This window comes from Chiloscyllium punctatum, chromosome 15 (genome assembly GCF_047496795.1).
Source record: "Chiloscyllium punctatum isolate Juve2018m chromosome 15, sChiPun1.3, whole genome shotgun sequence".
Lineage (NCBI taxonomy): Eukaryota > Metazoa > Chordata > Chondrichthyes > Orectolobiformes > Hemiscylliidae > Chiloscyllium > Chiloscyllium punctatum.
In genome coordinates, this window is record NC_092753.1 from 9,866,359 (window position 1) to 10,002,152 (window position 135,794).

Sequence of the window (135,794 nt, forward strand, 5' to 3'; positions counted from 1 at the left end):
TCTCTCTATGCACTGTCATTATCATCTCTTTATTGCTACCTTTGCTTCTGGAGCCATGACTGACCTTTTCTCAGCCTAGTATAAATACCTCCCTATTTCTCCCTTTCTTTTAGCTTTGACAAAGGGTCAGTTAGACTCGAAATGTCAGCTCTTTTCTCTCCTGCCAGACCTGCTGAGATTTTCCAGCATTTTCTCTTTTGGTTTCAGATTCTAGCATCCGCACTAATTTGCTTTAGTTAATTATGGTGGCTTAGTGGTTAGCACTGTTGCCTCTCAGCGGCAGGGACCCGAGTTCGATTCCAGCCTCAGGTGACTGTCTGTATGGAGTATGCACATTCTCCCAAAGTCTGCTTGGGTATACTCAGGTTTCCTCCCACAGTCCATGGATTAGCCATGGGAAATGCAGGGCTGGGTCTGGATGGGATCACCATTGGAGAGTCAAAGTGGATTCGGTAGGCCAAAGGCCTGCTTCCAAACTGTAGGGACTCTAAGAATTGTTTTCCTTCTTTGCTACAATTCTCATATATGTATCTCACTGCTCACAGCTGAAAGAAGTACTAGTGCACGCACAGGAGTTCTGTTACACCAAAAACTGTTAGACACACGTTCTGTACAGCTGCGGCTTAATCTACTTTAGAATACTGTTTGAAAAAAAAATTACTGCACCATTCATCCCTCCTGAACCTGTATTCAGGATAACATGAGCATCCACTAGAACAGTTCAGTTTCTACGATGAATTGGGATGGGCAACTTGTTGTACCTTTAAGGAACTACTTGTGCATGAACTTGTATTTCTACTTATTTCTGCTGGTTAGTCTATTGGTCAATGCTCCACAAAGTACACTTGATTTTCTGTCAAATTCAGCACCCCTGCCTCATGAAAGAGATTATTGTAGCTCCTATAGTTGCCTATTGATTTGCATAGACCTTAAAATATCTTGCTGAGACAAGGAATGTACTCTTTTAGCTTCCTAGTGAGAGGTACAGGGCATTAGGTCAGCCTTGGATTTCTTTTATGTATGCGACATTCATAAACTTGAAGAACGGTGCAAACATAAGAAGTTAAAAGTCACACAACACCCATAAAAGTCACACACATAGTCCAACAGGTTTAACTGGAAGCACACTAGCTTTCGGAGCGACGCTCCTTCATCAGGTGATAGCATCAGGAGTGTCGCTCCGAAAGCTAGTGCTTCCAATTAAACCTGTTTGACTATAGCCTGGTGTTGTGTGACTTTTAACTTTGTACACCCCAGTCCAGCACCGGCATCTCCAAATCGTGGCAAATGTAAGAGTTAGTGAAAGGTGCCTGGTGTTGTGCAATATATTCTGACAGCATTATATCACATGGGATTGGAAAAAGATCTGTTTAGAAGGGTTTTCAATTGCAAATAAAGTATATTTTTGAAATTAAAAAAAAGCCATCATCCTTCCTATACACTTCCCCAAGTGCCACCTATTTTTGCAAAGCTTTGACAAGGATACTACAACAATAAAAAAATTTAGTTACACAAAATTAGAAAGAGTCCTTAGTAGTTTCTGACTCACTATGATTCTCCTGCTTAACGTGCACACACAGAATGAAATACTGAACATACAATTATCTCAAAAATAAACTCCCCAACCTCAGAAATCAAGCTCTATCAAGACCTCTATTATTTTCCAATCCCGGCTTGAAACATTTAGGAATTCTTTGTCCAAAGGATTCTTAATTCATAAATTTAGACTTCACATTGTGTCACCAGCTGTGTGGTGATGCAGGGATGGCCAGTGGACTGGAGGTCTGAGTGGAGCGGGAGAGTTATTGTACTGGGCACTGGTACGGGCAGTCAGCAGCTTGCCAGCGGGTCAGACCACATGTGGAAGACCTCTGCGCTGATGTAATATAGGTCCTTTACAGAAAAACTGTAATGCATGTCTTTATTTCTCACTTTTTCTAACTTATACTATGCATGTAAGTGAATAGGCTGAGGCTAATTTCTCTGGAGCATCAGAGACGGAGGGATGACTTTATTGAGATTTATAAAATCACAAGGGGCATGGATGGTGTGAACAACCAAGATGTTTTTTTGCAGGGTAGAGGAGTCCAGAACTAGACGGCATATGTTTAAAGTGAGAGGGGAAAGATTTAAAAGGGATCTGAGGGGCAACCTGTCTCGCAGAGCTGTTGGAGGAAGTGGTGGAGGCTTGTACAACTGCAACATTTAAAAAGCATCTGGAGGGGTATCTGAATAGGAAAGGTTTGAAAGGATTTGGGTCAAGATTAGAGTAGTGCTGGTCAGGAAAAAAATCGATGTTTCAGGCAAACGCCCTCATCATCAGGAAGGGGGAAATAAAACACTCCACTCCCTGTGGTGCCCACCTCTCCCTAAACAAGGGTCTTGTCTACCTTGAAGGGATTTGGGCCAATTGCTGGCAAATGTGGACCAGATTGAATTTAGGATATCTGGCTGGCATGGATAAATTGGACCAAGGGGTCTGTTTCCGTGCTGTATAACTCTATGACCCTATAATGTAACTTCTCTTTTCTCCGTTATCTCTCTATTTTGTATCTAAGTTCTGTACCTAGATGCCTTGTATCTAAGATGGCAACATGTGGGGGAACATTCTAAACTTTTCACTATACTCCTGTACCTCCATTCTTAAGTACAGGCAATAATAAAGGATATTCTAATTCTAATCTCAAAAACGGTTCCTTGAAACGTCTCAATTTCTCCTTTCAATTTCTTTACCACCCATTAGGTCACAAAGCACTAAAATGGTGAGGTTACATTTCTCAGACTATTCCTTGTGCTATATCGGAAAAAAGGATGAAATTTAATTCAATGCTTGAATGTTCACCTCTCAGAAATATGATTCATAATTAACTTGAAAATGAAGCAATTGCAGTTAAGTGGGCAGTTCAAATAAAACACTAACATGTTATGTTCGAGCCCAGCTGTCCCTGGAGAAGGAGCATGCGGTGTCCACCAACACCCTTGAGTTGTCCAGGGAGAGGTGGGCACTGCAGGGAGTGGAGTATCTTATTTCCTCCTCCAACTCTATTTTGGTTCAATCTCTGCCATCCCCTTCACTTTTTTGATCAAGCAGCATTGCCCTTTGTTGAGAAGGGCGCTGCTTGTCACCAGCCACTCTGGTGTATTTTTTTCTTTCTGGTGGTGGAATACAAATAAAAATTATGCACTTGTTGTTTTTCAGTGTCCTATACCTTACACACAAAAAGAAATAAACAGGGGATTTGTGAGGAGGTTACACTAAAAAAAATTAACATGCCACAGTTATAAAATTGCCGATGCACTCAACAGGAAGGTTAAAGATGAATTTAGAGTTAACTAAAAATTGAAATTCCGAGTTAACATAGTGTTAAGACCACTTAATTTCAGCAGAAAATTTTGAGGAGCTTCTGTTACACTAATAAATATATTTGTTATTGAATGAAAATAAGTTTGTATCCTCCACTATGTGAACAAGTGAAGGTGTGAAAATGCCAGAGTTGGACTGGGTTGGACAAGGTCAAAAAGAAAATCAAATGACATCAGGTTATAGTCCAACAAGTTTATTTGAAATTTGAAACTTTTGGTGTTCAGCTCACGCTTGAGAAAGGAGCTGAGCTCCGAAAGCTTGTGATTTCAAATAAACCTGTTGCTCTATAACCTGGTGTTGTTTGATTTTTTGACCTTACGTGTACAATCTAATGTCACTGCCACAAGAAATTTTAGTTTTAAGAACTGATCAGAACTAGACTAGTGAACATAAGAGGTATAGTTAGTAATTTTACATATGATACCAAAATTGGACGGGATCTTGATCATATGGACCAATGGGCTGAGAAATAGCAGATGGAGTTTAATTTAGATAAATGAGAAGTGCTGCATTTTGGAAAGGCAAATCAGGGCAGGATTTACACACTTAATGGTAAGGTGCTGGGGAGCGTTGCTGAACAAAGAGACCTTGGAGTGCAGGTTCATAGTTCCTTGAAAGTGAAGTCGCAGGTAGATAGGATAGTGAAGAAGGCATTTGATTAGCTTTCCTTTATTGGTCAGAGCATTGAGTATAGGAGTTGGGAGGTCATGTTGCAGCTGTATGTTTAGGCCACCTTTGGAATGTTGTGTGCAATCCTGGTCTCCCTCCTGTAGGAAGGATGATATGAAACTTGAAAGGGTTTGGAAAAGATTTACAAGAATATTACCAAAGTTGGAGGGTTTGAGTTATAGGGAGAGGCTGAATAGGCTGGGGCTGTATTCTCTGGAGCATCAGAGGCTGAGGAATGACCTTATAGAGGTTTATAAAATAATGAGGGGCATGGATAGGGTAAATAGACAAGGTCTTTTCCCTGGGGTGGGGGAGTCCATAAGTAGAGGGCTTAGGATGAGAGGGGAAAGATATAAAAGGGACCGAAGGGGCAACTTTTCATGCAGAGGGTGGTGCGTGTATGGAATGAGCTGCCAGAGGAAGCGGGGTCGAGAGTGTGCTGCGGGAAAAGCACAGCAGGACAGGCAGAATCCGAGGAGCAGGAAGATCGACGTTTCAGGCAAGAGCTCTTCATCAGGAATCGGGTGCTGCCTGACCTGCTGTGCTTTTCCAGCACCACACCCTTCACTCTAATCTTCAGCCTCTGCAGTCCTCACTTTGTGCCAGAGGAAGTGGCGGAGGCTGGTACAACTACAGCATTTAAAAGGCATCTGGATGGGTACATGAATGGGAAGGGTTTGGAGGGATATGAGCCAAGTGCTGGCAAATGGGCCTAGATTAGTTTAGGATACCTGGGTCGGGCTGGGCCCAACGGTCCTGTTTCCGTGCCGTGCAGCTCTATGACACTTTTCAAAAAGTGAATCTGATCGAACATGCCGCGAGTGAACTGGACTCCCCGCCGCCGCTGACTTTGACAGGAGGGGTTCGAATTTGCGGGCACCCTCCGGGTCACCCCCGCGCCGGGGTCCTCCTGGGGCGGGTGGTCGCTCGCCGATGACGTCGCTCCGGTGACGGAGGAAGCAGCAACGGGGGCAGCGGCGAGGGCCTCGGCTGTCGGTAGCCGGACACCCCCCGCCCGCCTCTCCGCACACCCGCCCCCTTCTCAACTCCGGCGGCATCTCCAACCGCTCCCAGGTGCGTGCAGTCAGCGGGCCTCGCGGGCAGGCAGCAGGGGACCGCCGGGCTCCACCGGACAGAGAGGAGGAGGAGGCGAGGGCGCTCGCGCCTCGGCATGTGGGCCCGGCCCGCCCTCCTGCCATTAGGCTACAAGGAGAGGGAGGGAGGGTGGTACAAAGGGTCTCAGAGGAGCTTTATCTTCCTTCAGCCTTTAGAATCCAGCGTGTTTTGTTTTAGCAAAGATACCGGGCTCTATCCAGTCAGAGACACGATTAAATCCCCCCCCCCCCCCGCGCAGAGGCTGGAATCTAGACAGACGGTCAGGAGAGGGTGAGGACTGCAGATGCTGGAGATCGGAGTCGACTGTGTGTGTGTGTGTGGTGCTGCAAAAGCACGGCAATGATTCCTGATGAAGGGCTCCTGCACCTCGGACGCTGCATGACCTGCTGTGCCGTTGCAGCACCACACACTCTGGAGACAGGCAGGAGGATGGAATAACACAGGGAGCCGGACAGTATCGCGCGAGGTGGAGGAACCCACCTTTCGGGGATGTAACCCTTCTTCAGGACCTGAAATGTTAACTCCTCCACCTCCCCTGACGCTGCCTGGCTCCCTGTGTCCTCCCAGCCTCCTGTTTTGTCAGCTTACTGAAACCTATGGATCTGGAGCTGCTGGTTTTGGACTGGGGTGGACAAAGTTTAAAAATCACACAGCACCAGGTTATAGGCCAACAGGTATATTTGGAAGTACAAGCTCTCAGGGTGCTGTTCCTCTATTCCGCTTTCTCCTCCTTCCCCTGTCCTCCCTTTCTCACATTCAGAAGAACTCACTTACAAAATTCATATTATCTGTTGCCCTCCTTGCCCTGGCAGCTCCAGCTGGAAGCGTGTGTTAAAACGGGTTTGAATGGCCCTCTCCTCACCCATGCAGCGTCCTGGAAAAAAAGAGAGAGGAAACAAAAACAGAAATTGCTGGAAAAAAGTTCAGGGCTGGCAGCACCTGTGGAGAGAAATTACAGAGTTAACCATTCTGAGTACGGTGACCCCCTTCCTCAGCCCTTTAAAGAGAGAGGATTTCATCCACGCGGGGTGATCGACAAGATGTCTCCCAAGTGTTTCACAGCCAGCGAATTACTTCGGAAGTGTCATCATATTTTGTTTGTGTGTCGAAGGGGAACGGCAGCTGATTCCGGGCTCACCAAGCTCCCACTGGCAGCAATGACCAGATGATTTTTTTTGTGATGTTGATTGAGGACAGATATTGGGAGAAAGTGAGGACTGCAGATGCTGGAATTTCTGATGAAGGGCTTATGCCCGAAACGTCGATTCTGCTGATCCTCGGATGCTGTCTGATCTGTGCTTTTCCAGCACCACACTGAGGACAGATATTGGCCAGGAACCGAGGACAGCACCCCTGCTCTTCTTTGCAACAGTGCCTGAGATCGTTTTGCATCCACCCGTCTGGCAGATGGTGCCTCAATTTGACTTCTCATCCAAAAGACACCTCTGACAGGGTAGCACTCCCTCATTATTACACTGGAATCTCAGCCTTGTCTTTAAGTCTGAGAGTAGCTATAAACTTGTGATTCATTGGCACGTGCTATCAATTGATCCGCATTTGATATTGTGAGGTAGCAATTATTCTTAACTAGTAGAAACATCTATGTCACTTGTGCATGCTGGCATAGGTTTCCATTCCTTCGAAGTCACGATGTGTAATCGGCAAATGATGTGATAGCACCAGTTTTGTGCTGCACTTTTGGGGTTGGTTAGTTCAGTTGGCTGGTTTTCAATACAGAATGATGCCAATACCATGGGTTTAATTCTTGCACCGGGTTGAGGTTACCATGAAGGACTGTCCATCCCAACCTTTCCCCTTGCCTGAGACATGGTGACCCTTAAGTCTAAACCACCACGCTCTAATGACCGGGCTGCCAAATGGTCCGGTAGGACTATGGTGACTTTCACCCTGCTCCACAACTGGCAACAAAAACCCCCCCCCCCCCCCCCCCTTCATTCCAAATGTTTTGAAATCACTGGGCTCCGGACTTTGGACTGATTTGATCTCTGATCTTAGGAAGTCAAACCACCAACTGGGGAAGTACACTACTTTATTGAGGCGCTATGATTCCAGATTGACATCCTGCTACAGGTGCAATCCCTCTTTTCAATAGAACATCCTGTAATTGACATCATGGAATGAGATCTATACCTTTCAAGGAATATTCTGTGTGGGTAATCCAAGAAACAATATTCTCCTCAACTTTGTTTCCTGTTTAATCTTTGGTGAGCCTGCCAATGCAGCCAAGTACCAGGAAGACATGCTGCAAAGATTTTATTTGAAAGCCTAGTGTCATGCTTTTCATGCTTTACAGTTGAGAAAATCCTTGTGTTTCTCTTATGGAGCCTTCGAGCACAGAATGAGATTATTGCCCATTGTGCTTGAGAGTTGGGGATTTCAGATTCACCATGTTCCTCTAATGGGGTCTTTTAAAATGAGTATGCCGATATATTTCCCACTAATTTTAAAACCCCAGTTCTTTTTTTTTTGCAGAGGTTGTTGTATAAGTAACAGTTTAGTACATGATGGCATTTGAAGGGTAAACCTTCCCTCAACCACTTTCATGTAATTGCATGTTCCAGTTTTCCGTTTAGGTTCTTTGAAAAGCTGAGGCATATTAAAAAAAAGTTCCCTTGTGGCTTTATTGGTGACAGCAATGTATAGTTTTCCCGCACATACCAGGATTCCAGCTGAATTCTGCCACGGTGCTGATAAGGGTGCAACGATTGGTTTTGACATCCAGGGTAAAGGAACATAAGAATGGTTTTGTCAGACTATTTGCTTGAAATACATCAGTGTCCGTGTGGTATGAGGGAAAGGTTATTCTCAACTGATGTGCTATGTGATCAAATACATTGCAAACTCCACAAGCAGGCAGGGCATTAGAGAGCAAATGATAGAGTGAAACTGTGCCCCAAATTGGTAGTTTGTTGATTCTTATACAAAGGAGAAAACTGAAGGGCAGAGGAGGGTAAAAAGAAATTGCCAAATATCAGGTTGGATGAATTCAATATAGCTAGAAGTAGGTTGTTGTGTGGAGCTCACAAGATAAATATGAACCAGAAAAAACCATTTGTAGTTCATTCATCCAGCAGGGGCTAGATAGTTTATTTTCCTAACTATCAGCCCCTGGCCCACCCAAGATCTCATGATTTCTTAGTGACTATTCAGCTTTTACCTGATACTTTGTCTGAAAAATCTTTGTGAAGAACTTCCAGATGCCAATCCTAAGTTTACCTTTTACAAGTTTAGACTTGAATCCTATTGCCTTACTGGCACAGTTCAGTTTGATGTCTGCTAGTTTTGTATGCCCTTCACTCTGTGTATTTTTAGGTAATGCATACACAGTATGTACTGTGAAATTCATTTTAAACTGCCAACTCATCTCGTATCAAGAAAGGCCAAGTTTTTTTGTGTGACTTCATGGGTAAATGCAGTCTCTAATGTAAAATGCAACCATGGAAACTGTTGCATTGCTAGGTTTGGTTTAGGCTTGATTGGCTGGTTTTCACTGGGTTGATGCTTGGGTGTGAAATGTAAGTAGAAATTGCTGAAAAAACTCAGCAGGCCTATCAGCATCTGTGGAGACCAGGCAGAGTTGATATTTCGGATCCAGTGACCCACCTTCAGAAATGGACCTAAAACATCAACTCAGTTTTGTCTCCACAGATTTTGTCAGACCTGATGGGTTTTTCCAGCAATTTCTGCTTTTTGTTTCTGATTTCCAGCATCAGACATTCTTTGCTTTGTTGTTATGATGCTTGGTGTGCTTGGACTGGGAAAAGGAAGGATTCACCAGGGCTCCTATTCATGATCAATATCTAGGGATCCTGCAAGTGTGCTGGAATGTCAAGGGGCACAGGATTGGGCTAATTTCCAAATATCTCATGTGTGATCTGTAGATGCTCATCTGCATTTGATGCATGATTCAGCGAAGTGCTATTGGAGTTTGTGGAGATGTTTGGGATGCAGCTAACTAAGGCAAACTCGGAAATTTATCTTTAAAAACACTTGCCAGATCATTTTGCCTTCACACAGTTTAAAATTTGTACTTGCATTTTACCAAAGCAGTTTTCAAGCTTAGCTCCTGGAAACTGTCTCAGGATTTCTTTTCTAACACAGTTCTTCCTGTTGTTTCTGCCTACTGTTTAAATGGTTAGTCGGTTAAATTCTGAGTCAGTATTTGGGCTAATTGCTGAATAGAATTTCAATACATTGCGTTAAAGTTTGAGAAAACCCCCATTGTTTCTTGTGATCAGAGAATAAACCTTTCACAAAACCCAGTTGCAGTGGTGATCACTTGCGAATGAGTGTGATTGTCCACCCCTGAAAATCTATGTTACTGGTCAGTGGGTCCTTGCATGGTTGATGAGCCCAATCCTAGAGTTTCATCTCTCTCTGCACACTTCACCAGTGTTTTTGTGAGGTGGAATTGGTCTTTGGTGTTGACATCATTAGTGTTCCTTTCTCCAGTTCCTTTTCTGTACTTCCTCTTGCCATAGAGATCTACAGCATGGAAACAGACCCTTCAGTCCAACCTGTCCATGCCGACCAGATATCCCAACCCAACCTCGTCCCACCTGTCAGCACCCGGCCCATCTCCCTCCAAACCCTTCCTATTCATATACCCATCCAAATGCCTCTTAAATGTTGCAATTGTATCAGCCTCCACCACATCCTCTGGCAGCTGTTCTCAAAGAATTGTGTCTCTACATACAGGAGGTTTCTCCAAGCTGGTTTCTTCTGAATGAGGGTCTCCCATGCATTGATGTTTATGTTGTAATTCTTGAAGCTTTCAGGGAGTGTTTGAAACACTTCCTTTGCCTTTCCATAGTTTGTCACTTATTTCTGCAGTCAAGAGGCTCAAGTGTTCCACTGATCCTGAGAGTGATGCGATCGAGAGTTCTCAACTCCTGGCAGGCTCTCCCATGACTGTAAGATCGGAGGGGAGGAACCAGGCAAAGTGCCATCCAAAGGAAGTCCTTAGTGGTGATTGAGGTGAAAGATACTTGCATGATATCAACGGCTGTGATGGCAGGTGAAGGCTGCAGCAATAGGTAGGTTCTTAATCGTCAGGGTCTCCTTGCCACTGGAAAGGAATGTCCCTTCTGTCAAGGACTGTGTGTGTCTGCTGATGTGCAACAGCATTCCCAAGGTTAAGAGATGTCTCACCCAAGACATCTATCTTGAGGAATTTACAAAACTGATGTAAGGGTCAAAGGTAAGAATTCCTCCCAGTTCTCTGTTACATCTCCCATAAAAGGCAATATGTTGCAAATTGTTGGAGAGGTTCAGAGATCGAAGTGTTTGTGTCAGTAAAGGAATTGTCAGTTGAGTTGCTGGTGTTGATTGGTGTGTTCTCCTCCCAGCGCGCCCCGCCCCCCTCTCTCTCTCTCTCTCTCTCTCTCTCTCTCTCTCTCTCTCTCTCTCTCTCTCTCTCTCTCTCTCTCTCTCTTCTCTTCTCTCTCTCTCTCTCTCTCTCTCCAGTTGCTTATTTGCATTTTTGTTGTTGCTGCAATCTACATCACTTTTCTATGAGATTAAAATACTCAGTCTGGATTAATGGAATCTACTGCATTGAGTTATGGTACTTATTAGAGCATAGAGTCCAATTTAGAAATTGCAAGCATGCTAGCAAGAATTAGATGTTTCATATAATTCCTCTTTTCAATAAATTTTCCTAAGATCTTACTTGACTGATAGTGGCAAGCTACATTGATTTATTTTAACTGGTCATGGTGCAAAGCTAATAATAGTTGTAGATATCTTGCTTTCCACTCACCTGGGAGTTAAACTCTTATGTTTTGACTTGAGCAGTACCATTCCCTCAAAGCACTTTTGAAGACAATGGAATTCCGTCCTTCGGAGTATTGTTAATGAAGCTTAGCATGAGGACTGTACTTTTAACTCTTTCCCAGGATATGAGAATCGTTAGCCATTTCCTCAGCTTGAACTAAGTTGCTTGCTTGGCCATTTCAGAGAGCAGTTAAGCATTGGCCATGTCACTGGGAGTGGAGTTCTGTGGAGACCAGACCAGGCAGCTGGGTGGCTCAGTGGTTAGCACTGCTGCCTCACAGCATCAGGGTCCCAGATTCAATTCCAGCCTCTGGCGACTGTCTGTGTGGAGTTTGCACATTCTCCCTGTGTCTGCGTGAGTTTCCTCCGGGTGCTCCAGTTTTCTCCCACAGTCCAAAAATGTGCAGGTTAGGTGAATTGGCCATGCTAAATTGCCCATAGTGTTAGGTACATTAGTCAAAGGGAAATGGGCCTGGGTGGGTTACTCTTTGGAGGGTCGGTGTGAACTTGTTGGGCCAAAGGGCCTGTTTCCACACTGTAGGGAATCTAATCTAATCTAATCTAATCTAATCTTTCCTTTGCTAAAAGACATTATGAATCAGATGGAAATAGAGTCATAGAGATGTACAGCATGGAAACAGACCCATCGGTCCAACCTGTCCATGCCGAGCAGATATCCCAACCCAATCTAGTCCCACCTGCCAGCACCCGGCCCATATCCCTCCAAACCCTTCCTATTCATATACCCATCCAAATGCCTCTTAAATGTTGCAATTGTACCAGCCTCCACCACCACCTCTGGCAGCTTATTCCATTTTCACGATCAATGATTCCTGATTAACTTTTAATTGCAGATTGATTGAATATTCTGTTTCTTGCTTTTATTTTTTTTTGCTTGTTATCAAGACTTTGGTATTTGCTGACCGCAAATGTTGCTCTAGTCTTTGAGACTCTCAGATGAAGACTGAACTGAATCCAATGTCTGGGCTTTGGCATTAATACTCAGAGCCAAATCTGAAGTGGATTAAGAGACCCAGAAGATCTGGACATGGGCATATTAGAAGCATGACTTGCTAGTGCTTTTGATGAAGTAATCCTGAGGAGAATCTTGATGTATTGCACTCAGTTTACTACCTGTGTGGGAGATTGCTCTTCAGTTTGGTGTATTACTTGGATTCCATATTGTTAATGATATGTGAGGTATTTAATCATGTCAACCCATTCTTCAACTTAGGTGAGCACAGTTAGTTATGTCAACAACTCTTGGCAAAACTGTACGTCACCTTTGGAGGGTTTTTTGGAGGAGGGTGGGGGGTGGGGGTTTGATACTGGCGGGAATATTGAAACATTTCTGAGTATTTCCAAGAATGGGTTTACTGAAATAGAGACAAGTTAATCTGGGTAGAGGTAATATCTAAGAATATCAAATTGGCCAAAATAACCTTTGACTGAGGCACGTATGTGAATGCTGAAAATTGGAGGAAGTTCTTAAACTTTAAATCAGTGCTATTGACTGTGTAAAACCGCAACAATATAGAGTTTTTGATGTTGAAGGGACAATTTGCTGCTCAATTTCAGTTTAGTCGTGTGTGGTATGTGTTTGAATGTTGAAGAATATTTGTGTGTGGGAGAAATAGAATATCAGCTATTCAGTAGACTGTTGAAGTAAAGAACTGTACCTCATTGAAACCTCATGTGAAGTTCTAAACCCTTGCATGCAACAGTGGGTTCTACCCGACCCAGGTTTGGAGCTAATATAAAATGTGCTGATGTTGAGAAGGAATGGATCAGGAACCATACTTCAGTCCAAGACAACTAGGCGTTAGTGATACAGTGAAAAGCAAAATGTATTTTTGAACCGTTGGATGACATTTTGTCAGTAAATATACATAATATAGTTGGAGCAATACAAATCTGAGTTTGCATGCTGCATGTCAATATCTGTAGTGACTTCCAGTCATGCAGCCTGTTTAGTTGTGAATGTGAGCAGGCTGTGCTGCTAAAATCAGAAGGGAATACAGAGAGGCAAAAAGCATAACACCTGTCCTTTTATAGTTTGCATGTGCATTTTAGTTTGGGAGGATACTCAATCAGTCATCTACTCTCAGTTCCTCTATAAATTGGAGGGTATACAGAGTATTTTGCATTTTTTGTTAAACATTCAGAATAGCATAAATAAGATAAGTGAAATTTGAGTATGCAAGAAAGTTCAAATAGTTTATTGCTCTCTACTGGTGCCCAACCATTTTTTTTAATGCAGTTCTTTTTGCTCTTTGTGTGTCCCCCTTCTTAGGCTTTCCTTTTCACCTTGCATGTAGCTGCAAACATTAACATATTTGTGTTAGTCGGTTTTCAGATCAACCATTTTATCATATGATCTAGTCAGTATATTGTTAGAATAAGCTATACCAGATTTGAACTTTAACCAGCTGAATTCACCTATTTCTGAGTTCCATTTGGAAATATTCTTCTGTGCGCACAAACTGTTAGATTCTATTTTGACAGTTTTGGCTGTGATCCAGTGCCTTTGTTAAATGCTTATATTTTGGATGTGAGTTTGGATAGTGACTATTAGTAGATACTTGTCCTGTTGAGAGTCTTATGGCCGTGCCTAGTCCAGTCCCATTAACACAATATGAGCGTGTTCATTTTCCTGCATAGATCACTGGAAATTGTTCAAATAGAAGTTCTGACTGAACACATCTCTCTGCCTCAGAGGTGCTGAGGTTAATTACAGAATTCCAACTGGGTGCCCAGATTCAGATCAGTGCATGTCAGAAATTGAGTTTGAGTCTTTCCAGCATGCATAACTCAGTTACATCCTATCCTTGGGGAAACATGAATGCTAATACAATTGTGATTTACAATTGAGGTTTGTAAATAGTCTCAAATTGTCCCCATTGACGTTGTTTTAAAGTACCAGTACTTTGCTTCAGAATATTTTGAGTGATAGAAAACTGTGCCTTGCCAAGATACAATATAAGATTTACTATTCAAAATTGACACTGTTGGTATCTTTGTTGAATTGATAAACCTAGTATTACGGTCTTAAACCCTTACCACTGAATGAGAATTTTAAAATTTATGGTATTGCCTTCTATAGGCTGAACTGATTGACAGCTATTTTATTATCCTTATCATTTCAATGAAGTGTAATGGAGATTGCCCCATTGAGCTGTGGGGAATCACAAAGCTGTAGTCTTTCTCCTTTCTGATTAGTGAGTTATATATGAATTAGTCATCTTGAACTATGTAACACCAGAATAAAATGTTCATACTTGCAAGTCAGACATTAATATTACACATAACTTGTACTTTGAAATTACAGGATTGCAATGGAAGCATGTCTTTTACACTTAAAGCAGTTGGTATTTGATTCGGTTGACTCTTCTTCAGCCCTGCTTCACCACAATAATTACACTACTCACATCAAGCATAAGGCTGAACATCGGCCAGGAAATGTCCGTCTGATTATCATCCTCCCTTGCCTGGTGAATGAACGCCCTTCGAAGATGCACACCATTTAGATAAAACAATGAAAGCTAGCAAGGGCAAGAACATACTCTGGATGGCGGACTTCAGTGTTCTGCATCATGGGTCACCCTGTTGACCAGTCATGGGCTGGCAGCAGTTCAAGAAGGCAGTTCAACATCTTCTATACCTACACTCTGTGAATGAAATTATTTTAATAAATCGTTTGATAAACTTAATATATTTTACCCAGAAAATGCTAAATATTGAGCTTCAGCGCTCATGAGACATTTTGGGTCCTCATTCATCTCATTTTCCATAGTAGATGTTCATTCCCAAAGTAGTACAATAGCTACAATCCTGACTCTACCATTTTCTTCCATATATAAATACATCTTTAGTGTTGCTAATGTCATGATCCCATTTGACATTAATACTGGGCAAGTCAGATCCCAGAATGAAACCCAGCTGTTAGACCCACTTTATTTTAACTGTGGCGATCAGTTACTGAACACATCTATGAGACTCTGCAATTATATTTTTAACACAAAGACTGGAACAGTTATTAAACAAAACCATATTAGACTGGACAAAAAGATTGAAAATATTTAATTGCCATCAATAATATTCAAACTCTCGCTGTTCTCTTTCTACCAAAAATACCCTTACAATCATCAAAACTCCAGAAATATCTCCACACGTAGGTTTCATGCACAGGCTGTCTAAACAATAAATGAGGCTCAGATTCGGAAAGTTAAAAAAATTGCCCACTGACAACAGTCGACACTGAAATGTCCAGAAGGGAGTCAGTCAGTTGTACACAGGCCAGTACATCTGCGATCAGTTTCCTTCTGGCAAATGTCTGTGTACGTTTTCATTTTCTTCAGTAGTGACACCTTAAACTGCAAACTAAGCTTATTGCTACTTTAACTTCAGAGCAGACACTAGAATGTCCTGAAACTCAATCCAGCTGTCTTGCAAGATTTCTGACAGAAGCATTAAACATGCTGCTGCTACTCTCTAGTACACATGTACACTGACTGACTGACTCCCTTCTGGACCTTTGGTGTCTATTGTTGTTATTAGGCAATTTTTTTTTAACTTTCCAAATCTGAGCTTCATCTGTTGTGTTGATACGTTGATAGTTTATGCAGTGCTGGAGGAAGCCATTGTGACGCATCTGGACTTTGGGAGTGATCCCCTCTCAGAATCCAATCCTGAATCTTGATATACCACCTTCAGGTGCCTCATGTGATCTGTACCAATTGTATTTGTCCTTTTGGCCTTCACACTGCTACTTTCTCTTGGCAAAATTGGCACATTTGCCGCTGGTGTATTTCTGCAGCTGAAATGCCTTCGTCCCCAACTTTCTTTATCTGCAGCTTTCCTTACACCCACCCCCAGCCCTGAAGAAGGGTTATACCCAAAACGTTGACTTCTCCACCTCTGGCTGCTCCACGGCCTGCTGTGTTCTTCCAGCCTCTTGCTTGTCCACCTTGGAATCCAGCATCTGCAGGTTTTTTTGTCTGTAAATGAACAGGCAGCAAGACTTCTCAGTACTAAGCTCACAAGAACAACTTTAAAAATGAACTCCACTCCCTCTCCTTAGTAAACAAAAATATGAAGGTTATACATTATTCCTAACAATAGGTATTCTTTTTACTTGTGACGCGACAGTATGAATGTTGTCATGATGCGATGTAATGGGACAAACTATTTTTACTATTGAAGAGGAATCCAATAGAATTTACAATAAAGGCAGAGCATTTAGAACTTGGGCAAATACGGCTGTCTAGAGAAGATTTGCATGGATTTAATTTGAAGATTTTGTGGTGGTCAGTATTATGGCTGATAGAGCAGTGCCTGTGGTTGTTTCTTTGGGTTTCCAGAAGTAATTTGATAAATTGTACAGAGGTGAAGGTAAAGAGGGTTAAAAGTAGCAACGTGACATAGATTGATAATTCTTTGGGAGGGGAAGATTGATAATTGTTTGGGAGGGAGAAGATTGTATGTTTGTTCTCTGACTGGGAGCATGTGACAAGTGATACTTCCTAGAGACCTCCACTGAGCTTTGCATTGGATATTAATAGATTATATAAAGGGAGGGAGAGTAACATAGTAAAATTTACAGTTGGGCAACATGGCAAATTATGCTGATGGAAGCAGGAATTTACAAAGAAACATGAGCCAGTGTGTGAGACAATCAATAGGTAGACGCCACATAGTAGAATGTGAGATCATGCACCTTCGATCTGAGAGAGAAATTTGCAGGTTATTTTGAACAAAGAGAGATGAGCTATGCACAGTAGTGCAATTTTGTTGTGAATTTGCGTAAACCACTATAAATTAGATTGTACACCAAAATTTGTTAAAAAGGTTAATGTATTAATTCTGTTGAGCCAAGCATATAGAGAGGCATCGTCATTTACATAGACAAGGCAGGTGTTAATACAAAGTTCTGTTGTCAGTGCGGAACCTTGCTAGACATAGTTAAAAATCACACGACACTAGTTATAGTCCAACAGGTTTAATTGGAACCACTAGCTTTCGGAGCACTGCTCCTTCATCAGTTGGTTGATGAACCTGATGAAGGAGCAGTGCTCTGAAAGCTTGTGCTTCCACTTAAACCTGTTGGACTATAACCTGGTGTGTGATTTTTAACTTTGTACAGCCCAGTCCAATACCAGCATCTCCAAATCTTGCTAGACATGACTGTGCTGCAATAGTCTCATTCTCTGGGTTGTACTCACTACTGATCTTTCAAAATTATCCCCAAGATTCTTGCACTTTAAAATTTTCTTGCAAATATAATGGAAGGAATCTATCCCGCAGTGAGAAGCGAAAATCCTTGTAAGGTAAGACAAATTTAGCCCTGACGTCATGAAGTTCTTCACAAAGAATAATTAATGAATGGAATGAATGTCAGGGTAACTGATTACATTGATGTGGGACCACAAGCTTCACTGAATGGGTGAGCTAAAATGAGTTTAAGCTATCCATATTTTTCTCATGCTTGTGCAATTCTCAGAAGTATGACTGTGAATTCTGAAAGAAATAGACAGTAAACCAGTGAATTTTATTTTTAAGATAATCCCTCCCCAAGACTAGGCATCTGGTTTTAACCCAGGAATCCTATTCTTTATAAATCTGATGTTTCAATTTGCAAATTTATGCTCCCAAACAAAGTCTTTTGTTGTATAATCAACTAAACCCAGAACTACTTTCAGCATTTGTTGTGATTAAAGCTAAAAATGCAATTGCAGAAGCCTAGATGTTGTCCTACACACTTTCATATGGTTGTCTTTTTATTTTTAGCTTCCAATGAATCAGAATGTCAAAAGTGAGGAGGAAGGTTACTGTTGAAAATTCAAAGACCATTTCTGAAAGCACGTCTCGTAGACCCAGTGTGTTTGAAAGGCTTGGGCCTAGCACAGGGTCAAGTGCTGAGGTCAGTATTTATGATGGGGACAGCTTATACTTTCTAGTATTTCTACTGAATATTATTTAAAAGGTTACTTTGGACAAACAGCAACAAATACCGGCACACGCTGAATGGTACGCTTGCATTTAATCACTGCAGTCCTGTTAATCTAATAATATCTTTTGAGTTCAATTTATATTTCCGATGCATATTTATATTTCCGATGCATATTCTGAAAAGGAATTGAGTTTTATATTTTGTCCTTTCTGAAGTGTATTTCTCCCGTTTCCCTGTATGTTCTTAAACTGAGGGCTAGGCATGCTTTAATCCACTTTCTGATACATGTGCCACTGTGTCAAACAACAATAATTTAAAATCAAATTGATTACAACTGTGACACTTCTGTGTATTTTCCTCCACAATATTGCAGAACACTGGCTTTTATTACCTTGTGGTTTTCCATTATTATCCTAAAACAGTGCAGCTCAGATAGCCAAGAAGGTTTTTGAGCTATATATGCAAATAACGTTTGGTCAACGAAACGGGATAAATTAAAGTGGAGTGCTCAGACGTGAAGTCGGTAGTGTTCAGATTTACTCAAATTAAATGCAAGTTGAAGTTTATGGAAGAAGTTAACCGATCTTTAATGTATTATAAAGATCTCATAAATCTTTTAAAATACTCAAGTCGAAGAATAATTTGCGTAAGGCCAAAATATTAATTTAAACATGAAGTATACTCTGTGGGATCTCCTCAAATATTCAAATACTTCATAGATGTATTTCTCAAATATTAAAATTGATTGTGCTTTGTGTTTTTTTAATCAGCATAATGTGTTTAGAATGCTTGTAATTTTACCTGTAGCATCCTTGCTGTCCTGATATCATCACCTTCCTCAAACTAATTAATTTGGTATATTTTGCCCTATCATTTGCAGATTTAGCATGACAGTTTTTTTAAAACTTGTGCACTTCAACAGAGTAGAAATCTATATCATGATTCATTGTTCTGAAAATGTACTCATGACAATGACTGAGTAATGTTCGTGCACCAACTTCAATATTTATAGACTGTTTTAAAAATGCAAATATGCTTCACATTTGGAAATTGGGTAGTGTCATGTATGTGAACTCAATTCTTTCACCTTTGACACAAGATTGAATCCTCCTTTGACACAAGATTGAATCCTACTTTAACTCCCATCTCTACTGGCTGTGTGAACTTTAAATGAAATGCTCACAGATAGCTGAAAAGCGATTCATAGCACTGTCCCTCATTTGGCTTTGGGTTGCAGTTCCATTCGGAGAGAAATCCAGAATATTTTTTGAAGCAAATACTGCCTCATCAAGAATACTGGATGAAGGAAATACTTCTTCCACTGATACTCGCATTATTATAGGAAAGGATGGTTTTCTAACAAAAGGGTTAAGGCACTTTCATAGGGCAGACCAGAGATTCATGTTGGGTTGTTCCAAATCTGTAAGTATCTGGTAAGACTAAATGCCAACATTGGGGAATAGTTCCAATTTCTAGTGCAGCAAACTTTTTATTAACCTGCACCTACAGGACCAGGCATGTACCAGTTTATCAAGAGGTTCACATAATCAATGTAAAAACACACACTAAGTAATAGAAACGTAATGCAGGGAGTAACACACATTACTGTTATATTTTATTTACAGCATAAATCTCTTAAACAATATTGCAACTTTGTCTTAAATAAAACTTTACTGGTAGAAAGCCTTTGCACTTGCAACTGATATCGAGAAGATTGCGATAATATAATAAATGTTCAGTATTTGAGGTATATAATTTTTGCCGGTTTATCAAGGGTGCCAGTTAAAGCAAAGTTTGCGATATATTGACTGTGATTATCAAATTCATAAAAAATCTTAAACTAAACTGAATGTGTCCCTGATTCCCCGAGGTACTGCTTTTAAGATACAATAAGAATATGTATTCATGAGCATTTTGTGGTAAGTGATTTTGAAATCTGTACTTCCACTGTGTGACTGTGGTGTCAAGAAATAAAGTGCACAATTTGCACTGTGGTTTAATGATATTATTGGTTTATTACTGCTGTGTTATGCTTCAAACTGGTCATTTTGCGTCATCTGAATGCCAGTTCTCTCTTTTTAAAATGATAACTTAAAACAAAATTCCCATTGTGAGATACACTCAGTAGGCCTCATTAGATGATTGAGTGTGAGATTTCTTTTCTTTTGTTTCTGTTGTTTTAAGGTAAAAATGTCTTTGTTCAAGATAATGAAGTAAAGGAAGGTTAATTTAGGAGAATTGTAAATACTTAGAACAGTAGACCACTTTTTGTGAAGTAGGGGAATTGCTTTCGATAATGCTGCAGGAGCATGAAGTATCTGGAATATTTTAAATGTAAATATGTGAGAATTCAGCATAAAATCAAACTTGTATTTCTGTGTTCTTGTATATTATACCAGTTCACTGTTCTTTTGTCTGTTTGGAAAATGCGTGAGATGCAGCTAGTATCTTGTTTTATAGTTCACATGGTTAATTTTAGTTTGATTTAAATGTGAAATCATCTATCACCAGTTTTCTTTCAGAGAATAATTTTGTCACCCATACATGATACTCATTGTGAGATACACAATAGCATGTTTTCCAAGAAGGGAACTTTAGCCGTTATAAAATAACGTGAGGGTTAAAATACTCTAGTCATACATGTGAGAGCATTTTTGAATAAGTAGGTTGGTGCACATTTATAGTGCGATTTTTCAGAGTTATCCTAGTCAAAATAAAGCTAACTACAAGATGTTAGCCATACAGATCATGTGTTAATGAATATTAAACACATTCTCATGAAAGGTCTCTCATCAGTCATCGAGAGGTTGAGAGCAATGAGTATGAGTCAGGCACATTTGTGATATTCTTAGCCAGACTGCTGAATATTGTGAATGAACAAGTGGCAATGATAATCTTGTCATGCAGTATCATGATGTAGAAGCATTTGTTGGTCGTGCTATTTTTCTTTGATTGCAGCCATTATTTAGGTTTCTCTAGCAAGTTTCTGTTATTAATTAAGCAAATTGGATTTTTCATAATTAGATGAAAGATAGCCTCTCGACTTGCTGTGCACTGGTTAAATAAATATTATTGACGAGAGCACTTGTTCAATAAAACCAAGTTTCTCACTTAAAATTGAGAACCACTTTTGTAAAAGGAATATATCTACAAATCATTAAAGCACAGTAAAACCGAAATATGCAGTATATCTACTTCGAAGAAAAGCTCTATATATTGAACATTAAATTCAAAAATATGGCTCAGCAAACTCAGAACATCCATGTTATAAAATGCTAGGAGCACTCAGCAGATTAGTCAACATCATACAGTAAACTTATGAGCAAATTCCTGTGAGAAAATATATACTTTTCTAATTTGTCCACAACTGCTGATTGACCTGTTAATTCCTGGCATTTTCTGGTTTTGTTTCAGATTTCTACAATATTTTGCTCATTAATCATATCTCTAAATGTATAAATTATGTTTAGCAACAGAGACATCTAAATTATAGCATGTTATGTAAAATATTTGGTTTCAGTTATATTGTGTACTTTTGATTTATAGAAGGAATTAATTTCTTAATTTGTTCTGAGACCCATAATAGTTTTGGTTCATAGTTACATTCATTAGGATTGAAGTGATGTACCTTTAGAATTATTATCAGCAAAATGATTTGAATTCTGTGGCTTGCATCAATGGTTTGAAGTATTGTAATTCTTAACTGCACTCATGAAAAAGAGGAGCTGAGTTTGGAAACAGATCTTACTTATATTCTCAATGTGACAGAAGTCATAAAAATAAATTTCCCTGGGTGGTGCAGCACTCCATTCAAATTCATTTCATATTCAAAACAAACAAAAAGTGTATGTTACCTTAAATAAATTAAGGAAGTAGGGTGATGTACTATATATCTGAAAAACTAAGTTTTTTAAACTTAAGTTGTTGAAATAAAATCATGCACATTAAAACCCAAAAACTTGCAGATCTAGGGTGATTAAGGTTAGCAACATTCATTGCATCAAATGATGCATGACAATATAAATATAAAAAGAATTCTCAACAGGATATGGATTGACTATTTTGATAGTTTACACAGAATAACATTGAAAGAAATATCAATGCTAAGTCCATAATTTGTTTATTGCAATGCCTTGTGACAAATTAACTTTATTATAAAATATTGTTTTGACCTACATTTGACTGCCACCAAGAAAAAAAAACCTTGATCAGGGAGCTCAGATCTGTCGAGTTTCCATAATCCCAAGAGAGCACCATCTAGTTTCTAAAATCACTTGTATTAGCGGAAAGAAAACCATTGTTACAAATGGACTGAAAACTTATAACAGTTAATTTCACATCAGTCGCCCGGGACCGGTCATTAATCATAGTCAGATGAGTTATGACAGATATGTGTGAGAATTGCACATGGCAGACAGTCATGACAAACTATAAACTGATTTCCTGGTGGGAATAGTTACAAGCAGGAAAAGATAGGAAAACGGAGATACTCCAAATTAGCATAATTAATTGAGTCCCAAATTTGTCATAGTTTAGTTTATTTATTCTAGTTTATAGTTGGTGAAGAACAATTTCAACTTTATTTTCACTCTGTGGTGGAATTTTGCTTTGGTTAAATCTGGTAAGGAAGCGAATCATTTTGCAAAATGGAATAATTGGATTGAGAAGTTTAATGAAATTACCAGCTGTAACACAGTAACTTTCTACGAATTCTATATAATGACATATATAGAATTTTAATTCATAATTTTCAAAATCTGGTCACAACGTGTTGCAAGCAGTAGCTTGATCTGGTAATGCTGAATGGGGGACAAATGTTTAGGGGACTTTAGCTGTACAAATATTGGCTGGAAATACTATAGCTTGCATACTTGAGATGAGTCAGTTTTTGTCCACTGTATGCAGAATGGTTTCCTGACACAGTATGTAGACAAGGTAACAAGGGGCGGGGCCACATTGGATTTGGTACTAGGTAATGAACTGGGCCAGGTGTTAGATTTGGAGGTAGGGAGCACTTGGGTGATAGTGACCACAATTCGGTTATGTTTACTTTAGTGATGGAAAGGGATAGGTACATACCACTGGGCAAGTGTTATTGCTGGGGGAAAGGCAATTATGATGTGATTAGGCAACATTTAGAATGCATAGGATGGGGAAGGAGACTGCAGGGGATGGGCACAACTGAAATGTGGAGCTTATTCAAGGAACAGCTACTGTGTGGCCTTGATAAGTATGTACCAGTCAGGCAGGGAGGAAGTGGTTGAGCAAGGGAGCTGTGGTTTACTAAAGAAGTTGAATCTCTTGTCAAGAGGAAGGCAGTGGCTTATATTAGGATAAGACATGAAGGCTTAGTTAAGGCAATTAAGAGTTAGACGTTAGCCAGGAAAGACCTAAAGAGAGAGCCAAGAAGAGCCAGGAGGGGACATGAGAAGTCTTTAGATTAAGGAGCAAGGAAAATCCTAAAGCTTTGTATAGGTATATCAGGAATAAAAGAATAACTATAGTAAGATTAGGGTCAATCAAGCATCATATTGGGAAATTGTGCGTGGAGTCCGAGGATATGGGGAAGCGTTAAATGAATATTTTTTGTCAGTATTCACACTGGAAAAAGGCAATGTTGTCGAGGAGAATATTGAGATATAGGCTACTAGACTAGATGGAATTGGATTCACAAGCAGGAGGTGTTAGCATTTCTGGAAAGTGTGAAAATAGATGAGTCCCCTGGATCAGATGGGATTTATCCTAGAATTCTCTGGGAAGCCAGGAACGAGATTGCAGAGCCTTTGGCTTTGATTTTTATGTTATCATTGTTGACAGGAATAGTGCCAGAAGGATAGCAAAGGATATCCCCTTGTTCAAGAAGGGGAGTAGAGACAATCCTGGTAATTATAGATCAGTGAGCCTTACTTTGGTTGTGGGTAAAGTTTTGGACAAGGTTATAAGAGATAGGATTTATAATCATCTAGAGAAGAGTATGTTGATTAAGGATAGTTAACATGGTTTTGTGAAGGGTAGGTCATGCCTCACAAACCTTATTGAGTTCTTTGAGTTGGTGACCAAACAGGTGGATGAGGGTAAAGCAGTTCATGTGGTGTATATGGATTTCAGTTAGGCGTTTGGTAAGATGTCCAATGGTGGGCTATTGTACAAAGTAAGGAGGCATGGGATTGAGGGTGATTTAGCAGTTTGGATCAGAAATTGTCCTAACTGAAAGACAGAGGGTGGTGGTTGATGGGAAATGTTAGTAGTGGTGTCCTGCAAGGATCTGTTTTGGGGTCACAGCTGTTTATCATTTTTACAAAAGACATGGATGAGGGCATCGAAGGATGGGTTAGTAAATTTGCGGATGACACTCAGGTTGGTGGAATTGTGGATGGTGTAGAAGGATGTTGCAGGTTACAGAGGGACACATAAGCTGCAGAGCTGGGATGAGAGGTGGCAAGTGGAGTTTAATGCGGAAAAGTGAGAGATGATTCACTTTGGAAGGAGCAACAGGAATAAAGAGTACGGGCTAATGGTAAGATTCTTGGCAGTGTAGATGAGCAGAGAGATCTCGGGTGTCATGTACATAGATTCCTGAATGTTGCCATCCAGGTAGATAGGGTTTTTAAGAAGGCATACGGTGTGTTAGCAATTATTGGTACAGGGATTGAATTTCTGTGACAGGAGGTCTTGCTGCAGCCGTACAAACTCTGATGCGGCCGCACTTGGGATGTTGCGTACCTCTCTGGTCACCACATTATCGGAAGGACGCTTTGGAAAGGGTGCAGATATTTACTAGGATGTTACCTGGGATGGAGGGAAGGTCTTATGAGGAAAGGCTGGGGGACTTGAGGCTTTTTTCATTGGAGAGAAGAAGGTTGAGAGGTGACTTAATTGAGACATATAAGATAATCAGAGAGTTCGATAGGGTGGATATTGAGAGCCTTTTTCCTCAGATAGTGATGGCTAGCACAAGGAGACATTGATTTAAATTGAGGGATGATAGATATACGGCAGACGTCAGAGGTAGTTTCTTTACTCAGTAGTAGGGGCGTGGAACGCACTGCCTGCAACAGTAGTAGACTTGCCAACTTTAAGGGCATTTAAATGGTCATTGGATAAACATGTGGAATAGTGTAGGATAGATAGGCGTCAGAATGGTTCCACAGGTTGGTGCAACATCAAGGGCCAAAGGGCATGTATTGCACTTTAATGTTCTAGATTTGACCTATTAGCTTTCAATGAATGTTATTCAGGTCTTTGCAAATGTTACCTTGTACTAAAAGGCAGAATAACTCACGCATTTAACCAGAATGTTTGCTTTGAACCCTGAAGGGACTACATGTTTGATTATTTGTAATGATAGTCTGTTATTGTTGACATGGTTTTCGGAAGAGGCTTTAATTAAAAGTTACAAATTTGGTTGAACCTTTTTAAAAACTGGTCTCAATAATTGCATAATGACAAAATCTTTTTATTTTTCTGTAGACACAATGCCGTAATTGGATGAAAACTGGCCTTTGTCCATATGGGAACACTTGTAGGTTTACGCATGGATCCTCACCCAGAGGTAAAGGATATAGTGCCACATACAGAAGGTAAAATATAATTGATTTATTAATGAAAAAGGTTACATATAATGACTTACCTAACCATTTTGTCGATTGGCATATAGATAGTCATAGAGATATACCCAATGGAAATAGACCCATCGGTCCAACTCGCCAGTGCCGACCAGATATCCCATCCCAAACTGGTCCTACCTGCCAGCACCTGGCCCGTATCCCTCCAAACCCTTCCTGTTCATAAACCCATCCAGATGCCTATTAAATGTTGCAATTGTACCAGCCTCCACCACTTCCTCTGGCAGCTCATTCCATACACGTACCACCCTCTGCATGAAAGAATTGCTCCTTAATTCTCTTTTATATCTTTCCCCACTCACCCTAAACCTATGCCCTCTACTTCTGACCACCACCACCCCCCCCCCCCCCCCCACATGAAACAACTGTTTATTTATCCTATCCATGCCCCTCATGATTTTATAAATCTCTGTAAGGTCACCCCTCAGCCTCTGAAGTTCCGGGGAAAACAACTCCAGCCTATTCAACCTCTCCCCTTAGCTCAAATCCTGCAACACTGGCAACATCCTTGTAAATCTTTTCTGAACCCTTTCAAGTTTTGCAACATCTTTCTGATAGGAAGGAGACCAGAATTGCATGATATTCCAACAGTGGCCTAACCAATGTCCTGTACAGCCTCAACATGACCTCCCAACTCCTGTACTCAATACTTTGACCAATAAAGGAAAGCATACCAAACGCCTTCTTCACTATCCTATCTACCTGTGACTCCACTTTCAAGGAGCTATGAACCTGCACTCCAAGGTCTCTTTGTTCAGCAACACTCCCTACCATTAATTGTATAAGTCCTGTTAAGATTTGCTTTCCAAAAATGCAGCACCTCACATTTATCTAAATTAAACTTCATCTGACACTTCTCAGCCCATTGGCCCATCTGATCAAGATCCTGTTGTAACCTGAGGTAACCTTCTTTGCTGTCCACTCCACCTCCAATTTTGGTGTCATCTGCAAACTTACTAACTGTACCTCTTATGCTCACATCCAAATCATTTATGTAAACGATGAAAAGTCGTGGACCCAGCACTGATGACAGGCCTCCAGTCTGAAAAACACCCCTCCACCACCACCCTCCGTCTTCTACCTGTGAGCCAGTTCTGTATCCAAATGGCTAGTTCTCCCTGTGTTCCATGAGATCTAACCTTGCTAACCAGTCTCCCATGGGGAGCCTTGTCAAATGCCTTACTGCCCTCATCAATCCTCTTTGTTATTTCTTCAAAAGACTCTATCAAGTTTGTGAGACATGGTTTCCCATGCACAAAGCCATGTTGACCATCCCTAATCAGTCCTTGCCTTTCCAAATGCATGTGCATCCTGTCCCTCAGGATTCCCTCCAACAATTTGCCCACCATTCGGCTCACTGATCTATAAGTCCCTGGCTTGTCTTTACCACCTTTCTTAAACAGTAGCACCACATTAGCCAACCTCCAGTCTTCTGACACCTCACCTGTGACTATTGTTGATACAATATCTCAGTAACAGGCCCATCATCTACTACATTTTATACATACATGATATATTAATATTTTTTATAAAACATGTTCCAAATCACCTTGAGTAATGCAGCAGGAGATTTCCTGTATCTAAATATTTATTTATAACAAGTGATACTTTGTCTGCCATCTATTCACCTAAATTTGTTCAATTTCCACATGTACAAATCAGGGAGATATTGTACCTGTCACCAAGTAATGAAGAGGCATTCTGTCTTAAATTTTATAAAAAGGCAGCATTACCCACTGAAAAGGGAGAGAATGAATACATTTGATGCTTGAAATAGTTTTTTTAAGGAATTTAAGATATTCCAGGACTCTGTCCTAGCTAGTTAAAAATACCACAGTTAAAAGAAAAACTTAGAAAATTCGCAAACCTGTTTCTTTCTCATAAATTCCCCAAATCCTGATTCACACCATCGATGTACCTTGAATTTCTTAGAATCAATAAGTGTGATTGGACAATGCCATTATGTGCTTGGTAACATGATAGAATACACGGAGGCAAGGAGGAGACACTGAGTTGCTACATGAGTCAAATTTCTTATGACAGTGAAAGACTGGAATGTGTGAAACATCAAATTTATTCTAATTTGAAAAAACAAATTCCTCCTTGCTAGCCACAAAAAAAACATCTCCTTCATTATCGTAGACAAGTTCAGGAATTGTTATCCTTGCAAATTGACAGGAATATATAGGTGACTAGAACCTGGAAGATGGGACAAGAAACCAAGAGCCAAAAGCATGGATCCAGAGAGTGGGCTGGAGTTAAATGGGGTTTTCAGTAGTTTTGTAGATTAACTGCCTTCTAAGTAAGGTTTGGTCAATACTGATTATAGCTTGGTGCAGTAAATGTCCTAAAGTGTTGTGTGATTCTTTACATTGGGAAATTCATTCCTTGTTTTTAATCATTATCAGTCTACACAGGGATCATAACTTGAAGCTTTGTGAACAGTAAAGATTTAAAAGAATAGTTGAAGACTTGCATGTTAGGTTGTAGAAGAAATGGAAGTCTCAGGGAGTGTGTGTGTGTCAGCAAAGGCTATTTAAAATCATTTTTGAAGTATTATTGACATTTGTTCTTGCATTCATTAGATCATCAACAGTGTGGAGTATTAAGGGGGAGCCACTATTAACACTCAAAATAAACAGAAATCTCAAAATGTTATAACTGGCAACTTTGGAATTGAATTAGTGTGAAACTCAAGTGGTTCTGACAGATTTTAAACAGTGAGAGATTGATCATGTAAGAGCATATTAGTGCAAACAGCTTTTATCACAACACATGGAATCTAATCAATCTGACTTTTATGGTGAGTGTCGACTTGCTCTTCTGCTTTGCCCAATACTAAGTTAGCTTTAGCATCTTGCTTTGTGTAACATGTTAGTAGCAGAAATAGATTCCCTGTGCCCTGTGCCTCAATAAAAGAAGAAAACCAGTCCTGATGATTGGATTGTATAACTGCACCAGATTCAGTGAATTGGAAGGTGAAGTAGGAAAAAAATTACAAATGGGATGAGAATAAGGGAAGCGAAAGGCAATTACAAATGAAAGCAAGAGATAATTGACTTGCTGCACTGTTAAGGAACTAGATGGAAAGAAGAAAGTGGTGCTAATGACCATTGAGAGAAAAATAAGTAAGTTAATCATATTTCATCTGCCACTGCTTTGCCCACCTGACCAGTCATGATGAACATATTCTCAGTGTTGCTCTCGGCATTCAACATTATATTTACATAAGGCCTTAACATAGGAAAATGTGCCATTGCACCAGGAAAGAGTAGCGAGAAAGTCATCTGCAAAAGGAATTTCTGAAAATAAAAGACAAGGGAAGAGGGATGCCTAGTCACTCAGCATCCTTTTACAGCTAACCATATTAAAATATTTACTCATCATTTTGAGTGGAAATCAGCTTTTGTTAATGCACTAACGAAGAGGAATTTTGTGTAATAAAGCTGGAAGAATGACATGGTGAAAGAACAAATTAGGCAATCCAGGCACACCACATTTTACGTGACCCTTGTTTTGAATTGTGAGTTTGTGACCGAGTTGAGCATATTATCCACAGCAATCAAGTATGGCTGGTACTTATGACATTCAATTCCCCTTTACCCTATTTTGTCCATCCTTCACTGGAGAAATGCCTGGCCTCTCCAATCCAGCAATTTCATTGAATGCGCAGTAATGATCCAAACACACTCATCTTTTGTAGGAAGAAATGACAGGATGAGGATAGTTTTTCGAAAATACTTTCCGAAGTACATTATGATGTAATGGTTAAAATTGTTATGACCTCAGAATTGTTATTGTGATCTCATAAAGTTATATTTTCTCAGAGGACAGTGAAATTTATGACTAAAAACCCTTGAATGCAGAGTCCTTTTCATATGAAAGGAATATTTGTTCCCATCTGTGAGGGCAATTGAATATCTAACAAGTGCCACAGATTCAAATTAGCTGTAGGTTTTCAATTTTGAACGGTTTTCACAACTGTTGGCCCATTGTGCATATAATATTACAACATAAATTGTTAAAGATGTAAAAATGCAAGATTTTAAAACAAATTAGGGCTATAATCTGTGTTAAGGGTGCAGCAGTTTTACTTTCATACATTGAAGCTTAAAATTGTCAACTCTGAGATGTGAGAATCGTTCTGAATTACAGTCCCAGGGTGATCCTGCTATTCAAGCCTGCCAGACACAGCCAGGATATTATCGTTTAGGTGAAGGCTGCCCAGTTTAGGTGAGCCCAAATAGAAACCTCTAGCTAGAATATCTTACCTTGATAATTGTAAGCGCTGAAATAAGTATTTGTTTTATAGATTGGCTGTTATTGAACTTTTTAAGTATCAAATTGCCTATAAACTGAAGCAAAAATTTGAAGCCCCTTCAGGTTAATAGTACTGTAGTATCCTGGATTAATGGTGTCCCAGCCGATAATCTGAAAAAGTAATAACTTCAGAATGATTTGCTTGGATGTGCTTGACCGTCTAGTTGCTAAGTTAAAGTTGAGCTTAGTGTTATTAGTTATTATCTACATTTGTGGCATTTAAATTAACTTGATGTTTAATTGTATGGGTCATGTTATCCATCAATAAATATATCATCTGCATGTCTCTAATACAGTGGTTGTGCATGCCCTGTTGCCTGTGTTTTGATCTAAAGATTAGAAACAAGAGTCCCTTAGGAACATTTCTGCTTTGCATCAACAGAGAAAAGTGTGTTACTTTATTTTGTGGGTATACAGATCTCCAGAAAGGCCAACTGGTGATTTACGAGAGAGAATGAAGAACAAAAGGCAAGATGTAGAATCTGAGCCACAGAAGAGAGCCCAGGATGAGAGTTCATCTCCAACAAGGGTGAGGGCGATGCCTATTTCAGAATTTATGAAGTTAACTGACAAAAATTCCAATTAAGGTTGACTCTTACATGTTTAGGCAATAATTTTTGTTTCTAAATCTTAAAAAAAAGACTCATTGAGAGTTTGTTGGTTGTTGAGAAGGATAGCTGAAGTGATGGTTGGTAGCATGAAATGATGCTTGACCTTTTCGAAAAGATTTCATATAGAATAACTTGATTCCCTCTTTTGGTGTAATGCAAACTAGATTTAATTGCTTTGGAATTTTGGGATCTTTGGAAATTTATAACAATTAAAGCAATTCAGTTTATTTTTTGATGTTAATGTTTTCGAGGAAGTTGAGCTAAAATAATCAGCCCCAAAAAATTGTGATTGAGACTTGCTGTGTTGGTAGATTTAGATGCAAAAACCAAAATGATGAAAAAGTAAATCAAAGCAAATAACTTTGCAGAACTGCAGTATGTTGTTTTGTACTACTGTACAGTGAAAAGCATTCTAATTTTATTTAGAGAGATGCCTCAAGGAGCAGACACAGGGAAAAAGAAGATGCTAACCTCAAAATTACAAAGGAGCGCACCCCAGAAAGTGAGGAAGAACCAGCTGATTGGGAAGCAGGCAGGGATGGTAAGTTAGATGCCATTTCTATAACCAAAATCGATGTGCATTCAAACATGGCATTAATAAAAGCATTTTGAAGTTGAGGTCACAATTAGGAACTTTACTATATCAATAGATTTAGCAAATGCAATAAGACAGTCTGAACAAGGAAACAAGTTCAAAATGAGCCAAACAGAAAACAAAGTTTCTTTCAAAGAGTTGAACAGGATTTCTCCAAATATGTGGGATTACTCTGTTCCCCATGGGAACATTGCATATGTCTGTAGGATTCCACTGAGAGGGAATAATGAGTAGTGATTTAACAATGAGAAGTAACTTTTTCAAAATTGTGATTTAACTTCACTAACTGAAAGGAAGAAATTTGAATTACTTATCCATGTAGTTATATGTTGACTGGCTATTGACATTTTTAAGAAACAAAATAGCGGTTTTGTCTTACCAAGGACCTAGGACAAGGTGATGAAGAAGTAAAATGAAAAGTTAGAAATTAAGGATGGAGGAAAATGGATTTTGCAACTCTTGTAGGAAAAGAGATGGATGGGGTTGAGGGCAGACACTGAAGAATATAAGAAGGTTTAGAAGCATTTCTAAAAATATGGTTGAGGGTCAGTGAGGATTCTGGGAGTGAGTCCAATGGAAGTGTTTCACATAGTGATATCAATGGTTTTTCACTACTATAACAGCTAGAAGAACTTGACAACCCTAAACATTTACAAAGCTGGGAAAGAAGAAGAATACTTAACGACTTTCATTGAATGTTTCCTCAAAATGCCAGAAAAGAGACAAGTAATGTGATTTCCACAACTATTGTCCATTCTAGTAAGATTAGCAACTTCAATGTAAACATGATGGATGTAGCACAGTTCTGCCATTCTAGAAATGCCACCCAGGTGTCCTGGCAGGGTTAGTGCCTGCCGATTCCTTTGATTGCGATGTTTTCTTTGGCAATGGATCAAGATTTTAAAAGAATCTAAATCTTGCTTTTTTGAGAAGTTCTACCTACTTGGCTTGGTGTTCCCGGTACATCTCACTTCTGTCCATCTGGAGTTGGCATGCTTCTGCTCATTCAATGCTGGCCTCGAAAATTGCATAAGCTGCTCCTAAGCCAAGGAATTGTGGACCCCAAATGCACGGAGATGCTGTCCTTCTGGTGGAGTTTGCTTCAAGGAACAGATAAAACAAACTCCCTGAAAGAGGGAAGACTTGGCACAACCCTGCCTTTCTTTAATGTGTTCTGCTAGTCTCCTTCAATGGTATTTTTGAAGTCACAAATCCTAAGGAAAATCCTGAGGTGTTTAAAGACAACAAGTTTCTTGAGGTGACATCAATTAAGGGTATGTCCTAGAAGCATATAGAATAAGTGTAAAATACCATTTGGTCCTTTCAGCCTTCTCCGTCATTCAGTACAATCACAGCTTATCTGTTTGTGTTTCAAATCCCATGTTTCTATCTTACCCCAATAGCCCTTGATCCCCTTGCCTGACAACAATTTATCTACCTCTGCCCTACAGATTATTAAATGACCTCATTTTTACTGCCTTCTGTGTCATAAAATTCCAAAACTTATGAGAGAAAAAAGAACTCTACATCTCTGACCCCCAAGTTCTGGACTGACAAAAAGAAACGTCCTATTCACATCTGCTTAGTCAAGACCAATCAGAATCTCAAGCACTTCAATCAAGTAGTCCCTTAGTATTCTAAATTCCAGTGGAAATAAGTCCAATCTGTCCTTGTAGACAACCCGCTCATCCCAAGTGCCAATCTAGTAAGCCTTCTCTGAACACTCTCCAATGCCATTATAGCCTCCTTTAAATAAGGAGACCAAATTGCACACTGCATTTGAGGTATGGTCTCACTAATACACTGTATCACTGGATACCATCCTTTTATGTTCCATTCCTATTGTAATAAAGTATAGCATCCTGTTAACTTTGTTGAGTACATGCTGTGCCTGAATACTAACTTTTTGTGACTTGTACACCAGAACATTCAAATCCCTGTACACGTTGGTATTCTGCAGTTCTCTGTTTAAGTAATTGCTATTTTTTAATCTTTCTATGTCAATTAGTACATGGTCCTCTTGCATTGCAAAATAGCTAATATATTATCCATTTGCAAAAAAAAAGTATAGTCAGAACAAATCCATCGGATTAAATAGCTGGCTGTCAACGGTAACCTTACGGTATCTTGGATGACTGAATAAACTGAGTAGCAAATTCTATTCAGAAGAAGATTGTTGCTGATCAACCTTGTTGACTTTATAAGTGAATTCCCAACTGTATTTCAGAAAGACCTATTTCATTCATATCCAACTCTGAAAGGCCCACAAAATTCCACTCAGTGTTGGAAATTCAGAATAACCAGTGGTGGTTGAAAGATTGCTTAAATGGTATCAGTGGTGAGAAGCAGAATGCTTGAGAAATTGGCCTAAGTACGGTTTCTGACTGAGAACAAGTTATATTGATTTTATATGTTGTGCTGGCTTGCTTCTTGATATGCAATATAAAAACAATTTTAGATGCAGAAGGTTTCTTGAACAAGTTAGATATATATGCGGTATCAAACTTTAGTGAGGAATTAAATGAGTTTTATAAATTGTGTAAGTAATACAAAGAACGGCAGTTAAATTTAAATGCGGAGGATGGATGTAAAAATGTACACAAACAAGTGTTAGAGACCTAGGAGTATAAGCACCCTTGCCACTGTACTGCACTGCAGTGACTTGACATGCAATCAAAACAGCAAGTGGAATGCAAATAGGATGTGACTCTTCAGGAAGTCATACCTAAACTGTAACCTTTGATTCTTTCAAAACAATGCTGTTCTTATTTTGAGCTTCTAAACTGAATCAGGGCATTTTACCAAAGCTAAGGTCACATATTTATTTTGCAAGTTAAATATCTAGTTATGAATAAGGAAGCTTTAAAAATATGTAGGTTGTTTGAGAGATGTTTTTCTAGCTTAATAATTTCAGTAGTCCTGACTCCATTGTGGGAGGAGATGGGTTGGCGAGATTATCAAGACTATTCATTTCTTATGCGTGGCTGTTGTTCTATCATGGTAATATTATGTGTTTACAGATTCTGATAATGGAGATATTAACTATGATTATGATCATGAACTGTCCCTTGAGCTGAAGCGGCAGAAAATACAACGGGAGCTGATGAAACTTGAACAGGAGAACATGGAAAAAAGAGAGGAAATAGTCATCAAGAAGGAGGTTTGTGAACATGGAAATGTCTTTTGGTTAGAATCTCAGTGGCAAGACCTGGACATCATAATGAATCAAAGCATGCTAACAATGTGACATGTCTTCCAATACTTAATACTAAACGCCTCTTGTTGCCACAGCTTAAATTGAATATATTATGATAAACATTGCAAACATTTTTCCGGTTTTTGAACTTTTTATTGTTTGTATTTATAAAAATGTAGTGGAAATTGATCTATTTGTGAGCAGGTGTTCAAGGATTAATTGAGGAGGAGTGTGCAGTTTTCCAGTTAACCTGATACATCTCGGCAGTTTGATATTTCATCTTTTGAAACAATATCCTTATGTCTATGCTGGCTTTTTTGTGGCTGTTGTTTCTTGGCATACTCTCCAAATGAGTTCCAAAACTCAATATCCCTGAAAGCATTTTCACCCGTTTGATATTTCATCTTTTGAAACAATATCCTTATGTCTATGCTGGCTTTTTTGTGGCTGTTGTTTCTTGGCGTACTCTCCAAATGAGTTCCAAAACTCAATATCCCTGAAAGCATTTTCACCCATCTTAAAATTTGACTAAATGTTATGTAATAACCTAAGTTAAAGGGAGAGAGGTATGTATTTATTTCCAAACTGTTGGAGTTACTTACTTGTCTCCACAGGATCAAGCCTCAATTTTCAATAAGTAATAGTAAATCATTACACACCTCATTCAAGTTTCAAACGATTGTTAATTTATTGAACAATTTAATGAGCAAGTGTGTGGCAATCTAACATGAGCATGAACACGATAGAAATCCTCTCAAATGTCTCCTCAAAAAGGAAAGTGGTTAAAGACTGTGGTTTGTTTGCTAAGCTGTTCTTTTGTAATTTCTGTTTCTCGTACATATGTTAAGCTTCTTAAAAATTCACTGTCAGTTGCTAAACTTCCCAATCACAAAGTTTGTTTATACCTGAAAGTGTGTGTTTGACTTCTTTCTGAAGCCTGTTAGCAGGTAAAAAGTGGCAAAATAAATTTGCAGCAGAGGTAATTAGCGGTTACAGTTGTAAATGACTATATATATATATATATATATGATTACGGCACAGCTATTAGACTATTGCAAATTCATTTCTGTTACAAATGTTAACATCTGAGACTAGATTTTAAAATCAAATATATATGATATGTTGCAGATTTCTCCCGAACCAGTGAGAAGTAAGCACTCCCCATCTCCAAGAAAGACAAGCAAATCTCCTAAGCGTAGAACAAGTCCCAAGTTATCTTCATCTGGTAAGAAGGAGAAAAAAGGATCAAGGTTTTCATCGCCTGTAGGAGACCAACAAAGGTTGGTGTGACAGTTTTCAACTGTATTTTTAATATCAGTGCACCCTTACCATTGCAAGTGGTGGGTTTTATGGTTTGAGTAACTGTCCTTCTAACTGGATCACCATAGGTTCCTAGTAGAGCACAGCAGTTCAGGCAGCATCCAACGAGCAGCGAAATCGACGTTTTGGGCAAAAGCCCTTCATCAGGAACAAGGGGTAGGGCGTGATTTTGATTCCTGATGAAGGGCTTTTGCCCGAAACGTCGCTTTCGCTGCTCGTTGGATGCTGCCTGAACTGCTGTGCTCTTCCAGCACCACTAATCCAGTATTTGGTTTTCAGCATCTGCAGTCATTGTTTTTACCTCATAGGTTCCTAGTATACAATATCCTTTAGGAGTACAGTGAAAAGCTTTTATGACGTCTGCCTTTTTATGGCAACATCTTAGGTACAAAAACCCGTCAAATACAGCCTTCAATATATTTAACGACCCAATATCTGAGGGAAGTTCAAAACGTGCCCCAGGGCTGGTTCCCCACATGATGCAACGGAACTTGCTGCTCTGGGGCTCACTGCTCACAATGTTCAGGGGCTGGTTCCCCACGCCCTACCCCGGGCATCACTGCTCACAGTGTTCCAGGGGTTGGTTCCCCACGCCCTACCTCAGGGCTCACTGCTCACACTGTTCAGGGGCTGGTTCCCCACACCCTGCTCCGGGGCTCACTGCTCACAGGTGTTCAGGGGCTGGTTCCCCACACCCTGCTCCGGGGCTCACTGCTCACGGTGTTCTGGGACCTGTAGCCCACATGCTGTACCAGGGCTCACTGCTCACGGTGTTCTGTGACCTGTAACCCGCATGCTGTACCAGGGCTCACTGCTCACGGTGTTCTGGGACTTGTAGCCCACATACTGTACCAGGGCTCACTGCTCACCGTGTTTTGGGACCTGTAGCCCACATGCTGTACCTGGGCTCACTGCTCACTGTGTTCTGGGACCTGTAGCCCACATTCTGTAGCAGGGCTCACTGCTCACGGTGTTCTGGGACCTGTAGCCCACCTGCTGTACCAGGGCTCACTGCTCACGGTGTTCTGGGATCTGTAGCCCACATGCAGTACCTGGGCTCACTGCTCACGGTGTTCTGGGACCTGTAGCCCACATGCTGTAGCAGGGCTCACTGCTCACGGTGTTCTGGGACCTGTAGCCCGCATGCTGTACCAGGGCTCACTGCTCACGGTGTTCTGGGACCTGTAGCCCACCTACTGTACCAGGGCTCACTGCTCACGGTGTTCTGGGACCTGTAGCCCACCTGCTGTACCAGGGCTCACTGCTCACGGTGTTCTGGGACCTGTAGCCCACCTACTGTACCAGGGCTCACTGCTCACGGTGTTCTGGGACCTGTAGCCCACCTGCTGTACCAGGGCTCACTGCTCACGGTGTTCTGGGACCTGTAGCCCACATGCTGTAACAGGGCTCACTGCTCACGGTGTTCTGGGACCTGTAGCCCGCATGCTGTACCTGGGCTCACTGCTCACTGTGTTCTGGGACCTTTAGCCCACATGCAGTACCAGGGCTCACTGCTCACAGTGTTCTGGGACCTGTCGACCACATGCTGTACCTGGGCTCACTGCTCACGGTGTTCTGGGGCCTGTAGCCCACATGCTGTACCAGGGCCCACATGCAGTACCAGGGCTCACTGCTCCAAGTGTTCTGGGGCCTGTAGCCCACATGCTGTACCAGGGCTCACTGCTCACGGTGTTCTGGGACCTGTAGCCCACATGCTGTACCTGGGCTCACTGCTCACGGTGTTCTGGGGCCTGTAGCCCACATGCTGTACCAGGGCCCACATGCAGTACCAGGGCTCACTGCTCCAAGTGTTCTGGGGCCTGTAGCCCACATGCTGTACCAGGGCTCACTGCTCACGGTGTTCTGGGACCTGTAGCCCACATGCTGTACCTGGGCTCACTGCTCACGGTGTTTTGGGACCTGTAGCCCACTTACTGTACCAGGGCTCACTGCTTACGGTGTTTTGGGACCTGTAGCCCACATGCTGTACCTGGGCTCACAGCTCACTGTGTTCTGGGACCTGTCGCCCACATGCTGTAGTAGGGCTCACTGCTCCAAATGTTCTGGGACCTGTAGCCCACATGCTGTACCAAGGCTCACTGCTCACAGTGTTCTGGGACTGTAGCCCACATGCGGTACCAGGGCCCACTGCTCACGGTGTTCTGGGACCTGTAGCCCACCTGCTTTACCAGGGCTCACTGCTCACGGTGTTCTGGGACCTGTAGCCCACATGCTGTACCAGGGCTCACTGCTCACGGTGTTCTCTGACCTGTAGCCTGCTTGCTGTACCAGGGTTCATTGCTCCAAGTGTTCTGTGACCTGTAGCCCACATGCTGTACCAGGGCTCTCTGCTCACTGTGTTCTGGGACCTGTAGCCCACATACTGTACCAGGGCTCACTGCTCACGGTGTTCTGGGACCTATAGCCCACATGCCGTAGCAGGGCTCACTGCTCACAGTGTTCTGGGACCTGTAGCCCGCATGCTGTACCAGGGCTCACCGCTCACGGTGTTCTGGGACCTGTAGCCCACATGCCGTAGCAGGGCTCACTGCTCACGGTGTTCTGTGTCCTGTAGCCCACATGCTGTTCCAGGAATTTGTTGCCGGTGCCTGCTGCAGTGCCGGTATTCGCTCCTGGTGCTCAGGGGAGAGATGAAGAAAAAAAAAAAGGGAAACAAAGGAAATGAACAGGTTGAGCAGAGGAGCTCCGACAAGAGCATCCTACACTGCCATCATCTTGACCACATTTTTATCTTCCCTCAGATATTGGGCCATTGAATATGTTCAAGGCTGTATTAGACAGGTTTTAGATCAACAGTGGAGTTGAACTTATGGGGGACAGACAAGAAACTGGAGTTGAGGCCATAATCTGGGGATCAGCCATGATCTAATCAAATGAAAGCGCAGGCTGAAGTGGTTGAATGGCCTACTCCTAAATTTTGGAAATGGGCCAGCTTAGAATCTCTCCCTTTCTCAATTGTGTATCTGCAAAGATGGCTGCAATTTAACAAAAATCAAATTTCCTTTTAGAAACTAAGTGATGGAGAAACTCAGCAGATCTGGCAGCTTTGGTGAAGAGAAAAAGGAGTTGAAATTTTGAGTCCAATCTGACCGTCCTTCAGAACTGAAGGGAACTAGAAATATGATATGTTTTATGCTTTTGAAAAAGATTGGGGAAGGAACCAATGGAACAGTATGGAAAGGATTAGCATGCACAGGAGATTAGAGATCAAAAGTGTTATAAAATAAAAGAAATAATAGAATAGAATAGAATATTGTCACATATACTCCGAGGTGTATAGTGAATGATTTGTATGTAACCAGTTACAGTGCTGACTTAGATACCTAGGCACAGCTTCTTTCGTTAGAAGATTTTAGACAATACAGAAATAAACTGTCCAGCATTATAGAAATAAAAATTCAGTACAGCACACCACGCTCGCACCAAGGTTTCAGTCCACACCGGGCCAGCAACCTGCTGCAGGAGGCCAGAAGATCGCCCCATCATGCTGGGAGGCCACTGTGGGAGTCCACTGCAGGAGGCTGCTAGGTTGCCATGTCACACCAGGAGGCCCTTAAGGGAGGAGGTGACTGCGCCAGCTCAGGACATCGTGTCTTGCCACTGCGCCAGGGTGGGAATCGTCACTTGCAGCATTGATCGCCGGATACTGCGAGTGGTCGCATGCCGGAGGTTGGGAATTGAAGGGGGAAAAAAGAAGGAGAAATAAAAATCACTAAGGAAGAAAAAGAAGATGATCGAGCAGAGTGGGCAAGCTCTGGCTGGGGCATTCTACCCCACTACCATCTTGCAATAGTGAAGTGATTGTTGCAGAGTAAAGACCCATAAGTCCACAGGAGGTGTTAAAAATAATATCAGTCAATTCTTGCTGAAAGTGAACTGAAGGAAAGAAAAAGTACATCAAAATGGAAGATGGTGTTTATGATCTGAAGTTGTTGAACACAGTTCAGTCTAGAAGTGTGTACTCAGAAAATGAGGTGCTGTTCCTCCATCTTCAGTTTGGCTTCACTGGCACATTGTCGCAAATGTTCAGGGAAATGGGAAGTGTCAAAACACATTGAGTGCCCCACTGTGGGATGTGGCATTGGCAAGTCTGGAGGGATGTGGAACCTTGTGAAGGCCATCGTCACCGTTGCTGAAATCCCTCCCTCCTCTTTTTGTAATTCCCACTTTGTAAAATCCCTCCGATAATGACTTAGTTGAAGTCTGGGGAAGGAACCAATGGAATAGTATGGAAAGGATTAGCATGCACAGGAGATTAGAGATCAAAAGTGTTATAAAATAAAAGAAATAATAGAATAGAATAGAATATTGTCACATATACTCCGAGGTGTATAGTGAATGATTGTATAGTGAATGATTTGTATGTCACCAGTTACAGTGCTGGGCTACTAGTTGGTTTTGTTCCAACATCAATCACAGCCTGCACAGTGGAGTTGCAATTCAAAGGAACTGTGGGCCTCAGGTTGGCCAGCAGTTCTCATTAAGTGGGATTTTCACCCTGCTTGGGCCTTTGATCCTGGGAAAAAGTCTGCTGTCAGCTATTAAGTGATCAAGTTTTGCTGAACACTGATGGGCCTTCCCAGAGGAGGCAAGGCAGGTCCTTCGCCAATTGACCAGCAGGTTAGAGAGACAGCACTTCTGTAAAATCCACTGCTCTTTATCTTTGTACTTGGCAATCTTGTGAATAATTTGATATGCTTCTATTATTTAACTAAGTAGAGGCCTTTGTTGCAGCAATATACTATCTTCCTTTCAGAAGATCTTCAAAGGTGCAACAGGGTAAAAAGAAGGGACCTCGTACTCCAAGCCCCCCACCACCTATTCTCGAAGAGATTCCTGTAACTAAAAAGCATAAGGAAAAACTAAGGGCGAAGGAGAGAATTGAAGAAAAAGCCCGTGAAAGTAGAGAAAAAGGAAGGGATGTAGAAAAGCACAAAGAGAAAAAAGAAAAACACAGGTGACTGATACTGTCTCTTGAAAAAGCTTAATCTGATTTTGTCTTATTTCCCTTCCTTACCAAGCTCCTAACCATCTGTCATATCCTCTGTATATGATCATACAACATTAGCAGTGGTAGACATTTTCTAATCAGCCTGTTCAGAGATGATGATATGCATCTTGAGAGCAGATAGGACTTGAACTCAGGCCTCCTGGCCCATAGGTAGGGACACTAACCTTGCACCACAGAAGCCCTACATTGGAGATTGTATCTTTCTTGAAATTATTACTCTCAGATATTTGGTAGCTTCATGTAGGTACATTATTTAGTCTTTTTGCATGGATACTAAAGACCTTGATGCACCAACAAAAACTAGGGTTTAAAAGGTCAGAGAGGGCACCTTTAGCTTGTAAACATAAAGATTCTTTTCCCAATGTAATTATTTTATAATTTAATGTAACCATGTACACTGGAATTCAATATGTATTTCAGATATTTTCAGTCAACTTGTGCAGAGATATAATTATACACCTCTGAAGCAGTTGGGACTTCAACCCCAATCTCCTGCCTTAGAAGTAGGGTCACTACCACAGCAACTGCAGCAGCTCCCTTACAGTACATTTTTTAGAGGAATCAAATATATCCAACCTGGGCTTCTCATTATGTTTGGTCTTTGATTTGCATTGGATGTACCCCGTGCAGCCATATTTAATCGGCAACAGCATATCTCTTGGTGAGCTTTTCAAATGATTAATGAATGCTTAAATGAAGCATCTTCATCCGCTTTATGCTTTTCAGTCTACAGCACAGATTGATGTAAAAATAGATCTAAAATTCCAAGATTCCATGCCTTGATTTAGTATCCCATTTTAAAGTCAGTCGCATTTTCCAATGAATGTGCCTAAGGCTGTCTTTTTAAGTAATTGCCTCCAATTGTCAAATTAATATTTGGAAAAGCAGGCTGCCCAAACAAGTTTATGGTTCTATGGAAGTGCTAATTAATCTTTGAACAGTTAACGCCTGCTTAGATCCTAAAGTAACTTAAAAATAATCAGAATATTGTTCTGCATTATGAATTTTAAACCATGTTGCGCAGTATTTAATCTTTCTTTAGCTATTTGATTCAAGTATAGTAATTTATCACTTTACCATTGATCTTTGTTGCAGTAAATCAGAAAAACAAAATAGCTGTCTGAGCTTACTAATGATTGGACAGAATTTAAGTGGCATATGCAACAAATTCAGTGTGGTTTGATTGACAAGCCTATGCCACTGAAACATTCGTCAAATTTCATTATCGATTTCAAAGGGCTAGCATATCATCTGAAATGTCACAATTGTGCATGTCCCGTTCCTTCTTCTCTTAAATCAGTGTTACCCAACCAGGCAGTATGTGACTTCTCTCTTTCCAGCACTTATTCTTCCCAATAATTTTATCCATTAACCGAATGAATATTACAGAAAAAAAAAAGTGTGCGTGGGATCCATATGTGATGTTATGGAAGATTATTCTTCCAACAAAAGTCATGAGTTTATTCTTTTTTTCTTCAAATATCCATTCGAGGTTTCGCTCTGCCCTATATATGATAAACTTACAAATTCTGAATATTTTAGACATTGTATGGCTTCTGCCACACTTGGCAGAGAAAGTGAAGAAATGATACAATGCACCATTGCAGGTTAGATCTCTGTCTTGTTCAACTTTCAGGGATCATTCTGATAGCCTGCATAGACAGAAGAGGTCTCTAAGTCCCGAGGAGCAGTCTGGCAGCACCTCTTCTCGTTCCAGAGAATATTCCCCACCAGCAGCAAGGAGAAAATCAGTCTCTCCAGCTCCACCTAAGTCAACTTCATCTTCCTCTTCTCGGAAGCATTCTTTCTCCCCACGTCACAGGTATAGAATCCTCAAAATTGTGACAAGAAGCAAGTGAGGGTGACGGTGACAGAGGAGTAGGATATTCTTGAAATATTTAAAAAGGGTGTGATGCATACATGTGTTTTCTACATAGTAAGTAGCAGGTTTTTTTATGGATTACTATGATATGTGAAAACATGTTGTGTAAACATTCATTCGTTATGTTTGCAGTTATATAGTGTGATTGAGCAGTTTAGAATTTAAAACTGGATTGGATTTCTTGTTAATTGGTAGGAGATGTTTTACTTATTTTTATGTCATCAAATTAAAAGCAATGTGATTCTTGTTGTACAAGGCAAGTTTTTGCTGGAAGGAGGAATATTTTCTCAAGATGTAGCGATGGTGAATTGAGTTTTTGATGTGACATCTACTTTTATTTTCTAAGACTTAGGCATTATTTTACTTGAGTAAGTTGGAAGAAAAATAATTTTAACTTGGAAGGAAACATACTTTACATCTTTTGAAGCCACAGCAATTAACTCCATCTTAAGCTGTTTCACCAATCACCTTCCCTCTATCAGAGGGGAAGTCAGAATTCGGAATGTTTGCTGATGACTGCATGATGCTGAGGTCCTCCTTGGATACTGAAACAGTCCAAGCCCAAATGCAGCAAGACCCAGCCTGATCCAGGTTTGGACGATAAGTGACAAGTAATGTTCTGGCCACCATTCCTTGACCATCATTGATATTACCATTGCTGAAGCCCTTGCTGTTAACATCCTGGGAGCTACCATTGATCAGAATGGTACTGGACTAGCCATATAAACACAGTGGCTACAAAAGCAGGTCAGAGACTAGTTGTGTGGCAATTAACTTAACTTCTGACTCCCCAAAGCCTGTCTACCATCTACAAGATACAAGTCAGGGGTGTGATGGAATACTCCTCACTGCCTGGCTGAGTGCAGCTACAACAACACTGAAGAAGCTTAACACTCTACAGAACATAGCAGTCAACTTGGTTGACAACACAGCCACAAATGTTCACTCTCTCCACAACCGACATTCAGCAGCATTTACATGATACATTGCACAACTTCATCAAGGCTCCTTCGACAGTACCTTCCAAACCTGTGACTCGTTCCATCTAGAAGGACGAGAGCAGCAGATACAACACTATTATCTGTAAGTTCCTCTCCCTTTCGCTCCCCATCCTGACTTGGAAATATATTGCCATTCCTTCAGCGTTGCTGGGTCAAAATCCTTTAATTCCCACACTAATGACATTATGGCTATGGCTGTACCTGTATCAAATAGACTGCAGTGATCCAAGGTGGCAGCTCCACCACCACAACCTTGAGGGCAACAAATGCTGACCTAGCTAGTTCAGCCCACATCTCATGAATACATATATTTCACAAAAACTGAAAGAAAAGGACCTTTTTGTTAAAGTTGCTGTCTGCTTAGAAAACATTTCCCTAATTCTTTATGACACAAAGGCCAAGCAGTGAATGATAACTTTTCAACAGGGGTGGCCATTGTGTGTTCCCTTTTCTTTGACCTCTGTCCAAGACCATGCCATGTGCTTGACAGCAGAATGAAGCTTCTGTCCACCTGCTCTTTGATACTATCTATTGGTCCTTTTTCTAGTAATTAAAGTGAAAACATACTTCTAGTACAGATGTTTTGGGAATAAATTAGCAGTGGCATTTCTGACCATTATTACAGTTTCTGCCTTGTTAATGCCTTTGGGCCATCTTTTCTCAGCTAACCTCCTTGAAGAAAGCTACAAATGTAGAGAGGCTCTATTGTAGGGAGATGAAGTCTTGTGGTTTAGTGTTCAGTTTAGAGTGTTTATTGGAAATTTAGGAATAACTAATCATCGTGCATGACGAAGTTCTTCGATTGTCTAATATTTTGTTGTGGAAATTTCTTTTGATTGGCTAGAAAATAAAGAATGGCAGAGCATAACTAAATAATTACTCTTGGAAAGAAATTACAGTACGTGAGGAAGCTAGAAAGAAATGCAAAAATGGATCACAAGAGTTTCAAAAGGTGTTTAAAAGGGAAAAAAGTCAGTGAAGTCCAGTAGAACAGTAGTTTTCAACCAGTGTGCTGTGGCATTCTGGTATGTCATGCAAAGGTGAGAAATGTGTGTAAGATTATTGGGAAGCAGTGCCATGTTATCCTCTGACAGCAGTCATCCCTGTTGCTGGAGTGAGGGTAGACAGCTCTCACCATCAGATTGACGCACGGCGCTGTCACTCAGTGTGCAGTGCTAGTGAGTATGTCACTGTGGTCTTTTGCTGAGCTGATCCAGGCTGATCACACTCCACTTCTACTGCAGATCGTCAGGGCTGCGTCATGTTGGAGCCGAAAACATGTTGAGTGCGGGAACTGCAGCGCACAGAGTTTGTCTTATTGCATTTTGTTGGAACTGAGTCCAGGCCAGGGGTGTTTGCACAGCATTGTCCGAGTCCTGTAAGGTTTGAGGCAGGCAAACAGCTGCTGTCACCAGCGTCTGGGCTTCCTCTCTATGACTGGGCCACACAGCGACCTGTACAAGATGGGCATGTTTTGTGAGAGGCAGCTGGATGATGGGTGGACGGCAGGAAGCCTTTCCAATCACTCAGTGTCTCCGTTCCTATTATGGCAAGTAAATGTGACATTTATGAGCAAGCAATTTAGTTGGAAAAAATCTGGGTGTGTGCACAATTGTTTTTCTTTGAAGTGTACCTTGACATTGAAAAGGTTGGGAATCACTGCTCTAGAGAGTAAGAATGGGGAGTCAGAAAAGAAATGGCAGATGAAATGAGCAAATATTTTGCTTCTGCTTTTATGATGGAAGATACAAAATTCATTCCAGTAATTGCTGTAAATCAAAAGGTTGAAACTAGAGAAATAGAATTGAGCAATCTGATGGAGCTGTGAGCTGACAGTCCCAAGGAGCATATTCACCCAAGGAGCCTAAAAGAGGAGGCATATGAGGTAACGATGCATCAATGTTGATTTTGCAAAATCCGCCAGACTCTTGAAAGATTGATTAGATTAGAAGATTAGAATCCCTACAGTGTGGAAAAAGGCTCGTTGGCCCAACAAGTCCACACCAACCCTCCAAAGAGTTTCTATCCAGACCCATTCCTCTACCCTATATTTACCCCTGACTAGTGCACCTAACACTAGGGACAATTTATCATGGCCAATTCACCTGACCGGCACATCTTTAGATTGTGGGAGGAAATGCAGTTTTGGTTGCCATACTATAGGGAGGTTGTGGAGGCACTGGAATGGGTGCAGAGGAAGTTTACCAGGATGTTGCCTGGTATGGTAGGAAGATCGTATGAGGAAAGGCTGAGGCACTTGGGGCTGTTTTCATTGGAGAAAAGAAGGTTTAGGGGTGACTTGATAGAGGTGTACAAGATGATTAGGGGTTTAGATAGGGTTGACCATGAGAACCTTTTTCCACGTATGGAGTCAGCTATTACGAGGGGGCATAGCTTTAAATTAAAGGCTGGTAGGTATAGGACAGATGTTAGGGGTAGATTCTTTACTCAGCGAGTCGTGAGTTCATGGAATGCCCTGCCAGTAGCAGTGGTGGACTCTCCCTCTTTATGGGCATTTAAACGGGCATTGGATAGGCATATGGAGGATAGTGGGCTAGTGTAGGTTAGGTAGGCTTGGATCGGCGCAACATCGAGGGCCAAAGGGCCTGTACTGCGCTGTATTTTTCTATGTTCTATGAAACCAGAGTGCACCTACGCAGACACTGGGAAAACGTGCAAACTCCACACAGTCACCTGAGGCAGGAATCGAACCCAGGTCCTTGATGCTGTGAGACAGCAGTGCTAACCAGTGAGCCACCGTGCCGCCCCATTGCATCAAACCGGAAAGTAGCAAATATAACACCTTTTTAAGGAGGAAAGGAGGCAGAAAGCAGGAAATGCTTGGGGAATTATCTTGATGTCTGTCATGGGGTAAGTGTTAGAATCTATCATTAAATAGATTATGGCTGGGCACAGAGAGAAACTCAAATGAGTTTATTATTTTGCAAAAGGGAAGCCATGTTTAATCAATTTATTGGCGTTTACCAGAGGATTAATACGTGCAATGGATAAAGGGGAGCCTGTGGACATACTGTAAAGTATGCAATAATCATTTATGGGATAAAGGAGAAGTTTGTGGTGTAGCATGGATAGTAATTTGACTGGCAGGAAATAATGTGCTTGAATGAGCCTTTTTCTGATTGGAAGGTTGTAATGTGTGGCATACCACAAAGGTTCTATACAGGTACAGCATTTTACAACTTATATTAGTAACTTTGATGGGGAGTAGCTACATTTCCAGATGATCCAAAAGTTAGTTGGAAAGTATATTTTAAAGAGGACCAATATAGAGAGGTTCAGTTGGACTGGCTTATTTCCATTGGACTTTAAAAATATGGGTGACCTATTTAAGTGTATACGGTCCTGAATATTCTTGTAAAGATGGGCATGAAAAGGATGTTTCCTCTCATGAGTGAGTCCAGAACTAGGGGGTATTGTTTTAAAAGCATGTGCGAAGGTAATCGTTTTCACTCTGGAAGCTGTGTGCCTTTGGAAATCCTCCTCTCAGAAGTTGGGGGAGATGGCATCATTGGCACTTAAGGTGAAAATAGGTCAGTTCTTGATAGGCAGGGGAATCAAAGCTTATTGAGGGTAGATGGGAACGTGGAAACTGAAATACAAACAGATCAGGCATGATCTTATTGAACAGCAGAGCAAGCTGAGGGGCTGAATGGGCTATTTTTCTTGATTTGGATATTTGGATAATAGTTCATTTAGCAGTGATCTTTTTTAAGTTTGGTGGTGTATTCCTGAAGTTGAAGTAATAAGTATTTGAGTAAGTGTTTAGGAGTTTTGAATATAGGGACGTATCATTGTTAATTTTGCTTAACGATGCTTATGAAATTCAATAAGATACCATCTGTGATTCATATTTTCCCCATTTGGATTCTCTTTTCCAACAATGACTAAGAAATGCTGATAGTGAAACCTTTGAAATTGTTTTAAAATTTACTGAGATGAGAATACAGGTTTCAAATTATTTGCATGTATTTGAGGAGATTTTAGTCAGTAAAGAGCAATTAGGTTGAACACCAGATGAAGTTTTTTTAAAGATATTGGATAAGAAAAGTGATGGTCACTTTGAAGGAGGGTTAAAGTTTTATATTTTTCACGTTCATCTGGTTTTTCCGCTGAAAGTATCCAACTTGTAGCTGGATAATTGTCAGGCAGTATCACCACACATTAAGTACACTTGTTTTTTTTTATGTTTTGTTGTAAAAGATGATCTAATTATAGTTCTGGTGGTTCAGAAATTTTCAACAGCTCACCTAGCCTATTTAAGAGGAAGGCTAAATAGATCATCTGCTGGTTAGGACACTCCTCAGCAGATGAGGTTTCTGCCACATTGTTTTTGGTATGTTAAAAATGTTCGACAAATGTTTGTGGGGTTCCCCTGAGTGAGAGCGATCAGTGTAGCATAAATTTAGATTAGTAGTTCAGAAGAATAGGAACAAACAAGACCGTCTAAATTGAATGAGAGCAAATTTGAATGGGTGAGAATGGATCTAGCCAGGATGCATTGGAACCAAAGGCTGACGAGTAAAACTGAAATTAAACAATGGGGCCTCTTTAAGGAGACTAGATACGTTCCAACAAGGGCGAAAGGTGGCAGACCAAAGCCAGAAGTCTTTTGGTAATGAGATTGAGAATATTAGGGATAAAGAAGACAGTGTATGCTTAGGGGTATGCAGGACAAGCTTGGGATGCATGTCATCTACCACGAAAGAAGAAGCTGACAAAATATTGGCAGAAGTGGGGATAGGAGTGGGTGGGGTGAAAATTGGAAAGTAGGGGGTCCAAAAAGACTGGCTGTACTAAGCATCGATAATACACCTGGTCTGGAGGACTAGCAAAGGGAAGTGACGGTGTAGATAATGGAACACTTACTACAACCTTGGCATCTTCCATGGGTTAGCAGAAAGTGTCAGTGGATTCGGATCATATGTTCCAAAAAAGGTGTGAGGGCAGTCCTAGTAACTATATGGCAGTTGGTTTAATGTCACTCGTGAGTACAGTTTTACAAACTATAATCGTTGGGGGAAAGAATCAGCAGGCAACTGGAGGGTTTGCGTGAATTAAGAATTATCAGCAAGGATTTATAAAAGGCAGTGTGTGCTGGACCTATTTCTTGATGTACAGAGCAGCATGATGAAGGGAATGCAGTGGATGTTTGCATGGATGTTAAGAGAGCTATTTGAAAAAGTACCATGTAAGAGGCTGGTTAACAAAACATGAGGCCCATGAAATAGAAGAATTATTATTATAAAAAATAACTTGAAGGCAGAAGACAAAAAACCCGTCTTTCAGCCTGGACACTACTAGCCAGGGGAGTTCCCAAGGGTCAGTGCTAGGACCATTGTTTATTCAATTGATAGATAACTTGGATATTGGAATTTCAAAATTTACTGTTGGTACCAAAACTGGACATGCGGTAAACAGTGAGAATGATACAAGTAAATGAACAAATACGTTCAGCTGATATTTACAAGAGAGAAAGGTGAGGTACTTTTGGCAGTGGGCAGAGGCAATATAGACTTAATGGCACAGTGCAGAGGTAGTAGGACTAGGGGTGCATGTTTATTATCTGTGGAGGTGGCCAGACATATTGAAATAGAACTTAGAAAAGCATATTGCACCTTGGACTTCATAAATAGAGGCATTGACTACAAAAGCAGGGAAATTATCATGAACAAAGCTTTGGCTAGGCCACAACTGGAGAATTGCATCTAGTTCTGATCACCACACATGAGGTAAAATGTGAGGGCCCTTGAGAGGGTAGAGGTGAGATTTACAGAACAGTTCCAAGAATGGGGGATTTAAGCAATAAGCTTATTTTGGAGAAAATGACATTTTCTCTTTGGAGCAAAGGAGATTAAGAGTAGGTTTGATAGAGGCATACAAGATTATGACCGGTTTTGTAAGATAGGTAAAGAAAAATTCTTCCTATTTGCTGATGGTACAAGGACCAGGAGACAGCAGCATAAGGTTTTGTGCAGGCAGTTGCAGGGTTGTTTGTGAGAAAGTTATTTATTTTTTACACGGAGAGTGTGGAAAACACTGCCCAAGAAGGTGGTGAAAGTGGAGACAGTCAGCGATCTCAGAAGGGAATTGCATGTATAATTCAAGAAAATAATCTTGCACAAGTTGGATAATGGGACTGACTGGATTTTTCTGTAGAGAGGTGACTTGGACTAGACAGGCTAGATAGCCTCTTTCCATTCCGTAAATGACTATAACATTATAAACTTAATGAAACGATTGAACACATAATGAGAGGGAATGTAAAATGGCTTGCATGGCCTCCCCTTGACTCTCGAGCCATAACACAGAATGAGAAAACGTAATATCAGTTGTGAAGCTGGTGAATCGTTGGCTTCGTTTGTCTCTTTTTCATTAACACCAATGGCATAAACAAACTTGAAAGAGCTTATAATGTGAAAAGGCCGAATATCAAGAAAAGTCTCTATTTGAATGGAAAGCTTTATTCTAAAATTTAATTCTAAAATTTAAATGTGAGCATGAATATGAATTTAGAAATTGTAAGTTGAGTTTGTTCTGATATTTACAGAGGCACAGTTATATTTAAAGACATTTTTAAAGATACTTTAAAGGTTTGAGTTAACTTTCAGAATGTTGCCCTTCTAGCAGATCGCCATCTTCCCAGCGTCAACATCAAACTCCCACGGTGTCTAGGCAGCATTCCCCATCTTCACGGTCAGCTTCACCTGGAACAAGACAGTCAACATCACCACACCACAAACGATCCTCTTCGCCAAGTTACCATCCTGCTGTAACACCCTCTCGGAGGCGTTCCCCATCACCATATGCTCCCCGTTCCTCATCTCCGCAGAGAAAACAGAGCCCAGTAAGACACAGGTCCTCTGGCCAAGAAAAAGGCAAAAATGAACAGGAAACCTCACCACTGCAAGAGCGACGTCGTGAGAAAAGGGAAGGTAAAAACAAATGGTTTTTGGGAAAGGTTAAGCTGAGTTTAAGTGCATCTTATATTTTCAACGAATAGTTACAATTTGTTGTAGCAGATGTAATGCGTTTGAACACTCAATGTTTGTTGATATCCATTGATTTCCATTTTTATACATTGGTACAAGTGCTAGCTACTATGTTGAGGAAGATTCTAGTTCATATCTGCAATTTTCCACATAATCAGCTCAATTCTTTATGTAATAAGGTTGTGCAGAGAGAGAAAAATGATCCTGTAAACAGATGAAAAATTGGTATATTACTCAGCACTAGATGTTTACATACTGTTTAAAAAACAGCCTTGAAGCATAATTCAAGACCACACCCCACAACCACTGCCACCGCCACCACCACCACCACCACAAAGTGTCATAAGAGGATTGCTTTATGAGGAAAGGTTTAACAAATTGGGTCAATACTTGTTGGAGTTTAGGCCAGTGGAAATTGATCCTATTGAAACATACAAGATTCAGAGGGATCCTGACAGGGTAAATGCTGAGAGAATGTTTCCCCTCATGTGAGTACATTGAACTAGGGAATAGAGTTTAAAAATAAGAAGCGCCTCATTTAATACGAAGTAAGAAATTTCTTCTCTTGGAGATTCATGAATCTTTGGAACTCTCTTTTCCACAGAGAGGTGGAGGCTGACTAAATAGGGTATTGCTGAAAATAGGGGCATCACTTTTGTGTTTCTTGGGCAGCGTGTACAAACATGGCTATAACAACATAGGCCATGGCTTTAAGAGGTGTATTTTGTCCTTTTTTTTGTTTTGAAGAGCGGTTTTAAGACAGAGATACATCGCAGTCTATGCAGAACCGCTAGAGTAAACAATTTGTGAAGTCTTGGTTTTTCTTTTGTCAAAGTTGGAACAGTAGAAGCAGCCTGAATGGGTGGGGTCTAACTCCCACAGAACCAGGATGTGCCTGAACTAGACACTCTTAACAAATGTGGCTAATCAGCAAAATGCAAGTCTTTCTTAATGAAAGTCCAAATTCTTATTCATTAGATTTGTCGCACAGCATGACTGGTTTGTCTTCCTCAAAATCAAGCGAAAAAATACTTGCTGGACTTAAGAGTCATAGAGATGTACAGCATGGAAACAGACCATTCGGTCCAACCCATCCATGTCGACCAGATATCCCAACCCAATCTAGTCCCACCTGCCAGCACCCGGCCCATCAGTGGGTTTCTCAGTGATATGTACAATAGGGTTTGTCTTCATGACTCACCATGTCAGCTATAATGCTGATGAGTGCAAGGCAAAAAAACTTTGACTGTAGTAATATTTAAATTGTGTTCTACCAATTAATTATTTATAAGCTTTGAACTGAATTTAATAGCTGGTGAATGGGATCACGGTAACTGGAGAACTAGTGGCAACCATGCCAAGGCCATTCCTGGGTGCTCTGACACAACTAAAATAGTTCAAGCTATTTGGATTCCTGGATCTGACAGGGTAGGTGCTCCAAGGACTGCCCGTCAGTCCGCTTGGAACACCATACTAATGGTGCCAAAGGCAGAAAGTCCCCTGAACCTGATGGGTTGCATCACCGATCCTAAGATTTTAAAGGAAGTATCTGTAGAGATGGTAGATGCTCTGGTAATGATCTTCCAAGGATCCTTCGATTCTGAAAAAGTCCCAGAGGATTAGAAAACTGCTGTGTAAGACCCTGAATGGTAAAGGGAAGGGATCAAGAAACAGGTAACTATAAGTCTGTTAGCTTAACATCTGTCATTGGGAAAATCTTAAGAGTGCTCCAAGGTAAATACAGAGGAACCTCGATTATCTGAATATCAATTATCCGAATATCGGATTATCCGAAGGAGATCTTGAGGTCCCGACAGAAACATTACATCAAGGACGTGTTTCCAACACTGATCGCGTCTTTTGTTTACGGTGATTAAAAGTGAACTCAATGCTGCCGAGAACAGTCCTGGACTGGTGGGAGTCCAGGCACCGTCTCTGAATGACTGACCTCCTGCCATCTTTCTCTCTCTCTCTCTTCCCATACTTTCCCTGGAGTTCTACACAGGCGTGTTCCCTAAGCCCCCCTTCCCCAGATAATTTCTCCAACATTGTCCTGTACGGGGTAAAGGTGGAACCTGTCAAAAAAGTTGCAGTAAAAAGTTGTGTGTGCGGACGTGTGAGTGTGTGTGTGTGTGCATGCGCACGCTATTTGGACACATCCCCTAAAAGGCAGTATCTGCAGCAGTAGACTTGTTGGTGTCCAGTCCAGCTGCCCCCGAGAAGGGGTGCAGGCTGGGGACAGTGTTGGACGGAGTTGGGGACGGGCCCGGAACGTGGGCTCATGCGCATGGTCTGCTGCTGCTTAGTCTCCAGAATGGGGAGCAGACTTAACAGAAAACTCAGAGCCCCAGAGGAAAGGCATTGAATCGATTAACCGAATCATCAATTATCCGAACAAAATAGTGCCTGCCCATCTCGTTTAGATAATCGAGGTTCCTCTGTATTGCAGAATATTTCAAAAAACATCATAAAATTGAGCGTGGTTGGCGTGACTTCGTGAAGGGGAAATCATACCTGACAATTTTATTTGGGTTCTCTGAAGAGGTCACAAACAAGATACATAAAGGAGAGGCAATAGATATAATATATTTGGATTTTCAAAGGCATTTGGTAAGGTACCTCACACAAGGCTACTTGTTGGGATTACTATATTAGCATGGATAGAGGATTGGTGAATTAATAGACAGGGAGTTGGGAATAAAGGGTCCATTGTCAGGGTGTCAATCTGTAACAAGTAGTGTGCCATCAGGATCAGTGCTGGCATCACAATTATTTGCAGTATGTACATTAATGGCTTGGAAGAAGGAAGCAAAGTACTGCAGATGGTGCAAAGTCTATGGAGGGATATAGATGGATTGAGTGAGTGGACAAAAACTCTGCAGATGAAATATAATGTGGGATACTGAGGTAAGAATAGAAGAGCTGACTATTATTTAAAAGGGGAAAGTCTGCAGAAATCTACAGCACAGAGGTTTTGGAGGTGTAAATCACAAAAAGTTAGTGTACAAGTAATAGGAGGTTTTAGAGAAGGCAAATGCAAAGGGAAAGGACAATGAAAGTATTGAAATCTTGCTAAAACTATACCAGGCAGTAGTGAGACCACGCTTTGCGTACCCTGTCAAGTGGGAAGTATAAGATTCCATGACACTAATTCACAGAAGAATGGGGAGGCATCTCTGGTTTCCTGATCAATCAGCAGCAGAGAAGCAGATTGCCAGGTCATTTTGATATTGTTATTTATCGGAGTTTCATGTATGTAATTGATTGCCCCGAACTTTGCATTAAATAGTGACTTCACTGCAAGTATTTCATTGGCTGCAAAGCATTTGGGAACTTCCTGATGTCTTCAAAAGTGCTACAGGAGGTCTTTTCTGTCTTTAGCTGATAAGGGAGGTACTAATGACAAACTGCTTAAACAGACCCATTCTCTTTCAGGAATACTCTGTAAACTTGCTATGTCTACTTCTTGTTCAGTTGTTCTACCAATTGTACATGGAGAATGAATTATATTCCATAATTTTTCTAATATTCCACTTTAAAATGCGGTCAACAGATTTTGTCATCGTCTTTAAAATTGCAAGGTTATATCTAGCTTTAAATTCATAAATTAGTATTATGAACATTTGTTGACTCCATTGTTTCCACTTAATTAAATACGTTGTTCTGCCATCTCTAGAATCTAAATAGTGTAGTCATTAATTGTATTGAATTCGTGAAGATTTAAAAATCATTAAGGCTTTAAGGTTTTACAGATGCAGGCGGCATTCAGCCTTTGGTGGTTCAAGTCTCAACACTATAATGCTTGTAATTACTTGGATGTTTTATGTGCAGAGGACATGCTTTGTCTCACTTAACTGATAATTATGTTCTAAAAGCTAATTACAGACTTTCTTTTTAGAAAGCCGAGGAAAGCGGGAAAGAGAAAAGGAGAGCAAAGATGGTCGTGACCAGCGGGATTATGAACATGATCAGCCTACTCTTCAAGAAAGGGATGAGCGAATGCACAGGGATTGTCGCGATACTCGAAACAGTCGTGATCGCAAAGAAGTGAAAGATAACAGTGAACGCAGAGATTACAGAGAATCACATGAGACTCGTGATACACGAGACTCCCGAGATTACAGGGACAGCAAAGACTCTCGAGATCTGAGAGAGCAGCGTTCTGGACGAGATGCTCATGACTATAGAGAAAGCAGGGACTCCCATCGGAAAGATGATCAGTGTCATGATGACCGTGACTATGGTCGAAGTCATAGCAAAGATGAAAATTCTCGTATTGACTCCAGGGGTGAGAGCAGGATGGACACCAGGGGTGAGAGCAGGGTGGACACCAGGGGTGAGAGCAGGGTGGACACCAGGGGTGAGAGCAGGGTGGACACCAGGGGTGAGGGCAGGATGGACACCAGGGGTGATGGCAGGATGGACACCAGGGGTGAGGGCAGGGTGGACTCCAGGAGTGAGGGCAGGGTGGACTCCAGGAGTGAGGGCAGGGTGGACTCCAGGGGTGAGGGCAGGGTGGACTCCAGGGGTGAGGGCAGGGTGGACTCCAGGGGTGAGGGCAGGGTGGACTCCAGGGGTGAGGGCAGGGTGGACTCCAGGGGTGAGGGCAGGGTGGACTCCAGGGGTGAGGGCAGGGTGGACTCCAGGGGTGAGGGCAGGGTGGACTCCAGGGGTGAGGTCAGGGTGGACACCAGGGGTGAGGGCAGGGTGGACACCAGGGGTGAGGGCAGGGTGGACACCAGGGGTGAGGGCAGGGTGGACTCCAGGAGTGAGGGAAGAATAGACTCCAGGGGTGAGAGCAGGATGGACACCAGGGGTGAGAGCAGGATGGACACCAGGGGTGAGAGCAGGATGGACACCAGGGGTGAGGGCAGGATGGACACCAGGGGTGAGGGCAGGATGGACACCAGGGGTGAGGGCAGGGTGGACACCAGGGGTGAGGGCAGGGTGGACTCCAGGGGTGAGGGCAGGAGTGAGGGCAGGGTTGACTCCCGGAGTGAAGGTAGGCTGGACTCCAGGAGCGAGGGCAGGGTTGACTCCCGGAGTGAAGGTAGGCTGGACTCCAGGAGCGAGGGCAGGGTTGACTCCCGGAGTGAAGGTAGGCTGGACTCCAGGAGCGAGGGCAGGGTTGACTCCCGGAGTGAAGGTAGGCTGGACTCTAGGAGCGAGGGCAGGATTGACTCCCGTAGTGTCAGCAGGCTGGACTCCCGGGGCGAAGGGAGAGGTGACTCCCGGAGCGAGGGTAGGATGGACTCCCGGAACGAAGGGAGAGGTGACTCCCGGAGCGAGAGCAGGATGGACACCCGGAGCGAAGGGAGAGGGGACTCCCGGAGCGAGGGCAGGATTGACTCCCGGAACGAAGGGAGAGTTGACTCCCGGAACGAGGGCAGGGGTGACTCCCGGAACGAAGGGAGAGGGGACTCCCGGAGCGAGGGCAGGGGTGACTCCCGGAACGAAGGGAGAGGGGACTCCCGGAGCGAGGGCAGAATTGATTCCCGGAGCGAAGGGAGAGTTGACTCCCGGAGCGAGGGCAGAATTGACTCCCGGAGCGAAGGGAGAGGGGACTCCCGGAGCGAGGGCAGAATTGACTCCCGGAGCGAAGGGAGAGTTGACTCCCGGAGCGAGGGCAGGGGTGACTCCCGGAACGAGGGCAGGATTGACTCCCGGAGCGAAGGGAGAGGTGACTCCCGGAGCGAGGGCAGGGGTGACTCCCGGAGCGAAGGCAGGATTGACTCCCGGAACGAGGGTAGGGGTGACTCACGCAGCGAAGGGAGAAGTGACTCCAGGAGTGAGGGGAGGGGTGACTCTAGGAGTGATGGCAGGAGTGAGAGCCGGATTGATATTAGAATCGAAAGCAGGATTGATGCCAGGAGTGAAAGCAGGACTGACGCGAAGAGTGAGAGCCGGAATGATGCCAGAAACGATGCTAGAAGTGACTCCAGAAATGAAAGGGCAGCCAGGGGGAGAGGAAGAGGATCTGACTTATTGGAAAAGGGTGAGATTTCTATATTTTTATTATCATCCTGTTGAATTCCAGTTGCATTATTCATGGTTTGCTGACACCTGCGCACCATTCCTTAAGGGAAACATCCAGAATTTTTCTGTAACAGCTTTGCTTGCGTAACGAAAATAAATTGTAGATGTGAGTTTAGTGGGAATGTTCTGTGGTTACAATAATGAAATCATAACTGCTATTTTAAATTCTGCCAGCAATGTTGTTCAGCATAAAAAACATTACTTGTGTATGACTTTCAGAAGCTGACTTAATTTAAGCCAGAGGTATGTCAGCAACTTTCAGTTTACAAGTCATCCACACTAATGAGTTACATTTGTTACATTTGTGTATGTGGGATTGTGGAACTGAAGTGTACCAGAAGGGTTGAATATCTCTGAGTAAAATACTATCAGGAGTAAGCGTACCATGTACTTGGAATTGAGAATGGGAGACTACAATTTGGGTCCCCCTCCCACTCCACCAAAGACCTGCAGATCCTGGGCCTCCCCCATTGCCAAACCCTTACCACCCGATGCCTGGAGGAAGAATGCCTTATCTCCCGCCTTGGGACACTCCAACCACACAGGATTAATGTGGATCTCCCCAGTTTCCCCATTTCCCTCCCCTCCACCTCCTCCCAGTCTCAACCTTCCAACTCCGCACTGCTCTCTTGAATGGTCCTACCTATCCATCTTCCTTACCACCTATCTGCTCCAACCTCCTCTCTGATCTATCACTCCCAGCCCCACCTTCATCTACCTATCACAATCTCAGCTACCTTCACCCCCAGTCCCACCCCACTTCCATTTATCTTTCAGCCACCTTGGCCCACAAGCCTCATCCTGATGAAGGGCTTTTGCCCAAAACGTCGATTCTCCTGCTCCTTGGCTGTGCTTTTCCAGCACCACACTCTTCTACTACAATTTAGGTGACCGAATCAAATAATTCTGAGTAGCAATATTCCCATGAGCAGTGGACACTTTGAAATAAGTGAGCTGTACCCTTAGTGAACCCATCAATGACTTCAAAAAATCCAGAGCAGCTGTGGGCACCTGGCTTACAAACTAGAATGCAGTGTCTGATCCACATGTTGTGTTCGGGCTCTGAATGAGATTGTCACATCTTGATAAAAGGAGGTGGAGGATGCCATCAATCTGAGCAGGAAGGTATTTCCAATCCACAAACCTAAAAATCACTCAGATTGTGGGTCAAGCTCCACTTCAGTTATGAAGGCTCCAAATCATGAAAGCCGAACACTTCAACTTCAACTCCTCCTCCCACTCCGTCGAGGACATGCAGGTCCTGGGCGTCCATCGCCACTCCCTTACCACCTGATGCCTGGAGGAAGAACGCCTCATCTTCTGCCTCTTGGCCCACGGCATCAATATGGATTTCACCAGTTTCCTCATTTCCCCTCCCCCCACCTTATCCCAGTTCCACCCTTCCAACTTGGCACTGCCCTGTTGACCTGTCCCACCTGTCCATCTTCCTTCCCACCTCTCAACTCCACCCTTCCCTCTGACCTATCACCATTACCCCCATCTCCATCCATCTGTCTCACTCTCAGTTACCTTCCCCCCCCATCCCTTTCCCATTTACCTCACCACCCCACCAGCTCCCAGCCTCATTCCTGATGAAGGGCTTTTGCCCGAAACGTCAATTCTCCTGCTCCTCGAAGCTGCCTGACCTGCTGTGCTTTTCCAGCACTGCACTCTTTATCCCAAGGCTCCACATCAGTCTCGAATTTTCAATGCAGTGACAAAAAGCTAAGGTCCCTTAACTGCCACCACCAACACCAAAGCTACTAACCCAATATTCCAGTGAGCAGATAATCATTGAGTAGTACAACTGAGTTCTGCTTTGGGACCCTGCAGATTCCAGATGGAGCTGACTCAATGGGAATTTTGGGGAACTTGAAAATTCTCATGCCCAAATCCCCTGTCGGGAAACTCTCTTCGGAGTGTTTGGAAGGGTTGTTGATTCTATTAAATATTAAGCAGTCAAAAGCCTATCTTATTCTTTCATAGCAGTTGTTAACGTGTCTGGCTGTGTTTCTGAACCTTTAAGCCTCCGAATAGGACACGTAAGGAAATATAAGTGAGGGATCATCTGACTGATTTCCACTCCTTGGAATATCCAGCCCACATCGTTTTATGTCAGTCCTATTTACCTTCAAATTATTTCAAAACTAATTTATGTTCCTGAGCCATTTATAACGACCCGAGAAAGAGCAAGGAGCTATATACCGTACAAGCAAGTTTTTTTTTTGTAGTTTCTCTTGTTGACAGAGCTGCAGACCTTTCCTAAACTAAGTGATTTTCTTTTAATCTTTAGGAAATCCCTTATTAATTGGTCAACTAACAGAATTTTTCTCCCCTGATAATTTCATCAAGTGAGTGGTGCACCAGGAAAAGTTAAAGTTTCTTTTATTTGTGTTATAAAATGAAGAGATCTCCATCACATTGCCTTTTTGTTATTTTCATCAAAGTGACACATAAATTCCGTTTGTTTCAATTACCTTTTTTTAGTCTGTGTTGCTACCTGTGTGTCCTTTAGTTTGTTTGATATAGTGAAGTGAAATGAGTAATAATTTCTGCTTGTTGAACCACACAGCTTTTGTTGTAGCTAAAGTTGCTCTCTGTGAGTCAACCATGTTTCACCAAGAGCAAATGATCTGAGAGAAAAAAACAAGTGATTTCTGATTTTTGCTGCTTTAGGAAAATGCAAACGTTTTTTAATTGGCCTTAAATGCCAAAGGACTACTTCATTGAAGGGAGTCTATAGGAAATATCCTCATGCTTTTTTCAGGATCAAAGACTACACCATGAACAGGGCCTGCGTGTTTTTGGTGAAGAGCTCATTTTGCATTGCAAAATAAACAAATCTCTGATCTCTCCAGGGAGCCGTGGAACTAGAAGCACTCAATTTGATGCACACAGCACAAGCAGCAGTTACCATGAAAACTGGGATACAAGAACTGGATACACAGAAAGAGATCGATATGATCGAGACCAAAGCAGGGATGCTTCCTTTGATAGGCGTGGTCATACAGAAAGGGATAGGCGTGAAAATAGAGATCGCGAAAGAGGTATGGGCAGCAATGGATGATGACAGTGGTATATTGAAGCCAAATTAGCCTTCCTCGTAACCTGAGGTCAGATCAATAAATATTTTCTTCAAAAGTTCTCAATACCTTGCCATTTGAATAAGGAAAGTGTATTTTCATTGTTGTGAGTAAGTTTAAAATTTTGCTCTTCTGTTCTGGACTTGGTGGCATTTCAGAAGTGCTGAATAAGGAGATGGGTGATAGAGATGAAAGAAGACAGACTATGTGATACAGAATGAACAGCTTAGCTGAGGGTCAGATAGTACATAGAAGCTGTGTACAGTCTGATTCAGACTGATACAGTAGCCAGAGACAGGAAAAGAATCAGTGACTGGGGAGCTGTTTTTGATGGGGCCAGAGCTAATAGCTTAATACTTCCTAATTGGAGCACATTCCTGTTCATGCATTCCTGTATGTTGAACATGCCACTTCAAGTCAGAGAAGTGGAAGGATTGATGAGGTAGAGCTAGGTGTTGTCTGCATACATGTGGAACTGCAAATAGTCTTTAGATGATTTTGATCATTTAAAGAACCTCTTTAAAGTTGAGGACTTATTGTACGTTGGTCTCTCCGGAAGGTAATTATTTTAGTAGTCTAATCTAGCTGCTCTTGGTTCCCTCCAGAGGAGATGTGGCAATGATATTCATCACGTCTCTCTCATCAGCAGCCTCTGAAATAATTGTCAGGCTAATGCTTGTCACTGTTTCTATGTCACTCTTTCCTTATTCACGCAATAAGAAATTACAGGTTTGAAAAATTGACACTGAGGACACCAGTTAAAGTCATAATACGAGAGCAATATCATGAGAGTGGAGATTACTGACTGTAACATCCAGTTAGCAGGAGTCCATCAACACTGAACAGAACCTGTTCTGAAGAAGGGTCACTGGACCCGAAACATTAACTCTGCTTTCTCTCCACAGATGCTGCCAGACCTGCTGAGTTTTTCTAGTAACTTCTGCTTTTATTTGTAATTAATGAATTACCTTTTTATTCCTATCATGAAATATATAAAAGACTTAATTGAAAACTGGCAAATTTAATTGCATATGATCTTTAAGGTGACCTTGATTTAACGCTTCTAGGTTCTTCACAAATGGTTGCAAAATTTCACAATAGTAGCTTTCAAAAGGGAATTAAACATATGCTTGAAAAGGAATTCCTCGGAGGAACTACTCTGTAGTGAAGAGCAACAGAACAGAACTTAACGGGAAAGATGTTTCAGAAACCTTGTACAGGCATTGCAGATCAAATGGTCTTCTGCTGTGCTGTAAGTTGCTGTATAACTGATTCTGTTCTGATCGAGGTGCTCTCTTTGTTTTACAGACCACACAGCTAGTTCTGCCACACGACACCCAGCACGAACTGATGATCATGACCATGAGGACAAAAAGGATGAGAGGAGATCAGATCGAGAAGAGAGGAGGGATGACAGGCTAAGGGAAAGAGAGCGAGAAAGGGATCGTGACAAAGATCGAGATAGAGACAGAGAGCGAGAAAAGGAAAGAGAGTTAGATCGAGAGCGGGAACGAGAAAGAGCCCGTGAACGAGATCGAGAGAAAGAGCGAGAGAAAGAACGGGAGCGAGACAGGGGTAAGGAAAGAGAGCGAGAACGGGAAAGGGACAGGGAGAGAGACAGAGAGAGGGACAGAGAGAAGGAGAGAGAGAGGGTTAAAGATAGGGATCGGGAAAGGGAGAAGCAAAAAGACTGGGATGAGAAAGATAAAGGAAGAGATGAACGCAAAGATAAAAAGGACGATCAGCGAGAAGACCGAGATTTGCGGGAAGGTCATGGAGAAAGAAAAACAAGGTAAATTAATTCTAAGTATATTTGTAAAATTATTCCATATGTTTTAACAGAACAAATATTCAGACTTAGTGCTTGAACTACACGAGGGCAGATTGACTAATGCATGACTACTGATCGATTTTCAATATATATTTAAGTTACTTTCGCAAAGTAAAACCACTTGCTGTAGCATAATTTTAATAAATCTCTAGTTATTCTGATTCTTTTCAGTAGGGAAGCAAAGTTAAAGTGCTATTCAATTTCAATGGATATTTTCAGTATTACTATGTCACATTAGCCCAAGGCACAATCAGGGGTTTATGCCATACAAAGCATCTTTTCATATTTCTAATTTGGGAATGTACCAAGAATAAACATGAATTTCTACAGTTTAAATGTGCAAACTTGGCTAAAGCTCAGCATCTTGTTTTCACTTGTGCAATCTAGTTTGTTTAACTATATTTTCCTATTTCCTTCCTTGGTCCCCTCATGCCATAAACTGCACTTGGCCAAAAAAGGCAGTAATCATGGATGTCTTTAATCTTCATATAGATTGGGAAAATGAGATTGGCAGAGGTAGCCATGAGGAAGCATTCGTAGAGTGCAATCAGCACAGTTCCTTAGAACAATGTGTTGTGGATCCAATCAGATGTCAGGCCATTTTGGATCTGGTGATGTGTAATGAGGCAGGTTTAATAAACGGCCATGGAGTTAAAGAAGGAAGCAGTGACCAAAACATGGTAAAATTTTGGGATTCAGCTTGAAAGTGAGAAACTTGGGTTGGAAACAACTGTACTAAATAAACTGTGCTAAAATAAGGGTAACTAGAAAGAAATGAGGGCGGAGCTGGCTGGACTGGACCAGGAAAGGAGTTTAAAAGCAAAGATTTTTGAGGAAAAGTGGCAGACATTTAAGAAAATAACCATGGTTTACAGCAAAGATATATCCCAGTGAGTCAGAAGAATTCTAGCAAGAGGATAAGCCAATCATGGTTAACTAGAGAAGTTAAGAATTGCATCAAATTGAAAGGAAACACGAACAAATCTGGAAAAGATTCATGGTAAGCCAGAGGATTGAGATATTTTAAAAATCAAGGAATAATGACCATAAAAAAAGAGGGAAAATAATCTTTGAGGGTAAACTTGCAAGTAATATCAAGAAGAGTAGATTAGATTAGATTCCCTACAGTATGGAAACAGGCCCTTTGGCCCAACAAGCCCACACCGACCCTCCGAAGAGTAACCCACACCGACCCTATATTTACCCTTGTCTCATGCACCTAACACTACAGACAATTTAGCATGGCCAATTCACCTAACCTGCACATCTTTGGAGGAAACCCACACAGACAGTCGCCAGAGGCTGGAATCCAAACCGGGTCCCTGCTGCTGTGAGGCAGCAGTGCTAACCACTGAGCCACCGTGCCGCCCGCCAAGAGTTTACTTAAATATATAAAAAGGAAAAGAAAAGCTAAAGAGGATATAGTCTTTTTGGAAATTGAGGCTGGGGAAATAAAAATGGAGAACCAGGGAATGATTGAGGACTTGAATAATTAGTTTCCATTAGCCTTCACAGTAGAATGTACTGATAGCTTCCCAGAAATACTAAATATTCAAGGGGCAAAAAGAGGTGAGGAAACAAATACAATAACCAGCACCAGAGAAGAAGTACTCAGGAAACTAATGGGACTAAAGACTGATAAGGTTTGCATCCTAGGACATTAAAAGGAATAGCTATAGAGATGGAAAAGCTTACTGACAGTACATTTACTAAGAATCCTTAGATTCTAGAAAATCCTACAGGATTGGAAAACTGTGTAAAACCTTTGTTTGAAAGAGAGTGAGACCATTAAGCAGTTAACAATCGATCAATTTGCTTAACATCTTTTACTGGCAACATTTTCAAGGCTATTATAAAGGATGTAATAACAGAGCATTTAGAAGTGCATAATATGATCAAGCAGAGTTAGCATGACTTATGAAGGGGAAATCATGGCTGACAAATTTAATAAAATCATTCGAGGTGATAACCTGTAAGGTATATAAATGGGAAGTGGTGGATGTAATTGAATTTTCCCAAGGTGTTTGATAAGGTGCCAGATGTTAATCTACTTAATGTAAGAGCTGTCATTGTTGGAGGTCATATGTTAGCATGGATAGAACCAATCCCCTTTCCATGCTAATATATGACATAATAGAAGTGTAACTAATAGAAGACACAGAATGGGGATAAGGGCGACATTTTCAAGATGGCAATCTGTCACTAGTAAAATGCCAAAGTGCTGGGGCCACAATTACTGATAATGTTTTAATGACATGGGTAAGGAAAATGAATGTACTGTAGACACATTCGTGGATGACTCAGAAGTAAGTGTGGAAGGCAAGAAAACAGAATGACAGATGGATCTGCAGTCTGCAAGCGTGTATAGACGGGTTAAACAAATGTTTTGGGGGTTGGCTAGTTCAGTTGGCTGAATGGCTGATTTGCAATGTAGAGTGACAGCATCAGGGTTCAATTCCTGCACTGCCTGAGATTGCCACAAAGCTCCTGCCTTCTCAGCCTCATCCCTTGCCTGAGGTGTGGTGATCCTCAGACTAAACTCTGCTGCCTCACATGAGAGAGCTTCCTGTGGTCCTCTGGGACTGTAGTGACTTTACCCCTCATTCTTCTAAACAGCCTATTCAATCTCTCCTCATAAGAAAATCCCTGCATACCTGGGATCAACCTCATGAACCTTCTGTTGACTGCTGCCAATGCTGGTATACCTTTCTTTAGATAAGGGGACCAAAGATGTTCACGGTATTCATCTGTGCTATGACCAGTGCCTTGTAAGCTTTAGCAAGACGTCTCTATTTTTACACTCTGTTTCCTTTGAAATAAAAGCCAGTTTTCTATTTGCTTTCTGTATTACCTGCTGAACTTGATTTCTAGCATTTTATGGTTTATGCTGAGGATCCCAAAATCCTATGTGCTGTAGCTGGTTGAGATTCACATCTGATACCTGAGCTACTTCTGTGCCAGTAGGTACCCAAGATTGTTCCCATCAATTCAAAAGTGGCTGTATAGCTGAATCTTAGAGTTGCTGTGCATCCAATGTGTCCATCATGTTGAATTTAGATTATTTTTTCACCAGGAAACGGCCTCGAACAGAAAGCAGCCTCAGTCCATTGGCAAAGCGTGTCCGTGAGGAATCTCCGGATAGCGATACTTACAATAGTAGTGATGAGAAAAGTAAGTCTACTTATTAAACCCAACATTTTCTTTTCATAGAATGATGTCTAGCCAATCAGCTATATATGTTCTGTATAGTAATGTGTTCTGTAAAGATCTTTGATTATTGCAACCTTTTCAGTGTTTGACATGAAGTTGCAGGAGACTTTTTAAAAGTTAACTTACGGGAAATTGTTATTTGTGAAATAATCAACTCATCTTTATTCATATTGTATTATATCATACTATATTATCCACTTGCATAGGTCAGTGAGAACCATTTGCTCAAGGGGTTCTCTTTACTACTAACATTAAAACCATAAGACATTGGAGCAGAATTAGGCTGTTCAGCCCATTCAGTCTGCTCAGCCATTTCATCATGGCTGATCTGTTTCTCAACCCCATTCTATCGCCTTCTCCTTGTAACACGTGATCCCATTCCCAAGAACCTATCTATCTCCTCTTTAAATACACTCAATGACTTGGCCTCCACAGCCTTCTACAGCAATGAGTTCCACAAAGTCGCCACCTTGTGCCTGAAGAAATTCCTCCTCAAATCTGAAGGATCACCCCTTCACTGTGAGGCTGTGCTCTCAGGTCCTAGTCTCTCCTTCAAGTGGAAATGTCTTCTTCATATCCACTTTATCCAGTCCTCTCAATATTCTATAATTTTCAATCAGATTCCCCCTCATCCTTCTAAACTCATTAAAGTACAAACCCAAAGTCCTCAATGCTCTCCAATAGACAAGCTCTCCATCCCTGGGATCATTGCTATAAACCGCCTCTGGATCCCTCCAATACCAAAATATCCTTCGTTACTTACAGACCCCAAAACTGCTCGTAACATTCCAAATCCTCTGACCAGAGCCTTATACAGCCTTAGCAATATATCTCTGCTCTTGTATTCTAGCCTTCTTGAAGTGGATACTAACTTTGCATTTGCCTTTATAACTGCCAACTGAACTTGCATGTTCACCTTAAGACAATCCTGAACTAAGATTCCTCAGTTTCTTTGTGTATCAGATTTCTGAAGCCTTTCCCCATTTAGAAAATTGCTTGTGCCTCTGTTTTTCCCTGCCAAAGTGCATAATCCCTCACTTTCCCACTTGTCTTCCATCTATGAATTATTTGATGACTCTCCTAGCCTGTCCAAGTCCTTCTGCAGCCTCCCCACTTCCTCAATACTACCTGTGCCTCTACCTATCTTTGTGTCATCTGCAAGTTAAACAATAATGTCCTCAGTTCCTTTGTCCAGGTTGTTAATGTAAACCATGGATAGTTGTGTTCCCAACTGACCCCTGCAGAACTTCACTTTCCAATGGCAGCCATTCCTGGAAAATGTCCCTTTTATCCTACTCTCTGCCTTCTACCTTTCAGCCAATGCCCATACCTTGCTCCTAACACCATGAGCGCTAATCTTATTTTGCAGTCTCCTGTGCTGCATCTTGTTAAAGACTTGGAAATCCAATAGAGCATGTCCACTGGCTCTCCTTTGACTAACTTACCTCCTCAAAGAACTCCAACAGATTTGTCAGGCGTGATCTCCCCTTGATGAAGACTCAGCCCTTTTTACCATGCACTTCCACATACTCCACAATCTCATCCTTAATAATCTAAAATGTTACGAACGATTGAGGCCAGGCTAACCAGCCTATGGTTATGAAGGTGTATGTGTTTACTGTATCTTTAAGAGAAAGTGGAAGCTGGTACAGATCTAGAGAGGCACAGAGTGTGCTTAAATATTAAAAAAATGTCATGTTTGATTGTGAAACAAATAGCTGAAGCTACGTTGCTGCGTCACACAACAAATTCAAATTCGGCAAATCAGTTTAAATTATGCCCCAAGATACCAAAATCCAACTGAATTTGAATTTTGGGTGACATCAAACCAATGAGATGGTACGATGTTTTGGGGTATATAGAATCAGGTATTTTGAACAGCTAGCCAGAGTGGCAAAGAGCACCAACAAACACAGATGGCCTGCAGAATCACTGTATGAAAGGTACTTTTACGTATGAAATTTGTGAAGCAGTAGACAGAAGAAAAGACCCAGGGAAGTACGGGCAAAGATACCAAAGGAACAGCGGCAACTGGCTGGTTTTGAAATTTGATTTATTTTGTGTGTGTAAACTTGATCAGGGGTGTTTTATCCGATTGGTATGTTATTGTGGTGTGGGAAGTAGATAAATTGATCAGACAAAGGAGGATTACCCTATAGATGGTTGTTTAATGTTCTTGTGTTTCTCGGAGTTAAAGAATAAATAGTTAAGTTAGTGTTTAGGGCGGCACGGTGGCTCAGTGCTTAGCACTGCTGCTTCACAGCAACAGGGTCCCAGGTTCAATTCTAGCCTTGGGCAACTGTCTGTGTGGAGTTTGCACATTTTCCCTGTATCTGTGTAACTTTTCTCGGGGTGCTCTGGTTTCTCCCACAGTCCAAAGATATGCAGGTCAGGTGAAGTGGCCATACTAAATTACCCATAGTGTTAGGTACATTAGTCAAAGGGAAATGGGCCTGGGTGGGTTACTTTTTGGAGGGTCGTTGTGGACTTGTTGGGCCGAAGGGCCTGTTTCCACACTGTGTGGAATCTAATTTAATGTTAAAAATTTTTTTTTTACACAGACGGATTTTTGTATTTCTTGGTCACTCATACTTTAACAGATTACGAGGCAGGGTGAGCATTTTCATGGGCCTGGTTCACATTAACAGAAGGGTTTACCCCATGTCATAACACGATAATTTCCTGTCTTCTGCCTCCCTCCCTCCCTCCCTCTTAAACCTGGATGATATAGAGAGGAACCTCGATTATCCGAAGGACACTGACGAAGAGTCTTTTGGTCAGTTAATCAAATTCCGGATAATCAAATGCTGGATAGCATAGTTTAGCCAAGCATCCATACCTTGCGATTTTGCCAGATAATAGATGTTTGGATAATCGAATGCCGGATAATTGAGATTTCTCTGTATTAGTCATTTTACAATCCTCTGGGATTTTCCTTTACTCCGGTGATTCCTGAAAATGACCTCTGGCTACAAGATCCGGAATAGCCATGGATAATCTCATGCCATGTGCTTTTATTTCCTAGTCTGAGGTGTTTTCTATTGCTTTGCACAGCAACCTACAACTAGAATAGAATGAAGACATGCTGCAGCAATATAATAGTGACAATTCCATTCTAGACATGATGCCTCCTGAATGTATGAAATCTACCCATGTTATTTCTCCCATCTGATTAGGGCCAGTTTATGCTTTACAGGATCATATGCAATCCACAACATTAAAGTTCATATCTCTGTACCTACTCTGTAAGCATCGTCTTCAGATTAGGCTGCAGTTGGCTTTTAACATTGTCAATAACAGCCTGCATAGGGTGGCACGGTGCCTCTGGTTAGCTCTGCTACCTCACGGCGCCAGGGTCCAACACTGTCTGTGTGCAGTTTGCACATTCTCCCTGCATCTGCGTGGGTTTTGTCCGGGTGCTCTGGTTTCCTCCCCACATTCCAACAATTTGCAGGTCAGGTGAATTGGCCACCTTAAATTGTCCACCGTTTTAGGTGCATTAATCAGAGGGGGGGATGGGTTGCTCTTCGGAGGGTTGGTGTGGACTTGTTGGGCCAAAAGGCCTGTCTCCACACTGTAGGGGATGTAATCTAATCTCTCTGCTGTCCTGACCAACAGGTGGAGGTTTTAATTCCTGTGATTTTAGGGTTATGGAGAGCTGTTTTATGGTAAATCAAGGTACAATAAGCAGTGCCAAGAGTAAAGATGATAAATTGACATTTGGCAGCCTGCTGTGAAACTAATTGGCAATGTGGCAGTGTTGCTGTATTTATCTAGTGCGTCGTATCTGGGTGGCTGCTGGGGAAGATTAACTTAGAAATGTTCTGGATGATTTAGCCACACAGATCTTTTTCAGAATGAACAACTTGTATTCATCATAATTTCTTTTAAGGTTAAAATTGCATTACTTAATTGTAACTAATTGATCTGCTGTGGTATTGTTTATGCAGGCAGAACTTTTGTATTCACAATCTAGAAAAAGCGAAATGTACAAATTTATAATCAATGTCTAGTTATGTCATTTGGAGTAAATTTACAAGGGATGCTACAGAGCCATCCCTTATATTTAATCCGGCTTCACACAATTTGGACAGAGTCAATGCACGCTTTGCTGCACATTCCATCGAGAACTTGTCTCTGAACCAGTAGATATTCTCTCAACCTCAAAATTGCAACGTAAAACATTTAATCCAGCCTGGTGATGTCTGTGTTTGTTTAGTTAGTCCTGAAGCTGTGTTATAATTCCAGAAGCCGCCTTTCCTCAATGTTCAGGAGTATGAGGCCAAGAAGAATCCAAATTCATTTTTTGTGAACTGGATTGAATTAAGACGCCCAAACCCATATTACAGTCTGACTTCTTTGTTCTTGTATGTCACAATCACATTTGAATCTTTTAGATTGTGTATGCTCACCATCTCTCTCCAGATTGTGTAGAATTATAATGGCTCCCAATGGTCCATCCCTTAATTTATGGTCCATGCTAAACATCTCTCAGCCTTTTAACCTTGGGGAGATTGTGGTGTCACGGTAGAGTCACTACACCCACAATCCAAAAGCCCAGGGTAATAATTTGGGGGATAAAGACTGAAGTAGCTGATGGAAATTCAATTTGATTAATAACCTCCGGAGCTGAAAGCTAGTAACAGTGTTCTGAAACTATCCATAATTGTTGTTTTAAAAAAAAGAAATCACCCTCCTCAATATTGTTAATCACCAATGTTATAACACTGCTGGAAAAGCGCAGCAGGTCAGGCAGCATCCAAGGAACAGGAGAATCGACGTTTCGGGCATGAGACCTTCAGGATTCCTGAAGAAGGACTTATGCCTGAAACGTCGATTCTCCTGTTCCTTGGATGCTGCCTGACCTGCTGCGCTTTTCCAGCAACACATTTTTAAGCTCTGGTCTCCAGCATCTGCAGTCCTCACTTTCTCCCAATGTTATAACACTGGTCTGGCCAACATTACTCCACATCCACAGCAATGTCATTGACTCTTAATGAACCTCTAAAATGGCCCCAGAAACCACTCAGTTCAAGTGCCATTGCCCATACCCTGTGAAAGGAATTTTAACAAAACACTCTCCTATATTTATTTCTTTCTGGTTCCATATTTAGCTTTCTTCAAAAGGCACCTATGCCTGTCTTCTCAACTGTCTGTGTGTTAGCAAGTTCTCCTTTCTGAGCCATTCTTTGAGTGATTCCTAATTCAATACTGGGTAAGCAGAATAGCTTGTGCAAGCCCCGAGTAAAGGCATGAAGAAACTTCAAAAGTAGGAGCAGGAGCAGACCTTCAGACCTTTTGAGGCTGTTCTGCTATTCATTAGGGAATAGCAAGAAGTGGGTCACAAAATCTTAGATCCATAAGCCCTGTTTTCTTTAATTTTCTCATCAACCTTTCAGAGTTGTAATTACATGGTGGGACTTGAACTATGGCTTCCATGTCTCAGACATAGGAACACTGCCACTGCACCATAAGAGCCGTGGTCCCTGATTATTAGTCAGTTTAAGTTAACCAGGCAGTTTGTCAAAGTTTTCCATAGAATGCTTCCTACGAATGCTGCTCAACTGGCAATGTCTGATTATGCAGTCAGTGTTAAATCTTGTAAATCTCTGCTTTCTAGTGCATATAAATGCTTTTTAAAATTTTAAAAAATGGAGACAATTAATTAAATTTTCCTTTCTAATTGAAGTATTTCCGTATGATTCTTTTGGACCTGTGAGGCAAATAGTACATTGATAACAAAGGTAAAATTAACAGCTATCCAGGCGGAAGCAGGTGATTCCGTAGAATTGATTTGTTAACGTCCCGTCAGTTTCTGAGTGAAATGTTTCTTTTTTTTTGTTGTTTCAGGTGAGAGCCACCGGTTGTTGAGCCAGGTTGTGCGCCCACAGGACTTCCGGGCCGTCAGTCCGTCCCGTTCAGTCGAAGACAGAACCAGCAGCTGGAAAGAGGATGACAGGAAGTCGGACAAGAAGGAAGGTGCGAGGCGACGTGATGACCACTCTGTAAGAGAACGGATTTCTTCAGGGGACAAGCAGAGGGAGCATGTTACAGATACTGTTGAGAACTCACGAGGCAGAGAATCAGACAGCACGACTCACCATGCTGCTGAGGATAGAGAGGTACTTCTCGCATTACACGAATATGGTAAGAAAAAGACTAAAGGGCCGCGGAAATTTCAGAAAAGAAATAGGAGGGATGAAGATTATCTGTCTGACAAATACATACCGGAGCCGGTAGTGGAGGAATCTTTGGTTTTGTCGCCTCGAAAACCTCCAAAGAAGAAAAATGCCGATAAGAAGCGAAAACGCTCGAAAGGTGATTCAGAGCCTTCTGATGAGGAAGTGGGTCAACAAGCCAAAAAGTGGAAAGGGCCCAGGACTCCACCTGTAACACTGAAGGAGGAATCTGTAGAAGAGGTGTCTGAAAAGAGTGTTGAAGGAAATGCACACGGAACAGGGGATGTGGTCTTCAGTGACTGGTCGGATGAAGATGTGCCGGATCGTGACGAAAGTATCATTTCTGACAAGAGTATTGATGAAACTCGAAGGAAGAGTCACAGAAGTAAGGTAGAGCTCCCTACCATGGCAGACGACCGTGTACGTAAAACCGATGAGCACAAACGAAGCAGCAGCCTTGGCAGTAACCGCAGCCGGACTTCAAGTCGGTTACGATCGCCATCCAATGAATCCACCCACCGCAGTGGCGATGATCAGAGTGCTGGAAGGAGGTTACAGCATGGAACATCGAGAGACGGGCAGAAGTATAGAAGCATAGAGTCTAGTGAACGGAAATCCCGAATTGATCAGCTCAGACGTGGAGAGCCCAGCCGCAGTACCTCCTCAGGTAGAGTGCTTTCGACTTCCTCTGATTGTATTAGCATGACAAATGTTGAAATATACAAGGTAAACGGACTGGCATCTTTTTACATTGAATAATCGAAATAGCGTGTGAAAAATCTGCTAGCAATTGGCAGAAAATGTAAATAATGTTGCCATTAATGCAATAATGATTTACAATAGCTCGGGCCCTGATAAAATCGGTGTGATGAATGACTGTAGGTTGATACTTGATCATTCTTGAGAATACAGGAAAGGATGGATTCTATTATTATGACCCAAGTATTAATGTGCATTCAAAATGATGATCATCCTGTTCAGCAGGAATTTACCTTATCAAGGACATTTGTAGTTATCACTGCTTGCCAGAATGTTGTGTGATTCAGATCCTTGGACACAATTGTGTATGTATAAAACCCAATTCCTTCCTTTTGATCCAATCCAGCAATTTCATCAAAATTATTGTCATTGTCTGTCATTTATGTTGTACTTGTTTTCAATCCCATGTTCCAGGACATCATTGTCAGTTTACTTTCAAATATTTGGACCTCTTCTTTATCCACTAAAATAGAAGTTTGTATGTTATTGCAAGTGAAATTAAGGTTGAATAGGTGATCCTTGTAGGTATTCCCTGTACCTTATCAAGTGTCTCTGCACCCTTTTTATTTTATGACAACCAAAATTGTTTGCAGTAGTCTTAATGAAGCCTGACCAAAGCTTGGTACGGATTTAACGTAATTCCCTACTTATCAATTCTATTCCTTTTTTTTGATGACCTAACTAACCTGTGCTGTAACTCCCAGCAGTTTGGGCATTTATTCTCTAATATCTCTCTCATTCCTGTATCCCACATGTCAAGTATTAAATTGCTACTATTCTTTCTTCCAAAATGTGCTACTTGCATTTATTTGAGTTCAACTTCATTGCCAATTATTTTCCCACTCTGAGTTTATTAATGCCTTCCTGTAATTTGGTATAGAAGTCTTCAGTATGGACAATTCCATCACCCCATCTCCCTCCAATTTGGTGCAAAGTACATTTTGAGACAGTATTTTTGACTCCAAAATCCAAATTCTTTGTGTCAATTGTGAACAGCTGTGGTTGCAGATGGAACATCAAGTCTCGATTCTGCTGTTTGGGAAAAACTATCCTTTACTCCCACTCTGATTTCCGTCTTGAAGACAGTCAAAAATCAAGTAAATCGCATCAAATGCGTTACCTTTATCTATTTTGTCTTTCAACTGTTCAAAAAAATCAATAACATTAGTCACACAAAATGTTTCTTTTGATATCCATAGAGTCATACAGCAAGGAAATAGACTCATCAGTCCAATTTGGCCATGCCGACCAAGTTTCCCAAACTAAAGTAGTCCCACTTGCCTGCACTTGGCCCCTATCCTTCTAAACCTTTCCCATTTATATTCCTATCGAAATGTTGTAACTATACCTGCATTTACCACTTCCTTTTACAGTTCATTCCACACACGAGCCACCCTCTGTTTGAAAACACTGCCCCTCTGGTCCCTTTTGAATCTTTCTCCTCTCATCTTAAAAATTATGCCCCCCAGTTTTGACTCACCTTGTTTTTCTCATTTCTGGATGTTCTTCTGTTCTTTTCAATAGGATGAATAAGGGTTCTATTATCTTTCCTATGAACAATGTTCACTTAATGGTCTATGATGCTGGCCGCATTTCAATTTCTCCATTGAAATACTGATTTTTTAAAAATGACTTAATTTTGAAAGTTTTCTTCTTCAAAATGGTACGTTTGTGCTGAGAGATGGAACAATTTCCGTTTCACACATCAAACATTCCCAGATCAGAAGATGGTTTCTTCCACAGTAAACTGCAGAAGAGAAACAGAAAGTGGACTTGCATTAATACAGTTTCTTTCATGACCTGCTTCAAAGATCCTTCTATAGCCAATTAAGTATTGTTAAATATCGTGTCGTTTGTAATGCAGGAAGATATGCGGTCGATTTGAACGCAACAAGATGCCATAAACACAACGTGATAATGATCAGTTGATTTGTTTCAGTGAAGTTGGTTGAGATTTTTTTGCCAAGATATGAGATAATAATCTACTTCTTCAAAGTAATGTCATGGGATTTTTGTTTGCATTCTCTTTTGAGACCAGCTGGTGCCTTTGTTTAACCTTCTCATTCAAAAGGCATCCCTCACTATGGCAATTGGCATTTTTCGATTTCCTGTGCTTGCCTTCTTTGAGTGAGACTGGTAATTTAGTGCAACTTATGCTGAATTAGAGTTGTTCAGGTGAAAAATAGAAAAATTAATATGACACAGTAGGAGGCATAGTTCTGGAATTAAGGATATAACCTAATACATAGCAAGTTTAACTCTTTATCAAGCTCACGTTTTTCTGGATATTAAGACACCTGCCTTGGACACTGCTTTCGAACACTGGAGGGGTTAGCCTGAAAGAATATTACTATAACTGGAACATTGTTGATTCACCTAGGAAGCTGCCTTTTTTTTAAAATTTGTGGTGTTCTGAGATGCCAAAGGATTGCATGACAATGGTAGAAAATAAAGGTATGGCAAAAATCCATCCCTGCTTCTTAACACAATAGTGCAGAAACATTTGCAGTATTATATTGTGATGCACTTGTTAAATTAAAAGGACTTTGTAACACAGCAAGGGCATTTTGGAATTGAAAACGCAATAGTTCAAGCATGCCATTTGTTTTCCATATTTTCTTATGGATTTAAAACTTCAGTTTTTATTTGAGAGCCTGGCATGTCTGATGAATTGACTACCAAATGTTCAAATTATGTCAGTGTGACTGCAGATGTTGATTGGGGAAAGACACTGCATGTTGCCATCACGTAATTGGTCAGAGTAGCTGGTGCCATTCCCTTGATAAATAAAATATTCTACATTTCATGGGAGAAAACTTTCGGAAATGTACTTTCATTTAAGTGAGTAATGGATCTTAATGTGTTTTATAGATCGTCAAGATTCAAGGAGTCACAGTTCTAGACGAAGCTCCCCTGAATCTGATCGACAAGGTCGCTCCCGAGCTGGATCCTTTGAGAGTAGAGAAAAGCTTCAAGAGGGTGAACTTGACCGAGATCGTGAAAGACGAGAGAGAAGGGAATGGGAACGGGATGGGGAACACCGAGACTGGGTTAAGACCAGGGACAGAAATAGAGACCGGCGAAGAGAGGTCAACAAAGAGAGGGAGAAGCCACCAATAGAAGTGTCTGATAAAGACAAGGAACGAACTCTGGAGGCTGCTTCCACATTGGAACAGCCCCGAGTTGAGCCAAGACCAGGAAGAGAATCTGACAAACAATTTGAGCAAGTTGAAACTGCAACTGTGTTAAGCAGTGAAAGAGATGTGAACGAGTTGGTGAAAGAGCCAGAGAATGATGAGAACCAAGCCGATGAACCCATTGATGGCATTGAAGGTAGCATTTCATTATAGAATCGAGGATATGTACGTAAAAGTCTGAATTGAACCAAGCATGAATCAATGATACATATGTTTGCATAAGTGACAAAATTACCTAGTTTCTTGTTCCACATTCCTTCTAGTGGTTAGTTATAGAGTGACATTGCAGTGCTTTTATTGGGTAAATGGTGAGAAACTGTCCCACAGGCAAAACTAGCCAAATTGTCAGCAACCACAGGACACAATTTAAGGTAATTTGCACAAGAGTCAGAGGAGAGATGAGAGGTTTTTTTAAGGTGATGAGTTATTAGGATCTGAAATGTGATGCCAGAAAGGATGATTGATCCAGATACTGAATGACATTTCAAGGCCTAGGGTAATAATGACTCCCTTTCCAAACAAAAATCCATTCCTCAAAATGCTTAATAATTCAGCCTCCATCATTCTGAAGTAGAATGTCCAAAGTCATATCTTTGGGCGGCACGGTGGCACAGTGGTTAGCACTGCTGCCTCACAGCGCCAGAGATCTGGGTTCAATTCCCGCCTCAGGCGACTGACTGTGTGGAGTTTGCACGTTCTCCCCGTGTCTGCGTGGGTTTCCTCCGGGTGCTCCGGTTTCCTCCCACAGTCCAAAGATGTGCAGGTCAGGTGAATTGACCATCCTAAATTGCCCGTAGTGTAGGTAAGGGGTAGATGTAGGGGTATGGGTGGGTTGCGCTTCGGCGGGGCGGTGTGGACTTGTTGGGCCGAAGGGCCTGTTTCCACACTGTAAGTAATCTAATCTAATCTAATCTTTTTGAGAGAAAAAAAAATCCCCTTTCATAAAGGGTGGCCCCTAATTTTAAAACATTTTCCTGTCCTGAACCTACCAACGATAGTAAACGTCCTTTTAATCTTCAATTGACCTTTTAAGTAATTCTCTGCACTCTTTGAATTTTGACCAGTCGTCTGAACTGCGCTCACCTTTACACAATTTTATGTCTTTCCTTTGGTTTTATGCCCTCGTTAACAACTTTAGTAAGAATGTAATTATTCTGAATGTTCCGAAATAGCTCTTTAAACGTTTGCCACTTTTCTACTAATCTGTCTTCTAGCCTACTATCCCAGATTACTTCACTTAGCTCAACTTCCACATCCATGTCCACATATTAAGTTTCAAAAGTTAGTCTTGGACCCACATTTCTCCCTTTCAAACCAGATGTAGAATTCAATCAGAATTGGAAGCATTGATCAGTTTAAATTCCAATATCCATCCTTCACTCATGTTCAGTATTACTGTCTCTGACCTCCCTCCCCCCCCCCCCCCCCACTTTTCCCCTCCTTGACATCAGTGTTTCCATTTCTTGGGATAAGGTGTCAACTGATATCCACTACAAACCCACCTACTCCCACAATTACCTTGACTACACTCCCAATTTCCTCGGTGCTGTAGCTTTCTTCAGTCTTTAAACCGTTTAAATAATATTCAGTTCCTCAATTCTTCCTATCAAAGTGGACCATCTCTCAGTTTCCCACGCTATATTCCATCTGCCAAGTTTTTGCCCACTTGCTTAACCCAAGTCCTTCTATGGGACGGTGTCATCCCAACGACTTGCCTTCCTACTTATTTTTGTATCGATTGCAAACTTGGCTATAGTACATTTACTTTCCTCATCCAAGTCATTATGGGACATGGATTAGACATCATAATCAGGTCTGTGGTGCCTGAAGTTTATACTTAATTTATTCACGCTATATGAGCTTCACTGGTAAACGAAGGTTTATTGCCCCTCCCTAATTTCCTTGGAATTGTGGTGATGAGCTATCTTCTTGAACTGCACCAGTCTTTGATGTATAATGTCATAAGGCAGGGAGTTACAGAATTTTGACCCAGTAACTGAAGGGATGACAATGTATTTCTAAGTCAGGATGGCAAGAGACTTGAAGGGAATCTTGCAGGTATTGGTGTGCCCATGTGTCTATCACCCTTGTCTTTCTCGATAGTAATGGTTGTGGGTTTGGAAGATGCTGTGTTAGAGCCTTGGCGAATGTCTGCAGCGAATCTTGTAGATGGTACACACTGCTGCTGTTCAGCATTGATGGTGGAGGGAGTGACTATTTGTGGATGTTACAATCGAGGGTGGCAAACTTCTTCTGGAGCTGCACTCATCTAAACAAGTGGGGAGTATACCATCACATTCCTGAATTGCCTTGTAGATGGTGAACAGGCTTTGGGAAGTCAACAGATGAGTCACTCATACAGTCACTCTATTTATATGGCTAGTCCATTTCAGTTTTGGTCAATGGTAACCTTCCTGGATGTTGATAGTGGGGGATTCGATGATAGTAATGCATCGAATGTCAAGGTTTGATGATTAAATTCTCTCTTGTTGGAGATGGTCATAACCTGGTACTTTTGTGGTGCAAATGTTACTTGCCACTTTTCATCCCACACTCTGATATTGTCCAGGCTTTCTGCATTTGGACTTGGACTATTTCAATATTAAAGGAGTTGTGAATGGGACTAAGCGTGAAGATAGTTGGGTCTTGAACGCTACCCTGAGGAAAGTCCCAGACCTTAGTTGACTGACGTCCAATAATAGCGACTATCTTCCTTTTTGCTAGTATGTCTCCAACAGGCAGAGGATTTTGTTCCTTGAATCCTATCAACTCCAATTTTGCTCAGAGTTCTTGATGTCAAACTCAACCAAACGTATCCTTGATGGCCAAAGCAATCACACTCGCCTCACTTCTGGAATTCAGCTCCTTTGTCCATGCTTGAATGAAGTTGTAATGAGCAGCCCTGGCGGAACCCAAATTCAGTGTCGCTGAGAAGATGCTGTTTGATAGCATTGTTGATGATACTTTCCATTCACTTTACTGGTGATTGACAGTAGACTAATGGGGCAGTAATTGATTAGGTTGTATTTGTTCTGACTTTTGCGTACAGGACATACCTGGTCAATTTTCCACATTGTCGGATAGATGCCAATGTTCTAACTGTACTGGAACAACTAGGCTAGGGGAGCGGCATGGTCTGGACAGAGTGCTGTTGCTGAATGTTGTCAGTGCCCATAGCCTTCTGCAGTATTCCAGTGCCTCCAACTGTTTCTTGGAGTGGAGTGAATCAAATTGGCTGAAGACTGATAACTGTGATGCTGGGAACTTTAGGAGGAGGCCGAGATTCTGGCTGAAGCTTGTTGAAAGTGTTTCAGCTTTACCTTTTGTACTGATGTGCTGGGCTCCCTCATCATTGTGGATGGTGATATTTGTGGAGCCTCTTCCTCCAGTGAGTTATTTGATTGTCCAACACCTTTCTCAACTGGATGTGGCTGGACTGCAGAACTTAGGTCAGATCTGTTAGTTGCGGAACCAAAGGACAAAATGCTGGAAAATCACAGCAGGTCTGGCAGCATCTGTAAGGAGACACAAGAGCTGACGTTTCGAGTCTAACCGACCCTTTGTCAAAGCATTTGCTTTTATCTGTTAGTTGTGGCATTGCTTAATTGTCTGTCACTTCCTCCTTAGGTCATTTGGCACACATGTTTTGTAGCTTCACCAGGTTTCTCCTCATTTTTAGGGTATGTCTGTTGCTGCTCTGGGCATGCACTCTTCATTAAACTCTTCATTCATCACTCGACTTGATAATGTAAGTGGGGAAGTCACTGGGCCATGATTGGGTTGCATTATAATCCTGCTGCTGTTGGTCTACAGCACTGCTCAGTCTTGACTTGCTAGATCTGTTCAAAGTCTACCGCAGTTATCACAGTGATTATTCGACGCAGTACAACAGATGGTCTCCTCAACACGAAGACAAGATTTCATCTCCATAAGGACTGCTCAATCGTCTCTTACTAATACCATCATGGTGAACTGGATCTGCAGCAGTATGAAGTCAAGTTTGTTTTCCCATCTTCTTGGTTCCTTCACCACCTGTCACAGACCCAGTCTAGCAGTAATGTCCTTTAGAACTTGACCGGTTCGGTCAGTAGTGATACTGCCAAACAACTCTTGGTAATGGATTGCCATCTGATTCAACCTAAGCATGAGATCTGTAGGTATGCATGTATCTGGCTGCAGTTTCTCCAATCACCAGCTATCAAGCAGGTTTGAAACTTGACTTGATTCTCCTGTGTGTCACAACATGTGCTGGTGGTGATGTATCTCTAAAATGCTTACCATTTCTCCTGTTATCTGAAAACCTTGGTCACATATCTGTGCTTGCTTCAGTGAATGTGCTGGATTATGTCTGTGTGTACCTTTGCATATGCAAAGTTGCCATTCCAAGGGGTTTGGCATACTTTGCTTGGGATGTCGAAAGAATGTTATGGAGCTTGTAAGTGCTGTTGTTTTGAGGTCATGATCAGATACTAAAGGGGAACTTGTTTCTTGCATTGTAATGGAAATAGGCTGAAGTTTTGTGTGAAGTGTATAATTCGTTTGACAGCTCAACCCTTTACCTTTTAGTGCCATTCAGAATAAAGCAGCCCACATAACTGGCACCTTACCCATCTTACCATCTACAGTTTGTGTTGTGGTAACTCACCAAGGTTTCTTTATCCCTTTCCCTCAGTTTGTTTTGTCTGGAAGGATAAGGATGGCAATTGCATGGGAACACCACAACCTGTATGTTCCCCTCTAAGTCTTCTATTAGACTAAATTGTAAATAGACCGCTACTCCTTCGTTGTTGTGGTCAACTTCACGGTGCTCCTTACCTAACAACTGTGTACACTGATCCACATTGTTCAAGAAGTCAACTTGCCACCACGTTTTTAAGGTCACTTAAGGGTGAATAATGAATACGACAGAGACTACCATGCTCATACACCATGTACAAGATGTTTTATTTAAAAAGCGCACTTGGTGTTGCCTTACTGTTGTCTTCACAGTCAAGTTGCAATCAAGCTCGAAAGGCAGATCTTAGTATGATTCCACAGGCTGCTCAAAGACACTCAAATGCATGTTTTCTTTTGAGGTACAGATTGGTAGGTTGTCAAACGAGATAAATAGTGTTGAAATGATCCATTGATGCTCTTTGGCTTCTAATAATTTAAATGGATGGAAAAAGTGGGCGTTACTGTTCACTTTCTGAAGTGTAACAAAGGTGGAGGTAGGGGGGTCACGGCACATATATGAAGGCCATGGTTACACACGTTTGTTGGATCGTGCAGTCACTGAGTAATTGGACCTTGTGATTATCAATCTGAGATAAGTAGTTTTAATAACATTGTATCTAAGAAGTAAAGGATTCCACCAAAATTGTCTGTTGTATTTAAATTCTTTTGAGAACGGGGTAGAAAGAGTGTGTGTCTGAGGTTCTTCTGGTCGTTCATTACTCAGCCACCAGCATGCATTTTTCTTTGCATTTAGGTGAGCAAGATGGGAAAGTCGATGATGCGCAGTACTCGGTGTCAGGGTCTTGTGAGGAATATGAGCCAATTAGTGATGATGAACTGGATGAAATACTGGCAGACGATGCAGAAAAAAGAGAAGAGAACCAGGATGAAGAAAAAATATCAGGTACCCCTTTAAAAAGCTGCACTGTGTTTTTGTAGAGTAGGATATGTATGTTCATTGTCTAATTTTAAAATGATTAATTTTTTGTAAATGGTTAAGAAATAACAATGTGTTTATAAAATCTAAATTGAATATTCTCTATGTGGTGCATCTGGCCGTGTTCAAGTGCTCCATTTACTATACTAAATAAGATTGCATTAATAGAACGTGGAACAACACAATACAGGCCCTTTGGCCCTCAATGCTGTGCTGACCTTTTATCCTACTCTAAGATCAAACTAACCTACATACCCTTCATTTTACTGTCATCCATGTGCCTATCCAAAAGCATTCAAATGTCCCTAATGTATCTGACTCTACTACCACCGCTGGCAGTGCATTCCACACACCCACCACACTCTGTGTAAAGAACCTACCTCAGACACCTCCGCTAAACCTTCCTCCAATCACCTTAAAATTATGCCCCCTCATAATGGCCATTTCCGCCCTGGGGATAAAGTCTCTGGCTATCCACTCTATCTATGCTTCTCATCACCTTGTACACCTCGATCAAGTCCTCTCTCATCCTTCTTCACTCCAATGAGAAAAACCTTAGCTACGTCAACCTTTCTTCATAAGACATGCCCTCCAGTCCAGGCAGCATCCTGGTAAATCTCCTCTACACCCTCTCTAAAGCTTCCACATCCTTCCTATGATGAGACAACCAGAACTGAACACAATATTCTAAGTGTGGTCTAACCAGGGTTTTATAGAGCTGCAGCATAACCTTGTGGCTCTTAAACTCAATCCCCCTTCTAATGAAAGCCATCACAACAACCCTACCAATTTGGGTGGCAACTTTGAGGGATATATGGAAGTGGACACCAAGATCCCTCTGTTCCTCCACACTGCCAAAATTCCTGCCTTTAACCCTATAATCTGCATTCAAATTTGACCTTCGAAAATGAATGACTTCACACTTTTCCAGGTTGAACTCCATCTGCCTCTTCTCAGCCCAGCTCTGCATCCTGTCAATCTCTCATTGCAAACTACAACAGTTGTCCACACTATACACCACTCTGCCAACCTTCCTGTCATCGACAAACTTACTCACCCACCCTTTCACTTCCTCATCCAAATCATTTGTAAAAGTCACAAAGGGCAGAGGTCCCAGAACAGATCTCTGCAGAACACCACTGGTCTCAAGTTCCAGGCTGAATACCTTCCATCTAATACCACTCTCTGTCTTCTATAGGCCAGCCAATTCTGTATCCAGACAGTCAAATATCTGTATCCCATGCCTCCTTACTTTCTGAATGAGCCTACCTTGAGGACCCTTATCAAACGCGTTGCTAAAATCCATATATACCACATTCACTGCTCTATAAGTAAATGTCAGGGAGTTGTGATCACTATCACCAAAATGCTCTCCCAACGAGAGATCTGACAGCTGACCTGGTTTGTTGTCCAGTCCAAATCCAATATGGCTTCCCCTCTAGTTGGCCTCTCTACATATTGAGTCAGGGCTCCTTCCTGGACACACCTGACAAACTCTGCTCCATCCAACCTATTTGCACAAAGGAGGTTCCAATCAATATTGGGAAAGTTGAAGTCACCATGACAACAACCCTTTTACTTCTGCACTTTTCGAAAATCTGTCTCCCTATCTGCTCCACCATGCCTGTGTTGCTGTTGGGTCCATAGAAAACTCCCAATTAAGCGACTGCTCCTTTCCTGTTTCTGACTGCCACCCAGTAGATAAACCCTCCTCGACGACCTCCCTTTCTACAGCTATTATACTATCTCTGAATAGCAACGGCACTCTCCCACCTCTTTTACCTTCGTCCCTATTCCTTTTGAAACGTCTAAACCCTGGACAACCATTCAACAACCATTCCTGCTGCTGGGATATCCAAATCTCCATAATGGCCACAACATTGTAGCTCCAAGTACTGATCCATACTCTAAGTTCATCACCCTTATTCCTGATACTCCTAGTGTTAAAATAGACGCTTCAACCCACTGACTGCAACTTTGACCTATCAACTGTCTATCTCTCCTCACAGACTCTCTGCACACTGTGTCTGCCTGTTCACCAGCTATATGCCATCCTCTGATCTGTAGCTCCGGTTCCCATCCCCCTGCCAAACTAGTTTAAACCCTCCCGAAGAGTTCTAGTAAACCCCCCACCCAGGATATTAGATTCAGTCACTTTTAATATAGGTCTCCTCATAATTTAAATGCAAACCATAACATTTCCCTAACCAGTGGAGCACATAGGGAGTCACTTTAGAGTTCTTTTATTTTGTCATGAGCCGTCATGGGTAACAAGGGCAAGAAAGGGATGTTCAGTTAGCAGTTTGCACTGTTACTGTTCAATTATGTCAGTTTAATATTTCACTCAGTCCTTGCAAGTTTGCTTCACTTTATTTCACGGTTTTTGGAATCAGTCATCTAGTTTTGGAATAAGTGTCGGAAATCTAGCCAAGCTTTCATATTATGCCTGGTTGAGAACATCCCCTTGTACTTGCTAGTCAAAATATTTGAACTTTCTTTAGGCGTATGATCTGTTTGAGAAAGCAGAAGCAAAATTCTTTTGGCAATATTCTAATGTTTAAGATTTTAAATTCAACTTGTTGGTTACTGATCAATTATTGTTATTCAAATGTTAATTTGAAATAATACATTGACTGCAGACAAAACAATTGTGGGGAGCGGAGCACAGTGATAGCCACTCTCTGGTGATCAATAAGTTTGTGAGAATTTCAATTCTTCTTGTGTGCAGTCTTACAGTTCTTTATATGAGTATTGCTATGATGTTTCTGATTGTATTTATGAATTTTGTTCAAATGGTTGTACAGTGTCTATCCATTGGGATCCTCAAAATGTTTAATTTAATCACTGAGAGTGAGCAATACCACAGCTTACCACACATTCTATGACATTCTCAATAGAGTTGCACCCTTCCAATGTGATAAAATGCATGATCCTTGGCAGGGTAAAATTAGGTGGGTTAATTTTCCAACATTGAGTTTAATTTTTTTGTCTCCTAAATCCAAGGCTTTTTGTATTTAGCTGAATTTCACTCCTACAAATTCATCTGTTTCTTTGACCAGATATCAAAATTAATCATAAGTGTGTTGTTTCTGTACCCCAGCAAGTTATGGTGCAGGAATGTCTCTGTCACCACATAGTTTAAAAAAAGTATATCTTTTATTGATCATTCTGTGCCCTAGCGTATGCACCAAACCAACCTTCCCCCACCCTCCACCCCACCCACATAGGCACACACACGCACACCCCCACTCTAATGGAACACTGGAGAATGTGTCTGCTTCCATGGGATATTGAAATTCTTCAATCACGTTATTCTTTACATAATGGCAGGCCACTTCTAAATGCATGCTCACTGTGTCTATATGCTATGGTATTCTCGATGTTAACTGCAGGATAGCTACATGAACTGATGAACATTTTTTGTGAAGAATCTGTGTTCTAGAGCAAGTCTTTTGATATGTCAGGGCTCCAATGCTGTTTCAGCTTGAAATATAACAGAGTTCCATCTTTGTTTTTCTTTGTGATACTGTTGATCAATTTTATGTAGAAGTTAGGCACCTAACTCAGACAGCTCTGGTAGCCACCTGGGTAAAAATGAAGCATAATATCCCATAAATCAGGAGGGACCGATGAACCTGAGGTTCGATTACTAATTGGTATTGAGTATTGAATTTATCAACAATTTGACCATATTCAGTTGGACACTAAAAATAAAGTAGCCCAATAGTGTATTAAATATTGACACTAAGTTAATAGAAGTCTATATTGTTAAAAATAGAATGACATTCGGAAAACATGTACGCAGCCTGTGCAGTCTGCTACTCGGGGTTTTTTTTAAGTAATAAAACTTTTAAAATGTTTCATACCTGTGTAATTGGAAGGTTGATGATCCAAAGGCTGTTACCCGAACAATTAGATGATCTAATTTGAAACTCTGCTACCCTTTATTACGCAAAATAAGTTCCCAGAAGACAGATATAAAAGTTCACTTCTATATTCGGTTATTAATGCTCAGTTTGCATAGGTATTCAATACATTTTACTAAATCAGGCAGTATATTCCTAGAGTGCTCTGTGCTACTTATCCAACAATGCTCTTATAAACAAGAGACTGCTGGATAGAAGAGGGATGCTGTTGAAGATTTTCATTTTATACTCCTCATGCCAAGTGCATTAACAAGAATCTATCCACCTCTGCCTTTAAAGTATTCAAGGACTCTGCTTCAACTGCAGTTTAAGGCTGAGAGCTCCCAGGGCTCATGACCCAGCTTTTTGGTAGCTTTCTGGATCAGAGAATTCCATTGACTGATGGTTCTTGGGAGAAAAACAAATTCACCTAATTTCTGATTTAAACGGGTGACCCTTAGTTTTTGATTCTCCTACAAGTGTAAACATCCTCTCCACATCCATCCTATCAAGATGCCTTGTTTCAATCAAATCACATTTTACTCTTATAAATACTAGTGGATGCAAGTCTTGTCTGTTCAAACCTTCCTCAAGATAACCTGTCCATTCCAGGTTAAACCTTTTCTGTGTGTGATGAACAGCTTTGAAGCATGTCTCTTTTCTCAGTAATATTTAAGTCCTGCATAATCAAGCATCTGTGCCAAGTGGCTAACCTATGCTTTCCTACACTATTACATTGTGTTAGCTGATTTCATGGGTACTGATTTTGGTGCTGCAATTGACCTAGCTAAGCTGGGGCCCTGGGCAGTGTTGTGGAGGTGTGTGTCAATTCAGCTATTCCTCATAATTATTCAGTAATTTAGCTGAAAGATAGGTTTCTTGTAAAATTACCAGTGCAGGTGGAATTATAGATATTAAATAAAGAAAATCATCTTAACATATCAATGAACCTTGTAGTTTAATTTCTCAATGAATCAAAGTTGCATGTGAGCGATGAAAGCTGTTTTATTTTTGCATTCGGCCTCCCTTTTCTGTCTGTTCATTTGTCATTTCATAAAGATGCAAATCTATTTGGTTGCTAAATGAGTAAATGTACCCATTGATATTACCTAGCAAGAAAGAGGTCTTGTATGATAATTAATAATCATTTAATCCATTCCACTGCTATTTTTGGGCTGCACTGAGCAATGCTGAAATGAAAAATATTCATAAAGCTGCCATGTAAGGTAACCCCCATATTTTACTAAAATATTGTTTAGATCAATTCAGAATTTGCCATACGTTCACTTCCCTGCAGCTCTTGTTTCAGTGATGTGATTTTGGATTACCAGAAACATACATACAAATAATAAACCAACAAAGACCCTCTAGTCAATTCAGCCCCATACAATCGCAATGCCTCTGCAACACAACATATATGCATGCTTACCCCACCCAGAATAATGTGATCTCCTAGAAGCAGTAAGAAATCAGGTAAAAATTCAGACCACAGTGGGATGGGAAGATTTGGGAAGGTCCTGTCTAGCCCATGAAGTCAAATCACTTTGACCCTGACTCCTCTGTTGTGCCCATCTTTTGTAACAGCTGACATCTTCCCCAACCAAAACTACATGCAATACTGTCTTCAAAGCGTTCAACCAGTCATCTGCATCTTCCAGTTCTTTATTTTAATCTAGATCTTCCATTTACACCTTAAAATTGTGACTCTGATCCTCCCTAACATTTGTAATCAAAACAAACTGTAAGCTGTAATACACCATCTTATAAACCTTAACCAGAAGACATCCCACCCCCCACACCCCCCCACCAAACCAAACAAGACTTTCTCTAAAATTGTAAAAGTTCCAATTCTTTAGCCCATCATGACAACTAAAATGCTTTAAATTAGCAGTTAATCCTGTGGTCCCCTTTTGCATGTTTTCCAAAGTCTCACTATCACTGAATTAGCCAAGCACAACAATCCCAACATGATTTCTTCAAGTTGCTACCAATTTCCACACAGACTCAAGTGTATTTATAACTAGCTTTTGCAGTTATTATGATCCTTGGTGAAGTTTTTACTGGACAAGTCAACTTTCAGATCGAAATCTGGCTTATTTTGGTTTATTTGTTTTTAAAAGGTGGTCTGAAGTATAAGCAATATGATATTGCAGATTGATTTTTAACAATAAAACAAAAGTTTTAAGAAAATGAAGATAAAAGGATAAAATCAGTCTGTTTACTTGCATCACAAACGTATATAATTCTTTTTAAAGCATGATAAAAGAATAATTCCATTAATCTTAAAGCTCCAAGAACAACCCTTTACATAGTGGTTACACCAGAGAAAAATATTTTTGTTGCATCGCAATACGGTTAAAGTTGATTATGACCCCAATTCCCAGTCTGGAAAATCGAGAGCTTCTTCCTGGAGCAATCAAACGCATGAATTTAAATGTACTCAGCTTCAAATAGCCTTTTCAGGGTTTTATGCAAACATTTTTGGTTTGAAACTATAACTAATTCCTTACCCTAAGATAATCTAGTGTTAACAAACCTAACTGTCTTCTCCTTACTCAGAAGTACCACTTTATACATATACCTTCACCACATGGTGACTTCAGAACTGCTCCAAAACTGAAACTACAACTGGAAATGGTCTCAAAATTATGCAACTTTTCCCTAAAATTGAAAAGAAAACTAAGTCCAGAAATTTCTAACAGACCTTCATGCACAATTGTTTACCATTCATTGTCAACCCACACCTAATGTATATTAAAACCCAATAGTTCTGAAAGCTAGCTCTCAGACACTTTTAAAATAACTCACCATAGCTATATGAATATTTGAAAGATAATTCTTGAACCTTTCAGACACACAAAATATTTCATATGTCACTAATTCATTCCAAATATCTAAATTTAAATGACATCAAAAATGTACTTAAATCACACAGCCGAGATCATAGTTCATGTATTTCCATAAATGCCAGAGGCTGAAGCTTAGAGAGAAGCCTCTTTCATAGTACTGTTAAAATTCAAAGGAGACAATCTCAATCTGACTTCCTCATCCATCCATTTCAAATAAAACAATTAATTTTGTCGGACATTAGTTTTTCTTCCTGAAGCCATGTTTGATTTCCTTAACATGTCTCTCACTATCCAAGAGGACATGTAGTCTCTTGGATGTCCATACATCACTAACAGAAAAGAAATAAATATATGATTAACAGTAAAATAAATTTTTGGAATAACCTTCTGTGGTAGGGAGTAATTGTTGTTTTGTAAATGTGTATAGTTCTCGTTCTCTAGAGCAAATTACAGTATTTTAAGTACACACCAGTATAGCTGTGTTTTTACTAATAGGCAAATGTACAATATAGACAAATAAGCTACATGAGCGAATTGAGAATCCTCGGTGCTAAGGGTTCTGTATTTGTATGAACAGATGATTCCAAACACCTTATGCCAAAACTTGAAATGTCTGTTGAGTGAGAATTTTTATTTGCTACTTGCATGCTTTTCAGGATATACATGTGTTAGTAACTTGTCGTTTGATTCAGAAATGTGTTTTACACAGTAAACTGAAGACAAAAGCTTATCTTGTAGATCCTATGGATGTGATTGATGTCGATTGGTCGAGTCTGTTGCCCAAACAGCCTAAAGAGCCGAGGGAGCCTGGAGCTGCTCTGTTAAAGTTCACGCCTGGAGCAATCCTGTTACGAGCTGGAATATCCAAGCGTTTGGCTGGTGCAGAATTGTTCGCCAAGGTCAATGAAACTTGTCGGGCTGCCATGAACAACACCAAAGGTATTGATAATAATACAATAAGCTTCAATCTGCAATTTGAGAGGGAGAGGGTACAATCAGAAGTGACAATATTTCAGTTGAATAAAGGGAACTATGGAGCTATGAGGGAGGAGCTGGCCAAAGTTCAATGGTGCAATACCGTAGCAGGGATGAAAGTGGAGGAACAATGGCAGATATTTCTGTGTATAATGCAGAAGATGCAGGATCAGTTCATTCCAAAAAGGAAGAAAGATCCTAGGAGGAGGCATGGGTGGCCTTGGCTGACGAGGGAAGTTAAGAAACATATTAAGTTAAAAGAGAAAAAGTATAACATAGCAAAGTGGGAAAACGGAGGACTGGGAAGCTTTTAAAGAACAACAGAGGATTACTAAGAAGGAAATACGCAGAGAAAAAATGAGGTACGAAGGTAAACTGGCCAAAAATATAAAGGAGGATAGTAAAAGCTTTTTTAGGTATGTGAAAGGCAAAAAAATGGTTAAGACTAAAATTGGGCCCTTGAAGACAGAAACAGGGGAATATATTACGGGGAACAAAGAAATGGCAGAAGAATTGAATTGGTACTTCAGATCTGTGTTCACTGGGGAAGACACAAGCAATCTCCCTGAGGTAACAGTGGCTGAAGGACCTGAACTGAAGAGAATTTATATTTGCCAGGAATTGGTGTTGGAAAGACTATTAGGTCTGAAGGTTGGTAAGTCCCCAGGGTCTGATGGCCTATATCCAAGGGTACTGAAGGAGGTGGCTCGAGAAATCGTGGATGAGTTGGTGATTATTTTCCAGAGTTCGATAGATTCAGGATCAATTCCTGCGGATTGGAGGGTGGCTAATGTTGTACCACTTTTTAAGAAAGTTGGAGGAGAGAAAGCAGGAAATTATAGACCAGTTAGTCTGACCTCCGTGATGGGAAAGATGCTGTAGTCTATTATAAAGGATGAAATTACGACACATCTGGATAGTAGTAACAGGATAGGTCAGAGTCAGCATGGATTTATGAAGGGGAAATCATGCTTGACTAATCTTCTGGAATTTTTTGAGGATGTAACTCTGAAGATGTACGAGAGAGATCCAGTAGATGTAGTGAACCTGAACTTTCAGAAAGCTTTTGATAAAGACCCACATAGGAGGTTAGTGAGCAAAATTAGGGCACATGATATTGGGGGCAAAGTAATATGGTTAGATTTTTGATTGCCTGCAGTGTCTACTATATAAGGAATTCTGAAATCATTGTGTTTGATTGAAATAATGCCAGTAAATGATCGCTGTATTAAAAATACAATGCGACACAATGAATGCTTTCTTGATAAATGAGCTCAAGGCTGCAGTATTGATTACAACACTTCAAGGTGAGTGGATTGGTTTCTGGGCAGGTTCGCAATCTAATTTCAAATCAAATAACCTTTCAGTTGCTAAAATAGACTGGAAGAGGAGGTCTGAATGAACTGAATGTATTATATAAAAAAAAGTACCACTGTTGTAATCTGCTTATGTATTTTAGTTTATTTCTAACTTCATTGTTAATAATTGAACATTAGTAGTATTTAATGTTATAGACTGGAGTTGGTCATAACCTTGGAATTCCTGTATAAAATGGAATAAGGGTCTTGTACCACAGTGGATTGTCCCTGCCTCTGGCTCAGGAGATCAGGGTTCAACATCACCTTACCTGCCTGGAGGTGTGTCATAACTAATCCGAACAGATTGATTAGTATATAAAAAAAAGCAAAAGGAACTGACTGAACTGTAATGGCTGCCTTTGGAGTTATCTATTCATAATTTGTCCTCCCATAAATAAAAGCTTATAAAAGTATATAAAGATTAGCTCTAGTTCTAGAAATGGAGGGTGTGAGACAGAAAAATAGACTGGAAAGGCTGGGACTTCTTTCAGTGGAGCATAGGAGATTGAGGGGTGACCTTAATGAGGGTTTATACAATTGTGAAGGGCAGAGGTAAGGTGAATGACAAGGTCTTTTCCCTAAGGGTGGAGAGTTCAATACGAGGTGGCATATTTTTAAGGTGAGAGGAGAAAAATTTCAAAAGGTATGAGGGGCAACATTTTTACACAGAGTGGCTTGTGTGTGGAATGAACTGTCAGATAAAGTGGTGGATGCAGATACAGTTACAGTGTTCAAAAGACATTTGGATAAGTTCTTGTGTAGGAGAAGTTTGGAGGGATGTTGGCCAATTGCAGACAGGTCAGACTAGTTCAGTTTGGGAACATGATTGGCATGGACTAGTTGGGCCGAAGGGTCTGTTTCCATACTGGAGGGAATCTAACAAATTACTGCATCCTCCATTCTCTTGTTCTTCGTGCTTGATTCTTGTGTCTACTGTTTAACTACTCCTTGGGGTCCGTATTCTCACTATTGTCTCAGTAATAGTATGACTTCTGAATTCTCCATTTGATATCTTGGCTATTTTGACAGCCTCTAGTTTTTCTCTTCCTCATAATTGACACCACTTTGTGTAGAGAAAGTGAGACTGCAGATACTGGAGATCAGAGTCGAGCATGTGGTGCTGGTCAGGCAGCATCCAAGGAGCAGGAGAATCGATGTTTCAGACATAAGCCCTTCATCAGGAAGGGCTTATGCCTGAAACGTCGATTCTCCTGGTCCTCGGATGCTGCCTGACTGGCTGTGCTTTTCCAGCACCACATGCTCGACCACTTTGTGTCTACTCCTGTAATTTTAAGAATTTTGATTAATAATAGGTAATATCTACAATTTTAATCTTTTTCTTGTCTAAGTGTGAATATGTGCTTTTTGTATCCTTAATGTAAACGTTGTCCTTATTTGCCATACTTACAATTTTCTTCAAGATGCAGAAAACCTTTTTGAACATGAGCTTGGAGCTCTCAACATGGCTGCTATACAGAGAAAAGAGGAGAGAGCGAGTTTGCTTAGTAACCTGGGACCCTGCTGTAAAGCACTTTGTTCTCGGAGGGATCTTGCCATTCGCAAACAGCTATTAAGAAATGAAAGAGTAAGTATCTTTCCACCTTTGTTTTATCACTAACTGGATTAGTATCCAGAGTGGAATTTTATGTCTATCTCTGATTTAGGTCTGTTACTTAGTAGGAGCAGAAGTAGGCCATTCAGCCCATCAAGTCTGTGCACCATTCAGTGAGATCATGGCTGATCTGATAATCCTGAACTTCACTATCCTGCCTTTCCTCTGTAACCCTTATTTCCCTTACTGTTTAAAAAAAATTGATTATCTCAAACCTTAAAAATGCTTAATGACCCAATCTCGACAGCCCTCAGGGGTGAAGAGTTCCACAGATTTCCAACTTTGAGAGAAGAAATTACTCCTCATCTCTGCTTTGAATATGCAAGTCATTATTTAAGATGTAACTTAGGTATAATTAATTTTGAATCAGGTAAGCTTTTTGTTCAATTTAACATCACTGCTCAGAATCTGGAATGAGCCATTACTTTTGAAACTAATGACAGCATATCTTATAGTGAATTTCTAAAAGTATAGTATTAAATGGAGATTAAACAAGTCAGTAATTTTATTGGAAAACTTGCAGTGAAGATTACGTGTATGGTCAACAAAGGTGCCCTGTGTTGGCTCAATGTTGACAGAGTCATAAAGAGCAGGCAAGATTCCTGTGCTCAATTGGTTGATCTTGACTTGATCAGAGCAGAGAACTGCAAACAGGGTGAACCCCTATCTAAAAGCATCCTAGTTGTTTCATCCTGCGACAAATTAGTAGGCTCAGCTTGGGTGGCCACAATCTGTAGTCGTTGAAAGCCCCAAAAGTAGAAGAATCATTCCCAGGTTCTGCCTACTTAGTGCCATCCAGTGATCATGTTGAAGTGAATTTATTTAAATGTCTGGTAAGAAAGTAAGATAAAATATGCATCATGCTTGCTACTCACCTAGTTGCAGCTCATAATGCTTCCTTAATAGAAGCCCATGTGTCTTGAAAACAGCCATTATTTTACTTCCAGCAATTTACCTTGGATAGTATTCCAAGCATTTATCATTACTTGCAGTATGACATTATTCCTGAGGTAATTTCAAGCTTTTCACTTACTTTCATTTGTAGCTTCTAGAAATCATTGATTTCCTGTTGTGTTGAAAATTCTTTTGACCCACTCTTGTGCCACTGCATAATCCATTACTGGGGCTACCTTTTTCTGAAAATTCTGAAATGGAATTGCTGAAATTCCATTTTCCCAGATTTTATTTACTTCAGTTTACTTCAGTAGCCAACATGAGCTGAAGCATTCCATATCAAATAACCTGTTGTGTGCACACTAAAACAATAATCTCCCTCTTTACCTATTTAGCTCTTCAGTCCTTTATATGTGCTATGTCCTGTGGGAGGTCTTTGGCTGATTCTCTGCCGAAATCTCATTTTTGAGCAAATTTCTTGACTGTTTTTGTCAGTAATAGTTTGTCATTGCCTTCTACTGTCAGGAACAGCGAGGCTAAGTTGGGGCCAAGTATTGCCCAACTGCAGCAGGAATTGACTCCGTATTTTTGATGTTATTCTGAGCCACGCTAACCAACTGAGATAACTGACCCCATCAACCAATGTTAAATTTAAAATGTTTGTTACCCAATTATGGCTGAAAATGTGTTGCTGGAAAAGCGCAGCAGGTCAGGCAGCATCCAAGGAACAGGAGAATTGACGTTTCGGGCATGAGCCTGAAGAAGGGCTCATGCCCGAAACATCGATTCTCCTGCTCCTTGGATGCTGCCTGACCTGCTGCGCTTTTCCAGCAACACATTTTCAGCTCTGATCTCCAGCATCTGCAGTTCACTTTCTCCTACCCAATTATGGACCAGTATTTTAAAGGAATGTTTTACTGTTTATTTTCTCAACTCCTTTGATAATTCAAAGCATTTCTACCATTAACTTCCTTTAGCCTTGTCCCCTCCTTTTTCACATTTCCATACCTCTCCTTCATTGTGTCACTCCCTTTGGGTGTATTGATGGCATCCAAACCTACTTGTTTGCTTCTTTCCTTACAACAATGGCTACCCCTATTACTTTGAAACCACAATTTTCAGCTCAACTTTAATTTTATTTTTGCATTCCTTCCTTTATCTGCCTTTCATAAACTCCCACTTACAATTAATCTCTTAGTATCCATTCCCACTGTAAATCCCATTTGTCCATAAATATATTTCCTTGTTGACTGTCCTGGTTCTTTGCCCTAATCCATGTTTTCGTTTTCAAATTTTTGATCTTGCTCTGTTTTACCTCTGCAATCTTCTCCAGGCTTCCACACACACACTCTTTAATATCAAATTTTGGCCTCCAGTACATCTCTATTAAGGCGCGATTAATGGCAGAACTCTCAAATATTCAAGTTTTTCTTTCTGTAGTGCAATCTCCCTGTTGGCTTTTTTTCTTTTTGTTGTCTGTCCTGTTTTTCTCCTTGACCTGTTCTCCTTTTCAAAAAAAAATTCATTCAAAATCCATTTTTCACCAAGCCTTCACTGGCTCACTCCTGCTCTGATGTACAGTTTGTTCATCTTAGTATGTTAAAAGCACGATGTAATGCTGTCTTTTGTTTAGAATATTATTGTTGCAAATTTTCTCCCTGTTTTGCTTCAATGCACTGTTACTGATGCTGGATGTTCATTTGCTTTTGGTCTCTGGAGGAATTAACATATACAGGGAGTTGGAACCTCTCTCCCCTAAATTCCAAGCAAACCGCACTATCTTTGGAAGAAAATGTCAGCTGTTTAGGCCCCATACTTGAAATTCATCTTCAGGACCCCTGTCTCTTCGCTTCCATTCCCTTTGATCAGGTTTTTGTTCTCCTTTGCCTCTTGGGTGTATACTTGCACAGATCATTGAAGGTAGAGTGAGAAGTTAATAAAGGATACAGTATCCTGGGCTGTATTAGTAGGAGCATAGAGTGCAAGTGTAAGGAGGTATAAGGCACTTGTGAAAATTAATCACAAGTATTGCTTACAGTTCTGAGTGCCAGACGTTTGGAAGGATGTGAATGCAAGAGAGATTCAGGAGAGTGGCTCTGGAGATCAGAAACTTCACTTGTGAGAATACGTTGTGGAAGTTGGGACTGTTCTCCTCGGGAGAGAAGGTTCAGAGAAAATCGATTCGCAGGTTTCAAAATCATGAGGGAATAAGGGTAGAAATGGAGAAACTATTGCTGGTCATTAGCAGATTGAGAATGAGAGTGATTTAAAGTGATCTGCACAACAAGCAATTGAGAAAAAATCTTTTTCACCTGAGTGATTTGGGTCTGGGTTGCACTGCGTGGAAGGCAGGTTGAATTGACATGTTCAGAAGGGATTTTAGATGATTGTTTCTATTTAAATAATGTGCAAGGGGTTAGAAAAAAGGTAGGAGATTGGCACTAAGTCATATTGTTCATTTGGAGAGCCAGTAAATACACAATGGACCGAATAGCCACCTGTTATAACATTCTGTGATCTCTCTCTGTCTCTCACTCTTCCCCCGCCCCCCCCCCCCCGCCCTACCTCACTCCCTACCTCACTCCCTACCTCACTCCCTACCTCACTCCCTCTCATCCTCCCAACCCCCATGCTCACACTCCACAGACCAGTCTCATCTAATTTGGCTTGACATATGCATATTGCTTTCTGCCTCTATGAAACCGTTAGCACCGATTTGGTTTCTTTTCATTTCATGGTGTGTTGTCCCGTGCTCCCTCCTTTTCAATGTAGCTTCCGAGCGATCCTGAGACAAAAGCTTCCCTTATGAGGAGAGATTGAGCCATTTAGGCTGATATTCACTCGAGATTAGGATGAAAGAAGATCTATTTCAAGTATATAAGATATTAAATTGGATTGACAAAGTAGACGTGGGGCAATCGAGAATGAGCTGTCATAATTTTAGGCGAAAGGGTAGCAGATTTAAAACGTAAGGAGGAATTATTTCTCTCAAAGGGTCGTGAATCTCGAATTGACTGCCCCAGAATGCAGTGGATATTGGAACCCTGAATCAATTTAAGGACAAGATAGGCAGTGAATTTATTTGTGAGTTTGAAGGATTATTGGAAACAGACAGGAGTTGAAGCCAAGATGAGATCATACTCATATTGAATAGCAGAGCAGATTCGAGACCTTGAATTGTCCACTCCTGCTCTTTGCTCTAATGTGCCAGTGTTCAAACTAGAAACCAGGTTCTCATTTGTTCAAACTCTGATGTTGAGTGGGCTGTTTAAGAGATTTATAAGAAAGAAGCCTTTTTAACATTTAACATTGCTAGAACATATAATGCATTGATGTTGAGGCATTTGTTTTGTTGGTTTTGCATTTATTGTTATATTTGTATTTATGTTTATTTCTCAGGGTATAATAAAGCAGATGTATGCAAATCAACCAGTCGTGGACAATGACCTTCTGAGATCAAGCCTTCGGTTGTTCAAACGCAAGGCACTATGTCGTGGTTCTGGACAAGAAAAAAGTGATGAGACCAAGATTTCTCGACCAAAGGTTAAACAAGAAGTTTGTGTTACATAAAACTTTAGCCACATCATGGAATGAGTTTGATTTTGATGAATCTGTATATAAAGAATTGGACCCCATACCTGAACAATTGGAAGAATACTGTGTGCTTATTGATAAGCCTGACTCGACTGTAATGGTCAGACTTTAAAGTTCTAGCTTTCAAGAGTATTTGTTTTAGAAGTTCTGATCGCCTTGTCAGATACTGTTCTATGTACTGGACAAGTGAATGTTTCATTTTTGCAGTACAGTTTTGAAGTCTTTAATAAAACCTTGTCAGCTTTGTGCTTTTTTTTTGTTTAAATGCGTTTTTTTTTGTTTAAAGGTGTATTCAAAAGGAGGTCATTTGTAGGAATTAAATCCAATCACAATTTAGTATCTTACCATTGTGTGTAATGATCGTTGATTTTTCAGCCTCAGTAATGTTCAGAAAGGTGAATGCTTTTGTGTGTCCAATCTTTATACTAAGTATTCCAAGGCACAGTCAACTGCTTCTTCTCGTCCAGGAGTATTTACAACCTTGAAAGAAGGAAATCTTACCAACTAATGAATAAATAATGTTCACTTCATTTAATTTTTAATTAAAGAGCCAGATAATGTATTTGATTATAGAGCAGCTTAGTTGACCGATTTTAAATTTCTTAAGTCAAATTGATGTTAGCAGTAAAGATTTCCTTCAATCTAAACAAAGCAATTGTGTGACCTTTGTGTATGACTGGTTATGTTACAGCTAAAAGACCTCTTCAAATGGGTAGTTGTGCTCTGGTGAATGTCCATAGGTAAAATTACGTTTCTCCTGTTTTCTTTTGTTGAGTTCCACACATGCACAAACGTACTTGAATGTTTTCATGCACAATGCTATTTTCATTGCCAAGACCATAGGGTCATCGAATGATACAAAACCGAAATAAACTGTCGTCATTTGAAAACCTGACCTCGGACTAATTAAGAGGTTAACACAGGTCTGTGAAACTGTGCAACCCTCCTGCATCTTCTGGTAACCAAATGCACAGAAGACTCACTTAACTCTAATATTGGAGGAATCGATTTGACGCAATGCGTTACAGCAATATGGATACAGCACGAGAAGACAAAACCTATTGAATTTGCCTCTGTGGTTCAAAACAAAATGACCTTATCTTGCCAAACTTGTAAGACTATTACATTTCTTCAAAATTACGTGCAAAACGTAATTAGCAGACATTTTTCATATCTATATTTATACAATGCACTGTTTGAATTTTTTATGAACTTTTATGCTTTACATTCTTATTTAATTTTAAATAAATATATTAGTTGGTTTAGCCTGAAAAGCTGGTCTCAGTTTGATATTCACCATTCTGAATTAATTATGATGTGTGTGATGGTCTATATTTAACTCCAGTGAACAAGTTTCTGCATGTATGGTTACCTTCAGGTGAAACAGTTAAACAAGGATAGATTCTTGAAAGTACGCAACTTAATTGATTATAAAGTTCTAGCTCTGTTTGTGGGCACTACTATTGAAAGAAAAGATAGTTCACCTGTTGTGAACTGTCATGATTTGGTGGTAGTTCTGGATTTCTCGCTTACAGTTAAGAGTTAGCACATAGTTTACAGTGACATTTTTCAAGATACCCCTGCCTCTTGATCCCAAAACAAAGAAAATATTTGGCTGCTCATTTGGCCACTGTCAATGATCAAAGCAACTTTATCGGGACAGCGGCCTAATCAGAGTTAAAATAATGAGTAAGTACCATACCTGATTGCATGCTCAGGGAATTCAGATACAGCTTTAACAAGTGCTGTTGAGAATATCATGCTACTGTGCAAGTTGCGAGCACTCAGGTAATGTCCTTGAGGTAGGAGGGTCTGATGGTGTGAATTATGTGATCCCATTACCAGTCTGAAGATGTAAACAATGCTAATTCTGATTCTTGGATGTTGAATTCCAAACCACAGACAATGACTTGTGGCTGTCCTCATAATAAATTGTTATTTATTAGAGGAATCAACTAACTTCATAGCTGTCAGGTGAAGAGAGAGAGCAGTCTGCAGGATTGTTAAGCACAGTATTTTTTTAGTTCTTGTTTTAAGGCAAATTCAGTCACAGTAAAATGTTCTTGTACCCCGAGGGACTGTCAATAAATGAGTAATACTAGCCAATCTCTGACAGCAGGTTCTTCTCTGTCATGGTGAGCTGTATGTGTTTAAAGATTCATCATTTTATACCTGAACTATCCCTCTACTCTGAGATGCATACTCCCAAGGGGAGAACTAAGAAACAAAGCAAATAAGGTAATCCCATACTGAGGCTGGACAGAATATGCTCTCCAGGGGGATCAGTATGATGAATTATCCTCAATAAAGAAGAGAAATGTAGATCCAACTAATGAGTAAACAAACCAACCCATCCTGTGTGTTTTAAACAAATTATTGATTGATAATAACTTTGGCCTTGACTGTCTTGTTGGACAGCCTCACTGAACTTTAGTTTTCTTTATAGTGAAGCCCCAGCTATAAATCCCTACACAGATCAATAGCTTACATTACAACATTGTTTAAAATATGGAGTGCTCTTCCATTTAATCAATGTAACATTGACTGCCTGTATCCCATATAGGTACAATATCCAAGAAAATATTAACCCTCGTCACATCAACCTGCGATAGAAGGCGATTACTCTGTCAAACTGTTCCATGTTTCAGCCATGAAACTGATTGCATTAACCATGTTTTTGCTAAATATCATGAATCTCCCAAGATGGTGTATGGTATAGGTTCTGTGGGCAATTGAAATTGTAGTTACGGATGTGAATAGCTGACGTTTGGCTTGGCCATGGTCCCAATTTCTAACACGTAACTTATTGTTTTTCGTGTTTAATGTACAGAGTGTATGTTTAAAGCTTTCAGCACCTAATTTGGACTTTGCCTCAATGTGTGATCTATAATTAATTGGATTTTCAAAAAAAGATTGATATTAAATCGCATCAATTTAATTTGAACGATGCTAAAAAGTTGTACCTGACTATGTACATTTACCTTAAATTTAAAGGAGGATCTTTCACATGTGGTCATTTTTAAAGGAGAAGGTTATGCAGATGACACCAAAATTGGAGGGAGGTGGAGTGAACAGCGAAGAGGGTTACCTCAGATTACAACAGGATCTAGACCAGATGGGCCAGTGGGCTGAGATGTGGCAGGTGGAGTTTAATTCAGATAAATGCGAGGTGCTGCATTTTGGGAAAGCGAACCTTAGCAGGACTTGTATACTTAATGGTAAGGTCCTAGGGAGTGTTGCTGAACAAACATACCTTGGAGTGCAGGTTCATAGCTTCTTGAAAGTGGAATCGCAGGTAGATAGGATAGTGAAGAAAGCGTTTGGTATGCTTTCCTTTATCGGTCAGAGTATTGAGTACAGGAGTTGGGAGGTCATGTTGCAGCTGTACAGGACATTAGTTAGTCCACTGTTGGAATATTGCGTGCAATTCTGGTCTCCTTCCTATCGGAAGGATGTTGTGAATCTTGAAAGGGTTCAGAAAAGACTTTCAAGGATGTTGCCCGGGTTGAAGGATTTGAGCTACAGGGAGAGGCTGAACAGGCTGGGGCTGTTTTCCCTGGAGCGTCGGAGGCAGAGGGGTGACCTTATAGAGGTTTTCAAAATTATGAGGGGCATGGATAGGATAAATAGACAAAGTCTTTTCCCTGGGGTCAGGGAGTCCAGAACTAGAGGGCATAGGTTTAGGGTGAGAGGGGAAAGATATAAAAGAGACCTACGGGGCAACGTTTTCACGCAGAGGGTGGTACGGGTATGGAATGAGCTGCCAGAGGAAGTGGTGGAGGCTGGTACAATTGCAACATCTAAGAGGCATTTGGATGGGTATATGAATAGGAAGGGTTTGGAGGAATATGGGCTGGATGCTGGCAGGTGGGACTAGATTGGGTTGGGATATCTGGACGGGTTGGACCGAAGGGTCTGTTTCCATGCTGTACATCTCTATGACTCTAATTCACAAATAAAGGCATGCCGTATTTAAAGCATCTTAGAGTCATATAGCACGGAAACAAATCCTTTGGTCCATCCAGTCATGCCAACCAACTTTCCCAAGCTAAACTGATCCCAACTGCATGCACTCGGCTCATATTCTTCCAAACGTTTCTTATTCACGTACTTATCCGAATGTCTTTTAAACGTTGTAACTGTAGCAAAATCAACCACTTGCTCTGGAAGTTCATTCCACACACAAACCACTCTGTGTGAAAGAAAATCGCCTCTCGTGTTCTTTTTAAAATCTTTCTCCTCTCTCCTTTAAAATATGCCCCCGGTCTTGAAGTCCCTCACCGTCTGGAAAAGACCATAAGACATTGGAGCGGAAGTCAGGCCATTCGGCCCATCGAGTCCACTCCGCCATTCAATCATGGCTGATGGGCAGTCCCTAAGTCACCTACCATTCACCTCATCTAAACTCCTCATGATTTGATAAATCTTTATAAGGTCACCCCTCACCCTCCTACCTGCAGTGAAAAGGTCTCGGTCTCGGCCTCTCTGGCCTCTCCTTATAACTCAAACTCTCCATTCCTGGTAAATATCTTCTGAACCCTCTCCAGCTGAATAATAGGCTTCCGATAACCGGGTGAAAAGAAAGGAAAACTAATCGCCTCATTTTTTGATTCATTTAATTCCCCTTCCAAAGCATAAATTGCCTTGCTGGCTTGGAGATCCTGCAAAAGTTTTCCCCTTACCTGCTGTGGCTGCCTCATGACAAAAATCACTGTCATCCCAAAACATAGCCTCCTCGGGAGACAACCTGTACGTGAAGATTTTCATGCTATCTGGAAAATTGATACTTTCAAATTGCAAATAAACAAATAGGAGGAATGTTTATCATTTTCCTCCACTCAAATGTATGACAAATTTCATCAGATTTTTATCCCCTGATAAGAAGTCCCTGTGTGCAGTTTCCAATTTACACAAGGAGGGTGTTTTGACCAAGAAAATTGACTAAAGAGGAAAGATTGATATTTATGCTTAACAAATAAACCAATTATGTAATTTTAAACTGTAGTCAGTATTGTGATGCAAGGAACCTCGCAATCAGTTTATGTCGGGCAAGCTTCCACATACAGTAATGACTGGATAATCTGTTGTTCTGTTGATTGAGGGATAAATATTGGCCAGGGCATAGGGAATAAGTACTCTGCTCTTAAAAATAGGTCCTGTTGCATCTACTTGATACAGTAGGCAGAGTGTCAGTAGGGAGTAGTAATGTTTTTGTACCGCACTGAAGTTCCAGATTTGAATTTTTTGAAGTCCTGGAGTGGGACTTAAATCAAATTTCAAAGCTTAACTCCAAGGTGTAAAGGGCAGCTGGCTGACCAGTAAACTGAAAATCCTCCTTTCCTCCTTACTGTCCCATTCCCTCTTCAGGTTAGTGTATTTTTGCCAGGGTCTGATTTCATAATCCACAGTGACTCTCGTGTTACCTTGCTAGAGTGCTTATTGTTTCAATACAAGCCCAGACTTTCAGATTCAATAAGCCTTCAACTCAAGGATGTTGAAATTCAAAAATGTGATATTTCAATTATACAGATCACATCTGGAGAGCAGTCTTGAACTAACAGGGTTGGATTGAGGCAGATGGCAGGAGGCTCATTAAAACTAGTTTAGACCAGTTGGACCAAACCAACTTGGTGCTGTGTTCTATGAGTACAACGTTGTATCACTGTCTTGGCTCAGATATAACACAATCAATGACTACACCTGAAACCTTCCCAGTCAATATAGCCATCCAATGGTGTGACTGTGAAGACCCAACCTATCCAGTCTCTCATTACAAATCAAACTTTCTAGTCTAGGTAAAATCCTTGTTGATCTTTTTTTTCCACCCTTCCCAGTATCTTTCCTATAGCTGGGTGACCAGGATTGTACGCAGTCTTCCAAATGTGGACCCAATGATATTTTGTGCAGCGGTAACAATGACGTCCTGACTCCTGTACTCAATGCTCTCTGGCTGATAAAGGCAAGAATGCCAAATGCTGCCTTCACCACCCTGTCTAGCTATGACACCACTTTCAAGGAATTATGTACCTGCACTGCAAGGTGTCTCTGTTTTACACTTCCCAGGGCCGTACTATTAACTGTAAGTCCTGTCCGACCAGGCTAAATGAGCCAATTTCCATGCTGTATGACTCTATGACCGGTGGTAGATTTCAAGTGGGTAAAATCATCCTCATTGCATTTTGTTAAAACTTACATAAATATTTTGTATATGAAGAGTCGAAATGTATTGCTGGCTACCGAGCTATAATGTTTTTCAGACCTTTGAGCTTGCTCCACCATCCCATATGATCGTGTCTGATATTCTATCTTGATGCCATATTTCTGCTTTCTCTCTATATGCCTTGATACCTTTAAAATCTAAAACTTTATCTGTCTCCTTCTTGAGCATTTTCAGTGACTTGGCCTCCACAGTTTTCTGTATACAAAATTCTGCATGTTCACTGGCCTTTCAGTGAAGAAGTTTGTCCTCACTTCAGTCCTAAGAGGTCTACCCCATATCCTGAGACTCTTCCCCAACCAGGGAAAACTACCTCCCTGCATCTAATCTGTCCACCTTTATTAAAATTTTATATGTTTCAATCAGATCCCCTCTCAACCTTCTAAACTTTAGTGAATACAAACCCAGTCATAGAGATGTACAGCATGGAAACAGACCCTTCAGTCCAACTCGTCCCATGCAAACCAGATATCCCAACCAATCTAGTCCTACCTAACAGCACCCGGCCCATATCCCTCCAAACTCTTCGTATTCATATACCCATCCAAATGCCTCTTAAATGTTGCAATTGTACTCGCATGTCCAGGGAGGATAAGTTCGAAAAGCCCAAAAGGAGAGATACGGGGTCCACTTTAATCACCGTTCCTAAAATTTCTGTCAGGGGACTTGCTACTTTAGTCCAGTATCTATGAATCTTATGACAGGTCCATAGACTATGTACAAGAGTGCCCACCTCTGTTTTACATTTGGGACACATTGGAGATGCCCCTGCCTTAAATTTTGCCAATCGATCCTGTGCTATATAGGCCCTATGAAGTATCTTCAGCTGGATAGCCTGAGTTCTGTTACAGATGGTGATTCTTCTGGTGTTTTCCCAAATGTCATTCCACGTTCCTATAGAGATTTCTAGTCCCAATTCCTGATCCCATGTTTTAAGCAGATTGTCCATATCTCCCGATACTTCTTCATGTAGTAAATGATAAATGGTACTGATGGAGGATACCCCCATTGGTCGTAGTACTCTACATTCTCTATCTGATTTACAAAGACTATCTGATAACGTAGTCTTCTTCTGTATATAGTCTCGAATTTGGAAGTATCGATAGAGGTCTCCATTAGGTAATCCGAATTTCTGATGCAGCTGTTCAAAAGACATCAGGACCCCATCTTTAAATAGGTCCCCTAGACACGAGATACCCCTGGATCTCCAGAGTTTAAAAGTGGCATCTGTAAACCCCCGTTGGAATCCCCATGCTCCCACTATCGGCGCATAGGGGGATGTTTTATGTGAGTTGCCCTCATTTTGCCGCATTATATTCCAAGCTTGAATTGTATTTAGTATTATAGGGTTTTTACAGTAATCCGTAATGATTTTCCTCTTGTCTGAAAATAAAAGGTTAATAAGTGGGCATTTTACTTGAGAAGCCTCGATGTCCAGCCAGATTGATTGTGGATCAAACAAGACCCAATCAGCTACGTAACTTAAGTTCCTTATTAACTGATATTTCCTAAAGTCTGGGAAGTCCAATGCCTTGCCTGTGGAAGCTGTAGCTTCTTCAGCTTAATGAGGGGCCGTCTATGATTCCAGATAAAGGAACCCAACCAGCCATATAATTTACGTAGTGCCAGCCTCGGCAGCATCACCAGAAGCATTCTCATAGGGTATAGGAGATGGGGCAGGACATTCATGTTAATTAGTGCTATTCTACCCAACCAGGAAATTGGAAGGTCTCTTCATCGCTGGAGGTCCTGCCTTATCCATTCCATTAAATGCACAAAGTTAGCCTTAGCCAAATACTGGGGTAATAAAATATAAGAAACCCTCCAGGGACCAACGAAAGGGAAAATGGGATCCATCCACTAAGTGGGGTATCATAGCAAGGCCACCCATTGGCATAGCCTCCGATTTTAAGAAATTAATTTTATAGCCTGAGAATGCACTAAATGTATTAATAACTTGGATTAGGCGAGGTACGGACATCAGAGGATTACTGAGGAATAGAAGAACATCATCTGCATAAAGGGTAATTTTATGTTTACCTGTACCAATCCTTGGGACGTTATATTAGGATCAGCCCGTATAGCTTCTGCTAGTGGCTCAATTATTAGCGTAAATAACAATGGCGAGAGAGGACATCCCTGACGGCAGCCCCTACCCACACTGAAGCTATCCGAACCTAATCCATTGGTAATCACAACTGCTCTGGGATCACTATACAATGTTGAGACCCATTTGGTAAACACCTGTCCAACGCCAAACCTTTCCAATGTGGAAAACAAATATGACCATTCAACCCTATCAAATGCCTTTTCCGCGTCTAATGAAACTACTACTCCTGGTATCTTTCCCTGATGGCAGGCTTGAATCATATTCAAAACCCTTCTAATATTATTGGATGATCTACGGCCCTTAATAAACCCCGTCTGATCCTCCTTTATAATATGTGGCAGTACCCTTTCTAGTCTCAATGCTAACATTTTAGAAAGGATTTTAAAATCTACATTTAGCAAGGATATTGGTCTATATGACGTACAATCTTCTGGATCCTTTCCTTTTTTAAGGATAAGAGAGATATTTGCCTCTTTCAGCAAAGGCGGGAGACAGCCCTAACTAAATGCATAGTTATACATGTCCATAAGTGGACCAGCCAATATTTCTGTAAATTCTTTATAGAATTCAGCTTGAAAACCATCTGGACCCGGTGCCTTACCGCTCTGAAGTTGCCTGATTGCGTCAAGTATTTCTTGGACTGTTAGGGGAGCATTTAAAACCGGAGTTAGGCCCGGAAAGGTCAAATTTTTAAAAAATGATTGCATCTTCCTAGTCCTGTCTTCACAATACTGTGATTTATATAAATCAGAATAAAATTTTCTAAACATCGCATTAATCTTTTTATGATCATGAGTCAAAATACCCGTACTTTCCTTGATAGACGTGATAGCTTGAGGGACCTTTTTTTTCTTTGCAAGGAAAGCTATCTACCCGGTTTGTCGCCAAATTCATATAACCTTTGTTTTGCAAATAATATTTCCCGCTTAGCCGTTTGGGTAAGCGTAGTGTTTAGAGCTGTCCTAAGGGCCGTAATCCTTTGCAATTTGATAATAGAAGGTCTGTCAGTGTATGCAGTTTCAGCTGCTTTTAAGCGAGCTTCGAGCAGACGCTGTTGTTCTCCCTTTAATTTTTTCTGGGTCGCTGAGTAGGAGATGATCAAACCTCGCACGTAAGCTTTGATGGTCTCCCACATCAATGATGGGTTGCTAGCCGTACCTGAATTAATTTCTAAAAAAGTTTTAAATTCTTGAGAAAAGTACTTTACAAATTTACTGTCTTTCATTAGGAAGGGGTCCATACGCCAATGCCGAGGGGATGTCCCGTTGTTCCTCGCCTTGGTTTCCATATATACATCAGTGTGATCGGAAATTACTATACTACCTATTTTACAGGATGATATAGAATTTTAAAAAATCGAGGGGGCAAAGAACATATCAATTCTGGTATGGCATTTATGTGGATTGGAGTAGAAAGAAAAATCTCTGCCCTGTGGATGAAGACATCTCCATACATCTACTAATCCTAATTGTTTGTTCAGATCCACCAATTGTCTAGATCTGGGAGATACTCCTGCAGTACTCTTGGGAATCCTATCTATTTCCGGATCCATAATACAATTAAAGTCTCCCCCTATAATTGTATGACGGGCATCAAGAGCCATCAACTTTAAGAAGGCTTCCATTATAAATTTGAAGGGTGTGCCGGGGGGCAGTACAAATTTAAAATCTCATATTCTTCTCCATTTATAAGGGCTTTAATCAGAATATATCGTCCAGATTTGTCTTTTATCTGATTTAGGATTTTGAAAGGGAAATTCTTCCGAATAAGAATAACAACTCCCCTACTTTTTGAGCTAAAAGAAGAGAAAAAGGCCTGATCAAATCCACCCTGTCGTAATTTCAAGTGTTCTTTATCCGACAGGTATAGGAGAGCTATATCAACTCTTTCCTTCTTAAGATTTGATAATATGTTCTTCCTTTTGACTGGCAAATTACTCCCCTTGACATTCCAGGTGCACCACTTAACCAACTGATCAACCATAATCATCCGGGTAAATCCAAGACCCCTCGGGAGGGGAAACCCTATCCAGAACATATAGAATTCACAAAAATAAAGGCTCTCTAATACGCTCACAACAGTATAACAAAAAACTATTTCTAAATAATAAAAAATGTATTTAAATGGAGATTTTCCCCCTTGTTCCCAGGGGGTGTCACTTCCTTTCCAAAGGTCCATCATATCCTCTCCCAACCAATGCCCCACCCTTGACCCAGGCGCTCCTCAATAGGATGAGGAGAATTCAGATATAATATAAAGCTAGAGTTAACAGTGAGCACCCTACCCCCACCCCCCACCCCCCCCACCCACACCTGGATATATTTGGTAATACCATGTATAAACATATATAACCATAAAATTACAACCTCAGTAAATAATAATTAAATATAATAATACAAAATAGCAAGGGAAAAACAACCCCGCTCCTAGAGACCGAGGTAAAATAGAATAAGGTAACCACCTCCCCCCACCAACATTAACCATAACCCCCGGCTTATATATATATACACATATATATACATACATACACATATATACACACACACATACATACATAGTTAAATAGAGAACAAATAAATAAATCCCTCTCCCCACCCCCCTAAGATAATATTAAACAGTAAGGTAAGAAAAAAGGTGGGGGGGATATAAACCGGAGTGGGGGAAAGGCAAACCAATATCCATTGTCTCTCACAATTTATCTAAGAGAGTCCAAACATTCTTTAGCCTTTTCCGGCAATCCGAAGTTATACATGGATCCTTCATGGTTAAAGTGTAGCGTCGCTGGGTATCGTAAGGACTATTGAATATTTAAGTCCCTTAAACACTTCTTCGCCTCATCGAATGCCTTCCTCTTTCGGACCAGAGCTGGGGAAAAGTCCTGGAATAACATGATCTTGGATCCTTTATAGATCATGGCTTGGGAATCTTTTCCAAGATTTCTAAAGGCTTCTAGGAGTATCTGCCTCTCCCTATAGCTCTGCAGCCGGAACAGGACCGGGCGGGGACGCTGGTTCGAGCCGGGCCCGCGTATTGCGACCCGGTAGGCCCATTCTACCCTTACCTGGCCTGATCCAGCCTCCAGATTTAAAAGCTGTGGCAACCACTGCTCAAGAAACGCTGTAAGCTGGCCTTCCTCTTCCCGTTCGGGAAGGCCCAGCAAACGAATATTTTTTCGACGACCTCGATTATCGAGGTCATCAATATGATTCTCTAAGGTCTGGACTTGCTGTTCGAGAGTCCGGACCTGATCCACGGCCGATTCAGCTGTAGTTTCGGAGGTCGTGGCCTTTAGCTCCGCCCCTCCGACTCGGCGCTCGATTTCCTTAATGTCTTGGTCGTGCTTTTGCAGCGCGGTCGAGAGTGAGTCCCATTGGCTTCGGGATTCTTCAATAAAAGGGTCGATCTTCGCATCCAGTTTGAAGATGATTTCCACAAGGCTCGCCACCGTGGGTAAGTCCCCCTGGGGCGGCTGCGGACGCCTCTGCTGCAGCTGGAGAGGGTGGGGGAGGGGTTCCTGTTTGCTGAGAGCTGCGGGCTCCCTTCCCTTTAGTCATTTTTGCTGAAGATTAAATTGTTTAAATTCAACACTGATCAACTAATTAAATTAAACAGTTATTTTAAATGATTTGGTGAGTGTGGTGGGAGTGGGTGGCCCACTTTGCCCAAGTCTTGGGAGGAGCACTATAGACTCAGAGTTGTTGGGTCACCGCCATCTTGGATCTCCTGATTGAATTCTTTAAGGAATATCAATGATGGTAGTGCTGTGGATGTTGTCTATATGGAGTTTAGTAAGGCATTTGACAAGGTCCCCACGCAGCAGACTGCTCAAAAAATTAAAAGCCCATAGGATACAGAATAATGTGTCAAATTGGATCCAAAGTTGTGTTAGTAACAGGAAACAAAGGTCGATAGCTGTCCTTGCAAATGGAAACCTGTCTCAAGTGGTGTTTCGCAGGGCTAGGTGTTGGGACTCCTGCTGTTTGTTTTATACGTTAACGATTTGGACTTGAATGTGGAGGAGCACAATTGGGAAATTTACAGACAACTCAGAAATTGGCCACATAATGGATAGTCAAGTGGCAAAGGAAGTTCAACTCTGTGAAGTGTGAGGTAATGTGTTTAGAGAGGTCAAACAGTCAAAGGAAATTCACAATACATAGGAATATGTTGAGAGGGTTAGATGAAGTGAGAGGTTTTGGTGTGCAAGTGCACAAGTCCCTAAAGGTAGCAGTACTGGTAGATAAGGTTGTAGAGAGGGCATAGGAATGCTATCCTTCGTTGGTAGAGGTATGGAATACAAAAATAGGGATATAATGATGAAACTGTATAAAGACACTGGTGAGGCCATAACTGGAGTATTATGTGTAGTTCTGGTCATCTCGTTACAGAAAGGACATAATTGCTCCGGAGAGAGTGCAGAGACGATTTACTAGAATATTGCGAGGGCTGGAGAATCATAGCTACAAGGAGAAATTGGCGAGATTGGGGTTGTTTTCTTTGGAACAGAGGAGGCTGAGGGGTAACATAGTTGACGTCTACAGAATTGTGTCTGGTAGAGACAGTATTCAGGAGGAATCTGTTTCCCTTGGCAGAGAGTTTAAAAACTAGGGGTTGCAGATTCAAGATAAGTGGCAGAAAGGTTAAAGGGGGCATGGGGTAAAATTATTTTGCGCAGGGGATGGTGGATGTCTGAAATTCGCTGCCTGTGTTGACGGTGGGGGCAGAGACCCTAAACTGTTTTGAAAAGTACCTGGGTTACACAAGGTGGGTAATGGGTGGGTACTAGTGGTGGAGTGTTTGGAAAGAAAGGGCAAGTAATAAATTATATTGTAAGCCCACGCTGTACCAGTTATTGACTTGCTCCAATGCTGCCAAATGTTTCAAAATTCAGAATCGTTATGAGAACCCATGTCTAGGCTGGGGAACACAATCAAACTTATTTGTTCAAATCATTCCGTGCTTGAATGAGCAGAAAAACAATAGATATGTCACTCCCCTTGATTGTAATTGCCTGCAGTTAAAATGTAAGCTCTCTGATATTAGGTGAGATCCAATTTAAACAGTGCACAGAAATCAAGATACAATTTCTTCGGGTGTATGTGGTGTCTATTTCCATGCTAATTGCCTGCATTACTCTGGATTATTCAGCATAGCTGTTGGTAGTGGTTCCTCCTCCTTTTATGGTATTGATAGACACCTCCCTCCCTCAGTCTCTACCCTCCGGATCTCTCAGTCTCTATCTCTGGCGATCAACTCAACACGGACATCTATTTCAAACCCACCAACACCCACAGCTACATTGACTACACCTCCTCCCATCCCGTCTCCTGTAAAAACATGATCCTTTGCTTCTAATTCCTCTGCCTCTACTGCATCTATTCCCAATAAGAGTAATTCCACTCCTGGACATCCCAGATGGGCCTCCTGTTTCAAGGACCACAATTTCCCCTTCCACTTGATCAGCCACGCCCTTGCACATCTCCTCCGCTTCCCGCACCTCCACTGTTGAACCCCTCCCCTCGAACCACAACAAGGATAGAACCCCTGGTCCTCACCTTCCACCCCACCAATCTCCAGATACGACGCATTATCCTCCACGATTTCCACCATATATAATCAGACCTCATCACCAGAGACATATTTCCCTCCCCACCCCTATCTGCATTCTGCAAAGACCATTCCCTCCGTGACTCCCCGAATAGGTACATGGCCCCACCAACCCACTCTCTACACCCAGCCGCCCACACCTCTCTCCCATGGAAGGCCCAAAGAATCTTCTCACACCTGGTAGAGAGTTTCCTGCAACCACCCACCTCATCCTGCTGTGTTTGGTGCTCTGGATGTGGTCTCCTCTACATCGGGAAGCTAGGATTCCGACTTGCGGCGCCTTTCAGGCAGCATCTCTGGGGCACATGCACTAAACAGCCCCCTTGCTCTGTGACCAACCACTTCAACTCCCCCAAGGACATGCAAGTACTGGACCTCCTGCACCCACCAAATCCAAGCCATCCTCCAACTGGGGAAGAATGCCTCATCTTCTGCTTTGGGACCCTTCAACTGCACGGCATCAACATCAACTTCAGTTTCCATGTTGCCCCTCCTCCCCACCTCATCCCAGACCCAATCGCCTGACTCGGCCCCACCCTCTTGACCTGTCCTATCTGTCCACCTTCCTTCCCACCTAACCGCTCCATCTCCCCTGTGACCTATCACTATTACCATCCACCTTCATCCACCTGTTGCCTTCCCAGCTCCACTGTTCGTCAACTGTCCCACCATAAAGACTTTTCTTCCAGTTTACTTAAGCCAACTCCTCCTTCATCCTATTATAGTCTCCCTTGTTTAAGCACTGGATCCTGGTATCTGCACTTTCCACCGGCACTCTAAGTTCACCCACACTGTGATCACTCCTTCCAAGAGGATCCCTAACTATGAGGTCATTAATTATTCCTGTCTCATTACACAGGACCAGATCTAGGATAGCTTGCTCCCTCGTTGGTTCCATTACGTACTCTTCAAAAAGAACAGCTTGAATGGGTGGCACGGTGGCACAGTGGTTAGCACTGCTGCCTCACAGCGCCGGAGACCCGGGTTCAATTCCCGCCTCAGGCGACTGACTGTGTGGAGTTTGCACTTTCTCCCCGTGTCTGCGTGGGTTTCCTCCGGGTGCTCCGGTTTCCTCCCACAGTCCAAAGATGTGCAGGTCAGGTGAATTGGCCATGCTAAATTGCCCCTAGTGTTAGGTAAGGGGTAGATGTAGGGGGATGGGTGGGTTACGCTTCGGCAGGGCGGTGTGGACTTGTTGGGCCGAAGGGCCTGTTTCCACACTGTAAGTAATCTAATCTAAATCTAAGAAAAAACAAAGGTGGGGAAGTCATAGCCTGCATGAGCAGTTCAAGAGATAAAACACAAAACTGTACTATGAACATTGTCACCAAAGAAATTCTAGACACCATAGAAAGCTTCCTTGTCATGGTACAGCTGGATGTCAAACCCACAAAGAGGAGCTCAGCAACACTGTTGACTCACTTGCTTGGACAATGCTCCTGGTGCGTTGCTTGATTTCTTTAAGCGCAGGGAAATGACAGTCTGGCTGCATCCATGCAAACATCTCTGTGCTGGAGGAGTAGTGGCTGGATGTGAGGGATTTACATGGATTATGATGCTGTACAAACCCAAGACTGACCACCGTGACACTCTCAGCTGTCAAGCTGAGCATTACAGGCAAACGCATTTACCTTTTGTCATTTGCAGGTCTTGGCTGAACACAACAACCCTGAATCCGAGGGGGATTTCGGAAGCGGAAGATCTACAATTGACATAAATCTTCTCAGTCTGAACAGTTGCAAGGGAACTGCCCTTGAACATAGAAGACAGTCATAAATTACTTCCAATGGCCCTTCATCAAAGTGTTTGACCATGGGAGTAGAGGTGGTGAAAATACAGTGAAAACTATTGTTTTGCATGTGGGGTCCACTTGGGGTGGTATTCTGATTTTGGCACTATTTGGCACATTATTCTCTTAGCTGTTTCCATGTGCCTTTGGGTCATCTATGGAGGGGGTCTGCTTATAACTTGGAACGAAGGCAAGGCAGCTCAGCCCAGGCCACCTGAGATCCAAGACAAAGGTGAGCCAAGTAATCATCAGAGAGTTGCTGTGCACTTAAACTGCTGCACCAAGATCCTGTGTTACCATGTGAAGAGATTGGAGTTAAATTGTTTTGGGGGAATTTAAGACTTGTGTGCCAGTGTGTTCAGAGCAGAACGTTTAGCAGTTCAAACTCTCTCCCTCCAAATCACCAGCACTCATTTCAGAGTTAGGAAAGGCTCAGACAATGGTCAAGTTTACCTCTATATATAGTTATCAGGGGCTTGGGCATTTTTTGCCAGGCAATGTGGCACCAGCCTTGCCCACTAGTCATCCATGTTTAACTGAGCTGTTGGTATCAAAGACATATCTGCAGTGATGGGAGAAAGTGAGCATTTATCACTCAGTACCCTTGGCTGCATTTATCTCTCAGCTCCTTTGGCCCACAGGCGTCATCCTGATGAAGGGCTTATGCCCGAAACATCAATTCTCCTGCTTCTTGGATGCTGACTGACCGGCTGTACTTTTCCAGCACCACACTCTTCATATCAGCAGTGATGGCCAGGATAAGTGATGTACACCAGAGACCCATTTTATCTGGAGTCCTGCTTGCTATTCAAGTGAAAGACTTTGAATTCTTGTGGCATTTCTTGAAACACTTGGACAGGGCTGGAGTTTCTCGAGGTTGGGAGAGTGAGGTCTCATTGAATTTGAATGGGTTGTTCCTGCTGAATTGCACTTTTTCTAGCGTACAGCAGCTGAATGATAGACCCCAGTGTGAATCATTAACTGACTGTATGGCGCCTATGCCATGCTAAAAGATTTTAAATGAGAGGTTCGTCTTAATGTGTTTGCCAGATCTTCAGTCAGTGCCTGTTTGGCTTCACTAGCAAGGTCCCCAAGGAGCAGATTTCAATCTCAATTCCATCTCACAAGAGCTCTATCATCTGGGTGGTCACTTATTTCAGCAGCTATCCCATTCTGATATCGTGTTGTCAGTTTGTCTTTTTTTTGGGGGTAGGATTCAGAAGTTGTTTTCTTATAGTTCCTTCTATTTGCTTGGGGGTCAGTGCAGGCAGATTGATTTAATGTGGGTACGGAAAAGCAGTACTTCTTCTGAAAAGGTCACGCGTTTTTGTGTTTCCAACTTCCAGTCCATTGCAATCATGACAAAAGCTAATCATGAGTTTTGTGAAGTACTTTCCTCCCACTTGAACTTCCAGAATGTTGGAGAGGCAACACAGTGGCTCAGTGGTTAGTACTGCTGCCTCACAGGACCAGGGATCCGGCTTTGATTCCAGCCTTGGGTGACTGTCTGGGTGGAGTTTGCACGTTCTCCCTGTGTCTGCTTGGGATTCCTCCAGGTGCTCCGGTTTCCTCCCACTGTCCAAAGATGTTCAGGTTAGAGGGACTGACCATGCTAAATTTCCTCTAGTGTCCAGGGATGTGTAGGCTAGGGGGGTGAGCCATGGAAAATGCAGGGTTATAGGGATAGGATAGGGGGTGGGTCTGATTGGAACGCTCTTCAGAGGATAGGGGGGTGGGTCAGGTTGGAATGCTCTTCAGAGGGTTGGTGTGAACCCGGGCCGAATGGCCTGCTTCCACACTATAGGGATTCCACGATTCTGTTTATTAACGATAGGGACAATGTGTTGTTAGCTTATCCCTAAGCTACACTGACTCAACATGCATTATACTGAAATGAAAAGAATTGCATATTGCCTTTTGATATGTGCCAAAGAAACTCACAGCAAATGAAAAATGTTTGAGGCACCAGCTTTGTTGTGGCGACAGCATTGCAATCCATTTATGCAGAGGTAGGTACCACACACACACAGCAATGACGAAAATGTCAACTCAGTCACCTACCACCATGGAAGTCAGGCAGTGGCCAATTCAGTTCTCTCCGAGTAGTATCAAAGAAATAGCTGAGCACGTCACAGTGCGTTTCAGAGTGAGACGTGCCACCCAGTAGTGTACTGAGGGTGCGGGAGATGCCATTTTTTCAGACAAACCATCTGCTGCCTCAGGTAAAAGATGTTGCCACAGAATTTCAAGGAACAGAAAGGTGGGGTGGGGAGTCGGGGGGGGTGGGGGGGGGGGGGGCGGGGGAGGTGGGCGGCGCAAGAGGAATGTCCTGTCCAATATTTATCCCTCAACTGAGCCTGGTTCAGATTGCTATTTTGTGGGAGTTTGAATGTGAAAAAAAGAATGCTGTTTCTTAAATCAGCGACTACAATTTTTTTTACACATCCTTCACCGATTGAACTCGAGACTCTGAGAGGTCATGAAAGATGCAAGGGAAAATTTTTTGCTCTCTGCTTTCATTCACCTTCTCGGCTCACCTTGAGTTGGCCTGTTGATCGTACTCCGTGCAAGAGTCTCTTGGGGAGTGAAAAAGTGCAAAGGCGCACTCAGTCTGGGACTGTGTGAATGTTAAAGGGCAGAGGATGTGTACAAGAGGAGGAATTGCTGCAGCTTTTAGTGTATTGAGATGGCGAGACTCGCTCACAGGAATTGCACTGGGACTTTAGTCAGAGGCAAAAGTCTGAAACGTGGATAGTAATGAGTTGTAAAATATTTTTATGGACTATCGCAGCCCCCTGCAGCATTGGATGATTATTTGAGATTCAATAAAGGATTCTTTTAATTGTCAAAGAGTGAAATGGAGTGATAGTGAAGAGGTTTAAGAGGAGATTATGGAACAGATTTTATGACCTGCTTGTGGGAAATGTTGGGGAATGAGAGTACTCTGTTCCTGTTGTTGTTAAGGATGTGGGAATCTCTCCCAGGCTATCCTCCAGGCAGTGGGAGCTCTGCTGAGACCAGTGATTAATTGGCCCATTTAAAGTGTAAATTGAGCTCATGTGCATGGCTGTGACTTTTGTCAGGTCAGTCCTAAATGGTGCGTGTCTTTGACACAATTCTCCTTGTTCCAGCTGGTGAACAAGAAAGGAAATGCATGTACAATGTTCCTTTTTCAAATTCAGGACATCCATAGCCGTACCTAGCAGTTGGACTGTCAGGGGTTTTCATGTTATGTAACGATAAAACCCCTAGTTCTTCCCCTCACCCTCTCCCGGGTGTGTTTGCAATGATTGATCTCCTTGACTCCAAAGGGGGAAAACGACACCTACACGACGAGGATACAGGCAGCGCTTTGGATGGTGAGGACAGGCGCAAGGAGGGTCGTCACCAGAGGAAGACACAGAGCGCCGCGGGGAAAAAGGAGGAAAAGACAATCCCTCTGAGGGGACGGGTAAAGACCACCCCCCACCCGGTGAGAACCAAGAGGTACCCACCGGCCCACAGCTCCAGGTAACTGGGAGCAGCGGTCCTGTGACAGCCCCGCTGTCAGATGGAGAACTGAACAATGCTGACCCTGGGCCCAACCCGAAGACACCAGAGCGGGGAAATGGCCCCAGCGTGGAGCCAGACAGCTACCTCAGACCTGGGAGGGTCCAGCAGTTTGCCGTCACCACAGGGATGCACACAGCTACCCCAGAGAGGCAAGACCACCAGCAAATGGACACTGTTAACCTTGTAAACTGTTAAAATGGGGTTAAAAATTGCCAGCATCAATGTGCATAGCATCAAATCGGCTACGCGATGTGTTTCTACGATGGCCTTCCTGGCCAATGTTAAAGCCGACGTCCTGTTTCTGCAGGAGTGTGGGATACCGCACCTCAGCAGCTACAAGAGATGGTCGAGCTTGTGGGCCCATGGGTCGTCAGTGTGGTCGGGGGGCAACGATAGCCGTGCCTCCGGCCTGGGTATCCTGTTCGAGGAGGCAACTTCACCATCTCCGAGGTTAAGGAGGTGGTGGGCGGGCACCTCCTCGTCGCCGACGTCATGTACAGGAATGCTCCCCTGAGACTGATTAATGTGTACGCCCCAGTGGGTAAGAGTGAACGGTTGGCCGTCCTGCAGCAGCTTCCACTGCTGCTGGCTACGTCCAGGCCAGTCATTCTGGCCGGAGACTTCAACTGTATCATTGATGCAGATGGACGATCCTGCAGGGGGGGACAGTAAACTGGACGCCACATCCAGAGCCCTGATGGACACGGTAAAAGATGCCAAGCTGCACAATGTCTTCAGCACCCCTGCAGACGGAGCGCAGCGTAGATACACCTGGTCACGGGCAGACGGGTCTATCCGCTCAAGGATAGATTACCTGTTTGTGTCCCGAACGCTCTCGGTCCGATCCACCGACGTCAAGCCGGTGTTCTTCTCTGACCACTGCCTCCTGCTGGCCGACTGTCACCTACAGGACGAGCAGCGGGCTGGTAAGGGAACATGGAAACTGAACACCAAGCTGTTGACCCCGGGAAACATTGAGGAGCTCAAGAGGGACTACGCAAGTTGGAGAACCGTGAAGCCCCTCTTTGAGTCCCCAGCGGACTGGTGGGAAACAGTAAGAGGGAACATCAAGAGGTTCTTCATCCTCAAAGGTGTTCAGGAGGCGAGAGAGAGGCAGGGAAAACTGTTCCAGCTCCAGGAAGGTATGCAGAACCTGCTCCTGCTGCAGACGATGGGGGTCAATGTCACGGAGGACCTCCAGGAGGTGAAGGGCCAGCAAGCCTCGCTCTTTGCCTCGGAGGCCTCCAAGATAATCTTCCGGTCCAGGGTCCGCTCGGTGGAGCAGGACGAGACGTGCTCACGTTTCTTCTTCCAGAAGGTGCACAAAGTGAGCTCCGTGCTCAGCAGCCTGAAGGAAGAGGATGGCTCGGTAACGTCATCTCAGGCTGACGTCATGAGGATCAGCCAATCCTTCTATGTCAGTCTGTATGACGCGAAGCCAACCGACAGCGCGGCCTCCCAGTCGTTCCTGTCCTCTATCACGGAGGTCCTAGATGACGGAACACGAGAGAGGCTGGACCAGCCGCTATCTCTGGACAAACTGACCAAGGCCCTCGAGTCCTTCGAAAAGAATAAAACTCCCGGAAGCGACGGCTTACCGGTTGAGCTCTATTCCACTCTGTGGGACTTGATCGGCCAGGACCTGCTGGAGGTGTACGTCAGTATGATTCAGGCAGGTACCATGAGTGAATCCATGAGGAAAGGCATCATCACCCTCATCTACAAGCAGAAGGGGGAGAGGGAGGAACTCAAAAATTGGAGACCAATTTCACTGTTGAATGCGGATTATAAAATTCTGTCAAAGGTAATCGCCAACCGGGTCAGGTCTGCTCTGGGGTCGGTGATTCACCCTGACCAAACCTGTGCTGTACCGGGCAGGAAGATCGCTGAGAGTCTCGCACTCCTCAGGGATACGATCGCCTATGTGCAGGACAGAGGGTTGTACACCTGCCTGATCAGCCTGGACCAGGAGAAAGCCTTTGACAGGATATCACACAGGTATATGAGAGATGTTCTCTCCAAAATGGGCTTTGGGGAGGGAATCTGCAATTGGATCAGACTGCTCTACACCAACATTGTCAGTGCAGTCTCATTCAATGGGTGGGAATCAGATAGCTTCCCAGTCAGATCTGGGGTCAGGCAGGGCTGCCCTCTCTCTCCTGCCTTGTTTGTGTGCTGCATAGAGCCATTTGCCGAGTCCATCAGGAAGGATGTGAGCCTGAGAGGGGTGACTATTCCTGGCAGTGGGGGCCTGCAGGTTAAGGCCTCCCTGTACATGGATGATGTCGCTGTTTTCTGCTCGGATCCGCTGTCTGTGCACAGACTGATGTGTGTAGGTGACCAGTTCGAAAGGGCCTCGGGGGCCAAGGTAAACCGAGGCAAGAGCGAGGCCATGGTCTTCGGGAACTGGGCCGACCAATCCTCGATCCCCTTCACTGTCGGGACCGACCACCTGAAGGTGCTGGGTATTTGGTTCGGGGGGGGCTGGGGGGTACGCCAAGTCTTGGGAGGAGCGTATCAGCAAAGTGAGGCAGAAACTGGGCAGATGGAAGCTACGGTCACTCTCCATCGTGGGAGAAAACCTGGGCATCAGGTGTGAGGCACTGCCATTGCTGTTATACGTGGCACAAGTCTGGCCTATTCCCAGATCCTGTGCCGCTGCAGTCACCCGGGCCATTTTCCAATTTATACGGAGATCAAAGATGGACTGGGTCCAAAGAGACTCGATGTATAAAGATCTGGGCAACGGGGGAAAAAAATACACCGAATGCCACCCTCACCCTGATGGCCACCTTTGTGTGTGGCTGCATCAAGCTGTGCGTGGATCCCCAGTACGCAAACACCAAGTGTCACTACATATTGAGTTTCTACCTGTCCCCGGTGTTGTGAAGGATGGGCCTGGCCTCGCTGCCGCGGAACGCTCTGAGTAGTTGGACCGTTCCGTATCACTTGTCCTTCGTGGAGAAGTTTATGAAGAAAAACACCTTTGACCACAAGTCCATTAGGAAGTGGTCAGCACGTAGTGTCCTTGAGACCCTTCGGGAAAAGGAGAGGGCGGATCCTATTGAGTGGTTCCCTGAGCAGACTGTCAAAGCCATTTGGCAGAATACCTCAATGCCAGAACTTTCCAACAAGCACCAGGACATGGCTTGGCTGGTGGTGAGAAGGGCTCTGCCTGTGAGATCCTTTATGCACGCCCGGACTCTCTCCTGCACCGCACGCTGCCCTCGAAGTGGCTGTGGGGGGGAGCGAGACTGTCACACACCTCCTTCTGGAACGTGCCTATGCAGAAGAAGTCTGGAGAGGAATGCAGTGGGGTTTGTCGAGGTTCGTCCTGAGCAGCACCGTGACACGGGACTCCGTGCTCTACGGCCTGTTCCCCGGGACGCACACCGAGACGAACATCAACTGTGCCTGGAGGATCATCAACTCGGTGAACGACGCTCTCTGGGCGGTCCGAAACCTGTTGATCTTCCAGCTGAAGGAGTTGACCCCGACCGAGTGTTGCAGACTGGCACGTTCCAAGGTCCAGGACTATGTGTTGAGGGGCGCGCTGAAGCTTGGGGCAGCTGCTGCCAAGGCGCGGTGGGGAAAGACCACCATATAACATCTAAAGAGAACAGGGGGCCCACGCAGTCTTTTGAGCTCCGTTGACGCCTCCGCAGAAGAGCTGGATAGTAAATGTATAGACTTGTACATAGGAAAAATACATTTCAATGTCTGTATGTAAAGCAATGTACTGTGTGCACAAGAATCGCATGACCAATTGTATAGAGATCCAAATAATTTTATGAATAAAGTATATTTTTGAAATTAAAAAAAATTGATCTCCTTGACTCCAAAGGGAGCTATTCAGCCTGCTGTTTTCCTACATGTCTATCTGTTTGCTGATAATACTAAGGAAGGCAGTGGTGCAGTAGTAACATCTAGTAATCAGAAGCTGGGGACAAGGGTTTGAATCCTGCCATGGCAGATGGTGAAATTTGAATTCAAGAAAACTCTGGAATTAAGAGTTTAATGATGATCATGAAACCGTTGTCATTTGTTGTAAAAGTCCATCTGGTTCACTAATGCCCTTTAGGGATGGAAATCTGTCCTAATTTTGTCTGAACTATATGTGACTCCAGATCCACGACAGTGTGACTCTTAACTGCCCTCTGGGCAATTAGGGATGGGCTGTGATGCCTACATTCTGTGAATGCCATCAATGAAGCATATCCACTGTTGTGATGCAGGAAGCCAACAGCCAATTTGTGCGCAGGTCCATCCAAAGGAGGGATGCTGTTATTTCTGTGGTGGACAGGCAGGAAGCAGGCAGAACATAGCAAGCCAGGCAGCAGGAGAAGGTGGAGAAGCCAACGTTTTGGGGCGTATCCCCTCTTCAGGACTGAGGGTGGGTGTAAGCCAGTTATTTCTGTGGTGCTCCTCCAGGCTTCACAAATACTGTGTGGGCTTTAAGCAGTCTCAAATCCACCCCTTCAACCTCCTCTCCCCATCTATTCCAGGGTCTCCCTGCAGCTTCCACTGATACCAAGTGACCCCCCCCCCCCAATCTCCCATTCTCTCTCTCTCCCCTCCCCCTCCCAAATATTGAGGTAACCTCTTTGCCACAGGAATGAGCAGTCAGCTCCCTGTTCCACTGCTTGCGAGCCCAAAATCAATCCCTAGAACTCCATGAGGACACTGTGTGGCTGCTTTGGATACAGCCCATTGGAAAGAATGCCAGGGACAAAGTTGCACTTAGCAGCAGGGACTATTTAGTACTAAGCACCAACATTGAATGTATAGAATGTCTGAGAATCTCTAAGTTAGGTTTGATCTTGTACCAAGCCTGAAACTAAGGAGATTATTAAGCTTCTGGGCTGGCTCAGTGTCAGTAACCAAGCCTATTCCCATCACATTGTCAAACTGCACCATATTGTCAAAAGCACCCATATGACGTGAGATGGTGGCTGAGCCCACCTCCACAGTGAATGAGACACTGTTCCCATGGCTGGTGGCAATTTTAGAAGTTTATAATTTTAGAAGAACTTTAGGGCGGCACAGTGGCACAGTGGTTAGCACTGTTGCCTCACAGTGCCAGGGACCCAGGTTCAATACCAGCATCAGGCAACTGACTGTGTGGAGTTTGCATGTTCTCCCCATGTCTGCATGGCGTTTCCTCCAGGTGCTCCGTATTCCTCCCACAGTCCAAAGCTGTGCAGGTTAGGTGGATTGGCTGTGCTAAATTGCCCATAGTGTCCAGGGATGTGTAGGCTAGGTGGATTAGCCATGGAGAGTGCAGGGAGAGGGAAGGTGGGATGCTCTTCAGAAGGTCTGTGAGGACTTATAGAGTCATACAGCATAGAAACAGATCCTTCTATTCAATTAGTCCATATGCCCCCTAGTTTTGAACTCTGAGGAAAAGGACCTTTGCTATTCATCTTCTCTGTGCCCCTAATGATTTTATAAACCTCTATAAGGTCACCCCTCAACCTCCCATGCTCCAGTGAAAACATGTCCCAGCCTACTTTTATAACTCAATCCTCCAGTCCGGCAACATTGTGGTAAATCTTTTCTGAACCCTCTCCAATGTAATAATATTATCCCTCTAGCAGGGTGACCAGAACTGCACAGTACTTCAGGATGTGGGCATGACTGTCCTTCTGTCATCAGAAGTCATTAGAGTGTCTAAGGATCTCATGGAAATTTCAAGATCAAAGAAAAAGATCAATACCATCCAAACAGTTGACCCCGGTAGATGGCCCCCCTGCCCCTTCCCCTAAGACTTTTGCCTCTTTTCCCTGGTGAACATTGTCTAGCTTTGAAACTCCACACCTCTGTAACTTCACCTCCAACGTTTCTGTTGTGCAATCCCCCTTGTCTATGAGCCCTGGCACCTGCTCCTTCAATCCTATTCCCATAGACCTCCTGACCATCCAGGTTTTGTTCTTCGTGGCCCCAATACTACCTGGCGTGGCCAGTGATTCCCAGTTCTAACAGCCCTTCCTTCTCAGAAGATGTTACCACCTTCCAGCTGAGTTCCTACCTCTCCTCCACATCACTATTTTAATCTGACCATCTGCTCCTCCCTGACTCTCAGGACAAGAGCATTAACCAAAGTGATAAATGTCATATGTACCCTGTCCAAACAAAGATCTCCTCATCCATTCTGGACAGTTCATCAGTCCCCAGATCACAAGACGATATAACAAAGAAATAAAAGTAGGCCATTCAGCCCATTGAGTCCGCTCCACCATTCAGTAAGATCATGGTTGATCTGATAATCCTGAACTCCATTTTCCTGCCTTTTACCCATAACCCTCCCTGATGAAAAACCTGCCAATCTCAGCCCTATGTAAGTACATAATTCCACAGATGCACTCCCCTCTGACAGAAGAAATTCCTCTAACTCTGTCTTAGATGTGCAACCCTTTTTCTCTGAGATTGCCCCCTCCGGTCCTAAACTCTCTCACAAAGGGATCACAACCTCTCCCTGTCAGAATCTTAAATGTTTCAACACAATCACTTCTCATTCTTCAAAACCCCAACGAGTATAGGATGCATATTCAATGTAAAACCATTTCTGTTCTGGCCAAAGTAGCTCTGCAACATCCTCCAACTCAAACTTGTCCTATCGAACGCGCTGCTCTTTCAAGTCTGGCAACTTCATCCCTTCAGTTTCCTCCTTGTTGGAATTTCCCCTAAAATCTCTGCCAACTCTTCTCAAAACCCATCTTTTCAGCTAAGCTTTCAGTCACCCTTCCTAACCTCTTTCCCCCAGCATCTCAAGAGCTGTATGGATGCAAGAGTTAGTAAAATGTTGTTTTGCAAATTGAGAAATTCTGACATTATGATCCAGTAAAACGGAGACAAACTAGAATGACAAATCCCGATGGAGTGTCAAAGCTTCCGGGAGCCATTCCAAACGGAATGGGTTGAATAGTCTTTCTGTACTGAATCTGTGAATGGTATACAAGATATACTTTATGTACAGTAATTTCTAACTTCACAAGGACACACTTCCAAAATGTGTTTCCACAGTGAGGGAAAGGAGCTTCTCTAAGCAAGCAGAAGAGTGATGCTCATATACTGATAGTTGACAGTCTGATTAATTGTTTTGAACTAAACAACCGTGCTGTCTAAACAAAAATATATATAAAATCTCTAAACAAGCAAGATGAGACAGAGGTCAGTGCAGTCTCTTTGGATCTGGTGCATTTTATTAAGGTGCCCAGAAAGATTTCCTCCTTGAAAGATAGCAACAGAAAGACTTGATGCCTATATGTAGTACCTTGGGATGTCCCAAACTGTTTGACAACCAATTAGGTACTTTTGAAATGTAGTAACTGTTGTACATGTGGGAAATGAAACAACAAATTTGTATGCAGTACGTCCCTCAAACAATTTGAGAGACTGTTCAGATAATCTGTTTTTTTTTAACTTTGACTTTTACTATACTTCGGGGCAAATAAGCCTATAGCAGTATTTAGGATTACATTTATTGTCACATGTACTCAAGCTCCAAAAGAACAGGAGGGCAGTGAAAAGTGTACAATGTCGCCAACACGAAGCACCATCTTAGGTACAAAAAAATAGAGAAAATAAAGAAGTAACAAAATAGGGAAAATAGAAAACTTGCACTACATTACAGATACACATAAGTAAGGAAAATAAGGAATAAAGCTAAAAAGATAGATTGCATTTATTTATGCTCTTCTCAACATTCTTTATATTATAATCAGAATCTTTGATTCCCTTACATATTTCTCGAATTATCCCTGAAACATTCCAGCATCTATGTCGCTAATTTCAACCAATCCAGATGACAATGCACTTCACAGACTTCTCTCTCTCGGAGTTTCTCCTCAATTTATTAGTGATTATCTCATATTTATGGACCCCTGGAAGGGACATCTTCTCAGTGTCTTTCTTATCAAATTGATTCATCATTTTAAAGAGCTTTACAAGGTCACCTTTTTTTTTGCATTGTAAGATGCCCCAGTCTTTCTGACAGGTGTACTCTCTCACTTCTGCTATCATCCTGATGGGGTTTTTTTGCACTTTATGCTGGGTTTCTCTGTCCTTTTTTTTTAAATAATATGGAAACCAGAACTGTGTCTAATACTCGACTGAGTGTGGAACAGAGTTTCAACATGTGAGTAACTGAAGGTGAAAATGACTGTCACGTGGAACGCATCCAAGAATTCTAAAATGAATGAGGCTCAAAGTAAGGGGAATGGTGTTGCAGCCTTATTGTACACAGGGGAGTAGGAAAGAACTGACACAGCTCCGACCCTTAGAAAAGGTCACTCACATGATCTTGAGAATAACAGGGTTGTTCACTTCACAGAAACCGACTGCAAGTAATTCAAGAGCAATCAGCAAAGAGAAAAGGCAATCCATTTCCGACAAGGTGGATTTATCAAAGTCAGGTTGTTCCTTCTCAATTTAGTGGGGATCACTTAGCTTGATGACTAGAGCGTGATAATGATGCCAGTGGTGTGACTTCAATATCCATACCGACTGTGGTAGTTCATGGAGCTCTACCCGATGGAGAGTGACACTTCAGGCGCTACGTAAAGGTAGGGCCCTGAGGAGTACTGTACAGCAGAGAGACCTAGGGGTTCAGGTTTGTAATCCTTTGACGTTTCTGTCACATGGAGACAGGGTGGTTGGGAAGCATGCTTGCCTTCATTACTCAGACCTTTTGAGTATAAGAGTTGGGATGTCAGCTTGCGGTTGAAAAGGATTCTGGTGAGGCCTTTTCTGGGGTGCGGTGTCCAGTCCTAGTTGCCCTGTTATAGGAAGGATGTTATTAAGCTGGAGAGGGTTCAGAGAAGATTTCCCATGATAGAAATGTAAGGCTTGAATTATAAGGAGAGGCTGAATAGGTCGGGATATTTTTCACTGAAACACAGAAGCTTGAGGGATGATGTTATAGAGGTTTATAAAACCATGAGAGGTATGGATAAAGTGAATGGCAGGTGTCTTTTCCCTAGGGTGGGGGATTTCAAAATGAGTGCGCATATTTTTAAGATGAGAGGAGAAAGATGTAAAGAAGACATGCGGGGAAACATTTTTACTGTTAGTGTGTGGAATGAACTTGCAGAGGAAGTGGTGGATGCAGGTACAGTTACAACGTTTAAAAGACATTTGGATAAATACATAAATGAGAAAAGTTTGGAGGGTTATGGGCCAAGCACAGGCAGATGGGACCGGGTTAATTTGGGATTATGCTCGGCACAGACTGTATGGTCTGTTTCTGTGCTGTGTGACTCGAGAAAGAGAGAGGGAGGCCTACAGTCCTTCATGTACCATAGCTAATTATCCTTTCAACGTATTGGTATTACTGAAACAGTTAAGAGCATAACAAGGTGAATATGTTACAAGAAATTAGCAAGGTTCCTCTTGCCAGATTTTAACTAAACTGAAAGATTGCACAATCCAAGATGAAGTGGAAACCTAGATGGCTGAGTATTTGCTAGACACAGGGACACTGACCAAAGGAGTTTCTCAGAGACCTAGGCCAAGAAACCTCTCTTATCCAAGACTTACCCAGATGTCATTAAAAAGAATTGGTGCCTCAAGTGTTATTGAGTGGCTTGATGTGTGGGACATAAAATAAATAATGAGCAAGCCGTGAGTCCGAGCTCATTAATTCTCCTGCGAGGAATTTGTCAGCTAGCATTAATTTATTAAGTTACATATAAATGTAATCAACTTCATTGCAATAATCAGGTATTCTCTGTATAAACAGACATTTGTCTGCAGTAAATTTATGCATCCCATAGAAACAAGTGATATTAAATATGGTTTTACCCCCCCCTGTCATTTCTCTGAATAACATGACCATGGTTAATTACAATGAGACATTCCGGCTGGCTGAATAAGTAGTGCAGTTATGGTAAAGTGCTAGTGTATTGCATCAGGTGTACACACATCAGTTTGTTCCTTAGGGAGAATGGCACCATAAAGTTTCTGTTTCACTCTTCAGATGTTCCCCGACCTGCTGTGCACTTCCTAAATAATGTAGAACATAGAACATTAAAGTGCTTTGGCCCTCAAGATTGTGCCAACCTGTGGAACCAAAATGAAGCCTGTCTATCCTGCACTGTTCCATTTTCATCCTTATGTTTATCCAATTACCTCATAAATGCTCTTAAAGTTGGTGAGTCTATTACTATTGGAGGCAGTGTGTTCCACGCCCCTACTAGTCCGAGTAAAGAAACTATCTCTGACATCTGCCTCAATTTAAAGCTATGTCCCCTCATGCTAGCCAACACCATCTGAGGAAAAAGGCTCTCCCTATCCTCCCTATCTAACCCTCTGATTATCTTATATGTTTCAATTAAGTCACCTCTCAACCGTTTTCTCTCCAATGAAAACAGCCTCAAGTCCCTCAGCCTTTCCTCATAAGACCTTCCCTCCATACCAGGCAACATCCCAGTAAATCTCCTCTACACCCTTTCCAAAGCTTCCACATCCTTCCTATAATGCGGTGACCAGAACTGTACACAATACTCCCAGTGCGGCCACACTACTGTTTTGTACAGCTGCAGCATGACCTCGTGGCTCCAAAACATGATCCCTCTACCAATAAAAGCAAACACACTGTTTGTCGTCTTAACAACTCTATCAACCTAGGTGGCAACTTTCAGGGATCTATGTACATGGATCCCAAGATCTCTCTGCTCATCGACACTACCAAGCATCTTACCATTAGCCCAGTAATCTTTATTACTGTTGCTCCTTCCAAAGTGAATCATCCCACACTTTTCCACATTAAACTCCATTTGCCACTTCCCAGCCCAGCTCTGCAGCTTATCTATGTCCTTCTGTAACCTTCAACATCCTTCAGCACTATCCACAACTCCACCAACCTTAGTGTCATCTGCAAATTTACTAACTCATCCTTCTGCGCCCTCATCTAGGTAATTTATAAAAATGACAAACAGCAGTGGCCCGAAAACAGATCCTTGCGGTATACCACTAGTAAATAAACTACAGCATGAACGTTTCCCATCAATCACCACCCTCTGTCTTCTTTCAACTAGCCAGTTTCTGATCCAAACCACTAAATTACCCTCAATCCCATGCCTCCGTATTTTGTGCAATAGCTTTACTGAAGTCATCTTCAGCTTTTGATGGAGATTTGACTTCCCACCTGCTTCAAGAAGACCACCATCATCCCAGTACCTATGAAAGCAAATGCAATGTGCCTTAATGACTACTGCTCAGTGACCCTGACCCCAATGATCATGAAGAGGCTGGTCATGGCCCACGTCATCTCTCATCTCCCAGACTGCTTTGGTCCCCTATAATTTGCCTACTGATGTAACAGGTTCACAGCAGATGCCATTTCCCTGGCCTTGCACTAATCCCTTGAACATCTGGACAACAGGACACCTACGTCAGACTCCTGCATATTGAATACAGCTCTGCCTTCAACACCATTAGCCCCTCCAGATGGATGTCAAAACTCCAAGATCTAGGTATCAGCTTCACCCTCTGCCACTAGACCCCCAGCTTCCTGATCCTTATACTGCAACTGTGAATATAGACAGCAGCACATCCTCCACGATAGCACTCAACACTGGAGCCCCGCAAGGATGCATCCTCAGCCCGCTACTGTACTCCCTGTACACCCACAACTGTGTTGTCAAATTCCAAACTAATGCCATCTACAAGTTCCATGATGATACCACAGTGATAGGACGGATATCTAATAATGACAAATCAAAATACAGAAGGGAGATAGAGGGCTTGGTGACGTGGTGCAATGAGAACACCCTCTCACCATCAGCAAAACTGAAGAACTGATCATTGACTTCCAAAGGAAGGGGGGAGAACAGGCCCCCGCCCCCCGCCCCATATCAATGGAACTGATGTTGAGAGGGTGGAGAGCACCAGGTTCCTAGGAGGGATGATAACCGGCAACCTGTTCTGAATCTCCCATGTAGATGCGACAGGCAAGAAGGCACAAAAATGCCTCTTCTTCCTCAGGCGCCTCAAGAAATTTGGTATGTCCATAACGTCCCTCACTAACTTTTACAGATGCAACATAGAAAGCATACTGTTCGGGTACATAACGGCTTAGTACAGCAACTGCTCTGCCCAGGATTATTACAAACTACAGAAAGTGGTGTCCACAGCTCAGACTCTCGCGGGATTCCAGACCATCACAGAAGCCAACCTTCCGTCCATGGGCTCCATTTACAGGGCTCGTTGATGCAGAAAGGCTGCCAGCATCATCAAAGACCCCTCTCACCCCGGTAATGCTCTCGTACAACCTCTTCCATCAGACAGAAGATACAGAAGCCTGAACACATGAACCAGCAGGTTCATGAACAACTTCTTCCTGACTGTTATTAGACTGATGAATGGCCTCTTTAGCTTCAAATAATGTTGACCATGCTAATGTTGATCTCTCCTGGCACAAGCCCTGTGCATTGTAACCTGTATGCCTCTGTCTAAGTCTTTTTACAATCTCTGATCTGTACATATTTGCTTCCTATGGTCTGCCTGTATTGCTTGGAAACACAGCCTTTCACTGTACTTCGGTTCATGTGACAATAGATCAGTCAATCCCATTTGGCTGAAGAGTGAGAATGGGGACTTGACATTGATTCATGTTCCGAAAGTCAAAATAAAAGATGAACTCATTACAGTCAGCACTCATCCTTCCAGTGGAGCAAGCAGACATTGAGCAAGTTTCCACACAAATATCAGCAGTAATTTATTTCACCTTTTCAACCTTGCCCCTGACTGAAGCATGTGGCTATTTGCATATCTGGTTGAAAAATCCTAACAGGACCAAATCAGGGTAAACGCAGAAAGAATGTTCCTGATGACTAGGGAGTTCAGAACCAGGGATCATGGTCTAAGGATATGGGATAGGCCATTTAGCTCTGAGAAATGTCTTCACCCAGAGAGTGGGAAGCCTGTAGAATTCTCTGCCCCAGAAGGTAGTTGAGACCAAAACATTGAAAGTTTTCAAGAAAGAGTTAGATGTAGTTCTTGGGACTAAAGGGATCAAAGAATCTGGGGAGAAAGCAGGGGGAGAGTTGAATGATCAGCCATGATCATATTGATTGGGGGAGCAGACTCGAAGGGGCCATTGACCTACTCCTGCCTCATTTTCTATGTTTCTATGTCTGCGCAAGATGCAGTCCTGGATTCATTGACATTTTCATCAATTTGTAATCTGGTGAAACCAAAACAGACCTCTAGGTCTATTGCCGGTAGGTTGCGTGCCTCCCAATTTTGACTCCAACTGTTTCCATGATTGACCCCTCAGAAGTTTTGCAAATGTTTTGACTTTGAGCTGACCTTCTGACATCTGGAGTATTGCCAAGTCACTTTGTTTTATCAGTTGGGCAGAGTCTGCTTTAGTGTTGACTGGTGAAGACCTGAGTACAGCCTTCTGCCACCTTGGTTGACCTGCGGGCTGGAATCTCTGTCTCCATCCTTGATGAGCTTCTGTCTTTTGGACTTTTGTGGCTCATGTCCAATACCTTATCTAAATCCTTGGCCACTGACACCTTGCCCTTCAGTGAATCCTCGTCCTTGACTCTACAACCTTGCTCTCCACGAGTGACCTTTTCCAGCTGTCTCTCCCACACTTGGGATGGAATACTATGTGCAGTTCTGGTTGCCATGTTATCGGAAGGACGTGATGGCACCAGAGAGGGTGCAGAGGAGATTGACCAAATGTTGCTTGAGACCAACAGTCTCAGTTATGAGGAGAGACAGATAGACTGGGTTTGTTTTCCCTAGAGCAGAGGAACGTGAGGGGGGATCTGATTGAGTTATACAGAATTATGGAAGGTTTAGACAGAGTAGTTTGTGAGAATCTTTTCTCCCATGGGAGATGTGTCTAAGACCAGAGCGCAAATGTTTAAGGCATGGTTTACAGGAGATCTGAGGGAAAAAGAAGTTTCACCCAGACAGTGGTAAAAATATGGAACGTGCTATCTGAGGTGGTGGTGGAGACAGGTACTATTGCAACATTTAAGAAGCATCTGGACAAACAGTTAAAATGCCAGGGCAGAGTAGGTTACAGACCAAGTGCAGGTAAATGCAATTGGTATAGGTTGGCGTTTGTTGGTCAGCATAGACATGATGGGCTGAAAGGTCTGTTTCTATGTTGTATGACTTTGTCTCTGCTGAACCCTTCTCACAGTACTGTGTGATCCATCCTACCATCGGAGGGAGCTATTGCCTTCACCCTCATTTTTGAGAGAACGTTTCATTAAATTTTTTCTTTGCCTTCAGTCTCCTGCTTCTCATTATTCCCCCCCCCCCCCCTTTAACTGCTCAGCACCTGTGTTTTCTGGGGTTTTCTTTATACGCCCAGTCCTTATATTATTTAAGGAACGATGCACAAATATTTGATCGGTAGCATACTGGAGTATTGAGAAAAGGGCTAACAATGAAGGGCTAACAAGTTAATAACTTGTCCACGAATAGCAAAGTGTATAAAGTAGACCTGTATGATAGATAACGATATAGCGTTAAAGGATGCACTGCTATGGCAACGATTCAATTGTGGGAATTATATTCCAACATCTGTCACGGGGTCAGATGCAACTAATACTTACATTTGTTATCTTCACAGGAGAAGTCGCACTTTAATAATCTGGAGAAGATATGCAGTGGAGGAGCAGAGTCCAGTTTTAAGGTCATCTCATTTTGAAGTGCGGAACAGCACCGGAGTCACTGCCCTCTGGGAAACTTAGACAGGGTGTGGGCTGGGTCACCGTACAAACTGTTGTCAGCTCTGGTGTCCAGAAACAATCTTATGGGACTATTTGGAAGAAATGTAGAGGAGCTATTTTCATTGTCCTCACTAAAATAGATAATTTGTTATCATATTAAGGCCATCGGTTTTTATTGGTCGTCTGGAGAGCCGGTTAGCAATGCAGAGTGACGCCAACACTGAGTTCGGTTCCTGCACCATGTGAGGTTAAACCCTCCACGCCCAACAAGCTACAGTGTAGGGACCCTCAGATTAAGTCATCTGGTTCACTCATGTCCTTCAGGGAAGGAAATCTGCCATCCTTGACTGGTGTGGGTCTACAGACCCCGCAGCAATACGGTTGCCTTTTAATTGCCAACACTTGGTGCAAGGGCAATTGGGGATGGGCAGAAAATGTTGAATGCCCACATTTCCAGGAACCATTAAAGAGAAGAAGAAATCTCTGCAGCTAGTGTTGCTGCCCTGTGCTGCAGCTAATACCTCCATTGATGCTGTGGACATACGTCACTTGCAAGATGGAGTAACTATGTGGCATTCTGGTTTCGCATTGGCTGGAACAGTCTGGATCACAGTGACTTTCACTGCTTCTGCTAATATACATCAGTGCCTCTAGGTCTGGCCTTGGGAGACCGCGACCTGTCTGATTAGTATCCTAGTGAAGCACAACCCCCACCCCAGATCGAGTTCCCACATAATTCTCAGTTTGCTCTGTCTCCCACAGCACAACTGGCGTCTGCGGCAGAGGGCAGCTCCCCCAGGTCGCATCCCTAATCTCTCTTGCTGTTCTTCCCTACTGCTGTTGAAGTGAGTGGTTGCTTCAATTGCCACAATAGGAGCCTTAACAAGGATTTAACAAGCTAAAACAAACTTCGGTTGTGTGGTAACTTGCAGCAATGAGAAGAAAACCAGACACCAGGGCAATTTGTCAATGTAAAAAAAATTACTCAAGTTTACCTCCTGATTTTTGTGTAGTGAAACTTAAAACCAGTGAGCAATTCCACCTCTCAGCTTGTATTGTGCCCACTGACTGTTTATTATGATCATTTGTCAAAAAGTGCACTGTTCCTTAGGGTCACTATCCATTCTGGGAAGTAGCTTAGATAATGCACTGTAATTACCCCCTCTCCCTGGTGACATCTGAGCCCTTGTAACCTTGAGTTCATAAGTGTCAGTGAAAAAGCATGAGAATTCAGCTCTCCGTCTCAGTCTAGGCTAATTTCTGCAATGTTGCAGAGATCTGCCAATCACTTCTCTTCAACTGAGACATTATTCTTCATCTACCTAGACTTTAACTCCCAGTAGTGTGAGAGGTTTCTTTGCTAGCCAGGAACTGAATTACAGGATGTCCTGCCTGTTATGGTTCAGGGCTAAAACAAAAGCACTTTCACCACCTGAATTCAGCGGCTGCCTATTTCTGTTCCCCCCTCCCCTCATAAACCAGTAGGAAAGATGATTCCACAATATCATTTCCACACTAGATGAAACTTGTTGACCAGGCTCTTGCGGCACAGTGGTAGTGCCCCTACCTTTGAGCCAGAAGGTCCAGGTTCAAGTCCCACCCACCTTAGGAGGGTCATAATGTGTCCAAACCATTTACTTAAAACTGTGCTGAATGTATGTCATTGATCACTATCCCATTGTTAGCTACTGAAAAGATGTTAGCAGAAACAGTGCTGACAAAAGAGGGTTTTAAGGTGTTGGGAAGTCTATTTTGTTTGATGAGTCAGTGAAGTATAGTACATTGTGCCACGTGAGTTATTTGTAATTCAGGTTCAATTATACAGCATTTTCTCTCCCCTTTGTCGTTTTCAGCCAAGTTAATGGTTTCGCTAGAGGTTGGCTCCTTGTAAGCAGACAGTTCTAGTCAGCAGGGCTGCAGTGATTTGGTTTCCATTAAGACATTATAGCCTTTGTGTTGTTCAAACTTTGACAGTGAGCTCCATTCACACTAATGTTCTGTTTAAGCATGAAGATGATGCAGGCAATAGGAAGATAGTTTTTGTCCTCACTACTTCAGTGCTACTTCAACCTATGTAAAATTGCATTTGTTGATGTTGATTGGAACACAGTTGAGCATACCTTACACAGCCACAAAGCAAAATAATGGGAATGTGTTGTTTGAATTGTTTAAGCAGTGCAGTTGATTCAGTGATGCCAGCTGCTGGCAATTTGTTCAGTCTATTATTAGCACATAACGAAGCAGTATCAGAGTCTGGCAGGTGGTGTTAGAATTGTGTTAGCGTAGCCACTTTGTAAATTCATTCATAAAGATTTTTCCTGATTGCTAATTATAGTGAAACTGGAATGGGCCTAAACACCAGGAAAGAGGGGGAGAAAGGAAGGCTCCTGTCAAAGAGAGAGGGAACAGAGGCAGATACAGGCTTTGCACAACATCTGTGTTCTGTCCGCAGAAATGACCCTGAGCTTCCTGTTGCCTGTCACTTCAACACACTCCCGTAATCCCTGGCCAACATCTCTGTCTCAGGCTTGCTGCAGTGCTCCAGTGAAACTGGGAAAACACTGTCTCATTTTCCACTTGGGGAACCTGTAATCTGCTGGACTCAATATTGAATTCAACAATTTTGGGGCCTGGGCACCTTTTCCCATGTCCTTACTCCATCCTTGTCATCATATGGGCTGCTCCCACAGCCAACCCATTGTCAGCTACTAATGGTCCCTATGAGCAGCTATTGGTTCTCCCAGGCTGACCTTTACTCTTTCCTTTGTCTGTCCAATTGGTTTGTGTCTCTCTAGTCTCCATCTTCACCTTTCATCTACTCTTCCCTGCGCCCCACCCCATTTTTACCATAAATATCAACCTTTTCCTAGATACAGTTAATTCTGAAGAAGAATCAATGGACCCAAAACATTAGCTCTGATTTCTCTCCACGGATGCTACCACACTTGCTGAGCTTTTCCAGCAACTTATGATTTTGTTTCTGGTTTGCAGTTCTTCGGGTTTATTTTTTGTTTATACAGAAGAACGGACCCCCCCCCTCTTCCCCGCACCCCCACCCCTGCACATTTAGAGAATGATGTTGTTTGAGGATGGTCTTAAATTCACAAAGTCTCCGTAAATAAGAGATATGTGCCAAGTGGGATCAATGTGCAGAACCAGGTTAAGAGGCTGGGGTTTGGATGACATGGGGCGAGTGCTTGGATTGTGGGTCAGCCTGAGTGCTCAATAAATAATGTTGGGTTCCCATTCGCTCAAAAGCATGCAAGTGCTGGATCAGTTCTTGACTTTTGTCCATGAGGAATGCTATTGGACATCACTAGAACACGATGGTGCCATCTGTGTCCTTTCTGAAGGGTGCTCTTGTAGAAATCCTCCCCAATTTAATAAGCAGTGCACGTCAGGGAATCAGTGTCCCATTGCTATTGTGCCACCTCCAATTGGCATCTGACACTAACCGTTACCCTGATGCCAACTCTAACCCCAACCGGAATCTGACCCCTAATTCAACACTAATCCAAACCATAAGTTTCAACTTGACCGAATTACTGTGACCTCACTGTTTAACCTAAGCTTAACAACTATGCCAGAGCCTATCCACAACGCTCATCTCGACTAACCTCGACCCTGACCAGTAGCTGGACCTAATCTCCACTACTTGCTAGAAAATAATAAAACTCACAATCCGTGTCTCCTTCCAGAATCCAACAGTTGGGAGAAAGTGAGGACTGCAGATGCTGGAGAGTCAGTGTGGTGTTGGAAAAGCACGGCAGGTCAGGCAACATCCGAGGAGCAGGAGAGGCGGTGTTTCTGGCATAAGCCCCTCATCAGAATCCAACTTATATTCCTAAACCTAGACCTAACAGGCTCTCAAATAAAAGGCAAAGCAACCCTATGGCCAAACTCCCTCCCTGAAATATGAAAAACAATTCGTTAAAAAAAAGGGCAATTTTGAATGAAGTAAGACGTAAATAAATCTGAAAACTTGAATCAAGCAAAAGTACAGGTGCCCATGAGTCAAAAAAAATGCAAATACAATTGAAAGAGAGCTCGCCACTCTCCTGCCTTCATCTCCATACCTAACCCTAACCCAAACTCTCACCAGAACCATGAACTTACTACAGCCATAGAAACGTTCCAGCACAGAAAGAGGCCATTCAAGTCTTGGAAGTCTGCACCAGCTGAAGAAACTAGCCGTCCATTGTAATCCCACGTTCCATCCAATGGCCCACGGTTTGCAGGTATAGTATTTCACACCCAGGTTCCTTTTAAATGAGTTTGAGGGTTTTTCCCTCAAACTGGACAATGAATCCCAGATACCTTCACTCTCTAGGTTAAACTTTTTTCCTTGTGTTCCCTCCAAACCTTCCAAAACTCGCCTTAAACCTATGTCCCCGGTATGTGACCTCTCCTGTCTAAGAGGTCCCTCAGAACTTTGTACTCTTCTATTCAGTCAATCATTAGCTCCCTCTGTTTTATTGAAAACAACCCAAGTCTATCCAACCTTGCCTCAGAGCTGCAGTTTTCAAGCTTTTACCATCACTCTTGTAAATCTCCTTTGTGCTTCATCTCTGAACATCCTTTCTGTAATGTGGTGACCAGATCTGTACTAAACAGTGTCCTGTATACTTGGAGCATTACATCCCAGCTCTTGTATTCAGTTCCAATCCCAGTGAAGTATCTCAGTGACCACCTTATCTACTTGCCCCACTGTCAACAGGGACCTGTGGAAGTGCGTTTCTAGATCTCTCACTTCCTCAACTGCACTCAAAACACCCCACTTTCTGGTGTATTCCTTTGTTAATACTAACCAGCCCCTAACTGAACCCCAGAACACAAACTGTATCTGTGACCATGACTGTAAGTTTCACCATAACCCTGCCTGTATATCTCCCCTGATCATGCCTGTATTATCTCCCCCTTAATCCTGCCTGTAATTGTCACTCTGCCTGTAACTCTCCCCCTGACCCTGACTGTAACTCTCCCCCTGACCCTGACTTTAACTCTCCCCTGAACCTGACTGTAACTCTCCCCCTGACCCTGACTTTAACTCTCCCCTGAACCTGACTGTAACTCTCCCCCTGACCCTGACTGTAACTCTCCACCAGACCCTGACTGTAACTCTCCCCCTGACCCTGAGTATAACTCTCCCCTGACCCTGATTGTAACTTTCCCCTGACCGTAACTTTCCCCTGACCCTCTCAATAACTCTCCCCAACCCTGACTGTAACTCTCCCCCTGACCCTGACTGTAACTCTACACTAGACCCTGACTATAACTCTCCCCAACCCTCTTTGTAACTCTCGCTGACCCTGACTGTAACTCTCCCCTGACCCTGACTGTTACTCTCCCCAGACCCTGACTGTAACTTCCCCCTGACCCTGACTGTAACGCTCCCCCTGATCCTGACTATAACTCTCCCCCTGACCTTGACTGTAACTCTCCCCCTGACCCAGACTGTAACTCTCCCCCTGACCCTGACTGTAACTCTCCCCCTGACTCTGACTGTAACTCTACCCCTTACCCTGACTGTAACTCCCCTAGACCCTGACTGTAATGCTCCCCCTGACTCTGACTGTAACTCTCCCCCCAGACCCTGACTGTACATCTCTCCCTGATCCTGGCTGTAACTCTCCCCTGACCCTGACTGTAACTCTCCCCTGACCCTGACTGTAACTCTTCTCCGACCCTACCTGTAACTTTCCCCTGACCCTGTCTGTAACTCTTCGAGGAGAAAGTGAGGACTGCAGATGCTGGAGATCAGAGCTGAAAATGTGTTGCTGGAAAAGCACAGCAGGTCAGGCAGCATCCAAGGAACAGGAGATTCGACGTTTCGGCCATCAGCCCTTCTTCAGGAATCCTGAAGAAAGGCTGATGCCCGAAACGTCGATTCTCCTGTTCCATGGATGCTGCCTGACCTGCTGCGCTTTTCCAGCAACACATTTTCAGCCCTGTCTGTAACTCCCCCCAACCCTGACTGTAACTCTTCACTTGACCCTGACTGTAACTCTCCCCTGACCCTGACTGTAACTCTCCCCGACTGTAATTCTCCACCAGACCCTGATTGTAACTCTCCCCCGACTGTAACTCTTCCCTGACCCTGACTGTAACTCTCCACCAGACCCTGACTGTAACTCTCCCCCTGACCCTGACTGTAACTCTCCACCAGACACCTGACTGTATGTCTCCCCTGAACCTGACT

General features: G+C 42.2%; 1 protein-coding gene across 13 annotated transcripts; it reads left to right on the plus strand.

The window, feature by feature from the left end:
- Positions 1-4,969: 4,969 nt before the first annotated feature.
- zc3h13 (zinc finger CCCH-type containing 13) lies at positions 4,970-96,895 on the plus strand. Of its 13 annotated transcripts, XM_072584606.1 has the most exons (21): positions 4,971-5,107; positions 5,962-6,602; positions 17,732-17,864; positions 25,365-25,474; positions 30,257-30,368; positions 30,877-30,991; positions 34,066-34,205; positions 35,370-35,521; positions 40,339-40,539; positions 42,230-42,415; positions 50,122-50,429; positions 54,385-56,481; positions 59,381-59,569; positions 60,914-61,397; positions 64,510-64,607; positions 70,497-71,492; positions 74,456-74,917; positions 80,252-80,401; positions 87,927-88,127; positions 90,943-91,106; positions 95,427-96,895. In XM_072584606.1, exons 3-21 carry the CDS (start codon positions 17,748-17,750, stop codon positions 95,595-95,597), a joined length of 6,453 nt encoding a protein of 2,150 aa, XP_072440707.1. In that variant the 5' UTR covers positions 4,971-5,107; positions 5,962-6,602; positions 17,732-17,747; the 3' UTR covers positions 95,598-96,895. The 13 variants fall into 13 exon arrangements, with proteins under 13 accessions (XP_072440706.1, XP_072440709.1, XP_072440710.1 ...); XM_072584605.1 differs by lacking the exon at positions 5,962-6,602 and having other exon boundaries at positions 4,970-5,107; XM_072584608.1 differs by lacking the exon at positions 5,962-6,602 and having other exon boundaries at positions 4,970-5,107; positions 50,125-50,429.
- The last annotated feature ends 38,899 nt before the right edge of the window (positions 96,896-135,794 follow it).

Excerpts from the sequence above, each read along its gene's own strand:
- zc3h13 (XM_072584605.1), top strand. The coding sequence starts at position 17,748 with ATGTCAAAAGTGAGGAGGAAGGTTACTGTTGAAAATTCAAAGACCATT. Across the intron at positions 30,992-34,065 it reads TTGGGAAGCAGGCAGGGATG|ATTCTGATAATGGAGATATT; the intron begins GTAAGTTAGATG and ends ATGTGTTTACAG. Across the intron at positions 91,107-95,426 it reads AGCTATTAAGAAATGAAAGA|GGTATAATAAAGCAGATGTA; the intron begins GTAAGTATCTTT and ends TTTATTTCTCAG.